The 144,179-nt window shown below is 37.6% G+C and overlaps 1 protein-coding gene across 3 annotated transcripts; it reads right to left on the reverse strand.

Moving 5' to 3' along the window:
- Positions 1 to 21,902: 21,902 nt before the first annotated feature.
- Positions 21,903 to 115,245, reverse strand: LOC132303200 (ultraviolet-B receptor UVR8). Of its 3 annotated transcripts, none has more exons than XM_059800363.1 (15): positions 114,839 to 115,241; positions 110,172 to 110,248; positions 106,369 to 106,447; positions 104,122 to 104,181; positions 100,543 to 100,644; positions 100,284 to 100,377; positions 94,366 to 94,408; positions 94,210 to 94,255; positions 94,057 to 94,103; positions 93,842 to 93,944; positions 71,869 to 71,923; positions 71,680 to 71,746; positions 71,404 to 71,440; positions 47,615 to 47,691; positions 21,903 to 22,458 (listed from the first exon to the last, which is right to left on the reverse strand). In XM_059800363.1, exons 1-15 carry the CDS (start codon positions 115,113 to 115,115, stop codon positions 22,339 to 22,341), a joined length of 1,284 nt encoding a protein of 427 aa, XP_059656346.1. In that variant the 5' UTR covers positions 115,116 to 115,241; the 3' UTR covers positions 21,903 to 22,338. The 3 variants fall into 3 exon arrangements, with proteins under 3 accessions (XP_059656346.1, XP_059656345.1, XP_059656347.1); XM_059800362.1 differs by having other exon boundaries at positions 47,615 to 47,694; positions 114,839 to 115,239; XM_059800364.1 differs by lacking the exons at positions 21,903 to 22,458; positions 47,615 to 47,691 and adding an exon at positions 55,213 to 55,465 and having other exon boundaries at positions 114,839 to 115,245.
- Between the last annotated feature and the right edge of the window lie 28,934 nt (positions 115,246 to 144,179).

Raw genomic sequence — 144,179 nt, forward strand, 5'->3', positions numbered from 1 at the left:
GGATATATTTATACGTATGGACTAGATAGATATTGTGAGATGTCTACGGTGTATCTTCGTATCGGGTCACTGTATGGATTGCAGTTAGATTAGAACTTGCTCGTGGGTCTGACCCACTCCTTTATTATTCTTTTCAAGTACAGAACGGTACCAGCCTTAGAGCTTGATCGTGCTTGTCGAGGACAGTCTCACTTTCATCGGATTACGTAGGACTTCCCCCGATGTTTCTAGTATTATCTATTTTCAGTTTCAGTCTCAGTTGAATTTTTAGTTAGGGGTCCATCAATGGATTCCCAAGTTGTAACTTTAAAGTTTTGAAGGATTGGAGTTTCTATTTTCAGTTACACATGGAGGATTTTATTATTATTATTTCTTGCAGTTTTAATCTATCTTTATTGTTCTTTTTGTCATCTGTGTTCATTTTAAAATACTTTAATTGTTTGATATTCCCTCGGGTTTGGGCCTGGGCCTGATCAACCCATGTCTCGGATCCGAGGGGTATCACAGTTTATGTTTAGGATTCATTGAATTCTTTTACGGTTCGTTTAAACTCGTATTGATGTCTGTCTTTCTATGTTAATAGCATGGTTAACACTGGAAGAGGACAGAACATGAACAGTCGACAGAGGAGAGCGGCACGTAGATAGCAGGAACGTCTACAATGTCGGCAAATGGAAGAAGAGCAGCAAATGCCAGGGTTTTAGGAGGAGTAGGAGGAAGTTCAACAGACTCAGGGTCGGGACAGAGATCCAGAGATTCCTCCACACCTCAATGACCTTGTTGCTCTGGCTATAGATGCTAGGGTAACAGCTGCACTCCGGAACCAACCATAGGTTCAGCAGGCACCTGTACCAGCACCAGTGGTTCAGACGGATTCTTGGGGAAAGGCTAGGAGCTCTTTCACAAAGGGGAGTCCACCTATGTTCTCAGGCTCCACCGATGCGAGAGCAGCTCACCAGTGGAAACAGGACATTGAGCGTCATCTTCGTTTGGTTCAGTGCACGGAGGTTCAAAAGCAGATGCTTGCTACTTTCAAGTTAGTTGGGGATGCACTACAGTGGTGGGAGTCAGTTACCACCCTAGAGGAGAGGATGACATTGACTTATGATGAGTTCAGTGCTCGCTTTGAGGAGAAATATTTTCCCTATGCAGTCAGGGCAGCTATGAAGACCGAGTTTCTAAATCTGCAGCAGGGAAACATGACAGTGGCGGAGTATGAGCAGCAATTCACACGTTTGTCTCTCTTTGCACCGGAGGAGGTGGATACAGAGGAGAAGAAGCGTAACAGTTTCGTCAAGGGACTGATGTGGTTTATCAAGAGAGCTATTACAGGTAGTCCAGCCTATACTACCTATGCTCAGGTGGTAGACGCCGCTCTACAACAGTATCAGTTGACTGTGGACATCAGACAAGCTCGTGGTAAGAAGCGGGGTGATAAAGACTCTACTAATCAGTCAGCTGAAAAGGGGAATGGCAATGGTCACCGGCAGAATGACAAAGGCAAGTTCCAGGGACAACAGCCTTGGAAGAAGCACAAGGGTGGTTCAGATGCTCATCGGAATGGGGCACCTATTCAGAGGCAACAGAATGGGGGACCACAGGCAAGACGGGGTCAACCACAGGCTAACCGACAGAGGAGGCCATTTGGTACTTTCCAGGGTAGTTGTTACACTTGTGGAGAGTATGGTCATACCACCAGGCAGTGTCCTAAAGCAGGACAGGGACAGGGACAGGGACAGTATGTGCAGCAGGGACAGAGGGCGCCAGTGCCTCTACCAGCTCCACAGGTTCCACGGATTCAGGGACAGACACATCTGGCTTTACCGGCACCGCCGCAAACTCAGGGACAGGCACCACAGCAGTTGCATTATGGCAGGGTGTATAACCCCAAGCCACAAGAAGTTCAGGCACCTCAGACTATTGAGGGTAAGTTTCCTATTCATGGTTTACATGGACGTGTTTTATTTGATACGGGTGCTACACACTCATTTGTAGCTAAGACTTTTGTTGCTTTATCTGGGATGAGGACGAGGGTATGCACTAGACCTCAGGGTATTTCTACACCATTGGGTGATACAGCTATTATACATGAGAGTGATGGGCCTGTGGCGCTAGATATTGGTAGACTCAGATTTCTAGCCAATCTATTGGTCCTGGACATGCACACTTATGATGTGATACTTGGGATGGATTGGTTGTCTCACTACCATGCCCAAGTTGATTGTTTTGATAGATCTATTATTTTTACCATACCTGGTCAGGATATGTATGTAGTAGCTATGCCACGTTCTAAAGGAGGTGGTAGCACCTATTTGTTCCATGTGGAGGAGAAAAAGGATGAGGGGATTACTGTGTCATTGGATAACATACCAATTGTACAGGATTTCCCGGATGTATTTCAGGAGATTCCAGGGTTGCCACCTAGTCGCGAGATCGATTTTGTGATAGACTTAACTCCAGGCACTGTGCCTATTGCTAGAGCACCCTATAAGATGGCACCGGTAGAGATGAGAGAGCTGAGGGATCAGATTCAGCAGTTACTCAGCCAGGGTTTTATTCGTAGGAGTACATCACCTTGGGGAGCACCGGTTCTGTTTGTGAAGAAGAAGGATGGTTCGCTTCGTTTGTGTATAGATTACCGGGAGTTGAACAAGGTTACGATTCGTAACAAGTATCCTTTGCCCAGGATTGATGACTTGTTTGATCAGTTAAGGGGAGCCACATATTTCTCTAAGATTGATTTGCGTTCTGGGTATCATCAGCTGAGGGTTAGGGAGCAGGATGTTCCTAAGACAGCATTTCTCACGAGATATGGTTCTTATGAGTTTCGTGTTATGCCGTTTGGGACGACTAATGCACCTGCAGTATTCATGGACATAATGAATAGAGTCTTCCGGACTTATTTGGATCAATTTGTTATTGTCTTTATTGATGACATCTTGATCTATTCTCGGTCGGAGGACGATCATGCTAGACATCTTCACATAGTCTTGCAGATGCTTCGTGAGCACCAGTTATATGCCAAGTTTGAGAAGTGTGAATTTTGGCAGCGGGAGGTGAAATTTTTGGGTCACGTGGTGTCAGAAAAGGGGATAGCAGTGGATCCGGCCAAGGTTTCAGCGGTGGTTGAGTGGGGATAGCCTACATCACCTACGGAGATTTGGAGTTTTCTTGGTCTGGCAGGATATTACAGGCGATTCATCCAGGGGTTCTCCAAGATAGTAGGACCACTCACTCATCTGACCAAGAAGGGTGTATAGTTCATGTGGGATGAACACTGTTAACAAGCTTTTGGTGAGCTGAAAAGGAAGCTGACTTCTGCACCAGTTCTGGCTACTCCGTAGAGCAGGATAGAGTATCTTGTTTACACGGATGCTTCGTTGCAGGGTCTTGGATGTGTATTGATGCAGGAGGAGCGACCGATTTCTTATGGATCTCGGAAACTTAAGCCTTATGAGCTTAATTATCCAACACATGATTTGGAATTGGTAGCAGTGGTCTTTGCCTTGCGGATTTGGAGGCATTATCTGTTGGGTGAGTCCTTCAGATTATTCAGTGATCACAAGAGTCTGCAGTACTTGTTCACTCAGTGGGAGCTGAATATGAGACAGTGCAGATGGTTGGAGTTTGTAAAAGACTATCATTTTTCTATACAGTACCATCCAGGGAAAGCGAATGTGGTGGCGGATGCACTCAGTCGCCGACCTGTTGGTAGTCTTTCTGCTCTATTCATTACTGAGTGGAATGCTTTGAAGAATGTAGATGAGTTGTCAGACGCTTTTATGGCTTGCATGGTGGTTACACCTTCCATCATTCGCAAGGTTTTACAAGCATAACTCACTGATCAGCAATGTGTTGACAAGGTCACAGAGATAGCTTCCGGAGAGGTTCCATTCTACTATGTTGGGGCTGATGGAGGTTTAAGGTACAAGGGACGGTTAGTGGTACCTTCTGCTAATAATTTGAGGAAGGATGTGATGACTAAGACTCAACACTTTGAGTTCTCTGCTCATCCAGGAGGCGATAAGATGTATCAGGATATGAAACGGTAGTTTTGGTGGGCGGGTATGAAGAGGGACATTGCTCTTTTTGTTTCTCAGTGTAGTACTTGTCAGATGGTTAAGATTGATCATCAGAGGCCGCCAGGAGCTCTACAGTCACTACCAATTCCGGAGTGGAAATGGGAGAGCATATCTATGAATTTTGTGGAAAGGTTGCCAAATTCTTTCAAGGGGCATAATTCCATATGGGTCATTGTGGATAGGTTGACCAAGTCAGCTCATTTCTTGCCTATTTGCACTGACTACACTTCGGAGCAGTTGGCGTGGCTTTACATTTCAGAGATTGTAAAGCTACATGGCATTCCATTGTCTATTATATCGGACAGGGATTCGAGCTTTGTATCTAGATTTTGGAAGAGTTTTCAGCAGGCTTTAGGTACGGAGTTACACCTTAGTACTGCTTATCATCCTCAGACTGACGGACAGACTGAGAGGGTGAATCAGATTATGGAAGATATGTTTCGGTCGTGTGTTCTGGATTTCAAGGGCCACTGGGAGGAATATTTGCCACTTGTGGAGTTTGCTTATAACAATAGTTTCCAGAAGACTATTGGGATGGCACCTTTTGAGGCGTTGTACGGTCGACCGTGTTGATCACCTGTTTGTTGGATGGAGGTTGGAGAGAATCGATTCTTAGGTCCTAAGTTCATCAAGGATGCCTCTGAAAAGATTGCTCTTATTCGAGATCGCATGCGTACTGCCCAAAGTAGGCAAAAGAGCTATGTTGATCGTCGCACTCGTGCTTTGGAGTTTCAGGTTGGGGATCAGGTTCTTCTCAAAGTATCTCCTATGAAGGGTGTTATGCGCTTTGGGAAGAAAGGGAAGTTGTCTCCGCGGTTTGTTGGTCCATTCATGATTACGAATCAAGTTGGAGCTGTTGCTTATCGGTTGGCATTGCCAGATAATTTGGACCGCGTACACAACGTATTCCATGTGTCCATGTTGCAAAAATTTCTGCGCGATGAGGATCGGTATCAACATATTGATGTTGGGGAGATTGAGTTACAGTCGGATACAACTTATTTGGAGCCACCGTGTCGTATTGTCGACCGTCGGGATCAAATTCTTCGTAATAAGGTTATCCTATTAGTTCGTGTGCAGTGGAGTCATCACAATGAGGCTGAGTCTACTTGAGAACGGGAGGATGTCATTCGCTCGCAGTTTCCTGAAATACTAGAAGAAGGTAAGAGCGAATTCCGAGGACGGAATTCCTTTTGTTAGGGGGGAAGAATGTAATACCCCTAATTTTAAAAAGGATATCCCGGGGATTTTAATTTAGTAGTTAATTGCATTTTATTTGATTATGTGTGATTAGTTGAATTAATTTGATTATTTAATTGTTTAAGTGTTTTAATTAGTAAATTGATTATTTAATTGTTTAAGTGTTTTAATTAGTAAATTGATTTAATTGTTTTAATTTAATTTAACTGCATTTTATTTGATTATGAGTGATTAGTTGAATTAATTTGATTGTTTAAGTGTTTAAGTGTTTTAATTAGTAAATTGATCTAATTGTTTTAATTTAATTGAGTTAATTGTTTTGATTTAATTTATTTAATTATAGTTAATTATTTAAGTGGTAAATTTATTTGTTTTGTTTAATTTGGTTTTCACGGGACTGTATGGGACATATATAGTAATTAAAACACTTAAACAATTAAATAATCATAGATTATTTAATTTGGTTTCAGTTTATAGCCAGCAATGTATATATCATAGGTCGGTTTATGGGCCAAGGAGGGCTCTGTCTCTATTAAACAAGGATTAGGGTTTAGGATTTGTACGCCTATATATATACATGCTTCTTGGTATTAAGGATTGGAAAAAAAAGACTCTACTCGCGTAACATAAAAACAGAGAGATACAGAGTGAGGTTTTGAGAGAACAGATTTTGTTTGGTGTAGGATTCGACGGGGATTTTAGGGTTGGACCTAGGAGAAGGGAAGGGCAGAGGTATTAGAGGTTAGACAGTGTTGCAGTGGTTACCGGAAGTTGGGAAGACGGCGACAAGTTTTGAGTCCAAAACTTCAGGCAAGTTCTTTTCTTCCTCCTTCCCGTTGGCCTGTGTTCTGTGCACCTAGATATACTCTAGGGTTTTAATGGATCAATAATTGAATTAAGCATGTTTTTATATGTCAATTTAACCTTATCTTTGCCTTGAATAAATTCGGTGATGGGTTTTAGTAGTTGTTTTTCCTAAGCATGATTTGTCTGTGGAACTTGTAGTTTTTTTTTTTTTTGATTTCAACTATTGTAAACACTCCATGGGGATTATACTGGACATAGTTAGGACCCTTGGGAACAGTCTAAAACTAAATAGAACGGGTGGGAAGCGGCCGGCGTTGAAGAAGAAGATCGCAGAATTCACAAACGGATAGACGGCTCTCAGAGAGGGAAAGAGCCGGCTCCATGGAGGAGGGAGCCGGCTCCCCCCTAGTGTAGAGCCAGCTCTAGGAGGTGTAGAGCCAGCTCTACCCAAGTAGAGCAGGCTCTAATAAAAATTGGAGCTGGCTCCACCTTTGTTCATAACCTGTTCTCGCTCAGTTTGCTTCCGGAAGGTGTTTAATGCACTGTTTGAATCTGTTGTGTGTTTGAACTGTTTTAAAAAAAATATTGGGACTTGCCATAGTGATTAAGAAGTTAACTTTGGGTATTAATAGGACTTTTAATTTATTAAAGTTTACCTCTAAATTAACGGAACAAACTGTATAAAATTTATATACATTGTACACGATTAAGGGATGGATAGAAGACTTAATTGCTCAAGCTTATTTTTGAGCATTCCAGTGGGATCTAATATGTTTATAAATTGTTCTAAATACATTATAGGGTCATTGATGTATTGAAGTTGACCTATGCATGCTTTGGAGGCTAATTGTTGAAATAGTAAATACTTTCTGCAATGATATGGATTGTCGTTTGGATTTTTAATTGCTAGAACATCAAATATCTTCCTGCAATTATTTGGATAATGTTTCGGAATGTAATTTACTAAATTATGATTTCTATATTGTAATTGGCATTGATATGGAGGATTATATGCACCGGTATGGGACGGTGGCATACTAGGGATGATTTAGCTTCAAAACGCTAAGACCTAACCTAATGGATTAATGGAATGGATTGTAAGATATCAAATCCTAATTGTGACTAAGTCAGATCAGCTGTAACCAAGTTGGATGACTTCCTGGTTTAACGGATGGTAGTTAAGTCATATCAACTGAATAAGTTGAGTGACTAACTAGTTAGTTTATTGTAGGTCAGTTTAATAAATAGTTGAATTGCTTACCCTGGATTTGGACGGACTTTATATATATGTTTATGGTACCACGAGTTGAGCTTGAGTCTCAGACTCGTTGGTTAGGGTGCGTAAATGCAGTGGATGCGTAGCTGGCTATAATAAGTTGAGGTGTACCCTGTTAGGTCTAGGTACTCATGCCCACCTTTGAGTGCGTATTCGCATGTTGCCTTCTATTCAGGTTGAGACCTCTATTATAGACTAGTGAATGTCCCTTAGTGTGGATATATTTATACGTATGGACTAGATAGATATTGTGAGATGTCTACGGTGTATCTTCGTATCGGGTCACTGTATGGATTGCAGTTAGACTAGAACTTGCTCGTGGGTCTGACCCACTCCTTTATTATTCTTTTCAGGTACAGGATGGTTCCAGCCTTAAACCTTGATCGTGCTTGTCGAGGACAGTCTCACTTTCATCTGATTACGTAGGACTTTCCCCGATGTTTCTAGTATTATCTATTTTCAGTTTCAGTCTCAGTTGAATTTTTAGTTAGGGGTCCATCAGTGGATTCCCAAGTTGTAACTTTGAAGTTTTGAAGGATTGGAGTTTCAATTTTCAGTTACACATGGAGGATTTTATTATTATTATTTCTTGCAGTTTTATTCTATCTTTATTGTTCTTTTTGTCATCTGTGTTCGTTTTAAAATACTTTAATTGTTTAATATTCCCTCGGGTTTGGGCCTGGGCCTGATCAACCCGTGTCTCGGATCTGAGGGGTGTCACACCTTATTACAAGGCTGCTCAAAAATATGGGGTTCTGAGCTCCCCGTGGTGAACAGAAAGAGACAGATATGTTGAACTTCAACCTTGGGGTCTGGAGGTTCAGCACAGCTCAACTTCAGACGTCCCGTCAGGCCCGCATTGGTGACGAGTTGGATTGGGGCGCTCCCGCCCCCCCTGTGGCTCCTGCTCCTCCTCCTCCTGATGCCCCCGCTTCTCCAGCGGCCCCTTTTGTCCCGCCGCCAGATGTCATGACTCGCACCGACTATCTCGCCTTGGATGCTCGTCTCGATGCTTTTTCCTTGCCCTTTGATGCCATAGAGGGTGCCATCCAGAAAACTCAGGAGAATCAAGAGATTTTGCAGGCTATGCTCCAGTCCTTGATTGACCGTGCACCTGGCCCACCTGGTGCCTCCTCCTCTACTTCAATGGTGGAGTGATTTCATTCTTCTTATTTCCCATTTCAGTAGTACTTTTTAGACTTATTTTGGGCCGCGTTTGGCATTTGCTTTTCAGTTTTTCTTTGGCACTTATAACTGCATCACTTTTGCTATTTTGTATGGCTTATCGTTTTTAGTCAAATAAATTGCAATTATTTTCATTGAATTTGGATTCATATGATTCTTGCCTTATATAGATATCTTTTAACAAGTTTTTGAAACCAAGTTTGGGGGCATGCTCCGGGAATTTGTGAGCTGGCCTGTATTTGCACCGCCACTCCAATCCTATCAACTTGGTACTATTCTTCCTTTCCCCCTTTGTTCATTCTCTTTGCTTGTCCTTTGTCTTCTCACATTGGGGACAATGTGACATTCAAGTTTGAGGGTGCATGTGCATGCTATTACAATTTCGATATTCTTTGCTTATTTGACATTTTTGCCCATTTTTTATGCTTATAAGTTAATAAAATCATTTTGTTTAAAGGGAACTTTTTGAAGGATGAAGCATGTGCTTAATACTTTGTGTATAGAAGCCAAGACATTTTTTTTTTGAAAATAAAGAAAATTTTGAATTAAACATGTTGATTCATAGTCGGTTTGTATAAAACTTCAATTAAATTTTCGTCGGATTTCATACTTTGTTATGCTTCACATTGCACATTTACACCGGAAACCTAATTGTGAGGTATGCAACCCAAATTGACCCTGATCGGGACTAAGTGATCTGAATTAATGACCCTAATGAATGGTTATCCTTGGCAAAAGTTAAAAAAAATAAAATAAATAAATAAATAAATAATAATAATAATAATAATAATAATAATTTTCAAACAATGACCAGTCGAAGTTCGTAGCCTTTCCAACTCGAGTTATTAAGCCCTAGGAATGTTTCTACATTTAGCACCCTAAAGCCATCTGGCTTGGGAATCGTTGGCCTAACACTTGTTGCATGGGTTAGTTAGAAAGTTTAAAGAACTTAGACATTGCACGGTTGTTCAAAAATAAATAAAAGATGGTTCGTCGAAATTCATAGCCTTTCCAATTCGAGTTATTAAGCCCTTGGAGTGTCTTTACACTTAGCGCCCTAAAGTCATCTGGCTTGGGAGTTGTTGGCCTAACACTTGCTACATGGGTTGGTTAGAAAGCTTAATGAATTCTCGACATTGCATGACCATAGTAGGTGATCTTTAGAGTTGATCAATAAAATCGTCAATAAGCAATAAAAGTTGTTCAGTTAATAAAGTTATGCCTTGGAGACCTCATTTAGAAGGAGATTTAAGGATGTGAAAATGTGTTCTTGAGATTAGAAAAAGAGGGTAAAAGCCATATATTAGGAAGTCGGCTCACTTTCACTAAAGCTAGAGTTCATGTTATTCAAGAGATGACAATTAAAGTGTTTATATAGACCTTGATGATTGATGCATTTAAGTTGAACTTGCTTTGCCATTTTGTGTTAAGGCTTCATATATGCAAGGTAGTCTGTCTAATAACTATCTTCAAAAATTTTCTGTGCTCCAAATCATAGCTGAGCTTCTTCGATATTTTTGTCTCATGATTGAAGCATGTGTTAGCATTTCGTTGGTCATTATTTGCATTAAGCTCTTTGTCTTGTTTTGCTAAGGGACTAGCAAAATGTAAGTTTGGGGGTGTGATAAGCGCCGAATATTGCATATTCAAGCACCCTTTCTTGCATTAGTTAAGTCTGTTAATGGAATAGAATGTACAGTTTTAATTCATTTTTACACTTTTGTCTTTTTCAGGTCGGTCTCCCTGAATTTGATCAAAGAAGCGGATTTGGCATCAATTGTGTTGAAATACGTGCCCCGTGTCGGGAGTCATCTTTTGGACCTGACCTCTTCTATTGGCGTTTTGTGAAGTTAGGACTGAGTGTTCGTCGTGGAAGTGCATCCACGGTCTGGCTTGAAGAAGGCTTGCAAGAAGCCTTGATAATGTTGCGAAGCCAAGCCTCCGCGGGCGCCCGCCGAACCCCTAAACTCTCTGGCCTCTTTCGCAGAGCCTTGCTGAAGCCCCCGCCGAAGCCCCTGCAGCCCTCCGCTGGCGCCCGCCGTGCCACCGCGGGTGCCCGCCATTCGCTCCAGTAGCATCCCCTTGAAGCCAAGCCTCCGCGGGCGCCCACCAACCTGCAAAAGGCAGTTCAACTGCTCCTGTTTTTCAGCATTCTTGTCCCCTTATCATTCTTTTGTATGGTCCAGCTTCATGCAGAGGATAAGGCTCGGGATTGGGAGTATGGGGAGTAGGTTTTGGAAGTATAAGAAGGCGGTATGGTCATACATATCTCATCTCTCATAGATTAAAGAGCTAGAGAAGAGGTGAAGAGCTTTTTGGGGTGTTCTTGGAGCTCAAGGTGCAACAATGGAGAATTCTTCTTCTTCCTTCTCTCCACTCCTTGCATTAATGGGTAACTAAACCTCTATCTAGGGGGGTGATGATGCCTTCCCTTGTAATCATGTTCTAGATTAGGCTCTATTTTGGAGATAATAATGTATAATTTTTGGTCTTTTCATAATCTAGAGCATATTACTTTTTGTAATGAATTTCAATGTTTATAAATGATTGATGTAAGTTAATTATCTTGTCTTTGATGATCCTTATATTAATCTTAATGCTTACATTTTCATGGTGACAATGGAAATAAGATTATGAATGGTTTTCATAGCATGTTAATAGAGAAACTTGATAGTCCATTACTTAGGTATTCCCTTTGATGGTTTATACTTGATTCCAAACTTCATGTGCTTTATCATTTGATTAATAGCTTGATGATCTTTTGCTTAAGGTAGTATGTTTGATGCTACACCCTAGTTTAGGTAGTTCAAATGCATAAACTTTTGATGGATCATTCTTGTTTTGATTTAATGAACTTCTTGATGATTATAGGGTAACCATGTGTTGCTATATAATTCTTGACCATTATATATATATTATCTATCCCCAATTTAGTCTAGATCTAGCATGTGTTTAGGGTTTAGTGCGGATTCACTTCCCTAGTTTTTTTTAATTGTCTTTGCCTATTTATTTCTTAGCATTACCATTTTTTTTGCATTTATCAATTCATAGTTTTAGTGACAAACCAACAAATCCTCTATAAACCCCCTTATCATTCTAAAAGATGATTCTAGACACTTAGGTTGCCATAGACTAGCAGTCCCAGTAGTTCGACTTACCTAACTAATAGCCCTATTTTATAGTGATTTGTGCTATTGCAAAATAGGTTGATTTATAATTGTAATCGATCCGTCGATCAGTCAGTTAAGTAGGGCTGGCTTCTATGCCTCTCTTGTTCATTAGATGGCCTAGGAACCGGCTTGAGGACACCCCAAATGAATATTTTTTCGGATTCAATTTCATCTTAGTCTTTCCGAGAGTATCAAATATATCCTGTAAGTGTTGCCGATGATCTTTGTTTTCTTTGCTTTTTATGACCATGTTGTCTATATAAGCTTCGACTGTTCTGCCAATCTATTTTTTGAATAGCTTGTTGATCAGTCGCTGGTATGTTGCCCTTGCATTCTTTAGTCCGTAGGGCGTTACCTTATAGTAGTAGGTTTCACGTTCGGTAATGAAAGAAGTCTTCTCTTCATCTGATGGGTTCATCAGGATTTGGTTGTAACCTGAATAGGCATCAAGGAAAGTTAGTTTCTTATACCCGGTTGTAGTGTCCACCGTCTGATCGATATTTGGGAGTGGGCAGTTATCTTTTGGCCAAGCCTTGTTTAGGTTGGTGAAGTCGATGCACACCCTCCATTTGCCATTTTTCTTCTGAACAACAACTACGTTCGATAGCCACTGTGGGTATTGGACTTCTTGGATGAACTCTGCCTCCAGAAGTCGGTCGACCTCTTTGGCAATTATTCTATTCCTTTTTGGGGCAAACCTCCTCTACTTTTGCTTCACTGGGTGGTGGCTCGGGTCCATATTTAGGCTATGATAAGCTACCCTTGGGTCAATTCCTGGCATGTCTTAGTGGTTCCAAGCGAAAATGTTGGCGTTCTGCTTTAAAATTTTAGTTAGCTCTTCTTTTTCCTAAGCTGATTGGAGTGCCCCCATGTAAGTAAGTCTTCGCTCTTCCCCTCTAACTAATTACACAGTTTCTAGGGGTTCTTCGATCAGGTGCTTTTCTTCGGGCTCCTCATTCTCTACGGGGGAGGGGGAGCTTGGTAATTGCTTTTTTCAGCAACTATTTTCCTTTGTTATCTAGTCGGATCGTGGTGTGGTAGCATTCCTTTACTGTCACCTAATCTCCCCAAATATCGATAATTTCACGCCCATTGGGGCCAACGAATCTCATGACTTGGTGCAAAGTTGACGGGACTCTTTCCATCCGATGGATTCACCACCCATAAGCAGGTTATAGGTCAGGTGGGTGTCTACAATCACGAAGTTCTCCTTTAAATTTCTTTTGGCTGCGGCAATTGATAGCGTGATTACGCCTAGGGGTTCCACTTTCCTCCCATCGAACCCTACCAAGGGGTTTCATGTAGGGCGGACCTAATCCAAAGCCAGCTTCAGCTGGTTAAATGTCCACTTGGTTATGATGTTGGCACTACTAACAAGGTTAATGAGCATACGCTTGACTAAGTAGTTTGTTGCCAATAAGCTAATCATCAAGGGATCTTCGTATGGATGTTGCACTTTCTTGAGGTCTCCTTCGTGGAAGGAAATCTGTGCTGAGCTCAACCTGCATTCGACTGCATTGACTTCACCTATCCTTCATAGTTTATGTGCTTGTTTAAGTTAAATTCTATAGGAATTCTCTTGTTGCCCGTCCTTTTCTAAGCGATTATGGATCATGTTGATTACCCGAACGGGTTGACTGTCCGATGCAGCCTTTGGGGCTGGTCTATTTTGTTCAGGCTGCTTCTGGTGGCCTGAGTTGGCTAGATACTCAGCCAACTCGCACTTGGCTATCAATGCTTTTACTTGTCTCCTCAAACTCCTGCAATCATTGGTTAGGTGGCCAAAATCATTATGAAATGTACAATGTTTATTTTGGTCCCTTTGCTCCATCGGCTGTCTAATTGGTGGAGGGATTTGAAAAATGTTTTTTCCCTTCGTCTCCTGATACAATCTTGCCAGGGTAACTCTAAGGCGTGTTACCTTCTCTATTGTTCATGATTTTTTCTCAGAAGCTCTTCCTTCAATGCTCGGGGGTTCCCATTGGGTTCTTAAGGTGCTTAGCTTCTCTCTTGGTCGGCTTTCCATGATGACCAATGTTACCCTTTGCTGCCTCGTCATTTCGTTCTCTTCGAGTCTAACGTAGTTTTGCGCTCTTAAATTCAACTTTGACATGTTAGGCAGAGTTTTTTTCACCAGCAAAGAATGAAAATTATGGCTATCTTGAATGCTTCTATGGCCATATCCTGGTTGCAATATGGAATGCCTAAAGACTCCATGTTGAACCAAGTGAGAAAGGTTTGGAGGCCTTCCCCTTAATCTGCCAAATTCTGAAGAGATTGGCAATGGTCTTTTTCTGTTTCTTGTTTCTGTAATACTGGGCTAGAAACGTTATGCATAATGTCTCAAAGTTTGAGACTGACTTGCACAGACGGTTCTTGAACCATTCCAGGGCTACTCCTGTTAGACTAGATGGAAAGATTTTGCATATAAAGGGATCGTTTTGCACCTCTAAGGTCATCTCCCGAGTGTAATGATTTAGATGTTGGAGGGGACCTCTAGTTCCATTGAACTTGATGAATTTTGGCTTCATGAATTTTTTAGGTCTAGCGACCTATTTAATTTCATCCGTAAAGAGAGTTTTGACTATAGAGTCAATAAACTCCCTCGCCATGTCCTCGGGTGTTTGGGCCTTTAGCCCCTTGATACGTTCATCCATCTCCCTCCAAAATTTGGCAATGAAATCATCCCCTAGTGATTGCTAATCACCAACCAAGACCCACGTGCTTTTCCTTCCTGATTCATCATAATCTTCTGATCCTGGGACTCTTGTGGCTCGAGGCTCTCCCAATGTGGAGTCTGCCAATATAAGAGACTGGCTTACTGTGACTTCGTCATCATTTCAATCCAAAGTGTTGTTTTGGATGTTGAACTGCTGCCATGGAGCCTCAGCTGTAGAGGAGGATTATTAAGTCCAAGCGCTAGGGGTGGATCTGCTGGCTCGTTCTGGCACTCAGGTTGAGGGGCGATTGATGGATCATTCTATTGAGCGTTGACCCAAAGTCCTTCATTTTCCTGGTGCAATGCATTGATTTATGCTATGTTGGCTTCGTTAGCTTGTTTTAATGCATTGATCTTCTCGGTACTAGCTTCGTTAGCTTACCGAAGGATGTCAAACTATGTTTGCATCTTTTCGCACATCTTCTGAATGATTTCCCATTGTTGCGCTCGTGCAACATCTGATCCTGTCGCCATTTCGGAGCGATGTCGTATGAAAGTGATAATAAGAAAGCTTTTTGTAAACGATTCCCACAGATGGCACCAAAGTGTAGGTGCAAATTTTTACACCTGAACACTGAAGATGAAATACTAGAAAAAATAAGAAATATAGAAACGAAATGAATATAAATAAATTAGACAACAAAAGAGATGCAATTGGAAAGCGATGGATTTCTCTTCTCATTCATGCTTTATTTATATGTCTGTACAGAGCATTACATGGAGCAGTTATTGGTAATTTTCGAATGTAGGTATTCATGGCCCCTTATTTCGAGGCATTCTTCTTTATTGTGGGCATTATGGAAATTTGAATGTGCCGAGTTTGGGCCATTCCCTAGTCTGCCTTTTGTTAAGGGGACCTTCCTTCTCCAATTAGGCCGACTTGACCTTCTCCTAGGTCTTTCTTATTGAGCCTCTAGCCCATGCTGGGCTTAAAGACTTTTTGACTGAAGGTGGGCTTCCTTTTTCTTATGGACACGTGGTGTATTATGATTGGTGGAGGAAAATTTTCCTCCACATGGGGGTGAATTGGTCTGTTTCAATTTTTCCTTTAAGTATAATAATGATTATAGTTACAAATATAATATGACATAAGGTTTACAAGGAAAACCCTCTCAATAGGGAAAAACCTTGGTTCTTGTCCTCAACCAATAAAAACTCTACTAGTTGTATGCAAGTAGTTACACACTCAGTTATCTCACACTCTGCACACACCCTTATATAAGTTAAAACATTAGTTTTCATAGCCTCTACATACACCCTAACTCCACTAGTTGTATGCAAGTAGTTACACACTCAACTATCTTACACTCTGCACACACCCTTGTATAACTTGAAACATTAGTTTTCACATCCTCTATACACATACTAGCTCAATAATGTACTCAATAGCACTCCCCCTGTCCTAAGCAACCTTGCTTGGACCCTGCAAGATCTCACAACTCACCAAATACATTAAAATGTATGATCAATAACAATATTCAAGCATGCACAAGGGATAAGAGTGGTTGTGCAGCTCAAAACAACAAACAACTCCCCCTAGAACTCATTGTGCAACTGTTAAGGTTTGAGGGCTGAAAATAAAAATTCGTGTCCCCTAAAATTTTGAGATCAATCCCACAAACTTAAATCCTCAATACAGATATGCTCAAATGATAACCATGATGAATGTAGCATGTATATAGCAATACATATAGTAATAAGCCTACAACAGCAACAATAAATGAAGAACTAGGGTTTTGCAAGGCCAAAAATACAGATGACCACAGTTCTATCCAAAATCCAACTTCAACAACCTTAATTCAACTATATAAACTTACTAGCATGTAGATCAATCACAATATAGCAAGATATAACCATAGTGTATACAAATCAAAAGGCTAAACCAGTAAAAGTACTTAAATCACAGGTCTGAGATGTGAAAATCATTTGCAACCATATATGTCTCAAGAACAAGTGCTCATCAAATGTAAATAACCAAAATATACATGTCTCAACCATAACTTAGTATCATAACAAGCTCAAACCATGAGTGAACCCCTACTCCAGCCTTTGCACCAAAAATCTGACAGTAATTGAACCTTGGGCTTTAACACAGCATTGTGATCATTAGAAGCATTATTTTGAGTGGATTTTAGCTCAAATCATCTACTCCAATCTCAGGAAGAATGAACGATATTCAGCTCTAAAGTCTCACATAATGCAAGTTCACTTTAGGGTTTCTAAAAGAGGCTCAAAATAACTGCAATGCTATAATAGTGTATATATACACTTATCAATTCAATTCAAATCCTACTCCAATGAGGATATCCACCTGGAACCTGTACCCAATCATTGACCAGGGAATATTCTGACATTCCCTCACTGAAAGGACAAATGTACCCTTGCCAACTTAGTCATTTTGTCTTCTAATGCACTAGAAAAATCACAGCTCACAGGCAATGTTGTGCAAGCATTCTTATCCATAACTTAGAGCTTAAGAATTATAATTTCAGTGTCTACACTCTCACACTAGGACCACAACAACGCGTCACACGCAAAGGCTATGATTAGAAAGACCAAAATACCCCTGAACCTGCCATTTGTCACACAATGCATACATCTGTTGCTGAGACTGAATAACTTATAATGCAGCCCAAATCAGTGTTGTTCAATATAATGCAACATACTGGACAAATGTAATAAGATATAATTAAACTGTGAAATGACCACATTGCCCCTGAATAACCAGGTAGCCAATTTTCATATACAGAACCTTAATGAACTCGGAAAATAGGCTGCGATTGAAGTAAAATCACAATGTACCATCTTAAATCATTATGAAAGAGTTCCATAAGATAGTAAATGATTAAAATGCCCCAAAGAGATGTTATAAGCCACTGTGCACAACAATGGCAAAGAGAGAACACCTCAACAGCCTTGTAAAGCATAGATTTGACATTTAGAAGGCCAAACAGTATGAATTACAAGGACCAACAATCTCCCCCTTTTGCCTTTAATGTTAAAATCTCTTAAATGAAATAAGAACAAAATAGTGGAGTAATATCACCTTAAATGCAACGATACAGTAGGCAAAAACATATAACATAAGGCCACAAAAACAGTCTTAAGGATAAAAACTATATAACATAAGGCCACAAAAACAGTCTTAAGGATAAAAACTATCCTTATTTCAGTCATTTCTCCCCATTTTTGACAGTGAAGGGCAAAAGGTGAGATTGACCAACAATGTAAGCTCAGTAAGGAGGTGGAACAACCCTGAGAAGGTCTCTAAAGGTTGAAAATATCTGAAGAGGAAGAGGTTTGGTCATGATATCTACAATTTGGTGCTCAGTGGGCAGACAAGTGATATCAGTTAGGCCTTTTTGAACCTTATCTATAAGAAAGTGATACCTGATATCAATGTGTTTGCTTTTCTAATAGAGAGTAGGATTCTTACTGATGGCAATTGCACTCTTGTTATCACAATAAAGCTTGGCAGATCCTGAGAACTGGAGGCTAAGATCTGTAAGTGTTGTTCTTATCCATAGCAATTGTGAACCAGCTTGAGAAACAGCAATCTACTCAGCTTCAGAGGTTGAAAGAGACATAGTATCTTGCTTCTTACCAAGCTAAAAGACAATTTTAGACCCAATAAAGTAATAATAATGTGAAATACTCTTCCTATCAGGTAAGGAGCCACCTCAATCAGTATCTGAATAGGCTGTAATGGGCAATGTAGGGGAATACAAGTAATACAGGTCATATGAGATAGTCCCTTTAATATATCTTAAGATCTTTTTGGCAGCTTGAAGGTGATAAGCCCTTGGATTGCTTTGAAATCTTATAACTAAGCCCACAAAATACAAAATGTTAGGTCTAGAGGCTATGAGATACAACAAACTCCTAATGATGTACCTGTAAAGAGTAGAAGGGATATGTTAGACCAAGAAGGGGGGTTGAATTGGTCTAAGAGTATTCTTTTTTTTTTTCACTTGACTAAAAACATGTTGGACATAGTTGATACCACCAATGAAGTTAACCAAACCATAGGAACACAAGGTATACAAGGAAACCCTCTCAATAGGGAAAAACCTTAGTTTTTGTCCTCAGCTGATAATAAGCTCCACTAGTTGTATGCAAATAGTTACACATTCAGCCGTCTCACTCTCTATATACACCTTGTACTAGTAAAGACACTAGTTTTTATATCCTCTACACACACACACTAGCTCAATATAGTGCACTCATGCACTCCCACTGTCCTAAGCACCCTTGCTTGGACTCAATGAGCTCTCACAGCTCTCTCAACAAAAGAATGAAGGTGTCAACACACCACTTACAACTTTTTTAACCTGTTACACAATATAAGAATGGATGCATAGCTCTAAGTACACAATATAAGAAACCCTAGTTCTTACTTCTCTGCAATCAATAGAATAAACCTGCTAAAACACAATGCAGCTTCACTTGATGATCCAACTAGGTTCCCACTGTCTTATCTTAGCCAAACACTCTTGCTTAAATAGAGTTCTTAATTAGAAAAACAAGGTAATACAGTAATAGCTCACAATAGGCTTAAACCCTAGATACAAAGGTAAAATAAGTAAAGTTAGAAAGACACAAATCTGTTTCTAAAAGTACAAAACTTTCTAAATATTCTACTACGTACAACTCACACTCACTATATTACCTCTTTGATTAGGTTGTTTCCTTGGAGGGGTTGTCCTTCAAACGCCACTATAAAGGTCATAGGTGGCCTTAGTGGCATGGTTGTAGGTTGTTGAATGCTCACAAATGGAACATTCTGTTGAATCTGAGATAGAGGTGGCTGAACTATTGTTGGTGGAGGAGCCTGCACATGCAGTGGAAGTGGTTAAACTATTGCTAGTGGAAGGTTCCGCACTTGAGGTTCTATTAAAGTGGACCCTAAACTGGTGGAGGTTGCTAAGCTTTTGGAAGGGTTTGCACATGTTGTTGGAACCTTTTCCATTATGCAATGTACTCCAAAAACACTCTCGGATATTTTTCTTGAGTTCTCGAAAATATTGCTCACGTTCTTCGACAATAAATAGGATGGGACTCATTGAAATTCTTTTTCCATCCATAATCTCCAATTTCTTTAACTAGTGGTCCCATCGGGCGTGCCAAATTGTTTGTCCACAAAAAAAATTTGTTTGTTCTAGTTGGAAGGTGGAAGGTACAGGAGTTCCAGGATTCACTGAGAATCTAATGGAAATGGAATTGAGCCACACTATATTCCAAATCCGACTGTGAGAGTTCAAGTGATTGTGGAAAGCTTGGAATGACCACTCTGGCAAGGTTTGTTTTTGCCTTGGTAGAAAATGACTTCAAAAATGGAGAGATGGAATGGAAAAGGGTAAAAATACTTGGTGAAAGTGTTGCTGGAGGATTGAAATGAGCTGAACAAAAAGCCGAAAATTCATTAAACTAGGAACTGAAGTACAATTGTTAGAAATTAAAGGAATTGAAATACATATGCGGGAAATTATAAGTGCTTGAAAAGTAAAGATTAACTCTAGAAAAAAAATAAAGTGCATGAATTGAAATGATAAGTAAATGAAAATATGAATTGTTTGATCTGTGTGGAGATGTCTTTAATTCTGTCCAGGTCTTCTATTTATAGTCAGTGGTAGTTCCATCTACAATTGAACGCCCGATTTGTGCCATGTCTTCCATGGACTTCTCATAATGTTGACACATATAAAGACATTATCTCCAATGAATTGCAACATTTGAGGAATGGGTTTGGTGGTCCAATGTCAATTGAAGGCTTCTAGTTACGTTCTAGAACTACAAAGTGGAATGGACCACCATTTCCAATTGCAAGTAACTGCTTCCTTCTTTGCTTGTCACATGTCTCATTCAGCAGACACTTTCCAACTACATATAATTGCCTGCCACTTTGCTTGCCACGTGTCTCCTTCACCAGGCACTTTCCAACTAAGGTAACTGCTTGCCACGTGTTTCATTTAGCAAGCACTTTTTACATACTTTTCTGACTGACACGTTTCCCTATCTAGTTGCTTGCACCAAATGACTTCCTCTGATGAAGCCACTTGTCGTTTCATTTTTGCATTCATATTTGTGTATCACTCTTTCTATTGAAAACGTTAACCCTTCATTAGAATCGGTCACGGCAATCTTCCTTAAAAAGTGGCTAATAATTATGGTGTAACGTGTACAAGAATCTATCCAAATGGGGTTTAGGATTTTAGATCTCAATTATAGGCATGAAAGAGTGAAGTTCTCATTCTGTTATTTTCAACTAAAACTAATCATGATTTGATTCACGGTAAAGAAAGAATAAAATTTTTGTGTGGCACACCATTTTACTTCATCCAGATTCATTCGGATGATAACTTTTTGCACGTGACCATGATTGAGACTAGCGTTTTGCACGTGACCATGATTGGCACCAAGATGTGACTATGAAAGTCTGAGGACCCTGTACATTTTGACTAGGACTCGACATACATCATGTCTAGATGGAGACATTGAGGTAAGCAAATAGAATCTAATTCTAAATCAAATTTAAAACGTGTTTTATGGGTAAATTATACGCAATCCCTTTTAAAATTTACACTGAGCTAAGAAAATATCTATTTTTTCTTTATACAGCAAATTTGAAATGGGTTGGATTTAACTCCAACTTCTCTCTCTCACACACAAGTTTATTCCTTCTCATGATAGGTGGATATATATATATATATATTTTATGGGTAAATATACGCAATCCCTTTTAAAGTTTACACACTGAGCTAAAAAAATATTTATTTTTTCTTTGTACAGCAAATTTGAAATGCGTTTGATTTAACTCCAACTTCTCTCTCTCACGCACAAGTTTATTCCTTCTCATGATATATATATATATATATTTTATTTTTTAAAAATCTATTGTCAAAAGGCTTCTTGCGCAATAGTATGATCTCTCTCCCCTCGGATCAACTTGAGAGTTTTGAGTCCTAATAAGGACCTATTGGGAATAATGGGTGGTTTTAACTTTTAAAAACAAATAAATAATTCAATTGGTATTTGCTTGTGTAGTAAAATCTACGAAACGGCACAACTAAGAAAATCACTGCATTATTTTTTATCGAAGTGTTGGCATTGACTATATAGGAGAACACTAATTAATAACTAATTCAAATTTAATCTAAACAAATTCTCCCCCACTCTCTCTCTCTCTCTCCATTTTTCTCCATCTTATTTATTTTTCTTTTTTCATTTTTATTACAAAATAAAATTTAGTGAAGTAGAAGAATCATCCAACAGATACTGATGAAGGTGACACATACAAAATAAATAAGGAAAAATGGCTCAAAAGCGAATCATCATCCAATGTACATCCCAGTTTCTGGAAGTAGTCTGAGACAATGTAAACTGCAGAAGAGGAACACCTATATTATATTTATTCCAAAATACCAAAGTCATTGAGTGTAAGCATCCTTAATGATACAACAATATTAACTTCGAATTAAACATGATACACATTTCATATCTCCAGTTTCCGAGTATTACGAAAAACAACCAGAGCCAAGTATTTGTTCAGCAAATAGATCAAAGGATTAGTAAGGAAACATATATTGCTACTAATAAGACCAATGGGTTTTTCTCTAGAATTACAAACAGGTTCTTGTAGCTTTTACAAATTTTACACGAGTACAATTTGAGTCCAATACATCTGCAGCCGTGTCACAGGTTCCTTTCGATTATGAATTTTATTCTGTATACATGTGCACACCGTTATTTATAGTAAAGATTTACAACATTATCTACCTCACTTTGTATACCACCTCATCATAGAGGTTTCCGATCAATTATGACATGTATGGTTGCCGATTTCATGCCTCTTTGACTGTGAAAGAATGAACAAGGAGAAGCTAAAGCTATGGTCTTCGTTCAAATGTATTCAAGTACAGCACCTGTGTGATTAAATCCACATGATATTTGCAATGCCTTCACATTCTTGCCAAAGTTAACCATCGTTGGTTCATTGTAGTCGACATCATTTCCCTGACCCTGAAATGGGAAAACAAGTGGAGAATTTAGTTTGAAAACTTGGCAGATAGCATGACAAAGGTATATGAGATTCTAATCTTTGACAGGGTTCCAGGCTGCAGTTGATGTGAACAGAAAAATGGGAGCAAACAAAAACACTTAATGAGCAGATCAATAATCATGTATGGAGTAACCATTGCATAGCAGTGTCATTGATAATTACATCCCAAATGCAAGTACCATTTCTGAGAAAATATTATCACAAGGCAGACAACATCATTATACACAGATCTTTCACTGTCAATATCAGCCTCTAGCTTTGTTTCATTATCATTACATTATTAACATAAGTTGAAAGTGAGCTAAATTAGACTAGAAAATCCTGTGTACTGAAAGGCATTTGGAATTATTATCCGACTAAAAAGGGGAAGGAAAAGGATATTAGGGATGATAACGAGTTCTGGGGCCTTTCATATTTGTTTTAGCATCCAAACTCAAACCTAGGACTCCCTTTGCCCACATTTGGATGGCCATAAACCTTTTCAGTTTTGGCTTTATCACTGGACTGCCAATACTAGTACCGTGCCTTTTTTTGTTGCAGAGTTTGTCAAAAGAGAGTTGGGAATTTTTTTACCCCTTTATTACATATCTCAAGTCTTTTTGGGGGATGAAGTCAAAATCATGCATTCCATTTTCATGTGAAAAAGTTAAATTTCATTCTGTAATTAAATTTCATTCTGTAATCAATTCTAAAGATCTCACTAAAAAAATCCTAGAAGAAATACTGCCTAGATTAACTTGGAAAAGACGGGAGACAAGTACACATAAGCTCAGAAAAGTAGAAAGAAAAGTATTTATTGTGATATACTGGGCATATAATTCTTGAATTAGGTAAAGAGGAATTTGTATTGCTAAGTATTTATAGATTTTTATTAATTGTACAACTACTACACCAATTATTTGAAATTAACTCATGGGTCATACACTTTGAACAAAGTTTACAACTTGAAACAAAGCTATCTGAAAATATGACTACATTTATGCCAACCAGATCTGTAAGCTGATTAGCTGACATAGGACAAGTAACCAGAAAGAAAGAAAGGGATGAGAAATAGAACAATAGATAGACAAGAAGAAGGGGGTGAGAACAGAGTAAATAGATAGGCAGGATAGACTGAATGGGTGGTGTTGAAGCAACGGAAGCATGCGAATAACAAAGATCCAATGAAAGCCACTGAAGCAATCACACACAAACATAAGATATACATGGTTCAGCCAAAACCGGCCTACGTCCATGGATGAGAAGAGATTCCACTATGATTCGTAGAGATATTACAACAATATAGTACCAACACCACGTACATGTCTTTTCACCATGTACCACGCCACGAGCTTATCTCCTCGTTAACAGTGTCACCGGTGTTTTTCCTACTCTACCAACCCGCATATTACCTTTACCTATCAACTGCCTCATGAGACTACATCTCTCTCAATCTCATAAGTCTTAACCCAAAACCTAGGTATCTATTTATAGAGTTCCAAACCCAATTCCTTGTTGGACAAGGAATACAATTCCTTAGAGACCAAGACTTGCCAAATAAGAAATTACCTAACAAAATACAACTCTAAAATAGAATCCTAATTAGAATAGGAATTTGAGACACAATTTTCAACAATCTTCACCTTGGTACAAATTCCATCCAGCCAATCGTCACTTCCACGGCATTGATAATGACAATTCTTTTGCTGCTTTAATCTTGACGATACTCATGCAAAACTCCGATAGTCCACATTATACGTTGCTTGATCAGTCAAACCTCCAAGGCTCCACCTTGACTACATGAGCTCCATGCTATGTAACCAAGCCGATTGACTCCACCTACAACTGAAGCCCATTGCCGCACGTGTTGAGACGACTTGTGTTTTCTGGATCTCTTTCACCTTTGGCTCTTATACCAGTTTATTGGAGCAGCGAAAGCGCGCGAATAACTAAAATCCAATGAAAACCAATAAAGCAATCACACACAAACACAAGATATACACAGTTCAACCAAAACTGGCCTACGTCCATGGATGAGAAGAGATTCCACTATAATTCGTAGAGATATTACAACAATAGAGTACCAACACCACGTACATGTCTTTTCACCATGTACCACTCCACGAGCCTATCTCCTCGATAATAATGTCACCGGTGCTTTTCCTACTCTACCAACCCGCATACTACCTTCACCTGTGAACTCCCTCGTGAGACTATATCTCTCTCAATCTCAAAAGTCTTAACCTAAAACCTAGGTATCTATTTACAGAGTTTCAAACCCAATTCCTTGTTGAACAAGGATTACAATTCCTTAGAGGTCAAGATTTGCCAAACAAGAAATTACCTAACATAATACAACTCTAAAATAGAATCCTAATTAGAATAGGAATTTGAGACACAATTTTCAACAGGTTGGAAAAGCAAGAACATAAATGGGAGAAGGAACATAACACACTGAGAGGACTCAAAGAAAGCAATAATCAATAATCTCCAAAAACTAAATTATTCGTTTACAAAGAAGCATTTATATAGCAAAGCATAAAGAAACCCTAAAATATTAAAATACTAAATTATCCCTAAAAACAGAACATTGCCAAAAATTAAAAAACAATTAAAATAAAACCTAATTACATAATCCCAAATTTCATCTATCCTTATCCATTCTCCAAAAGTAGAGCTTGAACATGTGCGACTCATCATCCATGAAAATCATCATAGCTCGTTCCTCATCAATTCTCCTCGGTTGAGAAGAACTCTTCCCCGAAGAGTAAAGTGGAAAGTAATGCTCAAAATAACTTGGATTAACACATCAAGACTCATCTGTAATCCATGAGACATATGAAGCAGAATAATAAATCCATTGTGACTCACTCTGACCGTCAATAACATCATTAATACAATTCCAAGGCCATAACTGACATAATGGGAGCACAAGTTCTGTTGTTGAAGAAAATGTAATTCCACCTGTAGAAGCACAAGCTAACAACACGAGGCTCAATGGTACCTCAATACGACATCAAATACTCTAAATAAAAAATTGTACAAATACTATTATCTGTTGACAAGTCAAATAAATATGCATTAGGTCCAATTTTATTAATGATGTGAAAATATTGAATGCCTTGGGCTTCAAGTGAATTCAGGGAGCTATAAGGATAAGGTGGTCGTGGTGAACAAATTATACGAAATCACCTTCCAAGAATTTATGATTCCTATGATGAGCATATGCAATAAATTTATAATTTTTATTTGTGATCTTATATCGGCATGAAGCTCATGGACACACTCAACAAAGGAATCATAGATTTTAAATGAACAACGATGTGGAGGTAGCAAAGTAAAGTCAATGGGCTGGCGAAGGAAAATCCAAGATATAATTCCAAAAGAACAACTTCTAGCACACTGATTAACCAAGCTATTATATGCAAACTCCACGAAATGTAACAAAAAGTCTGAAGTGTTAAGGGGCACTCTTCTAAAATAACTAACCAACTTTCCTAGACCTTGGTTAACAATCTCAAGAAATTTTGTGAGGACAAAATGCAAAGGAAAATTTCAAACTAGTGCCCTAAGATGCCCAAAGTGTTTTCCAAAATTGGCTTTTGTATTTAACATCCCTATTTTAAGCAATGGAAGTGTGTGAGTCATGAATGCTAACATCCTCTACACGATTAGCTGAAATGGGAACATATGGAACATCAGATTCAGGTGGTTGAGACTTAAAACATGTTTTCAGATTGAGCACGGAAAACTACTCTTCGAGACACTTGGTTGGAAAATTGATTTATCTTATTGTTACTCGTCTTGACATTACATATGTTGTTGGTGTGGTTAATTGGTATATGCATGCTCCTCGTCGACCTCACTTTGAGGTTGTTTGTTGCATTCTGCGTTATTTGAAGGGTGCACCTGGAAATGGCTGTTGTATAAACCATCTTCCACTTTATTTGTGACAGGGTTTAGTGATGCTGATTGGGCTGGCAGTTGCTCTGATAGGCGATCAACATCTGGTTATTGCACTTTTGTTGGTGGTAATCTTGTTACTTGGCGCAGTAAACTCATTCTAATGCTGAAGCTGAGTATCGTGCTATGGCTCACACCGACTCTGAGATGTTGTGGATCCACTTGCTTCTTTAGGAGATGTGTATTGATGTTCCTACTCCTATGTCAATGTATTGTGGCAATCAGGCCGCTATCTTTATTGCTAGAAATCCTGTTTTTCATGAGCACACCAAGCATATAGAGGTTGTTTGTCATTTTATTCGTGATCATTTGATGCGGAAACAGATTACTACTCCCTATGTTTGCTCTAATGACCAGTTGGGTGATATTCTTACGAGCCGTTAGCTCGCGGTGCTTTTCAGCGATTATATTTCAAGCTGCGCAGGTTTAATCTCTATGCTCCAGCTTGAGGGGGAGTGTTAGAGTTTATTTTGATTATTAAGGACATTATTGTAATTTTGTTTACTTAATATAAATAGGATAGGTGGTGTGTAGAACTGTATACACACACCAGATTCTCTTTTCTTCTTCTGCTTCTCCTTTTCCTTCTCCTGTGTAGAACTGTATACACACACCAGATTCTCTTTTCTTCTTCTGCTTCTCCTTTTCCTTCTCCTCTCTAAACCTAAAACACACGGTTATCCAATTTAACTACTACTTTTGTCATTTCTTTTGCTAATATGAGTTCATCAACACAAAGCTGAGGAGAGGGCCTATATTGTGCCTTGGAGTCCCATTCTAATGGCTTTGCGGGATTTGTGCCATTATACTTGAAGCTATATGTGTTTTCGCTACAACAGTGAGATACACATAAATCATAGATCCATGGGTGACCAAGTAGCACGTGAGCTACATTCATCAGTAAAACATCACACCAAATCATAGCAGAGTAGTAACCCATTTGAATTGGAACTAGGCCCCTCTCAGAGACCAACAAGGAAGTTTCTCCTATATGGAGGGCTATCCTTTCTGATAGAAAGAAAATGCTTCAACACTTGGACTTCCAAATCCACAATGGTACACTCTTCAGCCTATTCTTTGATCCCTGGTATAAGGCAGTTTCTCTCCATCAAAGATTTGGGTTAAGGTGCCTCATTTCTGGATTCTGTCCGGAAGACACACTCAATGTTCTAAGGCAGCATACTGGGTGGCTTGTTCCATCATCATGGCCACTGGAAATTTCTCAATTCTTACACAACAATGCTGTTTTTGCAGAGGATAAGATAGGATGGGACAATGGACAGTTCAATTTCAAGGCTGCCTGGAATTTATGCAGACAGCATGCTGCCCCAGTTCCATGGTATTCTTTGGTTTGGAATGGCTGTCGGCCATGCATTTCTTTAAATGCGGTGTTGATGTTACAGCAAGCAAACAAATCTTTTGTGTATCTGAAGACAGTGCTATTTGTCATTATTGCTACCATGATGAAGATTCAAATGATCATCTTTTTTGGAACTGTCCCTTTGCTCAGCAAGTTTGGAATTGGTTTGTTGATATATGTGGATGGGAGGAACTGTTGGCTCTTCCCATGCTGTCAGCAGTCACTAATTGGTTCATTTTTCATACTACACAGAACTCAATGAGAAAAAAAGTGTTGAGATGCTTCTTCACTTCTATCATATGGTATATTTGGAATCACAGAAACAAAGTACATGTAGGGGCAATTTCTACTGCAGATGAACTAGCAAAGGAAGCATGCATTGAAGCTCTCACTTCACAGAACTTGTCAATTGCTGATCTACAGGCTATTCTCTGGTTTTGTTCTCTTATTTTCTTTTAGTCCTGTGTATGCCCAGGACTATATGAATTGTTTTCTCTGTTTTGCTGGTGATCCTCCTCTTTGATCACTTGTGTCCCCCGTACTCTAATGTCTATCTGTATCACTAAAATTTTCCCACCGTTCAGGAAAAAAATTTAAAAATAATTTCTCTTACCCAAACCACTCTATATGGCTGTGGGTGAGGTTCAGGTTTTAGCTTCATTCTGTCAGCCCCTGATTTTGCCACTGCATTTATTGCACTTCCTTTATCAATGATGATTTTACAAACTCTCTATCCGCATTGAAGATATGTATTGAATAGGCTGGTGTGTCTCCAATCATCTTTCTTTAAGAGAAATGATGGAATGCATGTCAAGAAATTGCTATAGGTCTCATTTTCTTTCCAATTTATCGTATGGCTAGGGAATGGTTCAATGTTATTCACAACATCTAAGTACTTAGGTGGAGGATACCTACATTCTAAGACTCGATGTGTTTGTACAACTTGAGGCATCCTAGAATAATTTTGGACTCAGACTCTCTGTGAAACTGGTTTTTCTCATTTTAGGATATCTAGATGATTGTGAAATAGAGAACATACCACAATGAGGAATGACAATGGATTTTAAAGGAATGCCGATATATTACTCAAATTGAATATAGTAATCCAGGATTATAAATTATCATGATGCTCATAGTAGAAATTGAAATACAGAAGAGGTTGGCAATAATGGGTGGATTTTTTTCTTTTTATCTTTTTATTTGACAAGTGCAATAATGTGCAGAATTTAGTGGTAGTGGTTACAAACAACAAAAGGCAGTGAGGTTGTGAAGGTTAATAGGTCGAGAAATAATGATTTTCATTTAAAGTCAGGACCTAGAAAATTTATGGACTTCAACAAGTAAAAGTATTGAATTCAATTTTCAAGTGAAATATGCGAACGCCTATTGACCTCAACTAAGAAGAAATAGAGCCCTTTGAGGTTAAGAAGTTCACGCCATTCCCGACTTGTCCAGTCCCGATCTCACAGCCTTACTTTATTCATTATTTCTGATTCTGGATGGATTTGAAACCGTGAGTAGAAAAAGTAACCCGCACCCATTAGCTCGTTATTTAGTAAAAGATTCCAACAAAAAAACCGCTTCGATAACTATGAAATGGAGATTTCTAGATATTGCATAGCTTGTCACAATCAATGTCAACCTTTTCCTTCTTGTTGCTGGTTATCTTGTTCGTACATATCTTCTCTTTTTAGAGACACGCGAAAGCGAAAGCCTAGGTCGCTTCTGTAAGTGGATAACCAGCACTGAAAACTGCTCCTTCATGCCTAGCCACTTTCTTTGATCTCCGATGGAATCACTTTAGGTCCTTAAGTAGGGTGAGGGGGTGGAATGAATCTAGGCCGACTGTCTGGTGTTTTCAGTGGTTGCGCGAAAACGGACGAATTCCATTTTCATTTTAAAGAGACATGCTATCAAAATAGCCCAATTTCGCAGTTCTTTCTTTTCGTACGAGTCGGAACCAATGTGTATGTGCTCCTGAGAAAGATATGGTGTTCTATTCCAATAGAGGAAGGGCGGGGCATCAAGTACACGTACATTTGCCAATTAACCACTTTCTAAACGCTGGCGTAGATACTAAAGAGAAGAAATTTCCATCCAAGATTTAATATTTGGAGGGCCCCAAATGGTAGGAAAAAACCCACATGAGTTCCTTTGACTGGAGCAAGAAGTTAGGGCTAAGCTAGGCAAAAATTCCGATAGTACGGTAGAAATAAATATTGCCTACTCTTAACAGTCAAAACGTGCCCTTTCATTCTGAATTAAAGACATGTCTGTGAAGATGTGGACTACCTGCACCCCCCAAAAGAAGGGAGCTCCGTCTGAGTTAAACTTGGAGATGAAAGTCTTTTTTCGTTTCTCACCTGTGAAGTAAGACTAAGCTCATAAGCTTATTATCCTAGGTTGGAACAAGTTGATAGCATCCTCTTTTTCACGTCCCCATGTCCCCACACCCTACAAGGCAAAACTAGCGGCCATGATTGAGAAAGCTCCTCCAATGGGAATTTCAGTTCTGTGAGCGAAGGAAGGTCAGAAAATGCATTCTTTTTTATTCCTTCGTATCAGATATTTCTGAACGTATTAAAGCCACTTTGTCTTTTTTATTAGAATTATTAGTCTCAGTGTCGATATTTTGTACGACACGAATATTCTACCATAGTAGGAAAAGAAGAAGTTTTGGGTTTTGGCTTACTTAAACTGAGAGTCAAGAGCTATATTTATATACAAGAATAGGGTACAAAAAAAAGGGAACCAAATCAAAGAAAAACAAGAAATATGCCAAAATCTACGTGATCCCATTATTATGGAGATCTTATATAAAACACCTAATAAAAGGCTAAAAATAGCTAATAAAAATAAAAATAATAAGAATAAAGATATTTCAACACTCCCCTCAAGTTGGAGTGACGATATCAATCAAGCCCATCTTGGTGATCGAGGAATGAAACAAAAATGGACCAACTGATTTGGTGAACACATCGGCCGACTCATTAGAGGACGGAACAAAGCATGGCTTGATAATTCCCTAACGAACCTTCTCTCTGATAAAATGAATGTCCACCTCTATATGGTAGGTATGCTGACAGTCCAATGTCTTAACCGAAAGAGTTGCAGTTTCTTCAAAGAAATCGGAGAGAGGTTCATATTGTGCTAATTCTTCCCAGCTAGACTGGAGGTACCCAAAATACTCTGATACTGATGCATTAGCAATCTCCTGATAAAGTTGAAAGATACGAGCGACATTGCGGGAGCGGGCATACATAACGAAAAACGGAATGTGAAACATGAACATATTATAGATACGCTCCTCCATTGAGTTGAAGATCCAACCCAGAATGGTGCATCTGTCCATGTCCCATGCAATATATTTAGTATCTGTCTTTTCCGGTTCCTTGACTAGACCAAAAACCCAACCAGATTTCCCTTTACCCCGAATATAAAGCTGCAGAACGGGACCAAGATATGAAGTTGCACCCATTTAAGAGAACACTAGTAACCCGTTGCGCCGGAGCATGTTGTGCCAAAGATAAAGTATGCTAGATTGAGGATAAAGTGTCCTTTTGGCTACTAGAATCACTCATAGTACCAAAATAAGGTTGGTCCACACGTCAAAGAGAGAGTTAAGAGGAAAACAAGGCCGGAAAAATTGGCACTTTCCTCCAAATATACTGCCGAACAAAGACCGACAGCCTACAAAGGGAAAAAAAAAAAAAATTCACCAGAAGGACGCTTAGGTCATAAAAAAACCTAAGGGAATTCTCTTAAAAAAAGAGTCAAAAACTGAGGGTTACCCCTATGATGTGTGCGCAAGCCTCTGTTGGGGTTATCGTACCAAAAAAGAGAGAGAGAGAGGGGTCCAGCGTAATGGCTGCGAGGAGAAGGAGGTGTGCCGGAGGTGAGGGAAAGAGGAGAGAGTAGGTGGCGACGTTGGGGAAGGAAGATGGGGAACTGAAGGTTTTTGCTTTTGCTTTGATACCAAAATAAAGAAGTTTTGGGTTTTGGCTTACTTAAACTAAGAACCAAGAGCTATATTTACATATAAGAAGAGGGTACAAAAAAAGGAAACCAAATAAAAGAAAAACAAGAAAGATTCCAAAATCTACGTGATCCCATGATTATGGGGATTTTACATAAAACACCTAATAAAAGACTAAAAACAACTAATAAAAATAATAATAATAAAGATATTTCAATAGTAAGTATTCAAGAATCAGTACGAGTTATCCAAATGTATTCGATTCAGAGTTAGGAGTCTAAGGCACGTCATGTTTTCGGAGGATCATTGGCGTAGGGATTTTTTTCGGGCTCAAAGGTTTCCCCAGCTGTTTAGAATCTCATCGAACATGCATGCACTGGTGGTTGACTGTTATCAGCTTGATAATGGGCAGTTGACTTGCAATGTGTTGTTTCGTAGAGAGGTACACGATTAGGAAATTGCTGAGGTTGTTGATCTCTTTGCACTGCTTTACAGCCAGGAGGTGGAGGGTGAGGATATGGATAAGATGGTGTAGTAGGACGCACCTAGGTGGGTTTTTGAGGTTAGGTCCTTCGACGGGAGTCTGACGGTGATCCCAAGCCAACCTTTCCCTTGGAAGGCTATTTAGAGGACGAAAGCCCCCATGAAGAAGACATTTTTCACTTGGACTGCCCTTAGTAGCATTCTCACTCTTGACAACCTAAAGAGACGTCAGATAGTCATGAACTGGTGTTGTATGTGCAAAAAGATGGAGGAATAAGTGAACCACCTTCTCCTTCATTGTCCAGTGGCAAAGGATGTGTGGTTTTTGTTCTTGAATGCTATTGGTATGGCTTGGGTGTTTCCCAAGTCCATGGTTGATATGTTAGAGGCTTGAAGAGGGTGTATAGTGGAGAGCCGAGCCGAGCCGAGCCAAGGATGAGTAGAGAGCCACTTCCTTTGTTTATGGTGGGGCCTGTGGCGTGAGAGAAATAAGAGATTCTTTGATGGAGAGGAGTCCCCTATTTGGTCTCTTAAATACAATATTCTTTCTACTCTATTTGTTTGGGTCAATGAGGCAAATCGTAAATCTTTTGGGCATCTTTTCGATTTTGTGGATAGCTTTAATTTACAGTGCCATTTGAGGCTTATTTGTATTCCTTTGGGAGCACTCCCCTCTTGAGTGCCTTTAATGAAATCTTACTAAAAAAAAAAAAAAAAAAAAATTTGCTGTTTGGAAAGAGAGGACTATGAGAATTTTCTAAAATGATTAACAGGGATGTTATATCATTATAGATACAATCGTACAGGTGATGGAGTTGGTTAGATATAAGGACTTTCTTTGAAGAACTAATGATTCTCAGCCTAAAAAATGATCATTAGGGAGTGGAATCTCCCTTTGTCAATTATAAAAATAACTTCCATATCAAATACACTCTTAGATACTGTTATTCTCCAGATAGTTTGTTGGTGGGTCATGCTTTTTGTAAGAGTCCTAAAATGAGAGTAGCAGATAAGGTTGTTGACTTTATTAGATAATCAAATCAAGAGTAAAGTATAAGAAGAAGAAGAAGAAGAAGACAAAGAGAAGAAAGAGGATGAGAGGAAAAGAAAGGGAGAATGCAAAAAATACTTTCATCCTTCCACCACATTCTATTTATACCAACAAGTTTAGGAAATTACATATAAGCACCCAACATTATATAAGTAATAACAAATAAGCTCCTGACAACACTCCCCCTCAAGTTGGTGCAAAGATATCTAGCATGCCCAACTTGACTAACATATTTTGCAAGCAAGTCTTGCTCACACCTTTAGTCAAAAGACTCAAATCATCAGCAACCTGATCACATGTGTTGACGTATGAAGTACAAATCAGCCCAAGATGAAGCTTTTTCCTTGATGAAGTGGCGATCGACTTCAATGTGCTTTGTCCTGTCATGTTGAACTGGATTGTAGGCAATGATAATAGCAGCCTTCTTGTCACAATACAACTTCATGAACTCGCAAACATGATAACCCAACTCACCCAACATAGTTCGTAGCCATAACAACTCGCGAACTCCATGTGCCATGGATCTGAACTCAGCCTCTGCAATAAATCTAGTTACTACAAATTGTTTCTTACTTCGTCAAGAAACAAGATTACCTCCAACAAATGTGCAATATCCAGAAGGAGATCGTCGATCTATCACAAACCATGCCCAATTAGCATCAATATGGGCTTCAGCACGCAAGTGGCCATGACGGCCAAACAAAATCCCCTTACTAGGTGAACCCTTGAGGTAGCGAAGAATATGATGAGCTGCCTCAAGGTGAGGTGTATGTGGAGTATGCATAAACTGACTAATCACACTAACAACGTCGGCAATATCTGGGCGCATGAGAGATAGGTAAATCAGTCTCCCAACCAATTGTTGAAATCTTTCCACATCATCTAATGAGTCTCCATCTACATCATTAAGCCTATGGTTCTGCTCAATGGAAATATCAATAGGTTTAGCTCCAATCCTACCTGTTTCAGCCAAAAAATCTAACACATACTTCCATTAAGAAATGAATACCCCTTTCTTCGATTTGTGAGATATAAATTTATAATTGGCTTATTTCGTTGTTAAAACAAGTCCGATCGAGTTGTAAATTTTTAGTCCGATCGAGTGGTGGAATTGAAGAAGTGCGTGTTCATACTTCGATACACTCTGGAATGATGAGAACAACGCTTTAGGAAGGTAAGAGAGTGTGTGAGAACACTTTGGAGTTTCAAAATTGGTGTTTTTCAAGTCTGGCAAACTTGAACCGATTCAACCACCCTGAACAGGTTCAAGTGTGTAACAATTATTTGACCAACTTGAACTAGTTTAACCACTCTGAACCGTTCAAAGTCTTCAAACAGTTTTGGTAATGCATAGACTTTTACCACATTAATTATGCATGAAATTGACTTGTTTTCCAAGTACAATTAGGTTTTCAAAAGTCTATAAAAACAGGTTTTCTCACTTAGGATTTCACGGCTTTTTGCATAGAAAATTCTTATTTAATTGAGAGCAATATTTGTGAGATTTTTATTCAGAAAATCAATTTGATTTTATTTTTGAGAGTGCACGCACAAACATAAGAGTGATTTAGGAGTGTTGTTCTCTATCTCATCGGAATTGGAGTATAGTTGAAGATTCAAAGATTCTAAAAAGCATAATTAATTCCTTCTACAACAAATTTAGATTTGAAGAAGAAAGGTGTTTAGATCACACTTTGAAGGGGTCAAGGTGCTTTGCGAAGTGTTGTTGATCTACTGGCAATCCTTCTACAAGGTTCAAAGAGTAAGTCTAAAGTCGAGAGCTATTGGACAGGGGAGTCGCAAAATAAGGGGTGTTCAACAAGTTGGGTCTTGGTAGAGTGAGGGGTGTGAGGCTGAGTCAAAGTTTGATGTACTTTGCTTCATACATAGTGGATCTTTTTATGCTTGGGATAATGCACAAAACCTCGAGGTTTTCTAATTGGTTTCCTCCCTAAAATCCGGTGTCACTTTAACTTTACTTGCATTTATTTTTGCTTTGTGGTTTAATTTATTTACTTTTATTCCGTAAATTTAATTTAAGCAAAAATCAGATAAAAGAGCAAGTTGAACCTATTCACCCCCTCTAGGTTGCTAATCCATATTATATGCCACAACCATTCCGCATTTTGCAACTCACAATTGGTATCAGACCCATCCTCTATACATTGAGTTGTTCCTTGTGGAATATTTTAAAAAAATAAAATAAAATTCTGTTTTTGTTTTCAAAAATTTGATATGGATAACGTTCTTAGGGAAGGTGGATCTATTCAACATACTCCTTTGTTTGATGCTGACAACTATGCTTTTTGGAAACCTAACATGACAGCTTTTCTTATGACTTAAGGTAAATATGTTTGGGCTGCCATTGAAAAAGGTTATAAAAAACCTACAGTCACAAAGGATGGTGTTACCACTGAAAAGGAAGAGTCCAAGTGGACCCAAGTTGAGAATGATGCTCAAGAGGGAAACACTAAAGCCTTATTTTCTTTATTCAAAGATGTTGTCCAATTTGAATTCACTCGTATTGCTCATCGTAAAATTGCAAAGGAAGCATGGGACTTCAACTTACCCATGAGGGTACAGATGAAGTCAAATCTTCAAAGACTGAGATCTTGTGTTTCAATTTGAAAATCTTAAGATGGAAGAAGATGAAACCTTTTCTAAGTTTTACATGAAACTCAACCATATTGTGTCTAGCCTTCGAAACCTAGGAAAGAAAGTAATAGATAAGAAAATTAACAAGAAATACCTTCGATCTTTGCCATAAAGGTTCAGAATCAAAGTTGAAACACTGCAAGCAACTCAAAACATTAATACCATGCAAGTTGATGAGGTTGTAGGTCATATTAAGAACTATGAGATGAAGTACTATGGAAATTCCCAAAAACCTAAAGACTTAGCCCTAAAAGCTTCAAAGTCTGAGGTTAAATATGATAGCGAGTTTGATGAAGAGATTGCTCTCATCACTAGGAAGTTCAGAAATTTGATGAAGTCTAAAAAGATGAATGCACTTAAGAAAAGGGGAGAGTCGAGGTTTAGGAATAGTGAGTCTTCATCTAAGGGAAGTGAGAGACAAGATAAAAGGAGGGAAGAAGAGTCTAAAGAAACTAAAATTAAATGTTGGACGTGTGGTGGTATAGGTCATACATCAATAGTTTGTCCAAGTCCTAAAAATAACTTTGTTGCTAGGAAAGAGTCCAAAGATAAACATAAGGGAAAAGCAATGAAATTTTCAGTTTCTAGGGATAATGATGCTTTTTTTTTCGGATGATATTTCTTCTCATCATAATGATAATTCTCTTACTTTTGTTGCTATTGTGAATAATGATGCTTCTAAAAGATTTTCTTTGTCTGATACAGATGACTCGGATTTTGAAGACATAGCAAAACCAAATGATTAAGATTTTTACAAGGAAGCAACAAAGGAGAATTATGGTAAAACCTTCAATGAATTGTATGTTACATATGTTCAAACAAACAAAGACTTCAATAAGCAAGGTAAAGCATTGGAAGAAGTTGAAAAACAAAGAAATGCACTGAAGAAGGAAAGTGAATAGAAACAGAAAGAGATTGAAGATCTTCAAGGAAAGGTAAGGTTCCTAGAAAGTGAGGTAAGTCAAATTAATTCTGCAAAAGAATCTCTTGTTTCTAAATTGGGATTTCTTGAAATTGAATTGAAAAAGTCACAAGAGAAATTAAGTCAAGTTAATTCTGCAAAAGAATCTCTTATTTCTAAATTGGGATTTCTTGAAATTGAATTGAAAAAGTCACAAGAGAAATTGATTGGATTTACTTCTGGGCAGGTTAAACTTGATGAGATGATTAATATTGGCAAAAATGTGAATGACAAAACTGGCTTAGGTTTTAATGAGGCTTCATCTAGTAATTAGGGTGAAACTGTTTTTGTGAAACCTAATAACTTGAATGTGCCTAAAAATAAATTTAAGGTTGTTGATTCATCACATGCTAATATGTCTTATGTGCCTACTATTTTGCATTGTACTTATTGTGGTAGGAATGGACATAGCCAATATTATTGCTATAGGAAGAGACGAGAAACTTTTTCTGAATTTCATACTTATGGTTCTTATGCTAAGAATAGGGTTCATGCTAAAAAGCAAAATTATGTGAATCAACCCAAAAATTCTAATGCTAAGAATTATTCAAACAAGAAAAAGGTTGGAATTGAAAAGTCTCTTCAAAAGTTGAATGTAAAGACTGTGTGGATCAAAAAGGAAGACTTGATTAATTATATGCCTGTTGATGGTATGGGACTTGTTCCTATTAGATCTATTGGTGAAAACCCCCCTAACTAAGTCCTAAAGAGGTTTTATGGTCATGAACTATGCTTTGATGAATATCTTGTTTCCATTGGACCATATCTTGTAGTTTGGGATTTAGGTTATTTTTTTTTGTTTTCATGAGAAAGTGATAATCATGTTCTTCTTGTCAATACATGAGTGATAATTATTTCTTTTGAATTCATTATTTTTAAATGCAAATTGGGACACATGATTATTTGATGAAAAAGGTTCCTTGATGTGCAATCTATATGTTGAAAGACTGTTTGCTTTGTTTATTTATTTATAAATATGAGTCTCTTGAGTTCATATTTTTCATGTGCACTAGTCTAACTCTAAGAAAATTTAATTGAAAATCATTGTGAAGTTGACTAGGTCATATTGCTCATAAAAGCTATAAATGTTATTGTTTAAAAATTAAAATAAAATTAAATTTTTTAGCATAAAAGGAAAAGAAAAATCAAAAGAATGCTGAAAATCTTGACTAAGGAAAAGGCTACCCATTGAGATTAGGTTGAAAATTCCTACTAGACTTTGAAGATAAGCTAATTGAGTAAAAAGAAAGGAGGAGACAAGTCGAACTAGGGAATTACTGTCTATTCTTTAGAGTGAAAGCCAACTTGCTTAGAAAAATTTGCTCAAAACAATTTTATCTTGATGCTTTTCAATCAATATGGTTTAGACAGTTGATCAATGTGATTTGATTGAAATTTGATGAGGTTGGACTGCGCACACACACATATGAACTTGCTAGGCAAATTTCTAAATTTTTATAGAAATTGCAAGTTGAATTTCATATTATGATTGCATGTTTGAGAATTGATTTGACTGAATAATTTGTGGTGTCTAAATATTTCGTGTTGTTAAATTCTCTTAAATTCTTCAGAAATTTTTGGATCTAATATATACTTGAAATTCATGGATTTCAAATATCAGAAAAATAAAAAAATAAAAAATTGAAAAATCCAAAAAGATTTACCTCTTAGTTTTCATTAGGAATTTTCATTTTTAACTGCATATGGATATTCTCTCTCAATTTGTTCTTTTCTTCTTTTTATGCATGGTTTGTTAAATTCTTACAAAAATGGAGAAGAGGTACTTCATGTTTAAGGGGGAGATATCATATGTGATTTTGAGCATGATTGGTTCTATTTATTTTGTAAATGGAACATATGTTATCTTGGATATTTCTCTTTTGTTCCCTTGCTACCATACATCATCATATTTTTGAGCTTCTTGCTATATCTTATACATAGATGATATTTTTGTCTCTCTTTATGTTAATTCTCTCTTATTATTTTTTTCCTTTCTTGATAAGCTTTATTTGTCAATTTTAACAAAAAGGGAGAGTTTCTAGAATTGAGGGGGAGACATATACATTGATATATTCATATTGATATATGTTGTTTATCTTTCTTAATTAAGCTTCACGAGTAGTTTTGTTGAGCAGATGTTCAAATTACAATGGGAGAAAACTACAACTGATGAAGCTTCGTATGGTTCAAGAAGAATTCCGGTTTTTGTCTATTTTTGAACAATCATTGTAATTTACTTTTTCTGCTTGAGTAGATTACTTGTTGTCTTAGGGGTTTTGTCACGAAATTGCCAAAGGGGTAGATTGTGAGATATAAATTTGTAATTGGCATATTTCATTGTCAAAACGAATCCGATTGAGTTGTAAATTTTCGGTTCGATTTGTCAAGAATCAAAATGAGAAGTGGAATTGAAGAAGTGATCGTGTTCATACTTCGATACACTCTAGGATGATGATAACAACGATTTAGGAAGGTAAGAGAGTGTGTGAGGACACTTTGGAATTTCAGAATTGGTGTTTTTCAAGTCTGGCCAACTTGAACGGGTTCAACCACCCTGAATCGGTTCAAGTGTCAAAAATTATATTCTTCGAAAACTTACTGGCCAACTTGAACCGGTTCAACCACTTTAAACCAATTCAAAGTCTTCAAACAGTTATCTGTCAAGACAAAGATTTTGAGTGCTATGTTTGCAACTACTGTTTGGAAGATTTGGACTGCTAGAAATGCTGTGCTTCATGATGGATGTAAAGATCAGGCTGCATATGTTGCTAAGACTATAGTTTGGGAAGTTTTGACTTACCTCAAATGATTTTTTACTTGTGTTTTAATTGTTTTATGTTATTGTACTATGTTTTGTTCTCCAATTTGTACTGGAAGTGGGCTTATACTAGCTCTTGAACTGTAAAAGGAGGTATACCTCCTTATGCACTTGTACTACATTCTCTTTTGTATATAAAAACAACCCATTTAGGAAAAAAAAAAAAAAAGTCTTCAAACAGTTTTGGCAACTTAGTTTCCTGATCTGTTTTGGCATCCTATTGTGCATAGACTTTTACCAAATTAATTATGCATGAAACTGACTTGTTTTCCAAGTACAATTAGGTTTTCAAAAGTCTATAAAAACATGTTTTCTCACTTAGGATTTCACGGCTTTTTGCATACAAAATTATGATTTAATTAAGAGCAATCTTTGCGAGATTTTTATTCAGAAAATCAATCTGATTTTTCTGATTTATTTTTGAGGGCACATGCATAAACACGAGTGATTTAGGAGTGTTGTTCTCGATCTCATCAGAATTGGAGTATAATTAAAGATTCAGAGATTCCGAAAAGCATAATTAATTCCTTCTACAACAAATTCAGATTTGAAGAAGAAATGTGTTTAGATCACACTTTGGAGTGGTCAAGGCGCTTTGCGAAGTGATGTTGATCTACCAGCAATCCTTTTACAGGGTTCAAGGAGTAAGTTTGAAATCGAGAGCTGTTGGACGGGGGAGTTGCAAAGTCAAGGGTGCTCAGTAAGTTGGGTCTTGGTAGAGTGAAGGGATGTGAGCCTGAGTCAAAGTTCGGTGTACTTTGCTTCATACATGGTGGATCTTTTTACGCTTGGGATAGCGCACAAAACCTCGAGGTTTTCCAATTGGTTTTCTCGCTAAAATCCGGTGTCACTCTAACTTTACTTGCATTTATTTTTGCTTTGTGATTTGATTTATTTCCTTTTATTCCGTAAATCTAATTTAAGCAAAAATCGAATAAAAGAGCAAGTTGAACCTATCCACCCCCTCTAGGTTGCTAATCCATATTATATTCCACAACCATTCCGTATTGTGCAACTCAGAAGATCTACACACCTCGATGCCAAGAAAGTATCTCAAGGATCCAAGGTCTTTAACCTCGAACTCTATCCCGAAGAATAACTTTGTTCGATGAATCTCTTCTAGATCATTTCCAGTGATAACAACATCATCAACATATAAAATAAGGGCAGTGGTGCAGCCCTAGTGCTTCTTGATGAAAAAAGTATGATATATCTGACTCTGTGCGCCCTACTCTTTTCACAGCAGTGTTGAACCTCTCAAACCAAGCACGTGATGACTGTTTTAAATCATATAAGGCTTTATTTAGCTTGCACACTAAATTCTGACCATTGGCAAGCTTAAACCCTAGTGGCATAGTCATATACACCTCTTCCTCCAAGTCACCATGAAGGAAAGCATTCGTTACATCCAGTTGATGTAAAGGCCAATTTAAATTAGCTGTTAAAGAAAGAAGGACACGTATAGAGTTCATCTTGGCAACAAGAGCAAATGTTTCCAGATAATCAATCTCATAGGTATTGAGTGAAGCCCTTTGCAACTAATTGGGCTTTATATCTCCCAATTGTTCTATCTGCATAATACTTTATTGTGTAAACTCATTTGCAGCCTATTGGTTTCTTTCCCCTATGTAATGGAACAATATCCCAAGTACCATTCTTCTCAAGGGCTTTCATCACTTCAAGCATGACTTCGTTCCGTGGAGTTTGACTGAGAGCATCTGAAACACTAGAAGGAACAGATATGTTGGAGATGAGGCATTATAGGATATAAACTGATATGGAATGTTTTGTACAACAATGAACACCCTTACGATAGGCAATAGAAACATCAAGATCAACAGGGGAAAAGAATCAAGAGTATCAATGTCAACTGACGAATTACCTGGATCGAGGGAGACTTCTTGGTCCTGGGGTGAGCCAATGACTTGTTTTTCCCTCCCAGTGTAGACAATTGGCTGCTTTTCCTCCTGTTAGGAGGATTAGACATAGGCACCCCAATAAGAAGCTCCCCTCGAATGGGAATAGGCAAAGGAAGGGGACATTCCCTCTGAATGGACAACGGATTCTCTACTAGTATAGTTGTCTCCCCCCGTACAGAATCCCGAGCTGTGAAAAGAAACAGGAACAAACTCAAAGAATGTAACATCCATGGAGACAAACTGACAACGAGTGGTAAGGTTATAACACCAATACCCTTTCTGAGTGGCTAAGTATCCAAGAAAGACACATCAGATTGCCTTAGGATCCATTTTGTCCTTGCGATGATGAATATGAACATAACAAACACAACCAAACACTTTCGGAGGGATAGTAAACAAGACAGTGTGATGGTGTAAGATAGAGAAAGGGGATTGATAGCCAAGAGCCTTAGAAGGCATGCGATTGATAAGGTATGTAGCTGTTAAGGTGAGCCCAATAACTTATAGGTCTTCCCATCCCAATTAAAAGAGAATGGGTCACCTCCGTAATATGACGGTATTTTCGTTCAGCTACACCGTTCTGTTGTGGTGTATCGACATAGGAGGTTTGATTGACAATCCCGTTTTCAACAAAAAATGAGGCAAGACCACTATACATAAACTCTCCTCCATTATCAGATCAAAGGATTTTGAGGGGACAACCAAACTGAGTACATATCATCTTATGAAAGGTTTTAAAAATGGAATGAACTTCATCTTTGGTTTTCATAAGATAAATCCAAGTATATCGACTAAAGTCATCAACAAACACAACAAAGTAACGAAAACCAAGTAACGAAGGAGTAAATCCAGGACCCCACACATCAGGGTGAACAAGCTACAAAGGAGCTGTACTTTTATTAATACTAGTAGGATAAGAAACACGACATTGTTTAGCAAGAAAACATGTTTCACAATTTAACCAAAAGATTCCAATGAGGCAAATTGGGGAAGCACATGCTTCAAAACAGGATGAGGTAAATGACCAAGTCTATTATGCCATCGCATTAACAGATCTTTATTGACATTACTATTCCTAACACTAGATTGATTTGCAACATAATAAGAAGTTGGCCTCGTGTTCAGCAAATACAAGCCATTGTCATCACGTCCACTTCAAATCGTCTTTCTCGTGTCTAAGTTTTGAAACACACAGTGAGTAGATTTGGGGAGGATTTTGGCAGATGGTGTTCCCAGGTGGTGTTGGTGTTTAGAAATTCATTCGGAAGGGTTGGGATGAATTTTCTAAACACATCAGGTTTCGAGTTAGGGATGGTAGCTGGATTCGATTTTGGGAGGATATTTGGTGTGATGAGCGTCCTCTTGCCCTTTTGTTTCCAGACTCTTCAGGATTGCCATGGACAAACATGCTTTGGTGTTTAACTACTATCACCTTGATAGTGGGAGAACGTCTTGGGATGTGCATTTTGTGAGGAACTTTCAGGATTTGGGAGATTGAGGAGGCTATTGGCTTTTTAGAGTTATTGTATCACCAGGATAGGATATTGTGGACGGAATTCCTGATTCTGTGGTGTGGATTCCATCTCCCCAAGGTTGCTTTGAGGTTCGATCTTTCTTTGGGTGTCTTGCAGAGGCTCCAGGGGAAGCATTCCCGTGGAATGCTATTTGGCATTCTAGGGCTCCTTTCAAAGTGGCTTTCTTTACTTGGACATCGGTTTTGGGGAAGATCTTGAGCCAGGATAATCTTAAGAGGAAGAGACATGTTGTGGTCAATTGTTGTTGCATGTGATTGAGAAATCAGGAAATAGTTTATCATCTTCTTTTGGATTGCCAAGTTCCTTGGGACTGTTGGACTTTGATGTTGACTTTGTTTGGGGTTCAGTGGGCTATGCCCAGGTCTTCCAGAGGTTTGGTTGAGGCTTGGAGAGGTTATATAGTGGGGGCCAAGCTTGCGACTTCTGGAAGGTCACACCTCTATGTGTTTGGTGATGCTTTTGGCTTGAAAGAAATAGATGATCTTTTGAAGGAAAGGAGACCCCTATTGGCGCGCTAAAATTCTCCATTACTAATACTCTTTTTTGTTAGGTTTTTGGGAGAAATTGTAAATCCATGGATGAGATTGTTGATTTTGTGGACTCTTTGAGAGTTTAAAGGCCCTATTAGGTCTTATTGTTTTGTGGGATGTGTTCCCCTTCTGAACGCTTTTCAATATATATTTACTTATAAAAAAAAAAAAAAATGGATGTTATTGGTAAACTCTTGGACATGAAGAACAGAGGATAAGGTAAAGATTAGGAGAGACAGAAACAGTGCCCTTCCCCGCAAAGGAGGTGAAGGTGCCATCAACCACCCTAACCTTATCCTTACCAGAACATAAATTATACGAAGAAAAATCAGATGTCATACTAGTCATGTGATCAGTGGCTCCTGAATCAATAATTCAAGGTGGTCCACCAGATAATGTGGAAACCTGATGTGCTGAATGAGAGGTACCTGTCTTAGCGAAGTTAAGAGGTGGAAATGGAGGCATTTATGAAAATACCTCAATCAATATACCTTTTAAGTCACTAGACCTTTTTAATGTATAAAGATTGAATCTTTGAAAGAAAATGAGAGTTTTTGAGTTAAACTTATGATGTTCCAAAATATTCTCATCAACAATGAAGAAAAAGCTCTAGAAAGCAACAAAGTAGACCATACCAGAATTGTGAACGATAAAGAAAAAGCCGATATTGCAGAACTATGTGAACATGAAAAAAACACCGATCGAGACTGCAATCGATCAAAAACAGGTCCGAAACCCTTCACACCCAGTAAGGTTTATACAAACTTGCCCTATGGTTCCAATTACACACCTAGAGCTTTACAAACCATGCTCTGATACCATGTTGACTTTAAAAAATAATCAAATTAAGAGTCAAGTATAAGAAGAAGAAGAAAAAGAGAAGAAAGAGGATGAGAGAAAAAGAGAGAGATGGGGAAAGAGAGACAGAATGAAAAAATACTTTCATCATTCAACCACATTCTATTTATACTAACAAGTTTCAAAAATTACATATAAGCACCCAACATTCTATAAGTAATAACAAATAAGCCCCTGACAACAAAGGTATATATGTGTATGAAAAGAGGGGAAAAATCAAAACAGGCAGGTGCCATGTGGCACCTCCCCTAGCCAAAACGAATGGTGTCCCAATTTGGGACACTAAGTTCTTAAAGTACGCAGGTGCCACACCTTTTTGGGCGAGTACCACACATGGGACTCACCCATACAAAATAATGGGCAAGTGCCATCTGCTTGCCCACTTGTACATACAAAATAATGTGCAAGTGTCATGTACTTGGCCACTCGCCCATACATCGCCCACTTTCCCATACAAAATAATGGGCAACTGCCCACTCTCCACTTGCCCATACAAATAATGGGCTACTGCCATCCACTTGTCCACTTGCTCACTTGCCTATACAAAACTAACGGCCAAGTGTAATCCGCTTGCCCATTTGTCCATACAAAATAATGGACAAGTGACATCCGCTTACCCACTTGCCCATACAAAATAATGGGCAAGTGTTCGTTTGCCCACTTGTCCATAGAAAATAATAGGCAAGTGTCATTGCTCACTTCCATACAAAATAATGGGCAAGTGCACTCTCCCATACAAAAATAATGGCAAGTACCACTTGCCCACTTAAAGTGGCGAGTGCCACATGACACCCGCCCATGAACCCCTTAGAGCTTAAAGTGAGCGGGTGTCATGTGGCACCCACCTAGGTATCCCATTTTGGCGTATGACACCACTTTTAATAGAAGAGCAGACGGTGCTCGCTCGGGCACCTGGAGAAGGTATAAGCTTAATATGGATAGGCAAACTAGATTGCATAGGCAAACACCCACCCAGGATGGAAAGAAGGTAATGCAATCAGCGTTGAGTTTAGGCTTAGCAAAACCTAGGGTATCGGGAGAACCACTGGCAGATCTATGTTGGATGGGATAGGACTATGGGTTATGGCATGCTAAATATTAACGGCACATGTCACTGGGGCGCGTGATCAAATCATATAGTCCGAGGTTGCCAACTACCAGGAAACACAAGGAATGAGGCGATACAGGCCCAATATGGTAGTTGTAATGGCAAGGGTAATACCAGGAGGTGTATGTGACCCTTGGCACTAGCATTTGCACGCAAAGTGTCCGTACTCGGGAGCTCTAAGTATGGTGCACACCACTCATGAGGAGAGCGGGCGGGGAAAGGGGTTCTTGAGGCATGGCGGATTGAACAAGGGGCTGCTCAGGCGAAGTGGAAGCGGGTCCTTGATCCGCGACTCAGGTAGATGAGTCACTCACGTCTTGGCCAGGAGAATAAATGAGGGACGTGGCATTTTAATACGCTGTCACATGGCAGATGCCTGTACACTGAAACGTGCTTGACATGTGCCAAGAGCTCGATAAATAGCACTGCAGTGACGTGACGGGCTCATTCAGAACTTACAACCTGGAGACTCTGCCACTCTCCCTACTTGCTCATTTATTCCTTTGCCTGAGTTCTCTCCCCTACCCTCACATCCCTTCTTTTCCTTTCTACACCTTAAGTCATCCTTGCAAATACCTCACTTCCAGGACCTTTATATTCCTACACTACTCAATCTTAAAAATCTTAATGGATTACTGTGGTTACTCTGATTCCTATGCTACACAATTCTGCAGTATGGTGCCTTGTGCAGCTGGTATTACCTTTAAAAATTGCTTCTGCTATCAATATTGACCGCTAGATTTATGCAGTCTCAATGCTCTGGTTTTGGTTTTTCCTATGATAAGGCAGTTCTGGAATCATACTACTAGGTAAGCTGACCATGTTACCAGATAGACTCGTGTTTGATGAACTTTAGTATTATTATGGATATGTGGTTACTCATGTTACCTGCAAACATTTGCAGGAATGGGATTTTGTTTTGATGCTGGTGCAGTGTTCATCTTCTGCAGATTTTCATACGCCACAGTGGTAACAGCGATGCTAAAGGGATTCATATTTACTGCACTAGGATGCTGGAGTTTTACACTTGCTATAAGTGGACTGTTTGTTTTCCTTTCTGTTAGTCAGTACAGATGTGAAATGTTTTTGTGCTTTGATTATTTGGTTTTGGCCCATTTCCGGTTCCTTTTTCTCTGGTGGCATTGAGGGCTCCATAGATTTAATAGTTTCAAGGTGTATGCCCCTTTTGTTTGATGTATTGTTGGCCTTTGTGCCTTTTTCTCAATGAAAGCATACTTCTGAAGAAAAATAATGATCCATGATAGAGCCAATGGGCAAAACAAGCAAGCAGTAGAAACAAAAAATTGTTTCATTGTATATGATTTTTTTATGTACTACACAGACATCCATGTCCCATTCAGGACAAGAACGATGCGTCTGTATTCAATCTATGTTTTGATTAGGGAAGTCCTTTGAACAAGGTAGTTCAAACTATGTGCCATTCTACTTAACTAAGTTTATATAATAGTTCACCAATAATCAGATCAATTAATTTTTTGCATAAGTTTATCAATCAATGGTTCCGGGCCTTTACAGGCCGAAAAATTAACATTTAAGGTCTGAAAGGATCAAGGAACCCTGTTGCTCTAAACATCTTTTAGTATAATTATGAGAAATACCATCTGAAGAACGAAGTCAATAAAATTATGGAAAATGGCATGCTTGGGTAAAAGAACCTCATAAGTATACCACAACCATTACAATCGTTCTGGTTATACATAATTAGGCATAATGGAAATTTAAAATTCTATCACTGTTTATTAACAATGGATGGGGATATTCATGCCATAAACCATTCCCAAGTAGTCTAACAGTTTCTCAATATTTCACATCTATTTTGACCAAATCAAGCTATTTAACTTTAGGAGTTGGATAGAAAAAGAAAAACAAAAGAACTATTTGAGAGATATGGAAGCAAACCAATTGTCCTCCAGAAGAATGTCCATCTTCGGAAAAAGTTCCATGCGAGCCTCCCCAGCCCCATGTGTAAATATTGCCTTCTGGAAGCAGCAATTCAATGCAGGTCATTAGACTAGAATAATAACAAAGAAATATTTATATCACTTTAGAAGTAAGTTTCTTCCCCGCCCCCGGGCGAAAGGTAACAATAGAAGTTACATCACAAGGGTAAAACAATGGTTATGTATCATTTCACCTATTCATTTCAACAAAACGGACATGTTACTAAAATAAATTGAAAAGTTGTTAGCAGAGAAACAAAATAAAATAAAATCATGGAGGTTGACTATGGAAGGAGTCCTTTTAGACATGCCCAGATTGAAGAGAGGAAATAAAGTTCTCTCTCTCTCTCTCTCTCTGCCTGTCTTTCTCTCCCCCCCCCCCCCCCCCCCCCCTTCCTCTCCCTCTCTCTCTCTCTCTCTCTCTCTCTGCTTTATCAGGATTGAATTACTGGACAGGACATTCAAAATGAAATTGTCACTTTTGACTCGCATATTTATGAAGAGAGGAGAATTTAGCCCCACAAGGACCTCAGCAAATAGAAGAAGGCCTTAACATCCCCGAGGATCCTAACATCCACAAGATGTATAGCAGTGACGGGAGGAAGGAGTGCAGTAGATGAGGGGCACAAGTGATCAAAGAAAATTCAAGGAAATAAGTAAATGAGGAAGACTATTAAATAGTAACATTTTATGGGTTAAGTTGGATGGCAATTATGTACTTCCACTATAAATTCATTGTAATTACATAAAAAAAGAGGAGATATCCCATTATGGGTACTGACTCTATCACACTCCTCATATGTACTCTCATTCTGTTCAGTATCTAGTGGTCGGTACAGTTGCAATAAATGTGGAGTATGGCTGGCTATGAAGCATGGACACTGAGACAAGATACAGAAGATACACAGAAAAAATAAAAACTAGAAAAGTAGGGTAAGGACATGACAATGGCACACCAAAGGAATGTAATCTTATATATACAATTATAATACATTTATATATAACAAAACTGAGGATGGGCATTGGCACAACAGCAGGTTAATCCATTGCAACTTGGAGGTCATGGGTTCAATAAAGGAAACAACCTCTCTACATGTGGAGCTAAGGTTGTATACATCTCACCCTCCCTAGACACCACAATGGTGAGAGCGTCATGGACAAGGCTGCTTCTTTATATATAACAAAACTACTTTATAGTAAGCTAATATAATATTCTATTGTTACAACATAAAATTTGTAGCTGATGAATCAAGATAACTGATCTCAATGTAATGACCCTGTCATTTTCCTTCCTTTTTTCCAGCATTTTTCTTTTTCGTGCAACCTTAGGGTTTGGAGACCCGAGGTAGGGTTTTGAGTTCGGTTTTGTGCTCGGAATTGATTTCCGACTCCATGTGAATTCATCTCATTTGATTTTCATGAAATGCATAGCTTTACTTTTGTAGAAAAGCACGCTAGCTTGTCTTTTTACCTTGTAGGGGTATGGATGCATAGTTTCTTCGGAAACATTTTCACACTTTTGGGTGTTTTGTGTAATTATGCTTTTGAAATTATTTTTGTCTTGAGAACCTTTTTGCAATTTATTTTGGAAGATATTTTGGAGAAGGACCATTTTGCATTTTATGGAAAGTGTGACAAGTGTCACACTCTCATGGAGCCACTTGTTGACTTTGTGGTGGAGACACTTGGAAGCCTTATTGGATGACAAGTGTTGGGTGAGGACTCACCCACTTGTTGGCCTTTGGTTGGTGCACTTGCTGACTTAAGATTGTGACAAGTGTAGGCATGTGATTAAACCTTGTAAAGAGGCTTAGGATTGTGACAAGTGTTAGCTTAGGATTTCATCTTGTGAGGAGGCCTAGATTAGTGACAAGTGGAGGGTGTGGATGTGTGTGCGTGTGAGAGAGGTTGTGTTGGTGTGTGTGTGTGTTTAGCTAACAAAGCCAAAGTTAGGGAATAGATGTGATTTTCCACTTAGCCACCATTGTTGGAAGCTTGAACCCTAGCCTCCATTCTCTTGTTTTGACCCCCTTTCCACTCACCTTTGGGCTTAAGTCTTAGAAGACAAAAGCTTCCCCTCTTCCTCCTCTACAACAGTTTTGCATAGTTTTACATTTTGCCTTTGTTTGCCTTGGATTTTAGAGGAAGAATCCTTTAGTGAGGTAGAGGTTGTAGTATGTTTATCCTCTTTGTGTTTTAATTGAATTTGAAGTTTTATACATATTGTATACATGCTTGTTGTGTTATAGGATTGCATTTAGATAATGATTCTATATACTTGACTTAAGTTTTGAGGATTCAAGCATGTGTAGCTTATATATATATCTTATATAAAGTGTATTGTCAATTTAGTTGATTACTAATTCTAGAGATTTATCTTGTTGTGATGATGAACTCTTGTAGAATATCACTAATGTTTACCTTGGGAGCTTATTACTAGATTGTGGTATATTCAGTATTTGTGGCTTACATGATGGTAACTTGATTTAGTTGACATTTAATATACCATTTTATGTGTAGCAAATCGCACATTGAAGATTTGACATTTCAAATGCCATCGTAGACATGAAACCCTAGGACATGGTTCGTGTTTTCACCCTACTGGTGCATTGTGCATGGAAGGTGGTTTCGTGCATTGTTATTTGAGTATGAGTTCTGAACTTGTTGATTTTGGAAAGCCTGTGAGGACATATTTTATGTGATGGCTAAAGTTTGGCTTTAGTGCGGGAGGTATGAGTTCCCCACAAATGTGCGCACCAGGTAGTACCTTGTGGGTTGTAATGGCCCGGAACAACTTGTAAGGTCTTGACTAAAACCGAGATCACATGTCCTAGTTTTTCCTGTTTGATTTCACATTCAATTCCAAGTTGTTAATCGTTAATTACTTGTAGCTGTGATTTGATGCTAGTGGTTTCGATATTGCTTAGTATACTTGTGCATTGTGTATTTCATATCAATTGCCTAATGTAGCTTGAGATGACCCTTTAGTTCACCTTGCAACTTAGACGTTAGGTGGAATGATCCCTCGTATTCGTCTATATTGAACTTGCAAGACATTTAAAACTTTAGGGTATACGTATGCTCTTCTTCCTACGAGTAACTTGGTTGCTCACCCTAGTTGATTGGGCCTTTTTCAGGTAAAGAAGTTCCTTTCATGGATGGTTAAAGCCCTTGACTTCTTTTTGGATATTGTGCCACGGACACACTCTTTTGTTCACATGTAAAATGTTTAGCATGTTTGTTTGTAGTTTTTTTGCAACTATGGATGTATGGTTTCCACTTTTGGATGTTTGACATGTAATGAGGCCGCGAGCCATTGTAACACGTTTTAATATGTATTTAACATTTGTTGATATGTTCACATACTCATACTTCTTTAAATTTCAGTTTTTGACTTATGTATGAGGGTAAAATGAGACTTAAGAGGTACCTTGCATTTTCTGGTGCATAGCTGAATGTTTAACAGTTTCTCGAGCTATTTCGGTCAACCGAAGTATCATTTTGGACAGCCGGTAGCTATTTGGAATAGTGTGAGGCCAATTCCAGTAGCCTTCTTTCTTTTTGAGCCACAACCGGTCGACCGGTTTGTCATTTCGAACGACCGGAGTGTGTTCTCCTTTTTGGCTCATTTCAGTCGACCGAAACGACATTTCGGACAACCAAAATGCTGCTGTCTGTTGACCTTGTTTGGTTGATTTGACTTGGCATGTCAATGCCATGTTGATGCATATGTTTTGCATTTTTGACCTTGTATGAGTCGTTTTATGACGAACATGGTCTAGTTTGAACTAGATCATGCCTTGTTGAGTGTCATTGGCGTCCGAAGGCACCATTTGACCATTTTGTTTTAGCTTCCGAAGTTTGGATCCGTTATCGGGTCACTTTTCAGGTTGGGTTACTCGTTGACGCACCGGGTTTTGTAAAACTTGGGCCGTCACACTCACTCAGTTGTATAGAATAAGACAACGATAAGGATACAATATATGTATGTGCATGTATGTGTGTGTGAGTAACTAAGGTTAAATTTATCTAATTTTTCTCCCGCCAACAGTTGGCAAGTGTCTGAAATTGAGCGTCTGTGAAAGCGATCAGAGCGGCAGATCAGTTATATTCCTCACACATGGTAATAGAAGGAACAAGTCATTTGATAACTGTGAGAAGAAAATTATCGTGAGGTGATTGCGCAGATGTTGATCAATGTTGCTGGTAATTCCTAAGGCAATGGAGCTGGAGGGCACTAAGCATTAGAGGTAAACCAACGAAAAGTTTATTTTGTATTCACTGAAATTGGCAACTAATGGAGAGCAGTTTCGAAGGCAATGAAATCGTTGTACTCTTTCTCTACATAGTGGATTGTTCCTCTGAGATGGCATAGTTTCCGTAGTTTTTCGTCGCTGCAGTTTTTCACGTAAGTTGTAATCTCTTCTATGTTTCTCACTTTTATTTTGTTTTCTTAATTATTGCTTTGAACTTAACTAGAATCAGATGAAATTAAAAAGAAGCAAAATAGCAAACTAAGGTCATCCTAACTGAGACAATTTAAGACCAATTCCGTATTGTGCAATTCTCAAAAGTATTTTTGCATTATTTTGTTTGATGATTTGATTATAAATATGTCGCCAATTTTGAGCTTTGAATTAAAGTATATTTGTATGTCATTTGAGAATTGACAACATGATGAGGAATTACTCATAAATGTCTGAGTGAGAATGCTAATTAGAGGATTAATGTTAAAGAGATACTTGATTACATATGACCTTAATGTTGACTAATAAAATATTAAACCTGATTAAGATTGTGGTAGAGAATTTAGACAAAAATGAAATTTGTTGAAAGAGAGAGAGAGAAAGAGAATATATGAAAACGTATATCTTATTGAGTAAGTAATACGATAATACAATAGTGTTTATATAGGAAAACAAGTAAACCCTATACACAGTAATTCTATATATGGTAATGAGGGGTAGGCGACAACTCATACAATACTAACTGTACATTTGTGACAACTCATACAATACTGTACAATACTCCCCCTCAAGCTGGAGAGTAAATGTCAATAACTCCTAGCTTGCTACATATGGAATCAATAGAGTTCTTACGAAGCGCCTTAGTGAAGATGTTTGCCAGCTGCCTACCAGAAGGAACAATATGTGTAACAATCTCATTCGAGTCAACTTTAGATTGAATAAAATGGCAATCTACTTCAATGTGTTTAGTCGTCTCATGGTAGATTGGATTGCTAGCAATATGAATAGCTGCCTGATTGTCACAATGGATAGGGATTGGGTACTGGACTAAAATCCCAAGTTGCTATAAAAGAGTTTTCAACCAAGTAAGTTAGTGCCATGGCACGATACTCTACTTCAACACTGGAACGAGGCTCAACTGACTAATTCTTACTCCTCCAAGTTACTAGATTTCCTCCTATGAAGGTGCAGTAACCCATGGTGGACCATCGATCAGAAGGAGAACCAGTTAATCTGCATTTGTGTATCCTTCAATCCGAAGATGTCGATAAGATCGATAAAGCAAACCACAGCCCGGAGCACCGTTGAGATACTTCAAGAGGGGTACAACTGTCTCCATGTGAGGTACCCGAGGACTGGTCATGAATTGACTCACAACAATAACTGTATAGGAGATGTCTGGACGAGTGATTGTGAGGAAAATAAGTTTACCAAGAGGTCTCCAATACATCAATGGATCATCGAGTGGGTCACCATCATCCACCTTAAGTTTTACATTAGTCTCCATAGGTGTAGCTACAGGTTTCAAACCAAGATATCCAATGATGGATTAGAACTTGTATCCCCATCTTTATCACTGCTGCTGAGAAAGACTAATGCCTTACTTTGACCGAGCCACGTCAATTCCTAGAAAGTACTGAAGTTTGCCTAAATCCTTAGTTAAGAAGCTAGAACTCAAGTGATGGATTAGAACTTGTATCCCATCTTTGTGACTGCTGGTGATAATGATATCATCTACGTACACCACAAGAATCACAATACCACGTTTCGTTTTCTTAAAACCGAGAGAGTGGTCAGCCTGGCTTCTGGTCATACCATGAGCTACCATTGCTTTACTGAACTTATCAAACCATGCACGAGGGGACTGTTTGAGGCCATAGATAGACTTCTTGAGATGGCACACACTCCCCCCTTAGACACAAACCCAGGTGATTGAGTCATATAGACTGTCTCAGTAAGGTCACCGTGCAGAAAGGTAATTTTTACATCAAGTTGATAAAGTGGCCAGTCTAGATTAGCTGCAAGAGAGATTATTACACGAACAAAATTCAATTTAGCCACAGGAGAGAATGTCTTAGTATAATCAAAGGCATAAGTCTGAGTGTAGCCTTTAGCAACAAATCGAGTTTTGAGACGACAAACAGTACCATCAAGCTTTTGTTTAACCGTAAAAACCCAACGACAACCAATAACCTGAGTATCAAAAGGGTTAGGAACAAGGTCCCAAGTATAATTCAATTTTAAAGTGTTTATTTCTTCTTCCATAGCTTTCCTCCACCCTGGATGAGAAAGTGCATCCCTGTGGACTTAGGAAGAGCAATAGAGGATAATAACAAAGAAAAAGCTTGAAAGGAAGAAGACAATTTATTATACGATACAAAATTAGAGATAGGGTGATTGGTACAAGACCGTTTACCTTTCCAAACAGCAATAGGTTGATCAAGATCAAAGTCCGGAGAGATGGAAGAATCTCCAGGCGTTGAAGCGACTGGTGGAAGTGGCAAGGCTGGGTTTACTACTTCAATTATTAGAGCATGATTAACTACTCTTTTCCAGCGACGGGCATTAGACAAGAAGAGCTGGTGAAATGTCATAATAAAAAACTAGAGTTGGAAGAACAGACTCTTGAAGAATAGAATCCTCTAAACGACTGCCTTCATGGGAATAATAAGGAACATCCTCAAAGAAAGTTACATTTGCACACACAAATTGTTTACAAAGAGTTGGACTGTAACATTTATATCCCTTTCGAATGCGAGAATAACCTAAGAAAATACATTTGTGAGCACGAGGATCAAGTTTGTCTCGTCTCGGGCTTAGATTATAAATAAAACAAACACACCCAAACACCTTTGGAGGAATGGAAAAAGGGTTTTTGTCAGAAAACATCATTTGGAAGGGTGATTTTCCTTAAAGGACCTTAGAAGGCATGCGGTTTAAAAGATAAGCAGCAACCAGAACTGCATTTGCCCAAAAATGTTTTGGAACATGCATATGAATTATTAAGGCATGAGCGATAGCTAGGAGTGGGCCATTCTTCCGTTCAGCAACTCCATTTTGTTGAGGGGTATCAATACAAGATGTTTGATGGATAATGCCCCTCGACTCAAGAAACTTTTGAAAAGCATGAAGTGTATATTCAAGGGCATTGTCAGTTCTAAGAACAAGTAATTTTGCATCAAACTGATTTTGAATTTCAGCATAAAAGGATTGAAAAATAGAGAATACTTGAGATCTATCTTTAAGAATGAAAACCCAAGTTAAACGTGACTAATCATTAATAAATGACACAAAATAAGAGCACCAAATAAATCAGTAGTACAAGCTGGCCCCAAACATCCGAATGTACTAAGTTTGCAAGTAGTACAATTAAACTTTGCAAAATCAACTAAAGAAGGGACTAAGGCTCGAAGACTATTTAAAGAGGGATGTCCAAGGCAGCAATGCCACTAGTAAGCTGAAGAGGAGGTGGAATGTAGAGCTGTCGGAGCAGCAGTTGGCTGGAAGCAGTAAAGACCAACCTTCTCAAACCCCCCACCAATCGTCTTCTTCGTCTTGAGATCCTGAAACACACAACAGGAAGGAGAAAGAGTAATTGCACAATTTAAATTTGATATGATTTTGCGAACTGACAATAAATTGAATGAAAATTGAGGAATATATCAAACTAATGAAAAAGTGAGACCTGAAATGTGGAATCCCTAACTGGAGGAATATACTAAACTAATGAAAAACTAATGTAAATCATCTAAATTGGAATGGAATCCCTAACTATAAGCTATCTTACATCTCATCAAATCATCTAATTTTTGTATGCAGATCACCTCCTCTAATACCTCTGATAATTCTCGCACTCAAAAGGGATATAAATGTTGCAGTCCAACTCTTCGTAAACAATTTGTGTGTGCAGATGTAACTTTCTTTGAGGATGTTCCTTATTATTCCCAGGAAGGCAATCGTTGGGAGGACCTTGTTCTTCAAGAGTCAGTTCTTCCAACTCCAGTTTTTGATTTTGACATCCCACCAGCTCTTCGTATCTATGCTCTTCGCCGGAAAAGAGTAGTTAATCAGGTTCCAAAGACTGAAGTAGTAAACCCAACCTTGCCACTTCCACCAGTCGCTTCAATGCCTGGAGATTCTTCCATCTCTTTGAACTCTGATCTTGATCAACCTATTGTTGTTCAAAAAGGCAAACGGTCTTGTACCAATCACCCTATCTCCAATTTTGTATCATATAATAAATTGTCCTCCTCCTTTTAAGCTTTTTCATTGTCATTATCCTCTATTGCTCTTTGTAAGTCCTATAGGGAGGCACTTTCTCATCCAGGGTGGAGGAAAGCTATGGAAGAAGAAATAAACTCTTTAAAATTGAATCATACTTGGGACCTTTTTCCTAAGCCTGTTGATACTCAGGCTGTCAGTTGTCATTGAGTTTTTACTATTAAACAGAAGCTCGATGGTATTGTTGACTGTCTCAAAGCTCGACTTGTTGCTAAAGGCTACACTAAGACTTATGGCCTTGATTATACTAAGACGTTCTCTCCTGTGCCAAACTGAATTATGTTCGTGTGATAATCTCTCTTGCAGCTATTCTAGACTAACAACTTCATCAACTTGATGTTAAAAATGCCTTTCTACACGGTAACCTTACTGAGACAATTTATATGGCTTAACCACCTAGGTTTGAGTCTAAGGGGGAGTGTGTGTGTCATCTCAAGAAGTATATCTATGGCCTCAAACAGTCCCCTCGTGCATGGTTTGATAAGTTCAGTAAAGGAGTGGTAGCTCATGGTATGACCAAAAGTCAGGCTGATCACTCTCTCTTTTATAAGAAAACAAATCATGGGATTGTGATTCTTGTGGTGTATGTAGATGATATCGATACAAGTTCTAATCCATCACTTGACTTCTAGCTTCTTTACTAAGGATTTGGGCAAAATTCGGTATTTTCTAGAAATTGAGGTGGCTCGGTCGAAGCAAGGCATTAGTCTTTCTCAACAGAAGTATACTCTTGGTTTGAAACCTGTAGCTACACCCATGGAGACTAATGTAAAACTTAAGGTGGGTGATAGTGACCCACTCGATGATCCAGAGATGTACCGGAGACTTGTACGTAAACTTATTTACCTCAAAATCACTCATCCAGACATCTCTTATGCAGTCATTGTTGTGAGCCAGTTCATGACTAGTCCTCAGGTACTTCACATGGAGGCAGTTATTTACAACTTGAAGTATCTCGTGTTCCAAGACATGGTCTGCTTTATCGATCTTCTGGACATCTTCAGATTGAGGAATACACAAATGCAGATTCGGCCAGTTCTCCTCCTGATCGATGATCCACCACGGGTTACTGCACCTTCATAGGAGGAAATATAGTAACTTGGAGGAGTAAGAAACAGTCAGTTGTGGCTCATTCCAGTGTTGAAGCAGAGTATCGTGCCATGGCGCACACTGCCTGTAAACTTACTTGGCTGAAAACTCTTTTTACAAGAACTTGGGAATTTAGTTCAGTACCCAATTCATCTCCATTGTGACAATCAAGCCGTGATGTTGTGGCCCAAATTTGGTGCCAGGTAACGCAACCTGACAACCAGTTGGATGAGCTTTGTATGGACCCTAATTAGTCTCTTGTAGCCCGATATATAAAGGCGTTTAGGGTTTGGAGTGGTGTAAGAGAGAGACTCTGAAATTCGTACAGAAACAGAGTGAGGGACTGAAAACTTGTAATCCTCGATTTTACATATAGTGAAGACTTTCGCCGGATCTCAACCATGGACGTTGGTTGTTGCCGAACCACGTATAAATCTTTGTGTTCTTTGTGTGGTGTGTTTACTTTTCGTCATGATTCTTGATTTTATCTTGGGTTCGTTGCGTTTGTCATAACACAGACAGCTATTCATATTGCTAGCAATATAGTCTACCACGAGAGGACTAAACACATTGAAGTAGATTGCCATTTCATTCGATCTAAAGTTGACTCGAATGAAATTGTTACACCTTTTGTTCCTTCTGGCAGATAGCTTGCAGACATCTTCACTAAAGCGCTTCCCAAGAACTCTATTGATCCCATGTGTAGCAAGTTGGGAGTTATTGACATTTACATTTTCTGTATTCTGTAGCCGCCTTCACCTACCCCACATTACCATATATAGAATTACCATGTATAGGGTTTACTTGTTCTCCACTCACCTACACTCGTGGCTTCTCCTATATAAACACCATTGTATTATTGTGTATTACTCACTCAATAATATATACATTTTCATACAATCTCTCTCTCAACACTCTCCAATGCAAATTGCATCAATTCAAACTTAAAACAAAATTTATATACATAAGTACCTCATTTGGACATTTCATCAAACACTTGGTATGCACCAATTTAAGTAGCTCTATATACTTATGCTTCCAACGAATCTAAATTAACAAGAATCTCAACATTTTCCATGATAACACATAACCAACCACAAGGTATACTCCATACAAAATTCTACACGTAAGTACACATATACATCACATTAAATTCCTATACTCATGCTAGTATTTTCATTCCACAATTTAAACATGAAACACATATGTGGATAACACAACCTATGTCCTTCTGATGCAAGAACGTTTCTCGATATGACAAACCTTCCTCGCCTTTCCGTTGATGGATCCATCGAAACTGAAACAACAAGCAAAGGTCACACATTTAGGGTGGACAGTCACAGTACAGCAATCCGTGAGGCTACGCTGAGATTTTGCTTGGTTAGGGGTTTTGACAGAGAGGTGGGTAGCTTGCAAAGGATTGAGGAGTGGGCTTCTAAAGCTTGGAAGATCTCTTGTGGGGTGATGGTTACTGTTTTGCCAGATGGACTTCTTATATTCAGATTGCCGTCGGAGATGGAAGCTCAGAGAGTTCTCAAGTCGGGGGAAGAAAAAGTGGGGCGAGGCTTGTTTGTTCATTGATGTGTGGTACTCAAGAGTGGTGACGTAGTACATGTAGTAACTTATAGTAACTAGAAAGAAAGAAGGTGATGAGAATGAGAAGATAAGATGAGGCTAAACAAAGTAGGTGAGAATACAGAAGAATAGGGATGATAATCAGATTGAAGGAGGTATGATAGAGAGATAGAGGGATTAAGAACAACAAGAAGAAGAGACACATAGGGAGTTCGCAAACTCAACAATAATATTTAATTTCTCAAAAACTGAATTCTCATATTACAAAGGAGCCTTTATATAGGAAAAATAATAACAAAACCCTATATAATAAAATCCTAAAATATCCTTAAAATTAAAACATTACTAAAAAGAACCATAAGCATACATAAAACCCTAATTTACTAAATCCCCTAATTCTATCTTTTTTTCCCCTTTTCCAAAAGTAGAGCTTGAACACGTGCGACTCATCATCCATGAAAATCATTGTAGCTCGTTCCCCTTTAATTCTCCTTGGCTGAGAAGAACTCTTCCCCGAAGAGTAAAGCGAAAAGCACTGCTCGAAATAGGTCGGATCAACGCGGCAAGACTCTTCTGTAATCCATGAATCATCTGAAGCCGAATAATACATCCATTGTGACTCACTCTGACTGTCAATAACATCCTTAATTGAATTCAAATGCCATAGTTGACATAAAAGGAGGTCAAGTGTTGCTGCTGAAGAAAGTGTAATTCCACATGTAGAAGCACAAACTAACAACTCAAGAGGCTCATAGGTACCTTGGTTAGGCATCAAATACTCCACATAAAAAATTGGACTAATACTATTTTCCGATGTCAAGTCAAATAAATATGCACAAGGTCTATAATTGGAAGTGATGTAAAGATATCGAGTGATTTGGGCTTGCAAAGTCTCAAAGGAGTTATAAGGTTGTGGTGATGCACAAATAAAAACATAATCTCCTATAATGAACTTCTGATTCCTAACATGATATGCAATAAATTCATAATTTTTATTACTCAAAATCATTTGTCGTCTTATATCGGCATGAAGCTCATGGACATACTCGACAAAGGAATCAGAGATTTTAAATGAACAAGGATGTAGAGGTAACAAAATAAAGTCAATGGTATGGTGAAGGAAAATCAGAGGTATAATCCCAAAAGAGCAACTTCCAGCAAACCAATTAACCAAGCTATTATATGCAAACTACACAACGGAGAACAAAAAGTCCGAAGTGTTTAAGGGCACTCTTACAAGATAACTAACCAACTTTCCTATACCATGATTAACAGCCTCAATTTTTTTGTCAGGACAAAATGCCAAGGAAAATTTCAAACTAGTGCCCAAAGATGCCCAAAGTGTTTTCCAAAAATAGCCTGCATACTTAAAGTCCCTACCTGAAACAATGGAAATGTGAGTCATGAATTCTAACATCCTCTACACGATTATCTAGAATGGGATGATGAAATCCGTTTTCAGATGGCAACCGAAATTGCAGCAGTCCTTACAGGGAGGCAATCCCATGAGGACAGATGTGATATTAACTTGCAATAATCTTGGTGGCAATGATATAGTCCATTCGAGCGCCATTAAGATGTGTGGGAGGCAAGTAGTTGGTCACAATAGAGCTGTGAGAAAAAGTCAAGGACGTCCTATTCTCCACAAGGGTGAGAAGATGACTTTTCATTACCAACCGGTGGTTAGTGGGCGGTTGGAGAAGGTTGCTGAAGGAGATGTCAAACTTAGATTTTTAGAGGGTAAGAACTTATAGTTTGACAGAAATACTAGAGATATGCTTGTGGTTGCGCAAGACACGCATGGGTTGAAGAATGAGAGCCCGAGGGTTAAGTTTGAGGAGGACTCAAACTTAACTAAAATTCTTTATTAATTTGTTTTGTGTTAGAGATTATGATGGCGTTATTACTCACATTGTGTTGAAGAAAGACTCTTTATGATGTTGTCTTAGTGCTAAGGTAGAGAAATTTTGCCAAAGATAGAGTTTTGTTGACATTTGTGGCTCATTCGAAATTTTTGCCAAGGTGGAGAATTTTAGTCAAGGTGGAGATTTGTTAAAAATTTGTCTAAAATTCATTTATGACATGGCAAAAATCTATTGGCTACAGAATTTTGATGATGAAGCTTCCAAAGGAAGCTTTGAAATTCTTAGGCAGCAAGTACTATTTGGCTTCTGAAGGAAGCTTTGTAATATACTTGGACACCAAGTATATTTTTGGCTATAAATAGCCTTGCACTAATTCGATGAAAAGTATCCGAGCAAGAGACAATATTCGGATCAAGTGAGTATATTGGTTTTGTGTGTGTGACAAAATCCTTTTTCGTGTGCAATCTTCAAGTGACAGTTGAAGCTTGTCTTTGGGTGGGTTTTTCTCTGTGTAAACCATATACTATTTGGGTATTTTATGAGAATGTTGTATGAGTCTTCTTTGTGAGTGAGTTAGTGATGTGAGAAGAGAGATTATTGTGGGGAAGAACCAAAACGTTCTTCAGTTTGTAATCTTCTTCTTTATAGTGATACGAATCATTATCGCCCGTGGACATAACCCTATTTGTGAGAGTGAACCACGTATAAATCCTTGTCTCATTTGTGTGTGCCTATTTTATTTTCTTGTCATTAATTTTCTCTTTGTTCTCATAAACTCCTATTCAATCCTTTTTTCATAACATGAACCCTCTCCAACTGTGGCAGTAGCGCCAAGCAATAAGCAACCTCGTCAACGCATTCCAAGATCTCAAAAGGCCCAATGAACCTAGGTGACAGCTTGCCACACCGCCCAAAACGCATCAATCCTTTGCGTGGGGCGACCTTGAGAAATACATGATCTCCCACCTCAAAAGACAAAAGTCCCCTCCTTCAATCAGCATAGCTCTTCTTGTAGTAAGTTATTAAGGTGAGCGGAATACTTGACTTAAGTCATAAAGTACCTAATATATATATATATATGATGAAAGAGAGAGAAAGAGCATATTTCTACTCTCTTTTTCTGGCAGGCAGCTTCCTCTCCCCCTTTCCTTTTCATTTTCACTTTTAGATCTAGTTTTCTAAGGCCTATATCATCACCTTCCACTTGGATTTTGGAGGAGCCATAGTTGGAGAAGTTGTAGAGCTTGACAAGAGGAGTATTCCTATGATTTTAGTTTTCCATTTGGTGCATTTCTTTGTTTCTGGAAATTCTGGTTTTTGTTTATACTTGGGGTAGGGGGTTTGTTATACATTTAATCTATGATTCTTTGCATTTTATGGGCATAAGGGTATGTGAAGCATGCTTGTGTGGGTTTATAGCATGTTAGTGCAAGTATGTTATGGTGTATGTGTGATGACATGAAGGTTTCATGGCTGCAAATGATGTGTTTCATGTTTAAATTGTGGAATGGAAATACTAGCATGAGTATAGGAATTTAACATGATGCATATGTGTACTTATGTGTAGTATTTTTATATGGAGTATACCTTGTGGTTGGTTATGTGTTATTATGGCAAATGTTGATATTCTTGTTGATTTAGATTCGTTGGAAGCATGAGTATACAGAACTATCATTATGTATATAAATTCTGTTTTATGTTGGAATTGATGCCATTTGAATGGGAGAGCATGTCGTGACAGTAGTAGTATACTAGGGCACGATTTGCTTGGAATATTACTCACGTGCACTTGTGAGGTGCTTAAAGTGGCATTTTGGTATGTGTATTATCTTGTGGATTATTTGTGATTTTTGGGATATACTTGGGTATTTAAGGAGAAAGAGCATGGCCCTCAGGGCTGGAAATCCCCACAAATTGGCCTATCGGTATGTCACCGGCGGGTTAATAGCTCGGGAATGACAATTATGGCATGGGCTTAAGCACATGTTCGGGCAGGTGTGTGTGAGTTACGAGGTATCCCGGCTTGTTGATTTTGAACTCTATTTGTCAAGTTGATTATTTGGACTATAATTGCAACTTGTGGTATTTTTATATTTCATCATTTTGCATATGCTTACTTGTGATGGAATAGGTTCATTTCCTTGTTGAAAGCATGTTGATGTATATGTGCTAGTCTAGGGATGATGCCTATCATGTTCCCAGATCATAGATGTTAGGGAGCATGACCCATTTTGCATAGCCTAGCATACTATTGTGATTGTAGGGTCCACATAATGTAGCTTATTCGTATACCATTCTTTCGTATTGGGCATATTTGCTCACCCCTTAATTTTTCAGGAAAAGGGTCCGCTTTGGAGGACACACCTCATTCTTAGCTTGGTGTATCTTGATGAAGTTTTTGGACATTCTTTGATGATATTCAATATGCTAGTTGTAGGCTTTTGTTAAACTTGAACGAGTGATGTACCATTTTGTGACATGAGTATGTGTAATTTTGAAGATGGAAATGGCATAGGAACTCAATGCCATCTTTTGGAGTTTTAACGCTATTTCCACTCTTTTTCATTTCATTTCATTTCATATGTGTTGTAAAATGATGTAATGAGGTCTAGTTAGCCATTTACCATAAGGATGTATGTTGTCATGCAAGTTTCTATTCAATATGATGGCTTAGTATTCACTCCAAAGTTGTACTCGTCATATATGGACTAGTTTCAGGCTAATTGAACCTTCATGGTTAATCACGAAGAATGACCATTTCATATTTACTTCCGCGCTTGGGACTTGGATTAGAGCCAGGTAATCTTTCCTTTCTCATGCACCAGGTTTCTAGAATTTGGGGCATGACATCCACTATCTATGATCAGCTTGCAAACACGACCACCAATGGTACAAGTGGTTTGGAAAATATTGCCAATCCTCAAGATCTTCTTGTCATGGTGCTATAAAGGCCTTTCGCATCACAAGAGAAAGCCACGTGTCTCCTCTGACAACAGCATCCTTGTCACCATCATCATAAATAGTTTCATCTTCTTCTTGTGGTTCTTCTTTTCATCTTCCATAATAAGTTGTTTTCCTTCCCAACTATTTGCTTTTTGACATTCACCATTTAAAGCATTTAATTCCTGCTCTGCTGGGCTGCAATTTAGCAATAGATGCTGCATTGCTGCCACTTTGAGATTGCCCCATAGAAGTAGTAGCTCGATAAGAATTAACTTGGTTATTTGGTGCTTTGTGTGTACCTCTTGCTTGCTAAGTTTCTGCAGCCTTGGCACACTGATACTCTTCAGAAACATTCCAAATATGTTGTTGGTTCAATATATCCTGCAAGTTATCTCGTGATCCTCCTATATACCATGCAACCTTTTGTTCCTCAGACAATTGTGCAGCCTTTGAAACATTGACTGGGTATAGTTGTAAGGAAGAAAAGTCTCCCTTAGCTTCTTTCGCATCTTTTCCCAATCAACAATCTTGGGTTTCCCTCTGATCCCACCAAGTTGATGCTCTTCCTCTTAGTTTCACTGCAACCAATTTCACCTTTTTGCTCAGGTCAAAGACTCTTTCCACATTAGATAACCAATCAATGAAACCTTTTCCATTCAGGTCTCCTGCAAATTCTGGAATTTCCACCTTGAAACCACCATCCCAACGTCTTTCTTCAAATGGAATAGGTGTTGGTCTGGGTACTGTGTTTCTGCGAAAAGGATTAACAAATTCCTCTTCTAGATTGTCCTCCTCCTCAGATTCGATGCCATCGTGAGAAAGGGCTGGGTTTGCGACACGCGCAGGACTAAAGCTTCAATCTGTCTTCTTAGATCTTCTATCATAGCAAGCACTTGTTGTTGATCAACTGTTGCTTGCGCCTTGATCAGGTTGAAGGCAGGTCCGCGAGGTTGGTTTCTTTTCCTTGGTGGCATGTTGCAAAACCTAAAGAGAAAGATGTAATAACCCAACACAAAACCACTGGATCGAAACGTGGCTCTAATACCAACTAATGCAATCAACTATGAAAGAAAAGAAAATTCGATAAGAAGGGAAAACGGAGAGCTAGATTAAGCTAACGAATAGCTTAAACACCCACAACTCAATCCCAAAGAAAGGGAGAGGTAAAAAGCTACTACAACATAATAGATATATTGATAATACGTAAAAGGCTGATGAATACTGTTGAAAAAGAGATATTCGGTTTTAATAAGACCAGATTTTAGGGGATATGATAGGCGTGTAAATATAGATAGTCAATGACTAAGATTAGGAAATTCTGTTAGTGTACAGCCTGTAGTCACAGCCTGTAGTTTCCTTTTTTTAGCTCCTTGTATTTCCTATTTAACTAAAGCATTGTAAACCATTCTTTGTACGGCAATATACATATTCTTTTCAATCTTGAAATCACCTATTTGGTATCAGAGCATCTTACCGATTCTTCTGGGAAAAAAAAACCCCTAGCCGTCTCTTTTTTTTCTCTCTTCCAAACAACCCTAATCACCATGTTTGATGACGTACCTGAGTCCAAGACCAAGACCTCTGAGTCCCAAGTCCAAAACTCTCAGACACACTCGGTCCAGATTACCACAATTCGGCTGAACGGTGAAAACTTCCTTCGCTGGTCCCAGTTCGTGCGGATGTACATCCGAGGCAGAGGCAAAATCGGCAACCTGGCGGGAGAAAAGAAGGAACCGAAACCTGAAGATCCATCCTACTTGACCTGGGATGCAGAGAATTCGATGGTGATGACCTGGTTGGTGAATTCTATGGAGAAGGACATCAGTTCTAATTATATGTGTTACCACACAGCAAAAGAACTCTGGGACAATGTCAACCAGATGTATTCAAACCTGGGAAATCAGTCTCAAGTCTATGAACTAACGCTGAAACTCGGAGAGATCCATCAAGGAGATAACAGTGTTACAAAATATTTCAACTCTCTAAAACGTTTGTGGCAGGACCTTGATTTGTTCAGCGATTATGAGTGGAAATCGCTAGAAGATTGCAACCATTACAAAAGGAAGGTGGAAGACATCCGCATCTTCAAGTTTCTCATTGGACTCAATGTCGAGTTTGATGAAGTGAGAGGCAGAATAATTGGACGACAGGCCCTGCCTTTAATCGGTGAAGTCTTATCTGAGGTTCGAAGAGAGGAAAGTCGCAAGCTGGTCATGCTTGGAAAAAAGTTATCAAATGGTGCTGTTGAGACCTCTGCCCTGGTCGCATCTGAAGCGAATATTGGCAGGAAACATGATGAAAAGCCCCGTCTTTGGTGTGACCACTGCAACAAGCCTCGCCATACCCGTGAAACCTGCTAGAAAATTCATGGTAAACCAGCGAATTGGAAGAGTAAGCAGGAAGGCAGATTCAACCAGGAAGGCAGATTCAACCGAGCCCCATCAGGTCATGAAGCCGAGGCACTTCCCTTCAGCAAAGAACAGATGGATCATCTTTTAAAATTGCTGAAATTTAATTCCTCATCTGGTACTCCTAATGCTTCCCTTGCTCAAACAGGTAACAACCCGAAGGCCTTATCTTGTCGTTCAAATTCCAGTGTTACCCCATGGATCATTGATTCAAGGGCTTCTGACCATATGACAAGTTTTTCTCATTTATTTCAAACTTATTCACCCTGTTCTGGCTCTAAAAAAATTAGAATAGCCGATGGTTCTTATTCTCCTATTGCAGGTAAAGGTTTGGTAAAACTTTCAAAAATTATTGATCTTAAGTCTGTCCTTCATGTCCCTAAGCTTGCTTATAACCTTTTATCAGTTAGTAAATTGTCCAAAGACTCTAATTGTCGTGTTATCTTTTTTAAATCCTATTGTGAATTTCTGGACCAGAGCTTGGGGAAGACGATTGGCAGTGCTAAGATGATAGATGGTCTCTACTATTTTGAAGATGATATATTAAGTAATAAAAAGGCTCAAGGTCTGAGTAATTTTCGTTCTATCCCTGTTAGAGAGCAAAATAATGCTATGGCATTTTAGACTAGGGCATCCTAGTTTCCCTTATCTTAAAAAATTATTTCCTACTTTGTTTAAAGGATTGGATTGTTCATCTTTTTATTGTGAGAATTGTTTTTTATCAAAGAGTCATCGTACTACGTATTCTCCCAAACCTTACCAAACATCAAAACCATTTTATTTAATCCATAGTGATGTTTGGGGCCCTTCTAGGATCACAATTCTTTCTGGAAAAAAATGGTTTGTGACTTTTATTGATGATCATACACGTTTGTGTTGGGTGTATTTAATGAATGAAAAATATGAGGTTGAAAAATTATTCAAGGATTTTTATATGATGATTGAAAATCAATTTCAAACAAAAATTGGCATTCTTCATACTGATAACGACACCGAATACTTTAATGAAGTTTTAGGAAGTTTTTTAAAAGAAAAATGAATTTTTCACCAATCCACTTGTGTTGACACGCCCCAACAAAACAGAATTGCTGAAAGAAAGAATAAACATTTACTTGAAGTTTCTCATGCCATCATGTTTTCAATGAATGTTCCTAAGTATTTGTGGGGTGAAGCTGTTTTAACAACATATTTGATTAACAGGATACCTACTCGTGTTCTTAACTATTTTACACCCCTTGAAAGCTTTAAAAAATCTTTTCCTGAAACTCAGATTTATTCCAACCTGCCTTTGAAAGTATTTGTGTGCACTGTCTTTGTCCATTTACCTAGTAGACTTCGGTCTAAATTGGATCCTTGGGCTGAAAAATATGTATTTGTTGGGTATGCCCCGAATAAAAAGGGGTACAAATGCTTCAATCCGAAAACAAAAAAAAAAAATGTTTATCAATATGGATGTCTTTTTTCTAGAAAATCATCCTTATTTTCAGAAAACTTTTCTTCAGGGGGAGAAAGAGGGTGAAGAAAATTTTTGGAAGATTTCTACTGATATTCCCTTACCTAAAACTATTGTCTCACACTCTATGACTCCGAACACTGATCTTTTTAAACAGGGAAATGATGTTCTAGAATCAGGAAACCCGGGGCCTCCTAGTCCTAATCTGCCAAGCCTTACTGTATCTCCACCAGGGGGAGAAATCCTACCAAACGATTCCAAAAAAACCGAATCCTGAGCTTCTGGTTTATAACAGGAAAAAGACTCATCAAAAGAGTAGAGAGCCTACTATTGTACCTGAGCAAGGCCAATCAGAGGTCCCGAGCAATGACTCCCTGAACACTCAAGGTACTCTAAATCCTAACTAGCCTGCAGTTGTCCCTACTATTTCTGATCGTACAGAGTCACCTAGCCAAGTTCTTGTAGATCTTGATATCCCTATAGCTGTTTGAAAAGGAATCCGAACCTGCACCCAGCATCCCATTGCCAAATACTTGTCTTATGATAAACTTTCCCATAAACATAGGGTCTTTACTTCAAATATTTCTCACTTGTTTGTTCCAAGAAACATTCAGGAAGCACTAGATGATCCGAATTGGAAATCAGCAGTGTTAGAGGAGATGAATGCTCTTAAAAGGAGTGGAACGTGGGAGATAATTGACTTGCCCAAAGGAAAGAAAACTGTTGGGTGTAAATGGGTTTTCACTATTAAGTGTAAAGCTGATGGTAGTGTGGAAAGGTACAAGGCAAGACTTGTGGCGAAAGGTTTTACGCAAACGTACGGCATTGATTACCAAGAGACATGGAGACTTGGAAGAAGAAGTGTTTATGAGCTTGCCACCTGCGTTCGAAGGAAAACACGGTCAGAGCAAAGTCTGTAAACTCAAAAAAATCCCTGTACGGTTTGAAACAGTCTCCAAGAGCGTGGTCTGAAAGCTTTGGAAAAGCTATGAAGAGTTATGGGTATCATCAGAGTCCAGCAGACCATACCATGTTCTACAAACACGGTAAGGAAGGGAAAATTGCCGTTTTAATTGTGTATGTGGATGATATAATTTTGACAGGTGATGACATTGAAGAGTTGACTAGATTGAAGAAGAAACTTGCTAAAGATTTTGAAGTCAAAGATCTGGGAGCATTAAAATACTTCCTTGGAATGGAATTTGCCAGGTCAAGAGAAGGATTTTTGTGAATCAACAAAAATATGTACTTGATTTGCTTAATGAGACAGGACTACTCGGGTGTAAAGCTGTTGACACTCTAATTGAAGTCAACCTGAAGTTAGAAGCTGCCGAACCCGAGAACATGGTTGATCGTGAAAGATATCAGAGATTAGTGGGAAGACTAATTTACTTATCTCACACACGCCAAGATATAGCATTTGCAGACAGTATGGTGAGTCAGTTCATGCACTCTCTTGGACAGGAACACTTTGAAGCAGTGTATATGATTTTGAGGTACTTAAAGGGCTCACCAGGTAAAGGACTTATGTTCAAGAAACAAGGTCATTTGCAAGTGGAGGTGTACACAGATGCTGATTGGGCTGATAGTATAGTTGATAGACGATCTACCTCAGGATATTGCACCTGCGTTGGAGGAAACTTAGTCACGTGGCGAAGCAAGAAACAAAATGTAGTAGTGAGGAGTAGTGCAGAAGCCAAGTTCAGAGCACTCGCCCATGGGATTTGCGAAGCTATGTGGTTAAAAAGACTCCTTGAAGATTTGAAGGTTACTGTTTCTCCTCTAATGAGAGTCTACTGTGACAACAAGGCTGCCATTTCAATTGCTCATAATCCAATCCTCCACGACAAAACCAAACGTGGAAGTTGACAAACACTTTATAGAGGAAAAGCTTGACTATAGTATGATTTGCATTCCTTATGTCTCTACTACTGAACAAGCTGCAGACATCCTTACCAAAGGACTACACAAGAGATAGTTTGAAGTTTTAAGAAGCAAGCTAGCTATGGAAGAAATCTACAAGCCAGCTTGAGGGGGAGTGTTGAAAAAGAGATATTCAGTTTTAATAAGACCAGATTTTAGGGGATATGATAGGCGTGTAAATATAGATAGTCAATGACTAAGATTAGGAAATTCTGTTAGTGTACAGCTTGTATTTACAGCCTATAGTCACAGCCTGTAGTTTCCTGTTACAGCCTGTAGTTTCCTTTTTTTAGCTCCTTGTATTTCCTATTTAACTAAAGCATTGTAAACCATTCTTTGTACGGCAATATACAGATTCTTTTCGATCTTGAAATCGCCTATTAATACAACTTCAAACAACCTTTTAATAAGAGACGAGGGATGCCCTAGCAAGGATTAATCCTAGTACTTCATATAAATATAATCTAACAGATAAAATTCTGTCCGGAAAAATAAAGATGCTTAAATGACAAAACAATCCTTAAGTGATCACATGACTCACTTAAAAGGTACATGACTTATAAAATAAAACCAAAATGATAATAATATCTTACACATTAAATAAAGACAGATTTGACACTTATAACTGACTCATGACCCAAAAAACAATCACGAAATCTGATGACATTATCAGCTGCTCCTACTAATGGAAACTCAGACACGTCTTCTTAGGATGTTCAACTATTTGAAAATAGTCGTCTACCACTTGCTTTGCATCACATTATAATGTTCGAGATTGTTAAATATGTGTTCAAAAGTATTTGAAAAGTATCGGATACGTGGCAATAAGTATTTGAGAAGTATCAAATGCGTGATCAAAAAAATAAATAAATTATGGATATGTTTAGGAAGTATCATATATGTATCTGCAGGTATCCAAAGAGTGTCACAATCCAACATGGAAACGATATGGGTACAACCTCCTTGTAAAAGTATATGTGCTTCATAGCTCACATGCATTTCATTGTGTCCACTAATTGTTTGTGAGTTCAACTTTTCTTGATGATCATCATGTTCTTTGAAGCTCTTCTTGAACAAGACTAGAGAAAACAAAAGTACAACTTGATATGGCTTTGTACAATAAAATCACCAACACAAGAAACCCTCGTATAAGTAAAGTGTACGATGCTCTAAAAATATCAGAATTATAAGCTCTTTTCTTTGTCAAATAACTAAGGTCATGGTTTTCACTCCTTTGAAAGAAGCAAAAGACTTGTATTATTTATTTTAAACTTCTAAGGTTCTGGTTTATATATTTCATCAAATATAGCTCTTAAGCTTTTTACAGACACCTTTTTTCTCCTGGAACTATTTAGGAACCCTATGTGAGTGGTGCCATGAGAACTAGAATAAACTTCAATCTTTCAGTTTATGTTTATATGAGAGAAAATCAGGTGAATTTCATTCTTTTTCTTTTCAGAAAGTTCACAATTGCTAAATTTTATCATATCCTATAACAAAGGAAATCTAGAGGGATCTTTTAAAAAATGTTATATTTTCCTATATATTTTATTTTATTATTTTTAAGGAGGGGATACAAAAATATATATCCCAAACAAATTATCTCTAACCTCAAGCCAATGCTGTAAACATAAACTTACAAAAAAGAAAGAAAGAAAGAAAAACACTCGAGATTTAATTTATAATACTCTTTTAAAATATAAAGTAAATCAATCGGGGATAAAAAATGATGGAAGATTTAAATTAATAACATGCAGATTTAAAGAAGTAATATAGGGTAAACAAAACAAAGTCACAAGCCCAAAAGATTACCCTCATATGCCTTCGAAAACATAGCTCCAATATAATATCCAATAACTACTCTTGAAGATCCGAAAAGTTAATTCTATGTCGAGAAAATGAGGAAATACAATATAGAAAATAACAATAACATCTAAGTGGGTTTGGTCTGAAAACATTCTTACCAGAAATTGCTGATGTATGCTTCCAACCACAAGATACCTATCAAAGCAATACAAGCAGTAAATGACTGGACAATTTGGGTCAGGGTCTCTATCTCTACTCAATGGCATATTTACAGCTTTTATGATCTCTGTCTGTTTTATGACATTCTATTACAGTAAAGAGTGTTTTAGGAAGCAGAAAAAGTAATCACTTCAAAAACACTCCTACAGGCGTTCCATAGGATCATATTTATTAACTGTCCACAAGAAACATATGGAACGAAGAGTGTTACACACCTTGCAAACAGGATGTTTCAAGAATGGACCTTCAACTCTTTCAGGAAAATGAGTAACATATGTACAGCTGAAAAATTGATCATGAATGAACATATCAAATTCTTATGAGCACACATCGTAACTAAACAGCTTAAAATTAAAATTCTGCAAGCTGTGCCTTTTGAGATGAAGTGTTTACAAGGAAGATACCCGATACCAAGACAGCCATTCTCATTTGAGCCCCATGTGTACAGTTCTCCACCACCTATAAAGTAAAGCAAACAGTAGATTACATGCAAATATCAGTATGCCATTCTTGGATTTACATAATACAAGGAACCAAGATGACAGAAACAACAGGGATGAAATACTAAATATCTTATTATATAATATGGGTCTCGTACTTTAATCTACGTTTAATATTTAAATATCTTATATGATATATATATGGAGAACAAAAGGATGGTTAAGGGTATTATGTAATCAGGGTGGGGTGGTATTCTACCTGATACTGACCCGACCAGACTCGGGTTTTGTTTTAGAACTCCATACCAGCCCCCACGAGGTAAAATGGCTTCCCATATCCTTTCCATTGGGAGGGGGTTGAAATCCGCTGGGTCGGGAGAAATTGTCATCCCTAATTCATGCACCCCTCACCTTGATGCAGCTATTGGGATCCTTCACTACCTAAAGGGATGTCCAGGCCACAGTATTTTGTTTGCAAATCATGGTCACTTACAGGTTGAGACCTAGACAGATGCTGATTATGCAGAATCAATTTCAGATAGGAGGCCAACTTCTAGCTACTATACTACTATTGGTGGCAACTTGATTATGCAGGATCTATTTCAGAATTGTGTAAGGGCTTGAATGAGATATATAATATGTAAAGGCTTGAATGAGATAAATCACTAATTCACAGCTTTAGTAGATAAAAAGAGAGCACATGCTCATATTACAAGAAAAGAAACTAAATCAAATCACAACATATTCTATAGCATAATCAAATCTTTGCTAATACATTAAGTCATTTCATAAATCGTGGCTATCATATCTGCTAACACTCCCCCTCAAGTTGGTGCGTGGATATCTGAAATGCCCAACTTGGATAATGCATTCTCAAACATAATCTTGCTGACGTTGTAAGAATGTTTGCAAACTGTTGAGAGCTTGTAACAAATGGAGTACAAATCTAACTAGCGATGATTTTCTCTCAAATGAAGTGCCGATCAACAAATAAAAAAAATGTCTCCTCAGACTATAAACAACCAATCATCTCCTCAGACCGTAAACAACCAACAATGTCTCCGCAGACCATTTCTGTAATATTTCCCATTTTTACTATTTTTCATTTTCAAGGATTTTTTGATTTTTCGGGATTATTTTCTTTTCGCCCCGTTTTGCGTGTCAGACACCTTGAGGTTACAGGCTGAGTTCCGAGAGTTAGTTAGAGCATTTCTCTGAGTCAATACTCTTAGAAATACATTGTTGGCCATTTCAACATTTTTCTGTTTTTCGGGTCGGGAGGTCCCGGGTAGGACCCGTGACCGGATTTGTTGTGCATAAGGATTATTTTTCGAGGCCATTGCATTTCATGCATTATTATTTGTTGCATATTTATGTGACTATGCATTTAGACATGTGGTTGTGGTGTGATAAGTGTATGTACATATATATAAAAAAGATGAAAGAAAATATTTTGACCTGTGGGGCCTACAGTTGTTTTGGTCATTGTAATGACCACAAGGTCATTACCTGACCATTTTCCTCCTCCCTTTTTTCCTGTGCCAATTCTCTCTTTCTCTGCAACACTTTCTTTTTCTTTTTCTTTTCTTTCAAAGCTTTAAGCTTAGATCTCTCTCTATCCACTTGGAAATTGTTCAAGCCGTAGAAGGCAAAGTCAGAGAGCCGTCGAGAGCTTCGATTTGATAGGAGCAAAGTTGGATTTAGATGGCTTTGATGAATTTCGAAATTAGGGCTTTTAGCATCTAAAGAGGTAGTTGTCTAATTGTCAAATTCCTTGAATTTGGTAGTTAATTGTATGTTTTTGCCCCCTTTTAGCATATCAATTTGATGTTTAAATTGAATGATTTGACTCTAAGGCTTTGGCTTATGCATGGGTTTTGTCTAATTGATGAATTGATGTGATTATATGTTAGTTTTGTGAATGAATTGCAAAGACATGCTATTAAATGGGCTATGTGATGGATCCGATATTTTTCCTATATGTAGTTTTGATGTTTTTGGCTATATACATACTAGATAATATTTTAATGTTTGAAACATGCTATAAATGTGAATTAATCTCTTTATGGCTGTTCAAACTAATGAGAGAGAGAGGGAGAGAGAGAGAGAGAACATGGTGGCTACACAATGTGTATTTCATACATACAAAACCCTAAGCCAACAGTGGCTTATATAAAGATACAAGACTAAGCTAATTACACAATGACCCTACCAACTATATGTAATTACATAATGACCCAAAATATTCTAACACTACCCCTCAAGCTGGAGAGTATATATCAAATAATCCAAGCTTGGAACAGATAGTCCTTAACTGATTATGACACAATGCTTTGGTAAACATATCAGCTAATTTTGATCTTCAGACTTCACAAATGGAGTAGAGATGCTCCCACTTAATATTTTCCCCCGAATGAAGAGACAATCTACTTCAATATGTTTGGTCCTCTCATGAAACACAGGATTTGATGCAATGTGAACAGCTGCTTGATTACCACAGAACAATGGAGTAGGAGTTTCAACTGTCAACCCAAGTTCTTTTAGAAAATGTTGTATCCAAGTCAACTCACTAGTGGTATGGGCCATTACCCTGTACTCAGCTTCAACACTAGATCGAGCTACCACCGTTTGCTTTTTACTTTTCCATGTAACAAGATTTCCTCCTACAAATGTGCAGTAGCCTGTAGTAGATCTCCTGTCAGAAGGAGAACCAGCCCAGTCAGCATCTGAAAAACCTTCCACCCTGAGATGACCATTTGATTTATATAGTAACCCAAAACCTGGAGCTTGCTTGAGATATCGAATAATCCGAAGAACAGCAACCCAATGTGGCATTCTAGGAGCTCCCATGAACTGACTTACAACACTAACTGCATATGAAATATCAAGTTGAGTGATAGTGAGATAAATTAATTACCCAACAAGGCAACGAAATCTGCCCGGGTCATTAAATAGATCACCCTCATCAGACACAAGTTTTGTAATTGAATCCATAGGAGCATCAACTGGACAACCAGCCAACATACATGTTTCTTCTAATAAGTCCAACACATATTTGAGTTGAGATAAACTTGTACCCTTCCTGAATCTAGCAACTTCAATACCCAAGAAATACCTAAGTTTACCCAAGTCTTTAGTATGGAATTGATTTTGCAGAAACAACTTCAACTTAGCAATGCCTTCAGAATCATCACCCGTGATCACAATATCATATACATACACCATAAGAAAAATGAAGCCAGCTTTAGTGCACTGGTGAAATACTGAATGATCAGTTTGGCATCTGTTAAGACCAAATTCTAATGCCGCCTTAGAGAATTTTCCAAACCAAGCCCATGGAGATTGTTTCAATCCATACAGGGCTTTTTAAGGCGACAAGCAGTGTGACGGTACTCCCCCTGAGCAACAAACCCAGGTGGTTGCTCCATATAAACTTCTTCAACTAAGTCACCATGCAAGAAGGCATTCTTGACATCCAATTGAAACAACGGCCAGTGACAATTGGTAGCAATGGAAATAAGTACCCAAATAGAAGAAATCTTAGCAACAAGAGAAAAGGTCTCATCATAGTCAATGCCATAAGTCTGAGTGTACCCTTTTGCCACCAGACGAGCCTTTAACCGCTCAATAGACCCATCGTGAAGGTATTTAATAGTATAGACTAACTTACAACCAACCGTTTTGGAGCCTGAAGGTAAGGGAACAAGATCCCAAGTCCGATTACGGTGCAGGGCATCCATTTCATCTACCATGGCTTTGCGCCAATCCGAATTACAAAGAGCATCCTACAAAGTCTTGCGAACAAAAGTAGCAGACATTTTTGATAAAAAAACAAGATAAAGAGGATGAAACATTATGGTAGGAGACAAAGTTAGAAAAGGTCTAAAACGTGCTTGATTTGTTACATGTTTACTTGTTAAGTGTATACTATCTATGAAAGCATGTACTATATAATGTGACGGCGTCTATTTGAGCATTATAGATATGATCCTGTTTTGGGACATAGTTGCACATTTAGGTTTACATTGTGGTCGTTCATCCACTAGGGAGTGGATGTTTGTATGACTAGCTTGTTTCGTTGTTGACGGGTTTGAACGTTCGTAGCAGTGCTGTGTGTTGGGTTACGGAGGGTTCTAACCCACATATGTGAGGAATTTGATCATTCCTATGTTTATAAATGTTCTAGTTCCTATCAAACGGATAGTGTGAGTATCATAGCTCGTGGATGTATTCTTGTTTTGATTGTATAGCTGCTTTTGTAGTACCGCGCTTGAGGACTACGTGAAGAGATGGATCCAAATGGAGTTGGAGAGCTAGTGGGTGAAGGGCCATCCCAACCAGATAGAGTTTCATTGGGACAGGGTCGAGATAGAGACGTGGGTGATAATCCACAAGTACCGGTGGATAATGTTCTATTAGCAAGGACTGTAGCCTCAGCTTTTCAGAATTTAGTGAGTACCACAGCTTCTCAAGTGGTACCACAACCGGCTATTTAGCCACAGGAGACAGAGATGGAGCGGAATCTTCGGTACCTTATTCAATTTGACAAACTCCTGAAAGTAGCATTTGAGGGAGGTCCAGACCCGCTAGTTGCGGATGAGTGGTTAAAACAAGTTGAAAAGCATTTCAGGGCAATTGTTGTACCCGATGATCGATTGACGGTCACATTAGCCATGTATAAGTTTGTTGGCAACGCGGAAGTATGGTGGAAGACCGTGACTAGCACGCACAATATCGACAGTATGAGTTGGGATACTTTCAAAAATCTTTTCTTTGATAAGTATTTCCAGCAGACTAAGAGACAGGAATTGAGGATGCAATTTGACGGGCTTAAACAAGGTGACATGTCGGTGACAGAGTATGAGAACAAGTTCACTTCTCTTTCATGTTTTGCTACAGATGTGCTAGGGAACGAGGAGGAGAAGACATGGCGGTTTGCGTACAGCCTAAATCATTCCATTAGGCTATGGGTGACGCTTTTGGGGTTAAAGAGTTATTCAGAGGCGGTTACGAGAGCACTGATAGCAGAGGCAGAAGCCAAAGATTGGCAAGAAAAGAGTGGTATTGTGGGTTCTCAGGAACGAGGTATGAGTGCGGGTACTTCTTCCGAAAGCCAAGGCAGGAAGAGGCACAGAGGTGCTTCATTATTTTCTCAGGAGCAGCGGACGGCATGTACTACTCCTATTGTTGGTGCGTCTTTAGAGTCCTCTAGGACAAGTGTGGTGTGTTATCATTGTAAGCAGTCGGAACACCGCAAGGTGGAGTGTCCTCTTAACAGACCTAGTTCCGGAGTTTGTTTTCGGTGTGGTTAGCCGGGCCACATGAAGAGGGACTCTCCACAGAGGAGATGAGACATTACTATGATTAATTCTTGTTGTAACGGGGGATACCTATGAGTTTCATAACAGGGGATACCTGTGAGTTTTGTAACAGGGGGTTACCCGTGACAGTGTTGTAACGGGGGATACCTGTAAGTCGTGTCGAGTTGTAATAGGGGGACACCAGTGAGTCGTTTTGTGTTGTAATGGGGGACACCTGTGACTCGTGTCGTATTGTTATCTGTGAGTCGTGTCATATTGTTATCTGTGAGTCTTGTCGTGTTGTTACCAGTGAGTTTTGTGTGTTGTGTCGTAACGGGGGATACATGTGAGTTTGGTGTTGTAATGGGGGATACCAATGAGTTTGTAACGGGGGGTTACCTGTGATTGTTTTGTGTAACGGGGGATACCTATGAGGTTAGGTCGATGCCTATACACTATTATTCTGGTTGTAACGAGGGCTACCCGTGAGTTTTGTGCAATATCTGATTCACCTGTGCCGACAAGTCCATCCAGATTTGGGTGATACTGATGATGGTTAGTATGTGAATCCTTGGGGCAGGATATAGTTCGAGATGTTTTGTATGGGTTTCACGTTATAATGTTGTACCCGTTGTGACCATTATGTATTAAAGCAATGAAGTATTTGTATGACTATATGTGTATTCCCAAACAGTTTTATTGGATAACAATGTGTATTTCTTTTTTATAAGTAAAAATGTATTAACAAATGCACTCAGAGGGGAGCAAACCCTTAACAAAGCAAACAAGAAACATAAAATGCAGCATTACAACGATAAGTTGTCAACAAAATCCAATAAACTATCTACAGATGGGAAATTCTTCCCATTAACCCAAGAATAAAAAGAATACAAAATATTCGCCTTGATAACCCACACTGGCGACTCCTGCCCTTCGAAAGATCACTTATTCCTCTCGTGCCACAACCCCCACCAAATACAAAGAGGTGCAACCCTCACACCTTCTTGACCCGACTCTCCACCCGTCTCCCTCTCCAAGCTTCTAACATATCAATCGTATTACTCGACACTACCCATTCCACCCTAAATACATTCAAAACCAAACTCCAAACATCTACTGCCACTCTACAATGTAACAAGAGATGATTAAACGACTCTCCCGCCTTCTTACACATGCAACACCAATTAACTGTTATTTGTCATCTTTTCATGAGATTATCCAGAGTAGGAGTGCTACCAAGCACTGCTGTCCACGTGAAAAAAGCCACCTTAAGTGGAGGTGAAGTCCTACATACAGCCTTCCAAGGGAACCCGTTACAGAATAAGTTCAACGCACTTATTCTTGTTCTCAGATGCAGAATAATGCACGGATTTTAAAATTGGGGAGAGATATCACCGAGATTTTTCAAGGTGACTTGACAGTTTCAGGTTACATCGCCGAGCTTCGTACTATTTGGGATGAGTTGTCATATTATGATTCCTTCCACTCTTGAAATGATCCAGATGATGCAGTTTTATATGCAGGGATTGTGGAGAAGAATCGAGTGTTTCAGTTTCTTGTCGGGTTGAACGACAAGTTTGAGTATGCCCGTGTTCATTTATTGGGCTTATCTTTATTCCCTACTCTTGATGATGCATACTCCTATGTGTTGTCAGATGAGAGTCGTCAGACTCATCCATAAGGTGTTGCTTTTGTTGATCGTTCTGCTATTGCAGTTCGGGTTGATGTTGGTCAGTATCAACAACTTGTGGGGAAGCTCTCATCTATTTATCCAAAACTCGACCTAACATTACTTATGCCGTGAGTGTCGTGAGTCAATTCATGCACTCTCCTCGTACCCCTCAACTTGATGCAGCTATTCGGATCCTTCACTACTTAAAAGGGTGTCCAGGCCTTGGTATTTTATTTGCCAATCATGGTGACTTACGTGTTGAGGCTTGGACAGATGCTGATTATGCAGGATCAGTTTCTATTAAAAGGTCAACTTCGGGTTATTGTACCACTATTGGTGGTAACTTGGTTACTTGGCGCAGTAAGAAGCGGGATGTTGTCTCTCGATTTAGTGTAGAGGTAAAGTATAGAGTTATGGCTCTTGGGATATGTGAGTTGCTATGGCTGAAAACCTTGATGACAGACTTGTGCCTTCCAGTGTCGCTTCCATTCTCACTCTACTGCGACAACAAGTTTGCACTGCGACAACAAGTTTGCCATTAGCATAGCAGCAAATCCCGTTCAGCATGACAGGACTAAGCATATAGAGGTGGACCGTCACTTCATTCGAGAAAAGATCATCTCTGGTCAAATTTGCATTCCATTTGTCACAAGCTCTCAACAGCTTGCAGACATTCTTACAAAGGGCATTAGCAAGATTGTGTTTGAGAATGCATTGTCCAAGTTGGGCGTTTCAGTTATCCACGCAACAACTTTGAAGGGGAGTGTTAGCATATATAATAGCCACGATTTATGAAATGACTTACCATATTAGTAGAGATTTGATTATGCATACGTTAAGCATATATGATAGCCACGATTTATGGAATGACTTACCATATTAGTAGAGATTTGATTATACTATAGAATATGCCATAGAATATGCCTTAGAATATGCTGTGATTTGATTTAGATTTGATTTAGTTTTATTTCTTGTAATATGAGCATGTGTTTTTTTTATCTATAAATACTATAGCTATGAATGAGTGATTCGTCTCATTCAAGTCTTTACATAATTCTCTCTTTTTTCTTCTATATTGTATTTATAATGATATATATATATATATATAGATACACACACACACATATACATATATACATATGTGCTGTCAAATTGTTGGTGCACTAAAGGACAAATCTGCAAAGGTGGCAGGGGCATTGTGGTCCCTCCACCCAGAGAATGTCAGAATTCCTCTTTAGGGTAGGATTTCAGCTCAATGTATCCTATATATACACTGTTATAGCAAATGAGCCTCCAAGCCATGTGTAACCAGTAAGCACACTAACAAGCTTCATTGTGACATACTCGAGACACTAGGAACAATAACCATTTCCTGAAGTTTTGAAACAATTTGTGAGCTAATTCAACTCAGAGATACATACAATGAGTGAGTGTATTTGAAGATGATGTATAAGGCTGTGTGGAGCTGGATTGCTTGTGCAGAAGGCTGGTTTAGAGGGCCAATCCAAGCTTGAGGCCATTTCTGAGGTTCCTTGGGGTTGAGGCAAGTTTATTTCACTACTATATATCTGCAGAAATCATGTTTGTGTCTGTTTTATTGCTGCAGTAGATTTTGATATCTCAAACCTCAGTTAAGTGTCTGTTTACTGGTTTAAGCTTCTAATCTGAGCATATATACTTGATCTCTTACTGTGAGTTGATTGTATATCATTTAAGCATGATTATATATCTGATTTGAGGCTGTTCAAGTTGAGCCATATCCAGGAAATTGACCAAGACAGATTTCGGTACCTTGGAGCATTACTATTAGGGTTTTATGTAGAAAATAGGCCTGTTTGTGTACTGTCATTGCTATACCATGCAAGTATCGTTGTGATAAGCATCTGAGCATGTGTATATTGAAGATATAAGGCTGAAGAAACCAAATCCTGGTCTGTGTTGATACGAATTTTCAATTTTACCCCTCAGACCACAGATTCTGCATAATGAAGCTTTGTTGTTGTTGTTTAATACTTTGAGCTATGCAGTCATTCTTATCTTGTGTCATCACTTGAGTATTGTTGTATTGCATCTTTTAAATTGTATTTGGTAAGCTGTGAGAGCTTATAGGGTCCAAGCAAGGTTGCTTAGGACAGGGGGAGTGTTGTGTGCACTTGTATGTGAGCTAGGGTGTGTACAGAGAGTGAGACAGCTGAGTATGTTTCTTCTTACATTACAACTAGTGGATTTGCACTGGCAGAGGCCAGGAACTAAGGTTTTTGATCCCTATTGAGAGGGGGTTTTCTTGTAAAGTCAATGTGCATTTGTGGTTGATTGTGTGAGCCATTATCAGTAATTGCAAACAGCCTTCATCACATATATTGAATCTGAAAATTGACTTAGTGTTGAAAGAAGACTTATAAACGAACCAATTCACCCCCTTCTTGGTTCATCAACTAACTCAAAAGGAAACTCTACGATGCTTGCCTAATTCACAAGCCTTGGATTCTAAAGTAGACACTGGCTCAAGAAAAGATAATGCAGACTTCAAATACTTCAATGAAGGATGACCAAGTCAGTAGTGTCATTGGTGGGTAGATACCCTCGAGTGAAGAGCCACACGACGAGTAGGACAATCACAGTCGAAGTAATAGAGACCATTTCGTTCATGAACTCCACCAATCATCTTCTTCATTTTGAGGTCCTGAAAGACACAATAAGAAGGATAAAAGATTACGGAACAGTTAAGTGCTATAGTTATTTTAATCACAGATAATAGATAAAGGAAGTTGGGGAACAAGTTGCACAGAGGATAATGAAATGGAAGAAGTAGGTCTAATGGTATTCTGACCAACAATTGGACGAGTATTACCATCAGCCAAAATAACAGAGGATGTAGAATTAGACTTGTATAAGGTGGTAAACAATGAATCCTTACCAGTCATATGCGAAGATGCCCCCAAGTCAATAAGCAATGGAGACGATGTAGACTGTAAATCGAAAAAGCATGCAATATTACCTGAGTGAGCAAATGTTCCAACATCATTGGTAGTTTGATTTTGTGTCTTTTTGACAAGGGCACTCGACTCCTCACAGGAAAGCGTGACAGTGTTACCAGAATAGGAACTTGGTTGAGAGATGGAATCACCGAAAGCCGAATGATCTTTCCCAACTAAGAAATGAGAAGAAATACCCTCAGAAGATGTAGTTACTTGATTTTCCCAAGCTGGTTTTCCATATAAATCACAACAAGCATCAATGTTATGATTAGTTCCATTACAATAATCCACAATGACGTGCTTCTCTACCCACGACCACGTCTACCACAATCATGACCACCATGTCCTCATGTACCACCCATGTTACCTCCATAGCCACGGTTACCACTGAAAGTACCACAACCCCTTGTAGAAGTTTGACTACCAGATGAGGTCAACAAATCTGAATTTTCTCTTCCAACTGATTTTGAAGAAATGATTCAGCAACTCGGTGTAATCGGCATAAACATTACCCAAAGATGGGAGTCCTCCATCACTAGCAAGAATTTGATTAAGAATATTCTGGAGATCAGCATCCAAACCAGCAAGAAAAATTGAAACATAAAATTCCTTACATTGTCATTTAAGAACGTTAAGATGAGTACTCAGTGGGTAATATTGATTTAACTCATCCAAAAGTCCTTTGAAAGCACTAAAATATTCACCTATACTCTTTCCCTCTTGTCGAAAAAGATACGTCTTCTCATACAAAGAGTATATTCTTGAAAAGTTTTTGTCCATAGAATAAGTTTCTTTGACAGCATCCCAAATTTCCTTGGCTGTGTTAACGAACATAAAACTAGCAGCAATTGAAGGCTCCATACTATTCCACAACCACGACATAAACGTGTAATTTTCAGTTTCCCAATCATCACTCTTTATCAGTTTTGTCTGGAGGATCATTCGTGATATATTTTAATTTCCTTCTAGCTCCTAAGGATATCTTCAAAGCCTGAGCCCATAACAAGTAGTTGGTCTTACTCAATTTAACCATAGTAATATGCATTCCAACATGATCAGTACCAGTAGCAGAATTTATTTTAATATTTATATAAAAAATATATATTAATATTAACCAACAGGGCAGTGGCCTAGCGGTACCAGGCACCTACTTCCCAAAGGGAGGTCAGGGGTTCGAGCCTCAGTGGAAGCATGTGTGTGTGAGTACCAACTAAAAATATATATATATATTAATATTATTAGGCTCTGCCATGAGTCCAGAAACAGATGTAGGAACTTGCTGGGAAGAAAATAGGAGAAGCTGAGAATGAAAAAGAGGAACTGAGGAGAGACAGTACAAGACCAAACTGATTGTGAAGCCAAACAGCAGACAGCAAAGAAAAACAGCCTGAACAAGCCTCCAATGAGTTAAACTGACCAGAAAAATCAACCAGAACTGATCTCAGAACCCACCTGCTTCAGTCGGGTCTGAAAATAAGGGTCAGATCTTAACCTGATTTGAGAAACTTGATTGAATCAGGTTAACCCAGATTCTTCACAGTAGGGTGAGAGAACAATTCAACCAGTACAGTCGTCGTTTTCCCCAAAATCCTAGACATAACAATTCAGTAACTAGAAGAAGATCAGGGACTACCAACACATAGTGAAGATGACGACTGCACAGAGTGATGATAAGGACAAAGGCATGACGAAAGCAACCCTAGGTATGACGGCGGAAACCCTCTTTTGCAATTGCAGTCTAGGGATTGGATCGCAGCTCTGATACCATGTTATGAATAAGAGAGAGAGAAAGTAATTTGGATGTTCTATTTTTTTTTATAAGTAAAAGTAATTTGGATGTTCTCTCGTTACAGAGAACCCAAAATCTTTTGGAATATTTAAATTTACAAGTATTGGCTATTTACATTATAACCCTAACTCTTATAACTAATTACACTATTGCCCAACAATGAAATTTGACTTTATTTACTCATATGTCTAGGCATAGAATCCGCAATGATTTTATTAAGTTTCCTTTCTTGTAATATTAGCACGTGCTCTTTTAGTATATAAATACTAAAGCTGTGAATGAATGATTATTCTCATTCAAGCTTTTACATATTCCTCTTGTGTTTCTTCCATTACCCACTGCAACAGCCACTTCACCGGCTTTAGAGAATTTTCCCTTTCCCTTCTTACACTCCGGACAGTCTTTCCTGAAGTGCCTGCCTTGTGAATGGTGCATCATCTCAGCACCTTCGTTTTGTCCTTATACTTGGAATGGCCTCTACTGCCAAACCCTCCCTTCTGATTCATTCTCCCTCTAACAACCAAACCCTCTGTCAAAGAACCTTCTAATTTGCTCTCAAACACCCTTCTCTACAAGTTCATAGAATTCAAAGTCTTCACGTCTTCCATAGACAACACAGTTCTTCCATACATCATCGTATCGACAAAGTTCTCGTACAAGGGGTGGTAGAGAACACAACACAATAATAGCTTGATCCTCATCCGATAATTTAACATCAATATTATCCAATTCTATGATGATTTGTCAAGATAGTCTTTCAGAGACGAACCTTCATACATCTAAAGAGTGAATAACCGCTTCTTTAGATACAAGCGGTTTGCAAAAGATTTCATCATGTACTAGGCCTCCAACTTGTTCCAAAACTCATCCAGCGTAGTCTTTCCAAATCTTCTCGCAAAACTTTGTCACTCAAGCACAACATAATCGCACTGTGTGCTTTCTCAATAATCTCATCTTTGTCCTTAATCTTTTCTAGCAATACATCCTTCCACATGTTGAAATCATTTCTGCCGTTGAACTTACCTATTTCCAGAAACTTGGTCGCCATCCCAGCTTCGAACCAAAAGCTCTGATACCAATTTGTTACGACAAACGCCGCGAACCAAGAACAAATCAAGAATCACGACAGAAAAATAAACATACCACAAACAAAGAACACAAAGATTTAAGTGGTTCGGCATAAGCCAATGTCCAAAGTGAAGATCCAGCGAATGATTTTTTTTTTTTTTTTTTTTGATAAGTAAGAATTTTATAAAAAAGCGCTCAAAGGGGAGTGAAACCCAAGGATACAAGAAGAAAAAACCAAAAAGAGCCTCAAGCCTTCAAAGAGGCCAAAAACATAACAATCTCCTCAACAGAACGATAATCTCTCCCTGAGACCCAACAAAAGAGAGTAGAAATAATAGAAAACTTAAGCATAGAAATGGGTTTCTCCTTGTCATCGAAGTATCTTCGATTCCTCTCAAGCCAAATGCACCACCAAACACAAAGAGGGGTAGCCCTCCAAGCATCCCGGATGAGCGCCCCAACAGAGACACCTCTCCAAGCCTCAATCAACCCTCTAGAGGAACAGCGCATAACCCAAGGAATCCCAAACAACCCAATCATCAAATCCCAACAATCTCTGGCCATACTGCAATGCAACAGAAGGTGATCCACTGTCTCCTCATCACAACGACACAAGTAATAGCGATTGATAACCACCTACATTCTCCTCCTCAAATTATCCTGGGTTAAAATCCAACCTAAGACAGACATCCAAGCAAAAAAGGCCACCTTAAGGGGAGCCTTGGAACGCCAAATAGCCTTCCAAGGGAAAGTGCCACCCTCCCCATCAGAAAGGCACCTGAAAAAGGATCTCACCTCGAAACGACCCTGAGAGTGTGGACTCCAAAACCAACAATCAGCCTCCTCATGAGAGATCACTTGACGATACAGTAACTCCAAAAAACAAGTGACCTCCTCAATTTCCCAATCTTGAAAATGTCTCCTAAACTGAACGTCCCAAGTTAGTCTTCCGTAATCAAGGTGATAACAGTCAACCACCAAGGCCTGCCTGTCAGAAGCAATCCTGTAAAGCCGAGGGAAAGAAAGAGCAAGGGGAAGATCCCCACACCAAAGGTCCTCCCAAAATCTGATCCTCCTACCATCCCTGATCCTAAAGCGAACGTGATTACGAAAAACGTCCCATCCCTTTCGAATGCAAGTCCAAACCCCCACACCCCTAGGACCACGCCCCTCAAGAGAACACCACCCACCACTGATTTCCCCAAACTTGCTAGCAATAATTTCACCATGCAAAAACATGAGATTACAAGTTTTAGTCCCCAAACCCTAGCATGCTCTCTCTCTCTCTCTTTCTTTCCTGCGGTTCTCAGTGTTCTCTATTTACACACACCAAACCCCAAGCGCCCTAATATATTGGGTTACAAGATGTCGTGAATACAACTCAGAGTCAACTTTTCCTTAATTAGGGGCATGATTACCGCTTTCATATTTTACGCATGGTGTATTTACCTAGACACGCAATATGTCCAAATTCATTTCTTGCACTGCATTCACCAACCACCTTCACCTACCATTTTCCTTATTTTATGTTCTAGACAACATTATATATATCTATTGTAACCATCCTTTTGATATATGAAATAATATACAGTCAATTATTCTCTCTAAAATTTAGCTTTCAACTTTCATCTTGGCATTAGAGCTTCAAGGCTAATGTTAGAGACCTAGCACCTAGCGTAAGCTCCTCCCACCCCCCCCCCCCCCCCCCCTTCTTTCTTCTTCTCAGTTTCTTTCTCTCTTTTTTTTAGTATAGTCAACTTCTGCACTTTGCTGTTCTCCTCTCTATCATTTGGATAGAGATGACATAGAACCCTGGGTTCATAAACAAAAAATAATAATAATAAAGAGAGAGAGAGAGAGAGAGACATTTCTTCTTGATTTAATGTTCAAAAGTCAGTTGTCCCTTTCTTCTTGATTTCATGCTCAAAATTCAATAGTTTTTCTTACTTGTACTCAGATTGTCTCACCTCTACTATCATGGGTGCAAAATCGAAAAAAACAGACTCTCTCTTTCGGTTCTACAACTACTACCAAAATGAAAGGTACCAACTACCTTCAATCTGATCCTTCACGAGATAGCCAAGAGGGCCGTAGTCCTTCACACCCTAGCCAAGGCATTCATCATGGGAGGACATGTACACATTGTGGCCGTACTAACCATGTGTTGATCATTGTTGGAAACTTCACGGCAAGCCTGCATGGGAAAATCAGGTTGTGGATGAAGAGGAGTGCACTAATCCTGCTACTGAGGAACAGTTTCTTATCTCCAAGGCTGAGTATGATTCAATTGTCAAGCGTGCTAATCCTCTATCCACTTCCACAGCCATTTTTGTTGACTCAAGTAACACTTGTCTTCATTCTTCACTCGATACACCTTGGATAATTGATTCTGGAGCCTCCAATCATATGACAGGTAACCCCTCTCTTTTCTCTGATATTTCTCGTATGTCTTCTCCCTCTTATGTTACGATAGCTAATGGTACCAAGTCTATAGTCCACGGACTTGGTACCATTCGTACCTCTAGTCTAACCTTCTCTTTTGCCTCATATCTAAACCAATTTCCCTTTAATTTGTTGTCAGTTCCTAAACTACATATCAAAAAAATTATTATCAGTTCCTAAACTTACCTCCGCCCTAAATTGCTCAAGAATATTCTATCCTACTCATTGTGTCTTTCAGGATCTAAAGACAAAGAGGATAATTGGTGGGGGCTTTGAAAAGGATGGGTTCTACTACTTTCATCCGTCTTATTGTCCTATTTCATCTGCACTCCATACCTCTACTTCTCCATATCAGTGGCATTGTCAACTCGGGCATCCTTCGTCTAATAGTCTTCGGCATTTGGTTCCTTCCTTATTTAATTTTTCTAGTTTTAACTGTGAAACATGTGAACTTAGCAAGCATCATAGGGTTTCTTTTAAACTTAGGACTGATGGACCTAGTTTATGCCCTTTTGAACTTGTTCACTCTGATCTTTGGGGTCCAGGTCGAACAACTGGATTGGCTTGTGCCCGTTATTTTGTTTCCTTTATTGGTAAATATTAGTGTTCTTTTTAAGCTGAGATCACTAATCAATTGAATGCTAAGTTACATATTCTTCGTACTAATAATGCTGTTGTATATAAAGATTCTCTCTTTCAGCAATTTCTTGAGTTCGGAGATATCACCCATCAAATTTCTTGTGTTGATACTCCCCAACAAAATGGGATTGCTGAAAGAAATAATGGACACATTCTTGCAATTGCTCAAACTCTAATGATTGAAATGAATGTACCTAAACATTTTTGGGGAGACGCGGTTCTTACTGCAACATATCTATTGAATAGAATGCCATCTCAGGACCTCAAAGGAAAATCACCTTTTCAGATGATGTTTCCTGATAAAAACCCCTTTTCTCTTCCTCCAAAAGTTTTTGGGTGCGTTTGTTTTGTACATAATTTAAATCCAAAATGGGACAAACTTGATCCTCGATATCACAAATGCATATTTTTGGGCCATTCTTGCACTCAAAAAGGATATAGATGCTACAACCCTTTTCTTAGAAAACATTTTGTGTGTACCGATGTAACATTCTTTGAGCATGTTCCATATTATTCTAAGGCAGTCAGTCAAATGAATGAACCTATTTTTCAAGATACTATTCTACCATGTCCAGTTCTTGGTATTCCTCCTGCTCTTAGAGTTTATACTCGGCGACGTCGCAGAAATAGCTCTCTTACTCTTGCTGCCCAGGATGAACCTTTTGTGCCACCTGCCCAACGGTTGAATGGGTAGAGCCTTCCTTGCAACCTCCACCATTTTCCTCAGCACCTAAAGATCCGCCTTTTGAGTTTGATCTTGATCTTCCCATCGCATTTTGCAAAGGTAGATGGGTTTGCACTGATCACCCTATCTCTCATTTTGTTTCTTATGATCATTTGTCACCCATTTTTCAAGTTCTCTCTTTATCTTTGTCATCTATTACTGTTCCTAAGCATACAGGAAGGCTCTTTCCCACCCTGGCTAGCAGAAAGCTATGGAATAGGAAATGCATGCCTTACAATTGAATCATACTTGGGATTTACTTCCAAAGCCTGCAGGTGCTCATGTTGTTGGTTGTCGTTGGGTTTTCACAGTGAAACAAAATTTTGACGGCACTATTGATCGTTTAAAGGCTCGCCTTGTTGCTAAGGGTTTCACCCAGACCTATGGTATTAACTATACTGGAACTTTTTCCCATGTGGCTAATCTGAACTATATTCGCATAATTATCGCTCTTGCTACAAATCTTGACTGGCCTATCCATCAACTCGATGTCAAAAATGTTTTTCTACATGGCGATCTTACTGAGGCAATATACATGGCTCAACCTCCTGGGTTTGAGTCCAAGGGGGAGTGTGTTTGTCATCGAAATCTATTTATGGACTCAAACAGCCACCTCGTGCATGGTTTGATAAATTTAGCAAGGTAGTGGTTGCTTATGGCATGACTAGAAGTCAGGCTGGTAATTCGATTTTCTTTAAAAAGACAAATTGTGGCATTGTAATTTTGGTGGTCTATGTGGATGGTATCATCAGTACTGGGAGTGACAGGACAGGGATTCAGACCTTGATCCATCATTTGGGTTCGAATTTTCTCACTAAAGATTTGGGCAAGCTCCATTATTTTCTTGGTATGAGGTTGCAAGATCAAAGAAAGGCATTTGTTTATCTTAGAGAAAATATATTTTTGACATCTTAAGGGATACAGGTTATATTGGCTCTAAGCCTGCAGCAACACCCATGGAGACTAATCTGAAACTATTCCCTGATGTTGGTGACTTGGTTGATGATCCAGATATGTATAGGTGGCTTGTAGGCAAGCTGATTTACCTAACTATTACTCGACCAGATATTATTATGAGTCAATTTATGGCCAGACCACAAGTCCCTCACATGGACACGGTTATACGGATTCTTAAGTATTTCAAAGGAGCTCTAGGTCGTGGTCTTCTCTAGCAGTCGTCTGGACATCTGCGCATCGAGGGTTATACTGATTCTGATTGGGTAGGTTCACCTTCAGATAAGCGATCAACGACTGGTTACTGTACTTTTATAGGAGGCAATCTAGTCACTTGGAAAAGTAAGAAGCAGTCGGTTGTAGCGCGGTCTAGTGCTAAAGCTGAGTACCGTGCAATGGCTCATACTTCCTATGAACTAACTTGGTTGAGAACTCTATTATAAGAGTTCGGGTTTTCTGTTCAAGACATCTCTTCTCTATTGTGATAACTAGATAGCTATTCACACGGTTTTCAATGAGCGAACCAAACATATTGAAGTTGATTGCCATTTCATTCGTTCTAAGGTGACTTCCAAAGATTTTTTTTTTTTTCCTAGTTAGTACTCATACACACATGCCTCAACCGAGGCTTGAACCCTTGACCTCCCTTTGGGAAGTAGGAGTCTGATACCACTAGGCCACTGGCGTGTTGGTCCTTCCAAAGAAATTGTGACTTCATTCGTATGATTATATCGTCTGGTAATCAGTTGGCAAATATCTTTGCTAAAGCTCTTCCCAAGCATGCTATCGATTTTATCTGCAGCAAGTTGGGAGTCGTTCACATCTACTCTCCAGCTTGAGGGGGAGTGTCATGAATATAGCTCAGTGTCAACTAGACACACGATATGTCCAAATTCATTTCTTGCACTGCACTCACCAACCACCTTCACCTACCATTTTCCTTATTTTATGTTCTAAAGAACATGATATATATCTATTGTAATCATCCTTTGATATATGAAATAATATACAATCAATTTTTTCTCTCTCTAAAATTTAGCTTTCAACTTTCGTCACATAAGAATACTAGAACAGTGTCCATGACACGAAAGACAAAAACAGGTCAAATATTTTTCAGGTTGCGACTTGGACTGAACCAACTTCATAAAACTTATTACCTATATATATATATATATATATATATATATATATAAACTATCACAGACACACAAGTATATACAATCTCATATATACACTGTATATCTATATACTTGGATATGAGAGAAATTAAGATGAGAGAGAGAACTGATGAGAATACCTATAAATTTTTGATCAAGTGAAGCTCTTCAATTGTCTTCTTCAAATCTAATTTCTTCTTAATGGCACCGCCACAAACCAACACAACTTTGCCACCCAATTTCCCATCTTTCACAGTGGTTTCGAAATCTAGCACATGCTCTACATGCCCACCTCATACTTCACATCCCCATCTCTCCTTCAGTTTGGCTGATACATCGGCATCTACACACCCATTTGTTCATAAACCACAAATAGAAAGCAAACCACCCATTAAAATCTCTCTAAGAGATGACACACACACACGTGCACACACACACAGAGAAAATATGGGTGAGAGAACTAAGATGGGATACAGAAGTGAGAGAAACATGACAAATATTTTTGGGGATTTGGGTATACGTTTAACCCAGTGAATATTGGTCTTTGATTCACTAGGCTCTTTCATAGGCTAAGGGCATCGGTCTTCATTAATGGCATGAGCAGAGTCTTAGGGCTTTGATAGGCACAAAGATAAAGAAAAATAATTGTCGAGTACTAATACTACAGCAAGAGTTTTCCAATTGAGAAAGTGAACAAAATGGTGAAGGAATAATGCTCCAGCGAATTCAAAGAAAAATAATGCTCCAACAAGAGATTTTCAATGCAGAAGTGAAAAGATGTTGAAGACCTTTAAATTTGTGTATATATAGAGAGGGAAAGAAAGATGAGGATGTGTAATATAGAGAAAAGAGCTGATCAAGTTGTGTGATATATGTTTCTCTTGTATTGAACAGGTAAAGGGCATTTCCTTCCATCTAATGTTGCTAAAATAACGGTATCTAGGTAGTTTTAGATAGTTTACTATGGATAAAAATATCTTTACATGCTTGACAAGGGCGAAACTGGAATTTTAAATTTTCATTATGACGACATCAGCAAAAACCATAGTTGGCTGGTGTTGACCGTTAATAGAGTGGGGAAACTAATACAACACTATGTTTGTCAAGGAGGTTAATGCTATTTTAAAACAAGAGGGGAGGTCCTAGTAATTACAGCAAACCTCAAGGGAGGTAAGTGTCATGACCTGCCCCACCCTATGTAGATATTGTCTGTTTGCACTCTCTACGCTCACGGTTTTCAAAACGCGCCTACACAATTAAGAAGCATCCACAGATATAAGTGCCAACAACCTCTCCCTCCCAAGGGATGTGGGACATCATAGCAAGTATAGTTTACCCTATATAAAAACAAATTTTTATTTCTTAAAATAAAGGAAAAGGCATGAATATTTAGTGTGCCTAGTGTCCATTTGAGATTTGACAAATTTGACGCTTAGAAACATACAAATCAATCCCATATCTATCCAAGTCCATGTAAACTAGGCAAGAGAAATGCTAAAATATTTTATGATAAATAAATCCAAGGCAACAATACTTTGTGGGGATTAAATCTTCTGGCTCTCCTCTCTTTGGGCTTCTACTAGCAAAGTTTTGACTGTGTTTCCTTTTTGTCTAATCTTCCATGACTGGGCTTCAGTTTGTTCTTTTAAAAAGCTAGTAATGGTGAAATCATGTTTATGAAGAGTTCCTCCTAAAGAAAGGCCAAAACTCACAATCTAGGACAATTTAAAATTGTAGGTACCATAGTAGTCTTGGTAGATAACAAAGTACCCCTTTTCTTATTCTAAGCCAACTGGAAATAGGTATGTTGGTAAAAGCTGAAACCTTGAGTTTACAAGGTCTTCAAGAAGCTTATGTGTTGGCATTAACAAGTCTTCAAGGTAAAGGTGATTCCTCAGTCCTTATGCATAGGATGAGAAGATTGAACATACGGCTTTGGAAGTGCAGGAATTTCCTTCAGGAGATTTTAACTTTGCTTTAGATATATATATATATATATATATATATATATATATATATATATTGATAAGTAAAGACTGTATTAACAGCGTTGAAAAGAGGAACGCGTCCCTCAAAAGCTACACAAGGCCAAATAGGGCCTCTAAACCCTCAACGAGTCCGAAAAAATCTACAATTTCATCCATGGATTTACAATTTCTCCCTAGGACCCAACAAAAAAGGGTACTAATAATGGAGAACTTTAACGTCCCAATAGGATTCTCCTTTCCTTCGAAGGGTCTCCTATTTCTTTCAAACCATAGACACCACTAGACGCACAAAGGCGTAACCCTCCAGAAATCACAAATTTGGGTCCCGCACTGTACAACCTCTCCAAGCCTCTGCAAGACCTGGGCATAACCCACTGAACCCCAAACAAACCCCACAACAAAATCCAACAATCCCAAGCCACCTGGGCAATGCATTTACTTTGCTATATTAGTAGAGGTGAATTTCTACTGGACTCTTCAATTGGCTAATATGGAGGCAGATTCCTCAGCAGAAAGAAAGCTGCAAGGCTTCAGCAGTTCAGAGGAATTTTACCCCTCATAGTCTTGTGCCACTTTCTTTGGGGCGGTTTGTTTTATTCCAGATGTGAACTACTGTTTTTCACCTTTTATTTCTTGGCATCTCCATGGTGGACAAGTTGCTTGTCATTCTTGTACATTCACCTTTTTAATTTTTCAATAATATTATTATTTTTTACATAAAGAAGGGGTTTTATTTAGCTTCTTGATGACTTTTTTTATCAGAGGACGAGGTTCCAAAATAAAGTGTCATGGAAAATCTGGATCGACAAAGAAAAGGAACCATGATAGTTTACAACACAGATGGTTGGCCAATTAATGCTTCTGCACAGGTCCACTGAAAAAGGAAAACACTGACACTGTGATATACCCTCCCAGAACCTTTTGTGTTTTATTTTCTTGCTAGGCAGTGGTGAAGAAAGTATTCATTCCAGCATCCTTCAGAATCTAGCAGTTAAGCTCAAATGGATCTTCAGATCATCTTAGAACTCAAGAGTAAGTTAATTTCACACAACCACATACTGCTTCTACACAAAGTTGTTAAGGCTTTTCCAATCTAGAATTCGTTACAACTAGTCACTCTTAATATTCTCATAATATTCATAAAGATATAAAAATTAAAAAATAAAAAAATAAAAAAAATTAAAACAAACAAAAAGATCAATTATTTAAATGAGAAAAAGAGTTACTTGTAATAACACATGAGTGATAACCACCACAAGCAACTTCTTCGGAAAATGGCAGTTTGCTTATCATAGATGGTGTTGTCACATTGTTTGCTTCCCCAAAGCCCTATATATTTTCCAATTTGAAGATATCACTAATCAGCTAGATTGCAAGAAATGACCAAAGTTGGTCGACAATCTCTGTGTGATTATCAAAGCATTGTTAAAACATGACATACCAATTTCTCCACCGCTCTTTCCCCAAATATAAATAGAGAACCATTTCCTGCAAAATTTAGTCAAAGTCAAAGTAATAAAGCAGAAAATTAAATAAAGCCTTAAAAGTCATACCTAGGAAAATAAATCTACAACAGAAAAGATCAAAAAAACACCATCAATGCATGCAGAATGCAGCATGCCAGCAGCAACACTTTTGACCTGTATTCACATGAAAAATGGAGCCACAGGCACCAACAGTAAAATGAATCAGTTCTATTGACAAATCCTTTATGAAGCAGAAAAAAGAAATTTCTACACTCAGAGAGTACCTTGACTCCCTCAAGTTTCTTAATAAGCCTTGGTGTGTATTCACTGCATAAAAAATGTAATTAGTAATTTAGTATGAAACAAACTGTAGTTAGGATGTTATATTCTGCAAGATAAGAAAAGATAATGTGCTAAACTCCACAAGAAATTGGATTTCTGTGAAACTATAACAGAATTATACTTAAACTACCTCATGTTATGATAATATTTCAGTAAGTGAAGCAGTCAACAAATGCTTAGTGATTTTACACAAACCTTGCATTGAGAGAGAGAGAGAGAGGATGATGTTCATAAAATTGTAGAAGAAACAAATCTAGTATCAGTGATCAAAAAGCAAAAAATGGATAAAATGGCAGTATCCTACTACAATTGGAATTGATATAACTTGGAGTCCAGACAGCATCATAAGTGGAAGATAAATGGGTACATGGTACACCACAAGATCTAGAATGTGTAACAACTTACAATGGCAGTCAAATTACGTTTCTTACTTAGAATACAATATCCTTGTCTGAAATACAAAATTGGTTGCTCCTTTAATCAACAGAAGAGAAGTCCCAAAAATTAACAAATGATTTTTTTTATTTTTTTAATTCATTTCTGAAAGCATGGTAATTTTAAGTTAATATGTAAGAGTTGTTAGAAGATATAAATACTAAAGTTACACCCTCTCTAACTGCTTAATCTTTTAAAGTATATGGTTGTTGACATGGTATCAAAGTAGGCATCAAAGCAGGCAAGGTCCTGAGTACAAACCTCACCATCACCCTTATAAATATTGAAACACGCATTGTACCAGAAAAAAGCCACACGTGAGGTGGTGTGTTAGAGGATTTCAATATTAAAGCTACACCCTCTCTAACAGCTTAAGCTTTTAGAGTAGATGGTTGTTAACAAGAGCAAAAACTGATTTTGGATTTGTGAAGATCTCTTAATGGGATATAAGGTAATTGCCCTTCTTTTATGGCCCAAATTAGTTGTTCACATTTAATTATTTTTATACAGTATTATATGAGTGGTCACACGTGTACAGTTAGATTACATTGAGTATTAGGGTTGTTTGTATTCCGTAGCCACCTTCACCTACCCCTCATTACAATATATATAGAATCACCACGTATAGGGTTTTCTGTATTTTGTAGCAGCCTTCACCTACTCCTCGTTAACGTATATAGAATTACCATGTATAGGGTTTACTTGTCCTCCCCTCACCTACTCCCGTAACTTCTCCTATATAAACACCATTGTATTATTGTATTACTCACTCAATAAAATATACGTTTTCATATATTCTATTTCTCTCTCTTTCAACATGGTATCAGAGCGGAAATCGATCCCTCTTTAATTTTTTTTTTTTTTTCAGCCTTACTCATACTACGATCTTAATTCCATCTCGGCTTTCTCTCAACAATCTCTTCTCGGCGTTCTCTCCTCGGTGATCTCGGTTCTCGTCTTGGCAATCTCTCTCGGAACCCTCCACGATAATTTCTCACAGGTTCATCTCGGCTTGATCTTGGTTCTCTTATCTCGGCTTCCTCTCGCTACTATATCTCATTTGTTCAGCAGCTTTTGTTATGAATACTAAGGAATCTCATCTTCTTGGTCAATCACCAGCACCAAACTAAAAGGATCAAACTACCTTCAATAGTCTCAAGCCGTAGAGGTGTTCTTACGGGCTCGAGGAAAACTGTCCTATCTTAAATCAACCAAACCCACCAGTGATGAAAAGATTATTAAGGCTTGGGAGAAAGAAGATGCTCATATTATGACTTGGTTATAGAACAGCTTGGAGCCTGAGATCTTCAACAACGTGTCATTCCTAGAGTCTGCCAAAGATATCTGGAAAAATATTAGGGACATGTATTCTTCAGAGAAGAATATTTCTCGTATTTATCAATTGTACCATGATATTTTTAATCTCCAACAGGGAGATCGTTATGTTAAAGATTATTACTCAAAATTGAAGGGTATGTGGGAAGAATTAAATGTCTACAAACCATTGACTACAGACATAGAACAACAAAAACAGCATAGGGAGGAGTTTCGGGTGGCAAAATTTTTATCTGGACTTAAACCCGAACTCGCTCCGATCAGTTCGCAGATTTTGTTCGGCAAGGAGATACCCACAACTAGTGAGACTTCTGCTCGAGTTCGAAGAGCATCTATTCATGCCCCTGTGATTGAGAAGGACAACCAATCTGCTCTTCTTGTTCCTACTTCCTACTGAGCGACACGATACTTTCCGTGGAAGACGAGAGGGCAGAGGTCCTTCTAAACCAGGTTGTGGTACTCATGGCAGTAAAGGGGGTCGCAACAGCAAGAAGTGTATTCATTGTGGCCGAAACAATCACTCTGTTGACTTCTGTTGGGCACTTCATGGCAAGCCAGTTTGGGCTAATCAAGCTTCGGCTTCGAAGTTGACTACTCCCACTCCTGCGAATGAACAAGTTGTTCTCTCCAAAGCTAAGTATGATTCTCTAGTAAAGCGTGAGCGTGCAAATCAGCCCTCCTCCGCCGCTACTATCGTTACTTCAGGTAATACGTGTCTCCATGCTTCATCTTCTGCACATTGGATCATTGATTTAGGGGCATCCGATCACATGACAGGTAACCCATCTCTTCTTTCTGATATTTCTCATGTTTTCTCACCATCGGTTGTTACTATAAAGAATGGTGCCAAATCACTTGTTCATGGAATTGGTACCTTCCGCACTTCGGGTCTCACTTTTTCATCAGTTTTATAAATCCCTTAATTTTCATTCAATTTATAATTGAATGAAAATTATAAAATAACTTTTGATCACGTGCATCGCACGTTGTTTTTACTAGTAACTATAAATGACAATTAACTTAAAATTGATCATTTTTTAATTGAATTTTCAGGACCACTCCTAGCTAGCATTGTGCCTTAATAATTCAAATGCATGTTCCAAAACAGTTTTAGCCAGATGCAGTTTTGGTTGTTGCTTACCTTTTAAACCACATGCCTTATAGGGTCCTTCAAGGAAAATCACCCTTCCAAATGATGTTTTCTGACAAAAACCCTTTTTCCATTCCTCCAAAGGTGTTTGGGTGTGTCTGTTTTATTTATAATCTAAACCCGGGACGAGACAAACTTGATCCTCGTGCTCACAAATGTATTTTCTTAGGTTATTCTCGCACTCAAAAGGGATATAAATGTTACAGTACAACTCTTCGTAAACAATTTGTGTGCAGATGTAACTTTGTTTGAGAATGTTCCTTATTATTCCCAGGAAGGCAGTCGTTTGGAGGACTCTGTTCTTCAAGACTCTGTTCTTCCAACTCCAATTTTTTTTTTTCTTTTTTTTTTTGACATCCCACCAGCTCTTCGTGTCTATGCTCGTTGATGGAAAAGAGTAGTTAATCATATTCCAACGACTGAAGAAGTAAGCCCAGCCTTGCCACTTCCACCAGTCACTTCAACGCCTGGAGATTCTTCCATCTCTCCGGACTATGATCTTGATCAACCTATTGTTGTTCGGAAAGGTAAACGTTCTTTTACCAATCACCTTATCCCCAATTTTGTATCATATAATAAATTATACTCCTCCTTTTAATCTTTTTCTGTCATTTTTTTTTTTTTTTTTTTTTTTTTTTGATAATTAAGCAAATTCATTCAAAAAACCTTCAAAAGGGGAACATGTCCCAGAAACAACAAAGGGATCCTATGATCCTATGACAAGCTTTTTCTTTGTCATTATCCTCTATTGCTCTTTCTAAGTCCTACAAGGAGGCACTTTCTCATCCACAATGGAGGAAAGCTATGGAAGAAGAAATAAACGCTTTAAAATTGAATCATACTTGGGACCTTGTTACTTTATTGTCGTTGGGATTTCACTATTACACAGAAGCCTGATCGTACAGTTGACCGTCTTAAAGCTCGACTTGTTGCTGAAGGCTACACTCAGACTTATGGCCTTGATTATATTGAGATGTTCTCTCCTGCAGCCAAACTAAATTCATTTCGTGTGGTAATCTCTCTTACAACTAATCTAGACTGGCCACTTCATCAACTTGAAGTTAAAAATGCCTTTCTGCACGGTGACCTTACTGAGACAATCTACATGGCTCAACCACCTGGGTTTGAGTCTAAGATGGGAGTGTGTGTGTCATCTCAAGAAGTCTATCTATGGCCTCAAACAGTCCCCTCGTGCATGGTTTGATAAGTTCAGTAAAGCTGTGGTAGCTCATGCTATGACCAAAAGCCAGGCTGATCACTCTCTCCTTTTTAAGAACACGAAACGTGGTATTGTAATTATTGTGGTGTATGTAGATAATATCGTTATCACCGGCACTGATAGAGATGGGATACAAGTTCTAATCCATCACTTGAGTTCTAGCTCACTAAGGATTTAGGCAAACTTCGGTATTTTCTAGGAATTAAGGTGGCTCCATCGAAGCAAGGCATAGTCTTTCTCAGCGGAAGTATACTCTTGATCTCTTACAGGATACTGGATATCTTGGTTTGAAACTTGTAGCTACACACATAAAGACTAATGTAAAACTTAAGGTGGATGATGGTGACCCACTCGATGATCCGGAGATGTATCGGAGACTTGTAGGTAAGCTTATTTACCTCACAATCACTCATCCAGACATCTCCTATGCAGTCAGTGTTGTGACCCAGTTCATGACTAGTTCTCGAGTACCTCACATGGAGGCAGTTGTACACATCATGGAGGCAGTTGTACGCATCATGAAGTATCTCAAGGGTGCTCCGAGAAGTGGTCTGCTTTATTGATCTTCTGAACATCTTCGGATTGAGGGATACACAAATGCAAATTGGGTTGGTTCTCTTTCTGATAGACGGTCCACCACGGGTTACTGCACCTTCATAGGAGGAAATTTAGTAACTTAGAGGAGTAATAAACAGTCAGTTGTGGCTCGTTCCAGTGCTGAAGCAGAGTATCATGCCATGGCACACACTGCATGTGAACTTACATGGTTGAAAACTATTTTACAGGAACTTGGGATTTCAGTCCACCATTGTGACAATCAGGAAACTACATATTACTAGCAATCTAGTCTAGCATGAGAGGACCAAACACATTGAAGTAGATTGCCATTTCATTCGATCTAAAGTTGACTCGAATGAGATCGTTACACCTTTTGTTCCTTCTGGTAGACAGGTGGCAGACATCTTCACTAAGGCGCTTCCCAAGAACTCGATTCCATATGTAACAAGCTAGGAGTTATTGACATTTACTCTCCAGCTTGAGGGGGAGTGTTGTACAGTATTGTATGCATTGTCACACGTGTACAGTTAGATTACATTGTATATTAGGGTTTTCTGTATTTTTGTAGCCGCCTTCACCTACCCCTCATTACCATATATAGAATTACCATGTATAGGGTTTACTTGTTCTCCACTCAACTACTCCCGCAGCTTCTCCTATATAAACACCATTGTATTATTGTATTACTCACTCAATAATATATACGTTTTCATATATTCTATTTTTCTCTCTCTTTCAACAATTATCAACTATTTACAGTGCCATACGCAAAGGATATCTAAGGAGTGAATTAAGAGGAAACTTCCAGTGTGAGTAAATTTAATTTTCAATATGGAGTCTATCAAACAGATTGCACAATATGTAGCTAGGTTATGATAAGTTCATCTTAGTTGGGAACCCTCATCAGGAGGCTTTCCATATCCTGAATGACTAAACCATGACAAAAGTAACTATCATACGTAGAGTTCAATATACATTCTAAGTACAAGTATTTAGATACCCCTTGATTTGTTATAAATAAGAGTTGACACACTTCTCCTAACTTATATAAGAGAAATAATGGCTGAAAATGTGGAGGATAGGCACATAATACTATATCCTACTTCGCTCAAATTCAAATTAAAAAAATGTGTTCCTGCAGAAGTAAAACAATCAAATAGAACCTGGTAGTTCTTAAAATCCCCAAAAGGCTTGATTCAAGTTCATGACCAAGTCTTCCTGACCCTCCTCCACCCCAACTTAAGGCCTCACCTCTTTCTGGCAAAAAAAGAATATATATATATTAACAACCAATATAGCAAAATAAGGGTCATACCCCTAGCATTAGTAACAAAAAGCCCTTGCAAGTAGTCAAAACTAAAACAGTTATAAGAAAAACAACAAGACAGATATATGGAGGCAAGTGGTATTTCAATTTAAAACCTGTAACAGCAATAGAGTGTTCACAACCCAAAGCAACTGTTTTGATGGTGACCCCATCCAAGCATTCAACTTTACTTGGCGTAGGAACTACTTTTGCTGCTCCTGTGAATTAGTACAAAACAAAAATAAACCCAAGGTCAGCCACAGAGATGATATTATTAGCAACAAAACCAATGTTTTCATGCAATAAACAATCTGATGATATACAATGTAGGGATTCCATAGACTATTTTACAACAAAAATAAATAAAATTGAATAACTATTCTGTTCCCAGATTTGAGGAATAAGTCAAAAAGATGACATCACTAATAAAAATCATGTTATAGTGATAAGGTAAGGACTGAAACTCTACACTCTGATAGAGAGTATGCGCAAGGATTGTGATCTAGACCTAGAGGGGGTGAATAGGTCCTAATGACTTTTAACTAATTTAACTACTTTCTAAAATTCTAACTTAATTACTAACAAATTAAAGTTTAAACTAACCCATTATATCAAAAATGAATTAATCAATCAACACATCATGGCAATATTATCAAACATTCAATCATAAGCAATGTAACGAAAAGTTACAGCAAACACAATAACTAGGGTGATACTATTTATTATCAATGTCAGCAACTTTTCAGCAAGGAAAAGGGTTCCGGTGAGGAAGGCTGGGTTTTCTCTGATTATGTAGGAGGTACAGACCTCCTCCAAAGGCAGCTGGTATGACCCATGCAGCCTCTTTACCGGGAACCTCTTGGCATAGTCTTTTTTATGAAGGAACACAACAATGCTTGGAGAACTCGACGTTTATCAAGGAGAGCAAAAACAAGGAAATGATACACATTTCAGATGAAGATGTGGATAGGAAGTTGAGTGCGAGCGTCATTCAATTTTTGGATATTTTCTGGACAAAAGGTATTATTATCGTTCAAACAGGGAATGCATCCCAAAAAGAACTACACAAGAACAAAAAAAAAGCCACTAAACTCTCAAAGAGGACAAAAAATCAACTATCTCCGCCATGGATTTACAATTTCTCCCCAAAACCCAACATAAAATAGTGCAAAAAATACAGAATTTAAGTGCACCAATCGGAGTCATTGCCATAAAAGGATCTCCTATTCCTTTCTGTCCACAAACAACACCAAACACACAAAGGTGTTACCCTCCAAAAGTCTTCTGAATAGGGTTTGGTGAATGCGGGAAAGTTCAAGCTGCTTTCATTGCCGAAGGGCTTCTTTTAATGTCAGATTAGAGAACCAGGAAGATGTTGATACCATTCCTAGAAGAGTTCATGCATACCAAGGTTGGCCAATGATCCGGTTCATTACCCTTCTATGACACAATGCATTTTAAAATTGTGACAGCCGTGAACCTATCAAAACTCCGGAGTTAAGTGTGCTTAACCTGGAATAGTACCAGAATGGGTGACCTCCTGGAAAGTCTCTGGTTTGGGGGAGCCAAAAGCAGACTATATTGCGTCGGGTAGGGTGAGGGCCGTTACAAATGGTATCAAAGCCTGACCAGTCGGAAGTGTGCCGACGGGGACATCGGGCTCCCAAGGGGTGTGGAATTGTGAGGCTCGGTGGGCGAGTGCAAACATGTGAGAGGCAAGGCTCTGGTGCTAGCTACGTGTGCTCACAATTCCCACATCACCTAGTTGTGGAAGAATAAAGTGTTATATGTAGATTCATTACCCTTATATGACACAATGCGTTTTAAAGCCGTGATGTCCGTGAATCTATCAGAACTCCGAAGTTAGGCATGCTTAACCTGGAGTAGTACCAGGATGGGTGACTGAGAAGTCCCTAGTTTAGGGGCAAAAGCGGACAATATTGTGTTGGGCATGGTGAGGGCCGTTATAGGTTATGTTCCTATTTGGATTCAAATCATTGATCTTCCAATCCATTGTAGGAATGCCCTGACTATTTCGAAGGTATGCTCTAAATTCACTTAGCCTCATTACTTAATATCACAGGAGTGAGGGAGCTTTGAAAAAGCTATGAGGTTGATGTCCACAAAGAACTCCTAGAATCAATTCTTATAAACGTGAATGGGAAGACTTGTGAGGTGAGTGATTGGAAGAAATTTCATGCAATTGATCACGCTAAGGCTAAATGTCCTCTGAATGTGCGGAAGAAGAAGACAACCACTGAATGGGTTGTCAAGCAGGAGGAGAAACTAGTGTAAATCAATGCTATGTTCTGAGCTTAAGGAATGCAAATTCAAATGCAAAACTAGTTTAGAGATTCTCAAAGTTAGTTAGTGTTTGTTAACTCCCAAGGCCGACGGAGGAAAACAATGCTTGAACAGTATTTGTTAACTCCCAAGGCTGACAAAGGAAATCAATGTTATGTTCAAGCCTTCAAGGGTAATTTGGTTATCAATTGACAGGGTAAGGATCGAATCCCTAGACTCGGGTCCATGATCTAGACCTAAAGGGGGTCTGGGGGTGAAGAGGTTTTGATAATAGTTAAACTAATCTCACTGCTTAATAAAATTCTGACTGAATTAACCAATAAATTAAAGTTTAAACCAACCAAGTATATCAAAATCAACCTATCAATCACTCCATCATGTCAATATCATGAAACATTCAATCATAGGCAGTATAAAGTAAACTAAAAGTAAGCACAATGAACATGAGATTTTTAAGCGGAAAAACCACAAGAAAAAATATACGGGACATGGTAAAATCAGATCAAATCCACTATAAGAAAGAGATATTACACTTAGTTAACAGATCAAATACCCCAGAACCCCTACTTAGCTCTTTACACTGACTTATCCACCAAACTCATACTCAGAGTCTTCAGGCACACAATCCGCTCCGTCAACAAATTTCACTCCTCAAGTAATTCGCTACTTCAATAGTACTTCACTCAACTGGTCCAGTTTCCAAACAATCTCAGATGGTTCAAAAGTTGGTGTTGATCTTCAATTTTGCTCAGCAACATTAAGTTGTCAACACTCATTTATAAAACTCACCAATCTAATGAAAAATGATGAATGGAAGTAAAATATGCAAGCGCTCTAATCTCAAAATAATGCTCTATAAATCTCTCAACTATATCTCTTAGGCTTTCTAAGATGGTAAGGAATTCATAAACAATAAAGGGTAGAACTGTAGAAGAGATATTGGGTTTTACAGTTTCAGTTTGAAAAGGAACTGGTTTTTAGTCATTTTTATGGTTGATTGATCGAAATGCATCCAATGCCCTTTGATTGTCCATCAATCAATCGAAGTGCCCCAACAGGATCGTTTACAATTCATTCACATTAATCCTTAATTATACAATCTAAATAAATCCATGGATAATCATTTACAATTGAGACAAATCAACAAAATTCAAAACAACATTTTCTTTACTAGAAATAGGAAGGAGAGCCCAGAATTGATTAGTTAGTACAGGAAAATATCGTTAAGATGGGGATGGATATCCTATGTATGGGTAAATAAAAAATTCAAGATATTGTAGTTATATCTATTTCACAACCATTAAGGCAATCCAAAATATCAGCGAGGGAAAAATCAATAAAACTATATAGTCACCTATAAAGCAATTTATATGAGGTACAGGCAAAGTTACTTTTTCCAAGGCCAAGCTGCCCACTCGAGTTCTTCCCCCACATATAGAGTTCCCCGTCCACTACAAGAAAAAGCACTTATTATTATAAGGTTAGTGAAGTGAAAATACAAACATTCCCAAAGGCATAATGAAACAATTATTACATAAATAATAAAATATAAAAAGAAGAACAAGAACAAGACCACAAGTTAGCACTTGAAAAAGATGATAAACCTAAAAGACATCAATCATTTTGATACCCGACCCCAAAGAAAAAATACAACAAATATATATATATATATATATGTCTATAAATTATTAATGCTACATACTTGAAAATATGAGATTTATAGAAAGAAGTTGATAGTGACTACTGTTAACTATAGTAAAGCATAAAACGGAAGCAACTATACAAATAAACACAAGATATTACATGATTCAGCCACTAGGGCCTACATCCACGGCATAAAGAGCCCAAAGGGCTACATCACTTTTATAATACTCTCTCAATTCATATACAATACAATGGTGGAGGCTCCTTTATATAGGAGAAGAAATAATGAGAATGGAAAGAATTAGAAACTAGGAAACAAGGAGGATTTTTCTCCACTGATTCCTCTAGTAACACCAAATCTTTAATAATAGGAAACAATATCAATTACTGAAAGATTTTCCTCCACTGATTCCTCCATTAAATCGTCAATACTCCACCTCAAGTTGGAGCATGAATGCCCAACTTGCCATTGTGATGAACATGAATGCCCAATTTCATCATTGTGTGAATGATGAAGAAAGAAGAGAGAAGACGAAAAAAAATGCTACTAAACACACCAACAGCCCAAACAAGTTAATAAAACTGCCGAAGACACGGCAAAAGCGAAGAACATTACTGCCAAACAAACTGGCAGCCCAAATAAGTCACAAATAGCACTGAGAATCCCTTAGCAACAGCTCAGATGCTAAGGGAATACCCCAAAATAGGGGTCTAACCCTAGGAAGAGAAATTAAGCTCTAATACCGTGTTATAAAGCATAAAACGGAAGCGAATAGATAAATAAACACATAGATATTACGTGGTTCGGCCACTAGGGCCTACATCTACGACACAAAGAGCCCAAAGGGCTACATCACTTTTATAATACTCTCTCAATTCATACATAATACAATGATGGAGACTCCTTTATATAGGAGAAGAAATTATGAGAATGGAAAGTATTAGAAAATAGGAAACAAGGATGATTTTTCTCCACTGATTTCTTTAGTAACACCAAATCTTCAATAATAGGAAACAACATCAATTACTGAAAGATTTTCCTCCACTGATTCCTCTATTAAATCATCAATACTGATAAACAGAAAAAAGAAATTCTAATTAGATAATTTTCACACAGATCGACTCTTACGATATGTCAAAAAACCCACATTGTGTTCTCAAAGTGATGGAAGGGCCATTTGTAGAACACTACTAACTTTTAAAAACAAAAATCTACATTTTAATTCTATACACACACCACATCATTTTCTAATGAACATCATATAAGAATGAGAGGAAGCATGCCCTCTGTTAAGTTGTGGCCCGAATTTTGTTTTGGCCAGGGTCACAATGCAACCCTGTTTTGACCAAGTCATTTTTTACCAGTTTTTCTCTAGCGGCTCATGGACCCTTTTAGTTCTATCATGTAACCCGGTATATAATGGTGTTTTGAGTGGGATAACGAAAGCACACTGAAAATCGAAGGAAAGAGAGTGAGAAAGAGAGAGCTAAGGTTTGGGGGTTGAAACTTGTAATCTCCTGTTTTTCTCATAGTGAAATCTTTTGATGGATCTTCATTGTGGACATAGGCTTTGCCAGACCACGTAAACCTTTGTGTTCTTTGTGTCTGGCATGTTTACTTTTGTGTTGTGATTCTTGATTTCTTCTTGGTTCACGGTGTTTGTCATAACACCCTCCTATGATAGTAGGCCACAAAATATTAAGAGATGTAACAAATAAGTAAATACACCAAGGTGAAAGAGGTATAATTGTTAAAATAGACTTAAAATCACTGAGCTTTCAGAGGCAGAAAACTGCACACATTTTAAACCACTGGTATAAAGATCATTTTACACTACAAAGCGAAAGAATTTAGGTACAAATTTATATAATATCGGATTTACCGACTTCCATCCATACGAAGCATTCATCATTTGGATTGTAGTTCAACACATTATATTTCACAGAAACAAAATAAAAATAAATGAACATCTAGTGAGGTATCAACTACTAACCTGTAATAGCCGATGAGTGATGATAACCAGCTGAAATTTTTATAATTTCTTTGGGAAGTCCAGAAACTTCAAGTGGCTCCTGTAAAAGCAATACAAGAGGCTAATAAAATAATCTAAGCTGGAACTCCAACTTCAATGTAGAAAATGGCCATGTAGGTAAGTATACATAGGTAATTACAATGATAGTATCGCATTGTGAGTTAAAACAAAATCAGCTTTAAAGAGCAGTACAAAGAATTTTGACCAAAATTAATTGGTACAAACAGAACACACAGCACAATTCCCCAGAGACAACTTACATCACAGAGTTATCTATTAACACCATGACAAATGCAAACCAACATAACTTAAAGCCTGGACAGAAAGGAGTTGTGGCCTTTGTGAAAATCTTATCATTTAGGTATTTTTATTTATAATCTGATTGAATCTAAGTCTCTAAGATAGGGAAACTGGTTTACGTGGGATCAAATGGCTGATCATGTGCTTCACCTTTGGAGGCTCAAGCGTAGATACATCCTTCATGCATTAGTTCCGGTTGGAGATGTTCAGGATATCTCATCTTTAGCGGCAATCCTTGGGTGTAGGGTGAGTTCTTTTCCAATTCCGTATTTGGGTTTGCCTTTAGGGGTTTCCTCTAGAACGGTGGGGAGTTGGGACCCTGTGATTGATAGGTATGCGAAGAGATGGAAAAAGCAATACTTGTCCAAGGGGGGGGAAGTTACGCTTATAAAGAGCACTTTATCGAGCCTTCCCACATATTTTATATCTATGTTCCAAATTCCAAGCACTGTTGCTACTAGGATTGAAAAAATTCAAAGGGATTTCCTTTGGGGTGGAAAAGGAGACGAATTTAAGTATCACCTTGTCAATTGGGAACAAGTCTGCAAGGCAATGAAGTTTGGTGGTCTTGGTTTCAGAAGACTGGTCCCCTTTAACCAAGCTCTTCTGGGAAAATGGCTGTGGAGGTACGGGAGGGAAAGACATCGCCCTTGGCGAAGGCTTATCTCATGCCGTTATGGGGAAGAGAGTGGTGGTTGGTCTACTCGTCCGATTTCTCTCGTGGGAGGAGTTGGGGCGTGGAAATTCATTAGGAAGGGATGGGACGCTTTTTCTACTCATATCAGATTTAAAGTTCGTGATGGCAGATGTGTATGCTTTTGGGAGGATCTTTGGTGTGGAGACAGGCCTTTATCTTGTTTATTTCCTAGGTTATACAGTATTGCAGTTTATAAATATGCCTATGTAGCCAACTGTTATCAGCTTAATAGCAGTGGGATTACGTGGGACGTGCACTTTCGACACTCTTTTCAGGATTGGGAGGTGCACAAGGTATGTATTTTTCTGGATTTGCTGTATTGACAGGAGGTAGTTGGCAGAGGTAGTGACGACATGACATGGATTCCCTCTTCCCATGGTCGCTTCGAAGTTCGATCCTTATTATTATGTCTTTCTGATTTTGATATCGTTGATTTTCCGTGGAAGACTATCTGGCGTTCTATGGCTCTAACTAGGGTGGCATTCTTTGTTTGGACCGCTATATGGAGTAAGATCCTAACGATTGATAATTTAAGGAAAGGGGCAATTGTCTCGTTAACTGGTGTTGCCTTTGCAAACAAGATGGTGAGTCAGTTGCTCACATTCTCATGCATTATCCTATGGCGAGTGATTGTTAGAATCTTATCTTTTGTCTGTTTAGTATGCGTTGGGTTATGCCTCGTTATCCTAAGGATTTGATTCGTATTTGGAGAGGATGCCGTGTGAGTAGCGTTGTTCGCGATTATTGGAGAGTTGTACCACATTGTGTCTGGTGGTGCATTTGGAAGGAGAGGAATAGTAGAATGTTCGAAGGGAAAGAATCGTCCACTGCGATTCTGAAACTTCACATCATACGCTCTCTTTTCAGTTATGTGAAGAGGAAATCTTGTTCTTCTCCTGAAGATTTAATTATTTTTTTGGCTTCTTTAGGGCCTTAAACTCCAGTTCCACTCTTGTTTAAAGGATGTGTTCCCCTCTTAAACGCCTTTTTATTTCAATTATTACTTATCAAAAATAATAATAATAAGTGGCTTTCAAGAAATATATGAAGTGAAAAAATGACTACCAATCAAATAATAGATCTTCACTAGAAATTTGGTCTCACTGTGATTTTCACAACTACAATAAAATAAACATTTTAAAATATTTTAAAAATTAAAATTCCTATTTATAAGCATTGAGGGAAAATAGTTCCATTCACCAAACCTGAAAATAGTTCCATTCACCAAACCTCATAAAACCAAGTTAGCTAATGTGTGATGCTCTTGTTTAAACAACATCATTATTACCCAGCATCAATCCTACCTACGAGGAGTGCCAGGAGGGATGGACTGCGTTATATCTTTGGCATTTTTTAACACGAAGTGACTACTCTTGACTAAAAACCAACATTCTCACACCTGATAGCCTGAGCTTTTACCATTGTATGTAACACTCTTCTGCTATCAGCTAAATTTATATTAAAGTCGTATTATTCAACAAAAAGTTGTTAAAATTTTCAACTTTGGATTGACCTTTAGTCACTCAGGAACAGAATTAGACTCGCATCCAGGATTAATGTGACCAACACTGGGCAACGGTCACTCTAATTAGACATTATTGGAAGTTTGTGGTCTGGATCATGCTCAATTTTCAGAATACAAAAGAAAATTTTGTGACATTAGGAAGAATTGGTCTATAATGCGTCCATGTTTTCATAAATGACATAGACTCGTCAGTATTACAACTTCCCAATAAATAAAAATAGAACCTACATAAAAACAGAGCGCAAGGACCGGGACAACACAAATAACTTCCTGTATTTACTTTTCCCATTATTGTTCAACTGAATCAAATATATACACCATCATCTGCACCTCTCAGCATATGAAAAGGCAATCCTTTTAGGTATACTCACAAGTCACAACAAAAGGTTGGAGGGACAACTTTACTCATAATTTTATCAAATGGGACACAGGTGTGTACTATGTAAAATCATGGTTTATACATGTGTTCATATAGCCACGAAGGGAAGAAAATGTCATACAAATTTTCAAATTCGAATATAATAACCAAAAGTAATAATAAAGCAGAAAGTATCCAGAAAGAAAGGCAAAAAAAGATGACCAGTCAAAAAAAGCATTCGGCACATAATCGGTCCTTAAAATAGAACATCAAACCCTAAAGAATTTGTGATGTTGTGGCCCGAATTTGGGGCCGGGTGGGAAAATTTTGACCCATTTTTTGCTCATGGGTCGTGGACCCTAATTAGTCTCTTGTAGCCCAATATATAAGGGCGCTTAGGATTTGGAGTGGTGGAAGGGAGAGACCCTGAAATTTGTACAGAAACAGAGTGAGGGGCTGAAAGCTTGTAATCTCCAATTTCACACACAGTGAAGACTTTCACCGGATCTCAACCATGGACGTAGGTTGTTGCCGAACCACGTATAAATCTTTGTGTTCTTTGTGTGGTGTGTTTACTTTTCTGTCGTGATTCTTGATTTTATCTTGGGTTCGTTGCGTTTGTCATAACAGAATTTGGTCCCCGAAATGACTATCTCTATGTAGCAACCAATTCAATAGTTCCAAATGCAAAGCAAATCACCTATTTACACAATAAATAAGAAAAGCACGAGATTTAAAAAACACACACACACAGAAAGAAAAATATAAAAACAATAATAAGGGAAACCATGATGCTGAAAAACTCAACAAATATGTCATTGTGCAACTAGAGAAGCAAAAGATAGAAAGAATGACAACAATACAATAAGGTCGAGATAGCATACAGTTGTGTAACTTTTATCGACTGATACGCCTAGCTGTCCAAAATCATTGAGACCAGTGGCATAAACACAGCCAGTTTCTGTAAAACAGAAGGACAAATTTATGAGCATTTTCAATGCAGCTGATATTTTCAAAACTCATCAAGAATTTAAAAGATTAGAGCTACAAATCCAAAGCTAAAGAATAGGTTTTAGGAGGTTATTAGAAGATGCCAAAAGTATGGAAACAACATATAGTTCATCATATAAACAAAAATGCATATTCATGGTACTATATTAGCAAGGATCATCAAAAACAAAAACAAAAAACTTCTTATATATATATTTCAGATTCAAGCTTAAAAAGTTAATTTAAGTAATAAAGCCATATTCTTCAGGAGATATCACCCATGAAATGTGTCCAAAAGTATGACAAATTATAGCCACGTCTATTCTTGACCACATGCTGATTGAAGAAAGTAATATAGAGCATAGCACACTCTATTTGGCACATACTGCATAGCTACATGATAAAGACACAAGCTTTTTGGAGAGAAAAGAAACATATTCAAAAATTAGTAACCATTTATTCAATAATATAGGTTTTAATAATAAAATTTCTGATCTACACAATTACAGGGGACACTAAAGAAGCCATCTTGGCAATCCCAACAATCCAGGACACTAGGACGAGCATACAAGGTACACGCTTAACCTCTGCATTCTATGACAATAAGTGGCTGTCAAAGAGTCCAACCGCATCCTTGCCAACCCAAGCTTTTACCATTGTACCAACAAAACATAAAACTTTGAAAAGTTCAACCATTTATTAAATCTCACATTAAATATGTTAGATCATTAGGACTTGGTATCGGCAAATTTCATAACAGAAGCTAAAAAAAATTGTACTTTAAATTTTATTTTGTTTACTTTTGAATTTTAGTCAAGATAGTTACGGTTATATGTTACGTCATGATCCAAGGACTTTGAAGATGATTTGAAGACTGTAACAAGGAAGAAAAGGTAAATTCACACTCTCAAATACCTAACTCACCATTTAAATTTCATTTTAAGCATTCAAACCATTTATCATCGTTAGAATGCATGCATACATTATTAAATTCTTTAAATAATTTTTAAGATTTAAAATTGTGTTTTTAATTATTATCAAAAAAAAAATTGTGTTTTTAATGAATTAGGGTTTTGATCGATCAATCCATTATCATTCCATTCTATGTAACCCGACCAATCAAACCATACTGAAAATCAATCAAACAATCAAGTGGATCAATAGAACCTACGAAATACAGTTTCCTAATTGGTTTTAAACACTAAAACCCCAATTGTCTCTTATTTGAAGGCTATATAAACACCCTTATGTGTTAAAAAAACAATATAAAAGAGCATACTCTGTACTTAGAGTGCATATAGAAAATATAGATCAGCTTTTCTTTATTTTTCATCATCTAGGCATATTGCATTAGATGGTGAGTTATACCGGCAAGTGTTGATTAATCATAACTACAAAGGAGATCAAAACCCAAAACCACACAAACAAAGATCAATTAGGTTAGAAAACGAGCAGAAAAGATCAATCACAAAAGAAATGGATCGCACGATGAATGATTCATAGATCAACAACAATAGAGTTTGAGGACTGGATCTGAGATAACCTAGGTGATTCTACGGGTTTAGAATCTGAGAACTAGGTGTGTGTAGTGATATAATATATATATATATATATATATATATATATATATATGTTGGGTGTTATTTTAAGGTGGTGGGGTCCACCCAACAGCAAAACGAAATAAAAAAAGATTTGAATGACTGCGCTGGTGGTGTAAAAAAAAAAAAGTGTAATGATCGCGTGAGAAAAAGAAGGTGTGCAATGTGTGAAGTGTGTGTATGCACATCGCAGAAAAAGAAATGTATGTGCGAGCACATTAAATGTCCTATAAACAAAGCATACACTGAAAGCTAAGGTGGTGAAACTCAGCTATAAATATGTGTTGAGTAACTGGAGAGTTGCGTTGTGTGTGTGTGTGTGTGTGTGTTGGGGGGGGGGGGGGGGGGGGGGGGGGGTGGGGTGGTTTGAGACATCAGTGAGTGTGTGAGGGCCAAGGAGTATTCCTTTGAGAAGAGTTTTTTTTTTTTTTTTTTTTTTTTTTGAGTAAGTGTAGAATACCTCTTAGTAATTTTCTGAGATCTGTAATCTCGTAGTTTGAATAAAAGTAAGTCAATCTTTCAATCTGCCAAACCACGTAAATTTTGCTCTGTTTTATGTGTGTTATTTCCAACTTATTTTTCTTTGTTGCTATTGCATATTTGTTTTGACAGATCTTGGGAGATTTATTCCCAACAATTGGTATCAAAGCCATAGTGGCAACTACTCCAGATGTGAAGTAGACGGTCAATAATTTAGCAAAAAGTAGAGATAAATCAACTAAAGACAGGCAATTAGATGTATTAAGGATGTAGAACATAAAATATTAGTAAAAGATAAAGACATATTAGATAGATGAATAAAATTACTTTCAACACCTTCTTATTGAGAAGTACCCTAGAGAAGAGGTGGAAAGTAATGAATTTAATACAGGAATGGTATATAAAATTAACAATAAGGAAGTAGAAGACACACTTGAAATGATAGGAAGGAATAAAGAGGTTGAACCGGATAACATACCCATATAAGCATGGAGAATGTTAGCAAAATTAGGTGCCTAACAAATTTATTTAAACAAAATTCTAAAAGAAGGAATAATGCCAAATAAGTGAAAGGAAAAGCACTATAGTACCTATTTACAAAAACAAAGGGGATATACAAAATTGCAACAATTATCAAGGAATTAAATTAATGAGTTATACAATGAAACTATGGCAAATGATGATAGAGCAAAGAGTCAAAGATTAAGAAAGGAAATCTCGGTGTCTAATAACCAATTTGAAATTATGCCAGTGAGATCCACAATAAAGGCTATTTACTTAATAAGTCAGATAGTTGAAGAGTGTATGCATAAGCAAAAAATCTACATATGGTCTTTATGGACTCAGGAAAAAACATATGATAGGGTGCTGAGAGATGAAAACAAATTCCTATAGATTTTTTTTTGCTTTGTTCACAACAAGATATATTCACAAAAAAATTTGTTGTTTAATATAGATATACGTTTTTTTTTTTTATATATAGATGTACTTTTATATATTTAAAATTGATATGATGAGAATCTTTATGTCATGGTATTTTATATTTGAACAATTGTTATTTTTTTTTAGGAATCTAGTTTTTGTCTACAATGCTGACTGCTGCATAATTTTTTCTGCGCTCAATAACTTTCTTTTTTCCCAGTAAATGCACTCAATAATTCTTGTTGTGAATATATGATATATCATGTTCAGGATTTATAATAACCGTGGTAGGTGTTAATTATTTGCAATGCCATATTAGATTTTTGAAGTTAGATATCGCCAAGGCATATGATAAAGTTTACATGTTCTAAGCAACTTGATTCTTGCTTGAGTTAGACCCACGCGCCTTGTACCTTACGGCTAAACTCCAGGAGACCTTTGGTACCTTAGTTCACCTTGAGCCTTTAACAACTATAAGATTAACAAAGCTGCAAAAAAAAAAAAAAAAAAATCCCTTAGTGCATTGATAGTCTATTAAATATTATTGGACTGTTAATGAATATTTAAATAATTTGAACCTTTAACCTCAGATTAGGAACATGTCTGTTTACTTACTGGCTTGTCTAGCTCATTACATGCCTTGACAAAATTGGTAACAGCATTTTCATTACTGTTGTTGTCATTTCATTTACATCATTTCTTGTATATAGCTATGGGATTTTGCGAACGCGATGGAGATGTAATAAGGCTATTTAGGAAGCCATTTTCTCTACTTGGTTCTATTATTGATTGTGGAGTTGATTATTGAGAAAATTTGTTTTGGAAATTTTGAAATAGAAAAAAAAAAAAATCATGATCATTAGATTTGGAATGGTGTATGGTGGATTCTCATATTCACGTGCACTTTTATGAATTTTGCCACGTGGAGTAAGGGGGGTGACAGCTGTGTTTAAATTGTTTTGTAGATTGTCTTTGCAGGTGTATCATGTGTGCAGTTGAGAGGATTCTGAGAGTTTGAAACCGGTGTGTCTGAGCTAATTTGTGGATGGGTGAATGTTAAAGAATATGAGATATTTTGAAGGAGCAGTAGTTGAAGCATCAAATCCTGCTAGTGCATGAGTAGGAAAAAAAGAAAAAGAAAACGTGCAGGAAATTCCTAGCCATTATTAAATTTTTGTTGCAATATTCACTTGTCTTGCTCAAGTATTTCGAGCTTGTAGATAGTGTTGTGCTTATGGTTTCTGTGCCATGGCAGCTTCATATGAGGGAATAGCCTAACTTCATGGAAAACTTTTGCTAATGCATGTTCCATTTATTTCTTGGAGATAAAAATTAATCAACCAACTCATTTGTTTGATACATAAAATTACAAATGATTAGCCTGAAGCAACCAAAAACTAGTCAATTTGATCAGCATTTCCAATAGATTTCAATCAATAAAAACAATAATCAAGCAACCAATGTATTGGCTTCCAATTCAACCCACAAAACAATAAATTCAATTTGCATATCCAAAAAACCTAAACAAAATTAAAACAAAGCAGCAGCAACTCAAAAGAAACCTGTTAAGAAGAGGGTGTGAGCTCCACCACAAGCAATGTCGCGAAGGGTTTGGTCATCGAACGCAGAGCAAAACGCAGGACGCCATTGGGACTCCACGCTTCCAAGACCCAACCTCCCATAATCACCATTGCCCCACAAGGCTGCGAATCTCTTTCTTCTCGGATGCTCTTCCATCGAAATCCACCTCCTTCCCCAAAACCCTGATCCCAATTTCCCTTTTCTAAGAGATGTCGTTAAATTCGAGAGTCGTACGCAACCTCTCATCATCAAAAACATGGAAGAGCAAATAGAAAAGCGTTCATGAAAAGGTTTTTGATGAAGAGAATTGTCTTTGTTATACACGCACACAAGCAGTTAATGGGCCAAGGAACTGATGGCTCGCACAACTGCAACGTCTCTTGGGTGTGGACTGACCAACGACAGCACATTTCTGTTTACAGACAGAGTCGTCCCGTGTGGCCCGCCAGGAATTTTTTTTTTTTTTGGTTTTAATATATATATATATATATTCAAGCAAACAAAAACCCAAAGTGATTGCTCTTAGGATGATAAAAGCGTCTTTTTTGGTAGTAGAGCTGCCATGCTGTCAATAAAAAACAGATATGTAGTTGGTAATATATTGCCCTTTTTATACTTAAAACTCTTTTAAATTTGTTTGATAATAATATTGGTGAAAATATTTTTATTATTAATTTTACTTTATTAACCCTAGACTAATAAACATGTGTTAATTTCCTAATTTAAATATTTTAAAATTTCATTGAGTTTAATAATTATATGAATATCAACTTGCAATGATTTTTTTTTTTACATATTTTGTTTATTATATAATATTTGTATTTAGTGCTAAAAGATAAATGAATTAAACATATTTAAATGATAAATTCATTTGTATCTGATTTGGGAGTTTCTAGTAATAAAATAAGCAAATTCATTCATATTAAGATTTGCAATATAGACAACACTTCATCAAATAAAACTACACAGTTCAACCACAATTAATAATCATAATACTCGTCAAAATAGCATAATTGTATTATAGTTTTTTTTTTTTTTTTAAAAAAAAAAAAAGGTACAAGTCAGAATTTATTAAAAATTAAATATCTAACAATTATATAATTCAAAAGCTATATGGTCACGAACAATCCCATCTCATTGTCATCGTTAGTGTACATATCATATGAATGTTCATCATTATTATTCCCATCTTCATCATTATTATTCTCTATCTTCATCAGGTGCTAAATCCAAATTCTCATCATAGTGCTAAACATCCTCGTCAACAATAGTTGTCAATCTTATAAAATTATGAATAGACATGGATGAGATAACAATGGCAACTTGTTTTAGAAAACTAAAACTAGGCAATCGTGATTGAATCTGCCATTTTGCTTTCCAAACACCAAAGTTCTTTTGATAACCATTCTCAGAGATAAAGTGAGCCTGATTGAAGAACTTATTAGGGCCCCTTGACTGACTTCCACAATGAAGATCTGAAAAATGGAATCGCTCTCTCTTGTAAGGTGCTAAATATCATTTCCTGTTCGAACATCCTCCATCAACTAGACAATATTTATCTAAGAAAGTAAAATTTTAGAAGATGTTATTTCATACAAAGTCAAATAACTAATGAAATATTAAATACTTTTTTTTTTCAAGAATAGAAAGAATAACTTAGATAGAATTAGTATATACACGAACCTCCTGGGGGTTTTGAAAAATTCAAGTTTGATTTCTTAGTTACCTCCAAAAGAATGCAAGTGTCATGAGCTGCTCCCTCCCAATCAGCTAAGCAAATGTAAATAGCATATTCAAGTCACATACGACCATCACATTTTAAGTACAATACCCTTTCCTTCATATGTATGGAACTTTCTTATCTTCGGGGATAACAGTTTGAATATGTGTCCCATCAATTGCTCCTATACAATCCTAACAACCGATAAATAGTTAATTATTATACAATTAATAATATTAAATTAAATTAATAAAATTCTATAAAGAATTACCTTAAATTGTGGCCAGTATTTTCGATTCTCGCAAATGTATTTAGGAACTTTTAAAATCAGGATTAAGAGGTTTATAAAATCCATAGACATCTTTATGACTGCAACTAACACATCTGTAAAATGTCGACTGCAACTAACACATCTGTAAAATGTCTACTTACAATTTCACCTAAATGTTGAAAACGTTTTTGAATCATTCGGTTAATTACAGTGTGTCCTATAGTCATTAAAAATATAGCTACTTGCTCATGCACGCCAATTTCTGGACTACTTTTCAATTCATCGTACTTTTCCTCCAAAATTTCACAAAGTTTTTTAAAAATAGGCTTTCCAATTCTAAATTATTCATAGCATTGTCTATCATGATTGGCAAGAATTTCCATCAAAAACTTTGAACCTGATTGTTCAGAAGTTCTAGATGGTTCCTTAGAAATAAAATTATTAAAATATGTGATAGATGTAGTAGAATCTGCTACCATAAGAGCGTAGTGTTTAATTAATTATATTTAATCGATTATTTAATTGTTTAATTGATTATGTGGATTTAAATAGTAAATTTGTTTGTGATGTAATCTATTGGCCATGTATTTATCTATTGGTACTTGTGTGATTTAATTGGGTTTAGCCCATAAACCAACTAGATGGGTCTTAGACTATTTGAGTGGGATCCTAAATGGGTTGGATAATGACCCATGAGGATTAGTAGTTATATATATATATATATATATATATATATATATATATATATTATTTTCATTAAAAATAATTATTTATTATATTAGTTACCTAGTTTTAGGTTATCAAACGTATGTTATGGTTAGAACATATGTAGTATATATTTATCTATATATATACATATAGAGTAGATCTAGAAAGACAAAAAGAGAAAGTAGAGAGAAAAAGAGGAAGAGAGAGGAGGAAAAAGAAGAAGAAGGACCATTAGAGAAGAAGAAGTTTAGCTTTCAATCCAAAAGTTTAAGGCAAGTTCTCTGTTCTACACTTCTCCCTTAAATTCGTGATCTATATGTCTCTAGTATAACTTTAGGGATGTTTAAAGGATTATTAAAATCTGAATCCATGTTTGAATTGATCTAAAACATAGGTTTTTATGGGTTTATGTTCATAGTTGTTCTTGTTGTATGAATTGATAAATTCATAGCTTAGATCTAATTTTTAATGGATTTCTATATGCTATAATGATGTGATTTCGTTCTTGGGTGTTGATGGGACTTAGTAACATGTTGTTGGACCCTTAATAATGGAGAACATGGCTTAAAATGGGGTTTCTCAGGCTGTTTCACAAAACAGTTGTGATACCCCCTAATTTCGGAATACGGGTTGATCAGGTCCGCGTACAAAGTCAGGGGATATCAACCAATCAATAATAAACAAGCACAGATGTAATGACCCAGTTATTTGCCTCCCTTTCCTTTTTTCTAAAATTTTACGAATTAATTTTTTTTGTTTAATTTTCTTTTCTGAGCTCTGTTTCGTGTCGCTTAGTGTCATCTCGAGTGCTCGGAATTGGTTTCTGAGACTCTTTCATGTGAATTGACAACTTCCTTTGAGGACCGAGTCATTTTCGTATTTTCACTTTTCGGACACAATGCGCCTTTCGTCTTTTTCCCTGTTTCGTCTTTTTCCCTATTCTGTATTTTCCCCATTTGTCACTTGTTTGGCAAAACCTCACTTTTCATGCTCGGAGTTAGTTTTTGACTTCACGTGCCTTCATGTTGAGTGGTTTCCTCGAAGTACATATCTTTACTTTTGCAAGAAAGTACTCTGGTTGCTCCCGTTATCTATAGGGGCATAGATGCACAATTCCTCAGAATCTTTTTCAATTCTTGGGGTGTTTTTCATAAATATCTTTTGAAGATATTTTATTTCAGGGGTATCTAAGAAAATATCTTTTGGAAGATATTTTCATTCTGGGGTAGTTTCGCAAATAACCCTTTTTGTAGGGGCCATTGTGTAATTAACGAAAGTTATTACAAAATATCTCGTCTGGAGCCTGGATCCTCGTGCGGGATTTATTTTCACATTTCGTAGAGTCATGGACTCTTGGGATTTCCTTCTGGTCGTTTTTCTCCAGTTTCAGAGTTTCTGGACCCAGTTGCCGCCGAACTTGTTCGGGGCATATCTCTTTGGTCGGGACTCGGTTTTCAATGTTGTTTCTTCTATTATTCATATTTTCTCATTTTGAATTTTTTTTGTTCACGGAATTTTTCCGTTTAAGCACGTTTGCTCAAATTCCACTTTTTCGGATTCGACGGGGCCCTTTCGGGGCACTTTTTGAGACTTACTATAAATAGGAGGACTTAAAGTGAAAAATCAAATTTTCACTCATCTTCTCCACCTCTTGGTAGGCAGCCATGGGAGCTCCTGGCTGCCACCCTTTCTCATTTTCCTCTACTTGATTTCCTTGGTAGAAATCCTTCGGCCTTTATATTTATTGTTCCCCTCGACGTGTTCTATCATTCCCCCTTATTAGAATTCATTTCTGACCATTTCTTGAGTTTGGGTTCGAAGTCAAGTTGTGATTTTCATGGGGCTTCCTTCGGATTCATGTAGGTCGTGTTGTCCCCAACAAAACCCTTCGGTTTCGACGAATTCGGGACACTTTTTTTTTAGTGGGGATTTGAGGTTTTCATCTCAAATTGAGGTAGGGGGTGTTATAATTTAAATTCTTGCTATATTACATACTTGTGATGCTTATACAACTTGATTACATGCTTAGATTTCAAAATCTAGAGATTTCATTACTTATTTTTCTTGTGAAGAACTTAATTTTCCCGATTGTCCATGACTTTGTTTAATCATGTGGTATGATAAAATATTACCCCTTGATATGTTGATTGACATATATTAAATCTAGATTATTTGGACAAGAAATGAAGATTTTATTTAATATTTATCTTGAATAAAATATTAAATCATGTGGCCTTATCTAGCTTTAAATCAACATGTGATAGCATATTATATTAGGTCTTAGCATGCTCTTCAACATAGATTAATTTGAGAGTAAATGGTGATGTTTTAAAATCTAGAGAATAATTAATTATTTGATTAATTAATTTATTCCGGGTATACTATTCACCCCATTGGAATTCCGACTTGACATTCATGATTTACATGCCATGTAGCTTCACATATATTAAATCTAAAATATTTGATTAGGTTTTTAGAACTTTTCAATTATTATATTTCTAGTATTAAAGTTTAATACTCAAGGTAGTATCTTGCTTAGAACTTACTTGTATCATGGTTTTAAAACGAGTCTTGACATGTTGTATAACATACTTTAATTTGAGGTCATTTGGATGACTTTTAAAATCTAGAGACTTTAATTAAATGAATTAATTAAAATCCATTCAATGGTTCCATGAGCTAGATTAAGTTTCTAACCTTGTATTCATGATTTCCTTGATAAGTTTCTTCACGTGTATTACATTGAGCATAACTGGATAAGTGTTGAAACTTATATTTAATTAATTCCCTTGTATGGAATTTAATTCACATGGTTGCATCTTGTATGTAATGAACTTGTAACTTGACAATGAACTTGGCCTTAACATGACCCTTGAAATAACTTGTTCATAGAACATTTTGACTCACCTTGAAATCTTGATAATTTAATCCTTTAAGTAGATTAAATTCCATTTTAATGCTTCTATCGAGTTAATCATGCCTTGAAATTGAACTCTTGTTAAATTTGTGAATTTGACTTGTAAATCATAGACTTGTATCCTTTTATCAAGCATCGTAACCCCTTGTATCTTGGTTTCGTTAAAGTACTTAATGAACATGCATATTTGTCTTGGAATGATTTAATTACACATGTGTTGTTTAGTAAAAATTAAATCATTAATCTTATACTTGTGGTATATTTACATCAATGGATTCCATGTACTATATATATCTTGGTTCTAATCTATATAGATGCACACTGTGATTTCTTGACATTTCACATGCCATGATAGTTGATGAACTTAGGGCATGACTTGTGTGTTCCAAAATCTTGGTTGTGCATGAGACGTGGTTAATGCATTTCTAGTATTTTGATACTATTTTGGTTTGTACAACTTGTTGATTTTGGGACTTGGGATATCAATCAAGAATTGACATGGCTAGGATTGCTTCTAGTACGGGGGAATGTCCTCCTACACTATAGTGCGCACTAGGGGAAAGGTACCCATGGGTTAGTAGCCCTAAAGTGATCTCAAAAATATGGTTTTAATCCGGACGATATCCAAGTTTCCACATTGGTTGATTTCACTCTTTAAATTCCAAGTTGCTATTCCTTGAAGATTTAAACTTGTCGTGTATGTGAAATGCTCCAATCTTGTCTCATTGCATAGATTTTATGCTTCATTCGTGATTTAACTCCTTAAATTTCAAGTGTTGTATTGCTTGAAGATTTAAGACTCTTTTTGTGTTATGTGGAGTATTCTATCCTTGTTTAAATGCATAGACACTATGCCTTGTTCTTAATTTCATGTATAACTCTTTTCGTGTTTCATGGAATATTCCATCCTTGCTTAGTTGCATAGATATTAAGCCTTGTCATTGATTTCTTGTATTACTTCCATCGTGTTAATTGGAATACTCCAATCTTGTTAATTGCATAGATATTATGCCTTGTTCTTGATTTCATGTATCACTCCCAATCATGTTAATTGCATTGAATAATGCGATCCTTGTATTCTAGCATCCTTCTTATTGTGTTCTTGGATTATCCCAACCTTGACTTGTTTCATATATGTATATATATTATGATTCTTGTTGCTTATACTCTATGGTAGCTTAGGATGATCCCTGAGTCTAATCTTTGACTTAGACGTTAAGTGGCATGATTCCTTTTGAATTATATTATGTTAGTCCTAAAAATCTCTAAAGAAATCGAGTCGATGCATGCTCATCCCCTACGAATAAACTTGTTAGTCTTGTTTACTCACCCCGAAGTTACTGGGTGTTTTGCAGGTAAAGAAGCTTTGTTGTAGGATACACAACTCTCTTAGACATGCTACAAGTCTTGAAGTATTTTTGATGACATTAAATATGCACATGTTAGCATATCATGTTTACTTTTGTTTATTTTGATAAAACTTGTATTCTTTGATTCCATATGTGTAAAGTGTGCATAAGCACACTATTTTCATTGTAATCCATGTATATTCAAAAATGTAGAATTTTGCCTTTAATGAGAAAAACATGAAAACTTGGGTTTCAATATGTCATTTTCGCACCGGTGTGTGCATTGTGTATGTAATTCATCATTTAACATTCATTTGCCATATGTGAGGTGTGGCCAAGGGCCAAACACCATTTAGTTTTTATTTTTGCATTTTAGTTCACATATTTCATTTTTAGGCTAAAATTGTAGAAACCGAGCCTTTAAGGGTTCATTTTCAAATCAGGTGGTGTAAAGTGTGTTCTAGCACCTCCACTAGCTCTCATTTATCTTATATGAAGTGTGGCCAAGGGCCAAACGGTCATTTGAAACAATTTCCTAATTTTAGTTTTCAAATTTCCCATTTCTAGTTCATTTTTGCCTTTTTGGCCGTTGGGGGGTCAAATTTTGCATCGGTGGTATTTTTAAGCCATGGACTATTGTAGCACGTCCTAATAGGTAAGTTACGTTTGCGTGCATAGTCGTTTCCGGGCAAACCTTCTCCTTTGGTGAAATGAGCCTCCTATGGATTCATTTTGCACTTTTGTTGCATAATCTGATTTTAGGGCATTCTGGGGTTTTCCTTCGGGAAATAAATTCCGGTCTTCATATGGTCACTTAGAAAACGTGATTTTAGGGGGGGGGGGTTTCTTTTTCATGTTTTTCCAGAAAATGTCGTCTTGGTGCCGGAAATCTATCATAAAGTTCAGCTTTCTGTTTTTTTTTAGCAGCTTTTTGGACCTCCATGACCAGATTTCATGGAGGGGCATTTCGGGCATTCTACATTGCATTTTTTTAAAAATATTTTATGAATCATGTAGAAAACTCAATTTTGAGGGGGGGTTTCTTCTTTGTGTTTTTGCAAAACAAATCGTTTTGATGTCGAAAACTACTCGCAGATCTGGGAACCTGGTGCGTTTCAGGTTTTTCCAGAAAATGTTCTGATCTTAGGGGCATTTCGGGTATTTCACTTGGAGAATAAAATCTTCTCTTGACATGGTCATGTAGAAAACATGATTTTAGAAGGGGGGGGGTGAGTGTTGTTTGTTCATAACTTTTTGCCAAAAATTGTAGTTTAAGCCCTCAAAACCACATTTGAAGTCCGAAAATCTGTGCAGACCCTGCACATGCATGAAACCCAAAAAATTGTTTTTTTTTAAACTTTGAGGCTTCATATCTTCTTCGTCCCAACTCCAAATCAAGTGATTTTTGAGTCTAAGTTTATTAGTTTTTGCTTGTCTATCTAACGGTATGCACGGTTGCATCCAATTCTATCTGAAAAGACTATTTTACCCCTTATAAAGTACCCTGCCGCACTGATTTTAAACTCAAAGGTTGGTTTTTTTGAAACTTTGACGTTTCATATCTTCTTCATCCGGACTCCGAATCAAGTGATTCTTGAGTCTAGATTCATTAATTTTTCCTGGTCTATCTATCGGTATACTTAGTTGTATCCAGTTTTGTCTAAAAAGACCATTTTATCCCTTGTCAATTACCCTTGCCACACTGTTTTGAAACCCGAAAGTTAAATTTTTATGAAACTTTGGAGTTTCATATCTTCTTCATTCGGACTCTGAATCAAGTGATTCTTGAGTCTAGATTTATTAATTTTTCGCTATCTTTCCAATGGTGTGCTCGGTAGCACCCGATTTTATATTTTCAGAAATAACTATTTTGCCCCTGGGGGCTTATTTGTTATATTTTTGATCTTTTACTTCCGCATCAGTTCTCATTGAGTTCCACGACCTCATGGAAGGTCACTTTGACTTCTTAGAGTCTTATTTTCTGTTTTCGCTTCCGCATTTCAGATTCGTTATCGGATCATCCTTTCGGTTCATCACAGGACACACTAGTCTAAAAACCAAGGTCGTCACAGCAGAACACAAGAGGAATAATAATTAACTAAATAAATAACGCTGAAAGGGAAATCTAAATTAATCATTAAATAATAAATCCTCTGATATAATAATCTCCAATAAACTCTTAGTATAGGAATAAAACCTCCAAAGTACAACTGGGAATCCATACGGTGTGGACCCCTAATCAAAATCCCAACTAAAGACAAAATAAATAAATTTCTAACTCAAAATAATAAATAATAATAAAACATAGTGGAGGTCCTATGTCAATGACACCGGAAGAGTGATAAAGTCTGGTCTCTGCTCTGCACGAACTGACTCTATGTCTGGAACTGCCGAGGACCTAAAAAGATAACAATAAAGGTGGGTCAAAACCCACGAACAAGCCCTTTTTACTACATCCCAAACAGAGACTCGAGAAACGATACATCCTAGTCCGACTCATGCAATAACTACGTAAGTCAATATACATAAGTATACACACTATAGACTTTCACCAGATCCTAAGACAGCCTCAACTGGATAGTAGGTCTCATGCAAGCGCACACAAGGTGGTCATGAGTACCTCTTCTACCAGGGCACACGCATTCTTATAACCAGCTACTCATCTTATCTGGTAATATATGCCAACCCTAACTAGCGATCCCGAAATCTCAAGCTCGTATTATGGTAACCAATTAAAATATTTTTATGTAAGTAATTATAGCCATATCCTGACAATGGCACAATTTAAGGTCATAACCATATCCTGACAATGGTATGACAAAACGTATGGTCTAGGCTTATTAGCCAGTCCATGTATGTATCAGCAAGCCATATCCTAACAATGGTGCTTCGAAGACCATATCCTGATAATGGTCTTCCCTTATACATGTATACAAATAAACCCTATTACAGTTTATACTAACTTAGTATCATTAAAATGGTTACTAAGCAAATAACTACTACTGTCAACAAAAAAAGTAATCTATGTCTATGTTATGACTTTGCAATACTAGGCCATAGCATGATATTAAAATATCACACATTATATAAATAAAATAATACAAATTAGTGCTTGCATATAATCTATAATATCACAGTAATTAATAATGATGCCACATGAAAACGAAATACTAATTTACCATACAGTGTATATACAAAATTGGTGCTTGTTTGAATTATAAAATCTCATGGAAGATTAACAAAAGATATACACATGCTATATAAAAATAGTATAGACCACAAAACATTCAACTGTCCTATTTAAACCTGTATTGCCAATGATTTTTTGCACGACCTAGAGACTCATTCCTTTGTTGTCACAAAATCTCGCAAAAGACCCAATGAAAGAAAAAAGAAAGAAAGAAAGAAAGAAAAAAAAAAAAGAAGCCAGTGAGTGGAGAAGGCCGAGAAGAAGTCGGTTTCTTCCTTGCTGCTCTAAAACTCCAAAATTAAATTTCTAAGATTTGCAATTATGTCCTAGCATGTCCCAACAGCCCATAATAGGTTCTAATATCCTTGAATGCATCAAGGAAAAATCATAAAACATAACTATAATCAGGTGTGTGTATTTATACATATACACCTAGTCCTCATTGTTTTGGTCCGTTCAAAGCCTGTAAATTATTCAATTAATCTTAGATTTACTTTCCTAAAATCATTCTAAGGATGGATCTATTACGAACCAAGGAGGATGAATAGAACAAAGACTTGCCTTTAGAGTTTCGGGTCGAAACTCTACACCATTCTTTTCTGATTTTCCCTTGACGCCGGTGGCTTTCGGGTCGCCGTTAACTACCCTTACTGCTCCAGTCTCACAAATCTCCCTTTTCTTTCTCCCTCTTTCCTCTCTTTTCTCCCTCTTTCTCTCGGCTTTTTCTCTGGCCGCCACTCAGTTTTTTTTTTTCTTTTGTTTCGTAACTCCTAGTTCTGCCAGAACATAACCTACATATATATAATGTGATTGAACTAAACCTATTTCTAACCTATACACTAACAGGCCCAGCACAACACCACTAATCACAACTCACCAATAAAAACTAATCCTAATAACAACTAAAGTTACACAGCAACGTGTGACATTTAATGGTTAAATAAATAGTCATTATATAGTTAATAATATAATAACTAAATAATTCCACTAACAAATTATATACCTTTATATGTAAACATATATATATAGATTCATTAATATAATTTATATTTATATATTTAAAATTTACCAAAGAATTTATACTAAATGAATAATTTAAACTTTACTAAAGAATTTCTACTAAATAATGACATTTAACTAACACATAAATAAAAACTCCACGAAACAAGTCAATTAACCAGCTAGATAAAAAATAAAAATAAAAATAAATAAAATAACACTAAATACTTAGCATTTAAATTACAAACAAATAAAATCCTAAAATAAATGCACAAACAATTCAAATTGCCACGTAGATAAATAAGCTGAATAAAATAAATAATTAAAACCTTGAAAAATTAATGACAAACAAGTTAAAACCCTAAAGCAAATAAAATAAATAATTAACCAACTAATTTAAATTAAATCTAAAGTAAAAAGCATTTTAAATAGGGGTATTACAATAGTGCTCGAGCACACCTTTCTGGGAAACAATGCTCGAACACACTTGGGAGTGTGCTCGAGCACCATTCGGGAATTTTTGATAAAAATGCTAAAATTGACCCTGAATTGATTATATAAGGTCCTGAACGCTAAATAGGGACTTAGGTATGATGATATATGAATTTAAATAGGTATGAATATAGCGATGCATGTATTTTGAATTTATTTAATGAAGTGGATAATTTAATCTTTTAATTTGTTTTAAAAATTGAGGTTAAATGTTTAGTATGAGATATGTGTGGAGAACACTTAATTTGGTGTAAATATAAAATAACAGCATGTATAAGATTCAGTTTATGTGAGATAAATGTTGTAGGAAGCTTTAAATAAATTATAAGTCGTTCATGTGATTTAATGACATGAAACTATATGTTATTTGCTATTAGGATATGATATGATTTTAATCAATTGCATATCTGTATTTTAGGATCTTGAACATGATATATATATATGTTGGATTATTTGATAACCATTGTAAGGATGTGGTTTTAGGTCATGCCATTGTCAGGATATGGCTTTGTATTATATTATGTGGATGAGCTGGCTAATAAGTTTAGACTCATTCTATATTAAACCATTGTTAGGATATGGATGACATGTCATTGTTGGGAAATGGCTATTATATATATATTTTATATAACTTCCAGCCCATTGTTAGGATATGGCTATTATGGTTATTGTTTGTTTACCATTATCAGGATATGGTTAGTTAGATCTATAGTGATATTATGTGTACCATGATACAAGCTTGAGGTCTTGTGATAAATGGTTAGGATGAAGGCATATATTGCCAGTTAAGATGGGTAACTGGATTTAGGGATGTGTGTGTTCTAGTAGAAGGAAGACTCGAGACCACCTTTGTGTGCGATTTGTATGAGATACTCACTATACGGTTGAGTTTGCCTTAGTCCAGTGAAAGTCTTTAGTGTGTATACTTATATGTATCGACTATGTAGCTATTGCATGAGTTAGTTATAGATGTGTAGTTTCTTCAGGTCTTTGTTTGGGTTGTCGTAAAAAGGACTTGTTGTGGGTTTTGACCCACCATTGTTATATTTTTTAAGATCGTCCTTACTAGCAGGATTAACAGTTGTTCGTGTAGATCAGAGACTTGGCATCATCACTCTTCCGGTGTCATTGACACATGATTTTATCTTTGGATTAGTTATTTAAGGTATTAGACATTTATTTATTTTTCAGTTATGGGATTTTATTAGGGGTCCATGTTTGAGAATTCCCGAGCTGTATTCTTTTGGAGGATTATTCTTTGGAGATTTTTATTTATCTTTGAGGATTAAAGGATTTTATTCAGGGGATATTATTTTATTTATTTATTAGTTTTTCTTTCAGCGATATTAATTCTTTATTTATCTATCTTTTTGTATTTTGTGTTTAATTTAAAATATTAATTATTCGATATCCCCTAGGTTTTGGGCTTGGACTTAATCAACCCACGGCCTGGAAATCAGGGGGTATCACAATCGGTATCAAAATGCTTTAGGGTTCAAGTGTCTCTAGGGTTATTTTGTTATAAGACTTCCACATTGTGTAGTCTTTTACTTAGAGCTTAAGTTTAAGATTTATTGTATTCCTTTATGGTCCGTTATAATCATATAGAAGTCTATCTTTCTATATTAACAGAATGGTTAACGTTAAAAGAAGACGGGAGAGGCAGCAGAGGAGAACGACCCTTAGACATTAAAATCGTCGACGTCGTCAGCAGGTTGTGGATGAGCAACAATTGCCTTAATTTTAGGAGGAGGATCAAAAGCATCAGGAACTTAGGATCAGGTCCATAACCAGGACAATGATCCAAAGTATCCTCCTCAGATGGCTTATATTATCGCTCAGGCAGTAGCTGCAGGAATAACAGTTGCACTTTAGAATCAGCCACCTATTCGGTAGGTATATGTACCTATACCAGTGTTTAGCCTAACACTTGGGATAAGGTCAGTAGTATTTTCACAAAGGGGGTCCACCGATATGAAGGCAGTATACTAGTGAAAGAAGAACATTGAGCGTCATCTTCACATGGGTGAAGGGACTGATGTCTAAAAACACATGCTTGCTACGTTTAAGCTTGTGGGAAATACTCTTCACTGATGAGGACTTCTCTGATATATGATCAGTTCCAGGCTTGCTTCAATGAGAAGTATTTTCCTTACGCAGTCAGAACTATAAAGAAGAAAGAGTTCCTTGATTTACAGTAGGGGGACAGTACTGTGGCGGAGTTTAAGCAGCAGTTTACTAGTTACCACTTTTTGCTCCAAATGAGGTGAATACCGAGGAGAAGAAGCGCACTTGCTTTGTTAATGGGTTAATCTGGCCTATTATGCAAGTTATCATAGGTCGTCTAGCCTACATTACTTACTCTCAGGTAGTTGACACAGCACTATAACATTGTCAGATGAGGAGAGAGTATAAGTAGCTCAGAGGTAAGAAGTAGGGTGACAAAGACTCTGTTAGTTAGACCACTAAGAAAGGCAATGGTAACGGTCATAGACACAATGACATGAAAAGATCTCAGGGATAGCAGTCTTGGAAGAAGCACAAGGGTAATACAAATGCTCAGAGAGATGTGACTTCTACTCAGAGACAGCAAAATGGGGCAACACCGACAGTACAGGTTAGCCTTTGGGTAACCAGCAGAAAAAATAGTTTGTTTTCTAGGGTAATTACAATGGTTGTGGAGAGCTTAGGCACACAGCTAAGAGGTGTCCCAAGGCTATGTAGGGACAACATGTGCTGCAATGACAACGGCTACCATTTCCTTTACATGCTCCACAAATGCCATGCATTCAGGGATAGACATTCTCGACTTTATCGGTGCCACCACCACCACAGGGACAGGAATTGCAGCAATTACATTATGGCAAAGTGTATAACCACATGCCACATGACGTTCAGGCACCTCAGGCTATTGAGGGTATGTTTCCTATATAAGGTTAATATGGTCGTGTTTTATTTGATATGGGTGCTACATATTCATTCGTCTCTAGTTCTTTTGTTATAATATCTGGGATGACTATGCAGTTATGTGACCGACCTCATAGCATAGCTACACCTATAGATGATACTTTTATTTTATATCAAAGTGTTGGGCTTGTGACACTAGATATTGGTAGACTTAGATTGCTAGCCAATTTATTGGTCCTGGACTTGCATTCTTATGATGTGATACTAAGGATGGATTGGTTATCTCACTTCCATGCGCAGGTTAATTGTTATGATAGGTCTAGTGTGTTTGCTATACCAGGTCAGGATATGTATGTCATTGTTATGCCACATTCTAATAGGGGATCTTGCACTCATTTATTGTATATTAAGGAGGAATCTGAGAAGGAGACTACTGTAGCATTGGATAGTATACCAATTGTACACGAATTTTTAGATATATTTCAAGAGATTCCAGGGTTACCATCGAGTCGAGAGATAGACTTTGTGATAGACTTAGTTCCAGACACTACACCTATTGGTAAAGGTACCATACAGGATGGCACCAATGGAGATGCGAGAGCTGAAGGATGAAATCCAGTAATTACTTAGTTAGGGCTTCATTCCCAGGAGTACTTCACCTTAGGGAGCACCAATTTTGTTCATAAAGAAAAAGGATGGTTCACTACGCCTGTGTATAGATTACAAAGAGTTGAATAAGGTTATTATTCATAACAAGTATCCTTTGCCTAAGATCGATGACCTATTTAATCAATTGAGGGGAACTACTTATTTCTCCAAGATTGATTTGCGATCTGGCTATCATCAGCTTCGAGTTAGGGAGCAAGATGTTCCTAAGACAACCTTTCTCACTAGATATAGATCTTATGAGTTTCGAGTCATGCCTTTTGGGTTGACTAATGCGCCATCTATCTTTATAGACTTGATAAACAGAGTCTTCAGGGCTTATCTGGATCAGTTTGTTATTGTATTTATTGATAAACGCCGAATATTACATATTCAAGCACCCTTATTTGCATAGTTTAGTTTATTTAGTTTATTTGCATAGTTTAGTTTACAGGCTTTGTTGTGTATTGTTTATTTTCAAGACTTATTTCCAAAATGGCGTAGAAGCGGGTTTTAATGGGCTTTTAATGAACAAGGTATATGACGAGCGATGGAAACCGACAAAATAGAATTAAGTGAAAGAAAGAAGAAGTCAACCTTGAAGAACAAGGCTTGGCGTCTGGATGTAATTTCTAAGGCCATTCTTGTTGTCCGAACACCCATTATAGACAGGGGCTAACAATTGCAATAGCAATTTGAAATAAATTCCAGTAGCTAAGCAAATTAGCACTCGGACGCCCAGCTTTGCGTCCAGACGCCAAGTGCCATAGGCCTGCACACCAGCACCAGCGTGCGCCTTGATAGCCAGTTTGACACCCAACGTTCGAACGCCAACCTGCGAATTAATGACTGATTTAAAATTTCAGTTATTTTTCTCTCTCTTCTCCAACTTCAATGCACGATCTTTGAGGAGGATTTTGACTGATTCTGGTAGAGAGGGTTATATACATTTCTCTATGTCGTAACACATATCATATATCATTTCATATTCAAAATTGGATATACTTCTAGAGAGAGAATGTGCTCAATAGTTAGGGTTCTTGAGAGGAGCTGCTATGGAGCTGAAGATGGAGCATTCCTCTTGACAAGGTCGTTTGCATATGCCAAAATGTGTAAGTGTGAGACTGGTTCAAGTAACCTTTGAGGTCAAGTTTAAATTTATAAAAACCACTACTACTTATAGTACTAACGTAGCACAAAGTGAGTAGGGATCGTCCCAAGGGATTTGCAAGGTATTATGGAATCAAATTCGGGTTAGTAGGTCGAATGATAAAAGAGAGGTTTGGTTGGTTGAATTAAGCTAATGATTTAATTAAAAACATGCAAATTAAAGAGCAATCTAAAAATTAAGGTGTAGAGAATGAGAGAAAAGTCTTGGGGTATAGAGTTCACCACTAAGCTTCACCTCACTAAACATTTAGCATTTGTCAATTTAGGGGGATTCCATGTTATAAAACAAGTGTGTGATGCGCACAAATGTGTACTACTTAAAAATACTGCTTATAACAATAGCACATTCATCATTGCAGATTAATGCTAGAGTAGGGGGTTGTCGAACCACAAGGATTGCTAGTTTATGGCAAATAGAATTATAAAACTGCTTCCTCTATTTGATAAAAGAAATGATAAATCGATTAGTTTGTCACTTAACTTACGAATTTAACTTTCAGAAAACAGTAAATACTATAAAAAGGATGGATTGAACTTATAAAGAAAAGGCTAGGGAATTGACTTCACCTCAACCTCATAAACATGTAGAACTTGTACTCAACTTAGGGATTGACACTTATATATATATAATGATGTGTAGGAGCATAAAACTACCAAAACATCGTCAAGAAGATTATACATTCAGGACTAAGCATAACCCATCTTTGGTTAGCATGGTTCATCCACCTAAACTAGATTATGGTATGGACCATCTTCCCTAGGCATGGCCTATTAAGGTCCTTTAATGTATGTTGCAGCATATGAAATTAATTAAATATCATAGACTATCTTCAGTTGGTATGGACCATCTACCTAACTACATTAATCTAAGGGTGTAATATAGTCCATCTTTCTTAGGTATAACCTATATAAATGCTTAATTTCATGCCAATATAACCATTCCATAAATTCTTTCCCATTGTTACTATAAGAAATCAAGTGTAATACTTGTACCAATATGATTTCTAAGACAAGATAACAAATCAACACAAATATATATTCATATGATAAACACATGCAACAATTTAATGTAAAGAACATCAAGTCAATGTAAATACTTCTAATTTATGAAACTAATATTTACAGTAAAAATCCCTAAATAGAAATACAAATCAAACCATGTTTACTTGGTCTAGGTTACATCAACTTCCTAGAAAAGGGATTTAGCCTCTCATGAATATGGCTACACCCTCCAGGATTGAAGAAGACAATAGAATTCCTTCTCCCACCATCTTTGCAAGCCACTCTAAGAACCCTAAAAATCCTTCACTCTCTATCTCTTTTCCAATACAAAATGCGATAGACTCCTTAAGCCTTTTCCCCCTCTTTATCCTCCCGTCAATTTAAAATATTTCTCATTTAAAATTTGAAATTACATCTCAGGATAGACAAAATCGGACTTAAAGAAAATGGGGGCCGTGGTCTCACGTCCGGACGCGAAGACTGGCGTCCGGGCGCGATGCCCTGATGGTTTGGCGTCCGGACGCCAAAATGAGCGTCCGGACGCGAGCTTCTGGAAGATGGCATCTGGACACCAGTTCTTACGTTCGGACGCCAGGCATACTACTCTGACACAGACTTCCCTCTTTAGCTCCGGTTACATCCATCGCCTTTTCATGTCATTTCTTTTTGATGATCACTTGAAATGTAGGCCTGATATGACTTGTGCTTCGAAACTCTTTAAAACTTTATTCATATTCCTTTTTAGCAATAAGACCTGCAAAAACACAAAAATTTAAAAATGTAGTTAATCTATATAAACAGATCAAATAATGGGCTTAAGTAATGCAATTAAGGGCGCTTAAATATGAAATATTTGACGCTTATCAAACCCTAAACTTTCATTTTGCTAGTCCCTTAGCAAAACAAAATTGAAACACAGATTTCTCCTCTTTTGTGGAAGTGACGATGGTATTTAGCATATGCGACAAGCCTTTTAAACCCCTAGGTATCTCTAGAGGATGAGTGAAGTCTCGTGAGGGTTTACCAGAAATGATACCCACAAACACTAAGTAACAAGGCTCATTCTAGTGTACATTGAAAAATATGACTTTGGAGAAAAACTCTATCAAGAAGACTACAACAAGTATGCATACAATGATATCTTAAAATAATATTCAATTCCCAGCCCTCATGCATCCACAGACTAGTCCACATACATGATCTTCAGCATCTCATTTATAATAGAATTTCATCTTAAGATCCTTAGAAGTGAACCGAAATTAGATTTTCTTTAAGAAAGCACTTTTAACCCTTTATAGCTCATTCATCATTTTCCCATCCTTAATCTATCTTTTGAAATTATAATCCAAGGCATACATTTATTTGAACACATTTTATTGTTGTTGTTGTTGTTGTTGTTGTTGTTGTTCTTTTTTTTTTTTTTTTTTTTTTTTTTTTTTTTTTTTTTTAATATATGACCATGTGCAATGTCTAAGTTCCTTAAGTTCTCTAACCACCCAATGTAACAAGCGTTGAGCCAACGACTCCCAAACCAGATGGTTTTAGGGCGTTAAGTGTACAGACACTCCTAAGGGCGTAATAACTCAAAATGGCTAGGCTACAAACTCAAACTAATCATACGTCTTACATTCTTTCTTTGTCTTTCTTTTTAATCAGTTGACGTGTTGAAAGAATGTAGTTTTATTCATTTTATTTATTTATTTATTTTTTTTTATATACCAAGGATTATTTCATTCATCCGATTTACTAATTCAGGGAGTCAATTAAGTAAAACCACAAGGAAGGGAATGCAATTTTCGATATGCTCACTATGCATTATGAAGTCACTTAGGGATGAAAGACTCCAAAATAAAACATTTAAATTATGCAATGGACCTTTTTCATTTGAACAATCATGCTGACAACTTTCAATCATTTATTAATATCCTATATAAGCATACATGCTGTATTAATCACATAAATTCCCCCCCCCCCCAAAACTTAGTTCCAACAACACCAAAAGTCATTTGCCTAAACATGCAGTTTTTTATTTTTATTTTTATTTTATTTTATTTTTTTATTTTTAATGTAAATAAACAATGACAATTTGCCAACTCTCAACACCCCCAAACTTAAATGATACATTGTCCTCAATGTATGAAAATAAGTATAGAAACTAAGCATGCATAGAAGTGTAAAAAGAGAGAAACTACCAAGTGCGAAACAGTGACTTCTGTGCAACCATTTGTAGTGAAACAACGAAATTTCTTCCCCCAAACTTGGACTTAGTAATCTGTTCAGAAAACTATACACCAAGCATAAAAGCATTGACATATATAAAGATATAAATATAAAGTACCACGTCATGCTTTATTCAAAACTTGGAAAGAAAATTAAAATATGTGCACATCAAAAAGTGCACTCACAAATGTCATGCCAAACATGGCCCAAATCGTAAAATTATTTAAAGCACACAAAATAAAAGTAAATAACATGAACTAAATAAAACTAAAGATAGAATCAGTTCACCTTAGAGGGTGAAGTGTTTGCTCCTTTAGGAGCATGATCATTCATTGATTTCAATAGTTCGAGCAAGAAGTTACTCCTTCTAATCTTTGAAATTGTAAACCTTCTTTATAGTTTCTCGCTTCTCATTACATGGAATCCCCAAACCTTGGTTCTTAATCAATTTCGTGATGAGATAAGGAAACGGAAATGACCAAGTCATAAAGCTTTCTTTTTTGCGGACAATCAATTTGTTATAAACCTTCAAGATTTGATTCATAATCAAAGTGGGAACTGAAAATCAAAATTCATTCTCTGCTGAAAAGAGATAATCCAAAAGAACACTGTTATTTGTTGTAGGTTTCCCAATCGGAAAAACATTCGTAGCCGGTAAAACCACAATGAACCAAATCCGGGGTGGAACAATAGATCTTTTAGGTGAAGTGCTATCTAAACTTTTTAAATTGCTATGTGTTACTTCTTTCAAAACATCGGTTAAGTCATTCAATAAATCAATAATATCTGGTAGAGAAGCAAAGAGAGGTTGACCGTCCATATCGACTGGTGAGTTGATTGGATATCCACATGCAACTGTAATATCTTCTAATGTAACCGAAAACATGGTGCCATCAATTTCAGTGAAAAGCTTAGTGGGCTTCTATAGTTTGTACGAAAGATTTTGGTAAAACTGACGAACCAAACGAGGATGAACCACATTATGACATGGCTGAAAAATGGATGCCAGTCCCCATTTCCTAAAATTTTTGACTGCGCAGTCTGTATCAGCACTTCTACGAAAGACATTCCTAACATCAAATGTAGTTTCAAATTGAAGAGGCCATTTAGACCAATCCGGATCAGTAATTTCCTTAGAAGAACTTTTTGATATGCGAGGACACTTAGAAGCGGAAGAAGAAGACATGTAAGTGAAATAATTTGGTTCAGGACTTTTGTCGAACACATGGTGTGCAAGACTGAAAAGTAAAGAACACTTGTGAAGATTTGAATCTAACAAGCATAGATCTAGAATGAAAACACAACTTTTCCTCGCTTAAAAAAAAAATCAATTTCCCATAAGATTAAGTTCTAACCGTCATCTCTATGAACTATTCTAGAATTGAAAGATTAAAGAGAGAAGAACTTACCTCAATTTGGAGAATGAAACCTTGCCCTGTTTGATTGAATTATGATGATAGAAGAGGATGATTTGATGAATAATGGAGATTGAGAGAGATAAAGAACAAGTTTTAGAGGGTGGGGAAGGTAGGGTTAGAAGGTGAGAGGTGTAGGTTGTGAATGAGGGGAATGAAATGATGAAATTTATAAAACTTGAGCTGGGCTCGGGTTGCTTTATGGGCCTTCACGTCCGGACGCAAGCCATGGCGTCTAGACGTGGACTGTAGTGGGGCTCTTGATGATTGATTGTTGTGTGCTGGAGGGTGATGGTGGTAGAATGGAGTCCGGACGTCGGTGGTGGCTTCTGGATGCAAGAAGTATTAGGTGTTGGTGTCCGGACGCCGGTGATGGCGTCCGAACGCGAGTGCTTCCAGGTGGTGGTGTCCGGATGCCATATGTGGTGTCCGATGCGAGATGAGGCGATGATTGGCTTTCGGATGCAAGGGATGCCGTCCGGACGCGAGTGCTTCTGTAACTTTTATGACTTGTTGATCAAAGACATCCAAAAATGTTACCAAACCTTTGAATGACTATAGAAACCCACTATGGCCACTTGAATGGACATATAAATGATTCTCGAAGAATGTGAAGTGGATATTCAATTTAGCCATTTGTAGAGAATTTTTGGTTCATGGTAACAAGTAGAGAAGGAAGCTTAGAATAGAAAGGATTGCTTCCTTGGAATGCTAAATTTAATGTCGATAGCTAGACAGTATGGGAATCCTTCTAGTCCTCATAAATTGGATCCGTCAAGATAATAGAATCCACATATCCGACTAACACTAGGTTATCAATGTAAGGCTTAAGCCGCTGACCATTGACCTTAAAAAGATTCCCATTCTTTGGGTCTTTTAGCTCAACTGCACCATAAGAGAATACAGAAGTAATAAAAAAAGGACCTTCCCAGCGTGATCGAAGCTTTCCTGGGAAAAGTTACAATCTGGAATTGAAATGCCAAACCTTTTGACCTGAAACAAAAGACTTCTTAATGATATGTTTGTTATGGAGTGCTTTAGTCTTTGTTTTATAAATTTTTGCATTTTCATAAGCATTCCATATTTCTTCTAGCTCATTGAGCTGCAATTTTCTATTAGAGCCGGCCTGATCAAGATTAAAATTAAACTGCTTTATGGCCCAAAATGCACGACGCTCTAATTCAACCGGAAGATGACATGCCTTACCGTAAACAATCTAGTATGGTGACATTCCAATTGGCGTCTTAAAAGCAGTTCAGTAGGCCCAAAGCGCATCGTTAAGTCGTAATGACCAATCTTTGCGATTCGGTCGAACCGTTTTTTCGAGAATATGCTTGATTTCCCGATTGGAAACTTCCACTTGTTCACTTGATTAAGGATGGTAAGGCGTGGCAACCTTATGACTGGAAGAGTATTTAAGGAGAACAAATCGAAGATAATGATTGTAAAAATGAGATCCTCCATCACTCAAGAATGCTCGAGGTGTGCCAAAACGACTGAATATGTTTTTTTGAATAAACTGGACCACTGCAGTATGGTCTTTAGTTATGGTTGCCTTAGCTTCTAACCACTTAGATACATTATCCACTGCTAGGAGAATGTAAAAATAACCATATGAAGATGGAAATGGTCCCATAAAATCTTTTCCCCAGACATCAAAGATTTCGATGATTAAAATGGAGTTCAATGGCATCATGTCCCTTTTTGACATGGCTCCAAGATTTTGACATCGCGTACAAGACTTGTAAAAGTTATAAGCATCCTTGAATAATGAATGCCAATAAAATCCACTCTGAAGGACTTTAGATGAAGTCTTTTTGGAATTAAAATGTCCTCCACCTTCAAGAGTGTGGTAGAATTTCAAGATGTTTTGGACTTCGGATTCTAGAATACATCGCCGAATTATTTGATCCGGGCAGTACTTGAACAATTCCGGGTCTTCCCAAAAGAAATTTTTGATTTGAGAGAAGAACCGGTCTTTCTCTTGCTTAGACCATTTTGATGGAATTTTTCCAACCGCAAGATAGTTGACAATGTCAACAAACCAAGGAAGCGGCTTATGAGAAATCTGGAACAGTTACTCATCCTGAAAGGAGTCATAAACTAGATAAAAATCAGAAGTGTTCTCAATAAGAAGCCGAGAAAGATGGTTTGCAACTACATTATCAGTTCCTTTCTTGTCCTTAATCTCAATATTGAACTCTTGGAGTAAGAGTGTCCAACGAATGAGTCGAGGTTTGGTCTGTTTCTTCACAAGTAGATGTCTTAAGGCGGCATAATCCGTGAAAATGATGACCTTGGAGCCAAGAAGTTATGAACGAAATTTATTCAAGGCATAAACAACTACTAGCAGTTCTTTCTTAGTTGTTGTATAATTTATTTGAGCATCTGACAGAGTCTTGCTAGCATAGTAAATAGCATGGGAGTTTTATCCACACGCTGGCCCAAAATAGCACCTAATGCATAATCAGATGCATCACACGTGATCTCAAAGGGGAGAGACCAGTTTGGTGGTTTCATGATTAGGACAGAAGAGAGTAGCGAATGGAGTTTCTTAAAAGCTTCCAAACATGCTTCATCAAAGTTAAAGTTAGTGTCCTTTTCAAGAAGGTGGCTTAAAGGCTGAGATATCTTACTAAAATCTTTAATGAAACGGCAGTAAAATCCTGCATGACCAAGAAAGGATTGAATTTGTCTAACTAAAGAGGGAGGAGGAAGGCTATGAATTAATTCAACTTTTGCCTTATCGACCTCGATCCCTCTTTTAGAGATAATGTGTCCCAGGACAATCCCTTCTTGCACCATGAAGTGACTCTTTTCCCAACTTAAAATCAAATTGGTTTATTTGCATCTTTGAAGTACGAGTGATAGATTATGGAGATAAGAGTCAAAAGAAGATCCAAAGATAGAAAAATCATCCATGAATACTTCAAGAAATTTTTCAACCATATCAGAAAATATTGACATCATTTATCTTTGAAAAGTGGTCGGCGCATTACATAACCCAAAGGGTATGCGACGATAAACAAAAGTTCCAAAAGGACAAGTGAATGTGGTCTTCTCTTGATCTTGAGGATCTACAGCCACTTGGTTATTACCCCAATAACCATCAAGAAAACAATAGTAACTTTGATCAGCTAACCTCTCTAGGATTTGATCAATGAAAGCGAGTGAAAAATGATCTTTCCTAGTTGTAGAGTTTAATTTTCTGTAATCAACGTACACACGCCAACCAGTGGTAGTACGTTGTGGTAAGAGTTCTCCCGCTGAATTTTCAACAATAGTGAGGCCAAACTTCTTTGGAACAACTTGAGTGGGACTTACCCACTTGCTATCTGAGATGGGGTAAATGATTTCCGTATCTAATAGCTTGATTACCTCTTTCATGACAACCTCCTTCATGTTTGGATTCAATCGACACTGCACCTCTCGGGAAGGTTTAGCTTCTTCCTCTAAAAGAATGCGGTGCATACAAATGGAAAGACCAATTCCTTTTAAATCAGCCACCGACCAACCAATAGCTTCTTTGTACTCTTGTAGCACTACTAAAAGGCTGCTTTCTTGATCTTTTGAAAGATTCGATGCAATGATGACCGGAAGAGTTTTGTTTACACCAAGAAATACATACTTGAGATTGACCGGAAGCGGCTTTAACTCAAGTTGAGGTGGAGATTTCAATGAAGGGATAGGAGGAGTGTTGGAAATTAATGGAAGAGGTTCCTTTGGTACTTTCCAAGGAGGAAAGTCCGAGATTACATTGGATTCAAACAAAGTGTTGACTTCACAAATGGATTGATCCATTTCATAATTTTCAAAGTCAAAATGAGCCAAGCAAGTTTCAAGAGGATCTTGACCTAAAATAAATGGGAGAGATTCTTCTACCATTTCATCAATGATGTCAAGAGAGAAACACTCATATTCCCCTTTAGGATGTTTATAAGCACTAAAAATGTTAAGCTTTACCTTCATATTTCCAAAAGAAATATCCATCACCTCAGTTCGGTAATTAATTGAAGCATTAGTTGTAGCTAAGAAAGGCCGACCAAAGATTACAGGAATATGTTTTATTGGATTATAGACTAGTTCTGTATCTAGAACCACAAAGCCTACTGGGAAGTAGAAATTCTCCACCTTGATGAATACATCTTCAATGATACCATAAGGTTGCTTTACAGATCTATCCGTAAGTTGCAGGACAACCGAAGTGGATTTGAGTTCTCCTTAGCCAAGTTGCAAGTATATTGAGTAAGGAATCAGATATACACTTGATCCTAAGTCAAGGAGGGCCTTTTCTATCTCATTGTCTCCAATGACATACGAGATTTTCGGGGCACCCGGATCCTTAAACTTTGGAGATGTATTATGTTGAATGATAGCACTTGCTTGCTTAGTTAACCTCACCTTCTTTGGAATATTGCTCTTAGAAATGCGTTTTTGAGTACATAAATCTTTTAGAAATTTTGCATACGGTGGAATTTGCTTAATGGCGTCAAAGAGAGGAATGTTGATCTTTACTTGCTTAAAGACTTTAAACATATCCTGAATTTTATCGCCTTTTTTCCCAAAATGTGTGGACTTTATGAGGCATTGAGGAAAAGGAGCCTTAGGCTTATAAGATGTCTCAACATTTTGGATTGGCGGATTTGGAATTTTTGGACTAGTTTTCAGATTTTTGGATAAAGAAGTTGAATCATTGGGAGCAAGAATTTCAACTTTTTCATCAACCTTGTTGTCCACAACTCTTCCACTCCGAAGTGTGGTGATTGCTTGAACTTGCTTAAGATTTGATCCACTCGGAGGAGTGATCTCATCAATCATATACTGCCCTTTCGGGTTCACCACAGGTTGAGCTGGAAGTTTTCTTGTGTCTTTCTTGTGAAGCTGATTTATTGAATTAGCCATTTGTCCTATTTGGGTTTCAATATTGGCTATTGATTAAGAGTGAGTATTAACCAATTGCACAGTTGATTGCAAACCACTAAGAGTAGCCATTATCTGCTTATTGGAAATTACTAGCTCATCCAATTGAGACTGTTGCGGAGGAAAATGATTCGGATTAGAAAAATTTGCATTGTAGGAAGGAGGACGATAGTTTGAAGAAGCTTGAAATGGCTGGTTCATGGATTGAGAATTAGATTGATTTGATTGCCCATAACTTTGAAATGATTAATTTTGTGGGGCTTGTTGCCTCCACGAGAAATTTGGATGATCTCTCCAACCTAGATTGTATTTATTGGAATAAGGATTATTTCCAGGGCGAGAGAACATGGCATTTGCCCGTTTTGGCATACTTTCAGAAAATTGCTCCGGTGTGGGGCAATCTTCCGCATTATGAAAAGTACTTGTGCAATGTACACACATAGCGCTTGATGAAGAATTTTGAGAAAATGAGAGATGTGGTGCCACAAGTTGAAAAACTTTGTGAGTTATGGCATCCACTTGAGAAGATTCTTCCCTAAGAGTCCATGGTTGACAAGGATTTAAGGGTTTAACCACACTAGATGTAGAAGCTCTATAAGAACCATGTTGCATAGAATTTTCGCTTATGTTCTCAAGTAGAGTCCATGCATCATCTGGATTTTTGGACGTAAACATCCCCTCACATGAAGAATCAATTAATTACTTATGTGGTTCTGTCAAACCATCATAGAAGGCTTGCACCAATTGCCATTTTGGAATTTAGTGGTGCAGACGCTTCCTCAGAAAATCTTGAAGTCTCTCCCACGTCTCATAGAATATTTCCCCATCAATTTGGGAAAAACTAAGAATAGAACGATGCATTTGATTGGTTTTACTCATAGGATAATACTTTTTAAGAAATTCTTGTTGCAATTGGACCCATGAAGTGATGGAATTAGCAACAAAAGAGTTCAACTAATATTTTGCTATATCTTTCAAAGAGAATGGGAAGAGAAGTATATGAAGTGCATCTTGGGGAAAATCCTTCATCTTGATGGTGGAGCAGATTTCCAAAAACTCATCAAGATGTTTATAAAGATCCTCATTATCAAACCCATGATATGTTGGAAGCATTTGAATTGTGGTAGATTTGATCTCATAATGATTAGCCTCAACATTAGGTATGACAATACATGATGGAGATATGTATGTAGAGGGTACAAAATGGTCCCTAAGAGTCATTGGTGCTAAATTTTCATTTTCAGCATTAGGATTTCCGAGATTATCATGTTCATTAGCCATTTTATCTACTTCAATTTCAAGTTCTCTTAAAATTTCAGGATCCTTAAGGTTCCTTCTTTGCTGCCTAAGAGTTCTTTCAAGTAAAGTGATATCAATTAGTTCCTCAAGATGTAGTAAAGACAATGATCTACGATCTACCATCAACCATCAAACACAACAATCACAACAACCCTTCACTAATACATCCACATACATTGATCCCTTTCTCCTCAATTCAACAATAATTAAAACAAATTAAATTAGCCATGACAAGGACCTATGCTCTGAATAACATAATAAATTTGCAATAGCCTCGACAAGGACCCAACAAAATATAACTAGGAGCTTTAAAAACTTACCCAAAGTCCTTAAGACTTCAAATTTCGCAATTAAATCTTTTGGAAAGTCTTTAGTCCCTACGAACACAAAAACATCAAAAACGTGAAAAGATAAATACAATGAAATAATGAAGCAATTTTTAAATTCTGATTACAAAACCGTATGCAATCCCCGGCAACGGCGCCAAAAAGTTGATGCGCACAATTGTGTACCACTTAAAAATACCACTTATAACAATAACACATTCATCATTGCAGATTAATGCTAGAGCAGGGGGTTGTCGAACCACAAGGATTACTAGTTTATGGCAAACAGAATTATAAAACTACTTCATCTATTTGATAAAAGAAATGATAAATCGATTGGTTTGACATTTAACCTACGAATTTAACTTTCAGAAAATAGTAAATATGTAAAAAGGATGGATTGAACTTATAAAGAAAATGCTAGGGAATTGACTTCATCTCAACCTTATAAACATATAGAACTTGTACTCAGCTTGGGGATTGACACTTGTATATATATAATGATGTGTCGGAGCATAAAACTACCACAACATCATCAAGAAGATCATACATTCAGGCCTAAGCATAACCCATCTTTGGTTAGCATGGTTCATCCACCTAAACTAGATTATGGTATGAACCATCTTCCCTAGGCATGGCCTATCAAGGTCCTTCAATAGTATGCTGTAGCACATGAAATCAATTAAATATCATAGACTATCTTCAGTTGGTATGGAGCATCTACCTAACTACATTAATCTAAGGGTGTAGTATGGTCCATCTTTCTTAGGTATAACCTATATAAATTCTTAATTTCATGCCAATATAACCATTTCATAAATTCTTTCCCATTGTCACTATAGGAAATCAAGTGTAATACTTGTATCAATATGATTTTTAAGATAAGATAACAAATCAACACAAATATATATTCATATGATAAACACATGCATTAATTTAATGTAAAGAACATCAAGTCAATGTAAATACTTCTAATTTATGAAACTAATATATACAATAAAAATCCCCAAATTGAAATACAAATCAAACCACGTTTACTTGGTCTAGGTTACATCAACTCCCTAGAAAAGAGATTTAGCCTCTCATGAATATGGCAACACCCTCCAGGATTGAAGAAGAGAATAGAATTCCCTCACCCACCATCTTTGCAAGCCACTCCAAGAACCCTAAAAATCCTTCTCTTTCTTTGTCTCTTTTCCAAAACAAAAGCGAGATAGACTCCTTCAGCCTTTTCCCCCTCTTTATCCTCCCGTCTATTCAAAATACAAAATCTCTCATTTAAAATTTGAAATTACATCTCAGGATAGACAAAATTGGACTTAAAGAAAATGGGGTCCGTGGTCTCACGTCTGGACGCGAAGACTGGCATCCGGACACGAGGCCCTGATGGTTTAGCGTCCGGACGTCAAAATGGGCATCTGGATGTGAGCTTCTGGAAGATGGTGTCCGGACGCCAGGCATGCTGCTCTGACATAGACTTCCCTCTTTAGCTCCGGTTACATCTATCACCTCTTCATGTCATTTCTCTTTGATGATCACTTGAAATGTAGGCCTGATATGACTTGTGCTTCGAAACCCTTTAAAACTTTATTCTTATTCCTTTTTAGCAATAAGACCAGCAAAAACACAACACATAAAAATGTAGTTAATCTATATAAACAGATCAAATAATGGGCTTAACTAATGCAATTAAGGGTGCTTAAATATGAAATATTTGATGTTTATCGGTGTGTGTGCTACAACTAGTGAGTAGTACAACCTATCAAATTAAG

Source organism: Cornus florida, unplaced genomic scaffold, assembly GCF_030987335.1.
Source record: "Cornus florida cultivar Cherokee Brave unplaced genomic scaffold, ASM3098733v1 CherokeeBrave_3.0.0_Hap2_Chr04, whole genome shotgun sequence".
In the NCBI taxonomy this organism is placed as follows: domain Eukaryota; kingdom Viridiplantae; phylum Streptophyta; class Magnoliopsida; order Cornales; family Cornaceae; genus Cornus; species Cornus florida.

Excerpts from the sequence above, each read along its gene's own strand:
- LOC132303200 (XM_059800362.1), bottom strand. The coding sequence starts at position 115,115 with ATGTTTTTGATGATGAGAGGTTGCGTACGACTCTCGAATTTAACGACA. Across the intron at positions 110,249-114,838 it reads TCACACCCTCTTCTTAACAG|AAACTGGCTGTGTTTATGCC; the intron begins GTTTCTTTTGAG and ends TCTGTTTTACAG. Across the intron at positions 93,945-94,056 it reads AAAGAGCGGTGGAGAAATTG|GGCTTTGGGGAAGCAAACAA; the intron begins GTATGTCATGTT and ends GAAAATATATAG.